Source organism: Perognathus longimembris, chromosome 3 (assembly GCF_023159225.1).
Source record: "Perognathus longimembris pacificus isolate PPM17 chromosome 3, ASM2315922v1, whole genome shotgun sequence".
NCBI classification, from domain to species: Eukaryota; Metazoa; Chordata; class Mammalia; order Rodentia; family Heteromyidae; genus Perognathus; species Perognathus longimembris.
The window spans coordinates 112,584,706-112,707,509 of record NC_063163.1 but is presented as its reverse complement, the minus strand read 5'-3'; the positions used below and the strand labels follow the sequence as shown (position 1 = coordinate 112,707,509).

General features: G+C 42.6%; 3 protein-coding genes across 8 annotated transcripts; 1 reads left to right on the top strand and 2 right to left on the bottom strand.

The window, feature by feature from the left end:
- Positions 1-7,098: 7,098 nt before the first annotated feature.
- On the top strand, positions 7,099-80,583 carry Btg4 (BTG anti-proliferation factor 4). 5 transcript variants are annotated; one of them, XM_048343815.1, is made up of 6 exons: positions 7,099-7,341; positions 39,692-39,804; positions 77,215-77,397; positions 77,866-78,000; positions 78,514-78,712; positions 80,082-80,583. In XM_048343815.1, the coding sequence occupies exons 3-6, from the start codon at positions 77,225-77,227 to the stop codon at positions 80,328-80,330; spliced, it is 756 nt and encodes a 251-aa protein (XP_048199772.1). In that variant the 5' UTR covers positions 7,099-7,341; positions 39,692-39,804; positions 77,215-77,224; the 3' UTR covers positions 80,331-80,583. The 5 variants fall into 5 exon arrangements, with proteins under 5 accessions (XP_048199772.1, XP_048199773.1, XP_048199770.1 ...); XM_048343816.1 differs by lacking the exon at positions 7,099-7,341 and adding an exon at positions 36,953-37,034; XM_048343813.1 differs by lacking the exon at positions 7,099-7,341 and adding an exon at positions 37,543-39,013.
- On the bottom strand, positions 25,508-44,693 carry Layn (layilin). 2 transcript variants are annotated; one of them, XM_048343809.1, is made up of 8 exons: positions 44,605-44,693; positions 43,992-44,015; positions 41,203-41,500; positions 36,851-37,008; positions 32,944-32,976; positions 32,229-32,312; positions 30,303-30,405; positions 25,508-28,309 (listed from the first exon to the last, which is right to left on the bottom strand). In XM_048343809.1, exons 1-8 carry the CDS (start codon positions 44,687-44,689, stop codon positions 27,946-27,948), a joined length of 1,149 nt encoding a protein of 382 aa, XP_048199766.1. In that variant the 5' UTR covers positions 44,690-44,693; the 3' UTR covers positions 25,508-27,945. The 2 variants fall into 2 exon arrangements, with proteins under 2 accessions (XP_048199766.1, XP_048199769.1); XM_048343812.1 differs by lacking the exon at positions 43,992-44,015.
- Hoatz (HOATZ cilia and flagella associated protein) lies at positions 63,147-64,990 on the bottom strand. Its single transcript, XM_048340748.1, has 4 exons — positions 64,690-64,990; positions 64,127-64,212; positions 63,413-63,483; positions 63,147-63,206 (listed from the first exon to the last, which is right to left on the bottom strand). Exons 1-4 carry the CDS (start codon positions 64,938-64,940, stop codon positions 63,147-63,149), a joined length of 468 nt encoding a protein of 155 aa, XP_048196705.1. The 5' UTR covers positions 64,941-64,990.
- Positions 80,584-122,804: the final 42,221 nt, after the last annotated feature.

The following is a 122,804-nucleotide window of genomic DNA, read 5'->3' as shown; positions in this document are numbered from 1 at the left end:
CCCCTTTGTTTTTTGTGTTCTAGGCTTGTCTCGCTCAACATTATTTGTTCGAGTTCTGACCATTTCCTTGCGAATAACAATATTTCACCATTCCTAATCGCTATGTAGTATTCCATTGTGTAAAGGTACCACATTTTTTGGATCCATTCATCTGTGGAGGAGCATCTGGGTTGTTTCCATATTTTGGCTTAAAATCCAACATTTTAGCTAGTGCTGTGAGTCTGTTATATTTGTCATTGAATTGAATTTTAAAAAGTTAGTGTAGGGGGCTGGGGATATGGCCTAGTGGCAAGAGTGCCTGCCTCATATACATGAGGCCCTGGGTTCGATTCCCCAGCACCACATATACAGAAAACGGCCAGAAGCGGCGCTGTGGCTCAAGTGGCAGAGTGCTAGCCTTGAGCGGGAAGAAGCCAGGGACAGTGCTCAGGCCCTGAGTCCAAGGCCCAGGACTGGCCAAAAAAAAAAAAAAAAAAAGTTAGTGTAGGGTTGGGAATGTGGCTTAAAGGTAGAGTGCTTGCCTAGCATGCATGAAACCCTGGGTTGGATTCTTCAGTACCACATAAACAGAAAAAGCCGGAAGTGATGATATGGCTTGAGTAGAGTGTTGTACAGTGCTAGCCTTGAGCAAAAGAAACTCAGGGACAGTGCCCAGGCCTGAGTTCAAGGCCCAGGACTGGTAAAAAAAACAACAACAACAACCAAAAACAACAGCAACAAAACCCCCCCAAAAGTTAGTGTAGTTCAAAAGACAAAGAGGTAATATGCAGAGAAATAATTGTGAAGAGATGTTGAGTGACTATGGTAAAAAATAAGTTTGTAACACATTTAACATGAGGGAAGTCAACTTAAAAATGTAGAATGAGGAGAGAAGTTAACAATCGGAAATTTGAGGAGAGAAAACTTTGCGGCTCATAGTGCACACGTTTTCCTGAAGCTGACAGCTTGTGAACTTGAAAAACAAGGTATGTACCATTGGTTTCCTTTTGTGGAATGTCGGCATGTTTACTCTTTTATCATTTCAGGACTGAAGGAAAGTCAGCCTAGGCCTGTATTTAGATTTAGTTCAAATCTAAAACAGATGAAATTAGTAGATGATTTCGCTTAGAAAAAATAAAGAAGTACAGAACATTTTGTCTTTTATACAAATGACGTATATAAGAAAACTCATATGTTTAATCCATATCAGTTCCAAGTGTTTCTTATTTAATGTATATAGGTATTTATGATGGAGGCATGGCTCAGCAGTAGAGTACCCACCTGGCAAGCATGAGACCCTAAGTTTGACTCCCAGTATGGTGGGGAGGGTTGGAGGAAGGAGGATGAATTGATGGGGAGGGGAAAGCAGGTATTTGTGAAACAAGCATCAATCTACTATATGTAAGGTACTATTATGGAAATAAATTAGAGGATGGAGGTTCTTCAAATAAAACTTCCTTTGGTACTTTATTTTTTAAGCTTTATTTATTGAGATGTAATTGATTTTATATGAAAACTGTACATATTCAGTAAGCACAATATAGTTTGAATACATAATAAGACTGTTGCCTACAATCAAAGTAATAAACATATCCCAAAAATCCTTTTCCCCATATTGGGGAGTGGATAAGAACAAAATAAGTACCAAGAGGAACTGTTCAGCTCTTTTAAAAGATGAATAGCTATGTCTTAGCTTTAATTCTTTTTTGAAGTTTGAAGTTTAATTCTTTTTTTGACGTTAACTGTGATGGATCTTTTCTAAATGAAAAAAGTGTGATTTTCTTTCATCTTTGAAAATAATTTCAATTTGTTTTTGGTATCTGCTTCTATACAACAGTTTTTCTTAGGATCTTAAAGTTGAAAGACATCTTAGGAATATCATGTGTCCACCTTACCATCTGATACATGATCTCTAGACATTTGACAGGTAGTGTCACGGTTTGGTTTAATGCATTATGAAAGAACCCAGTTGAAAGCAAGTTTTCATATTGGCTTCCTTCTAACTCTGCTTGTTTTCCTCCTTTTCTCTGGTGAAAAACTTTTAAAAACAAACATATTGACTTTTTTTTTTTCAGTTGTCTACACAAAGCATTCCCAACTTTATTGTCTAGCTGTATTTGTAGCCTTCTAACCCTCTTTCTCGTGCTTCTCTGGGCTCTTCTTTGATCTTGTCTGATGAAATATTGTTCTCAAGTGTCATGGTGCATGCCTGTAATCCTAACACTCAGGTTGATTGCAAGTTGAAGGCCACCCTGGGCTATTCAGTGACTGCTATGTAGCCTATGCTACATAGCAAGACTCCCGTCTCAATAAATACTAACAGACAGAGTTTTTAGACCCCAGGCCCAAAGTCCAGGAATCCCAAGTTAGGGTTGGCCACGCGACCCCATGTGCCAAATAAAGAGGTATGGTAAAGGGGAGAGAAAGGCCGTATTTTACATGGCAACCTTAGGAAGACAGCACTTCAGTACATCGTCAGCATTCATTACAGGTCCAGACATTGGCTTCAGTCCCAAATCACAGGTGTGGTCTTTTTGACAATTAGCTTGGTTTCTGGAGGAATTCTGGAGTTGTTAATACTTTAACTTTGGGAAAGAGCAGGAACAAGTTGCCTGGTGGGTGATCTCTGAGATTTTTGGTTGTTTCCTTTAAGATGATAAGAAGGCATTGCCTGTTTTGCAAGTTACCTTCACACAGGATGGTTATCAGTGAATTTTCTCTTTCTTGGAGCCCAAGGTGATCGTAAAGTAATTTCAGAAGAGTTTGACTCTGATCAAAGGGTATAGATATATAGCCGGGATTCACAAGGCCCAGCAAAAGCAACTTGTAGGTTGCCTCAAACTGCTCTAGTCCAGATGAAGTCTAAGCAGTGCAGAATAATGGCCAACAATTTGTCCCTCTTTTGATCTGACACTGTATTCATACTAATTCAGCCAAAGATTCTGCTAGTTTCTTCTTCTTCTTCTTCTTCTTCTTCTTCTTCTTCTTCTTCTTCTTCTTCTTCTTCTTCTTCTTCTTCTTCTTCTTCTTCTTCTTTCCTTTTGCCAGTGCTGGGGCTTGAACTTAGGGCCTGGGCACTGTCCCTTCTTTTGCTCAAGGCTAGCACTCTACCACTTGAGCCACAGCGCCACTTCTGGCTTTTTCTGTGTATCTGGTACTGAGGAATCGAACCCAGGGCTTCATGCATGCTGGGCAAGCACTCTACCACTGAGCCACCTTCCCAGCCCCTCTGCTAATTTTCTTTTAGCAGCGACAAAACTATAGTTAAGATGAAGCCAACTAAAGTCCTTATGTATGTTAAAATGTATTCATTAAGAGTATACATGGAATTTTTCTTGTTTTTGAGACAGGGTTTCACTGTGTTAGCTCAGGCTGGCTTCAGAGTTGCTATGTAGATGAGGCTATCTATGCATCTGTGATCTTTTTGCCTCAGCTGCACAGATGCTTGGATTACAGTATGTGCCACCATGTCTGGATCATATTACCTGTTTTTTAGTTTCATGAACTGTCTTCAGGTCTCACCAGCATGCTTTCTAATATTTATTGCCTTCATTATCACTCTGGTCCTTGTGTATGACCCATAGTAAATCCATGACGGCGTATTTTCCCTTATAAATAGAGCAAAGCCTGGGCCAGAGTTCTCAAGCTTGTCATGAGACATTTTCAGACTTCTGTGATTTAATGATCCACATTCATTTGACTGGATATATATAGTCATATTAATATAATATGTTTTAGTATATTATGATATACATATCATATGTAATATTATATGCAATACACTATATTATATATGTGCAATATATTCTATATTAATATATGTGACTTTTAGAAGAATTCTGTATCCATGTTGTTGGAATAATATTTTAAAGAGGGTCCTTGACATTGTAATACCAATATTTTCAATGTGTAAACTAACAGCGCTTGGTTAACTTTCCCTTTGTTTATGCCCTTCTGTTTCACTAGTCTTCCTAACTTCTCTGGGTCATGAATTTTTCTGAGGTCATATCTTAGTAATTTTTGAGATTCCAAAACTTTTTGAGCAGAATTCATGAAGGTGGAGACACAGAAACAAAATTTTAATGCAATATTCCAAGAGCCAAGACAAGAATTTTGTACAGTGAATTCAGAGAAGACGCTTAGCTTAACTGGAAAGCTTTCAAAGGATAAAATCTGAGCAGAGCTGTAAAGGCCTGATAAGAGCCAGGAGAACATTTGAAAAAGAAATAAAATAAACAGTGGTCCCAGTGGTCTTAACTGTGCTATAAGGCATGGCATTGCTCACGTAACCACCATCAGTGGGAACACCTAGATTGAGTGTCAGACAAAACTGAAAGAACAGGCCATGGAGGGGCTTTCTTCACCTTCTAGCCATACTACGGTTCCAAAATCCCTCTACAGAGAAATTTTGAAGCTGCAAAGTAATGGCATTTATAAGGTGTGAAGTATGGCAGAGGTGGAGATATTGAAGATTGCTTCCTGGTTGTTGACAGGCAAGTATGACACCTGAGAGCTCACTACTTGCTATTCACTCTGCTGGACACTGGACAGACAGAGGCAGATGGAATAGGAGTCCTATCTCTAAAAGAGTGGGGACTAATCTATTTCCTTTAGACATTTAGCCCTTAATTCTCTTATATAAGAATACCATGAAAGACTGTTAAATAACTTGCAGAAACCAATATGCATTATGTCTGTATACTGGAGCAAAATTAATTGTTCTAGGAATCAAATACTTTAGCTTACCATTTATAAGGTCTGAGATACATAATTCTGAAGCTCAGGAGTAAGATCTTAAGTGAAAATCTAGAGAAGATTGAAAGGTACTGGTAGTTAAAGAAAAGGATGTGAACTGTCTCACTCAATGGAAATATCAGAAGCAAAGAAGAAAGCAGAATTCTCCAGCATTTGTTTGGTGCTTGCAGAGTGAGCAAATAAAGGGAAGTATCATTCCGCTACTGAAGACAAGAGACCACAGAAATAAAAGGAGAGTGTGTATAGAAGGGGAAGGAAGTCTGGGGAAAAAGAAGCTTAAAGGAGAAGAATTTAAAGAAGGAAAGAGTTCTTTCTTTCCTCTTCATCCCTTCTACATTGCTCCTTGTCCTTCTTTATTTTTATGTTTTTGAGACAGAATCTCACTATACCAGGCTGGCTCCTTGTGTTCTACCCTCCTGAGTGTTAGAAGTAAAGGGGTAAACCACCATGCCCTGTGGAAGTTGGTACTTTCAACCACTGAAAAGATGTCAAGTAAGATAAAGACCAAAGGGAATTCATTGGAGTTAAGTCACAGAGATAATTGGTGATCTTTGCATAAACTCCCAGAGTAGTGAGGGGTCAGAGGCAAAATGTAAATGGTAAAGAAAGCTGTGTGAAGATGGCAGATAAAGCTGCATGAAGAATGTTCTCTCAAGAAATTTGTTTGAGGGCTGTGGGTATTCCTTTCTGGTAGAGTATTTACTGGCACAAGTACTAGAAAAGAAGAAAGAAAAGAAGGAAAGCAGAAAGGGAAGGAGAGAAGGAAGGAAAGAAGGAAGGAAAAAAGGAAAGGAAGGAAGGAAGGAAGGCAGGCAGGCAGGCAGGCTAAACAAAAAAAAATTCTGAGGAGGAAATGAAGATAGAAAGGGATGTAGAGTTGGGCGAGAATGTTGTATGTCCCTTTTCACATTTGTTTTCCTTTCTTTTGTAATTGGAAGAGAATTGGACTTTTTTTTTTTTTTTTTTTTTGTAATGAACCAGCTGAGGGAAAGGTTCAAATAATGATAGGATAACATAAAGAAGGCAGCTGAGTCTGGAGTGAAGTCTATATCTAAAATCCTAGGTACTTGGTCTGAAGCTAGCCCCAGGCAAAACTGAGAGACCTTATCTGGGTTTGTGGTTCTAGTGGTAGAGCACTGTGCTCTGTGTTCAGACCGGATGCACCTACCTATTCACTTTTGTCGGGGAACTTACAATACTAAGAACTAATTGGGAGTTGAGTAACCTCCTATCCTCTGAATGTGGGTAGAAGGAGAAAGGAAACTGGGCAGTTTTATCTCCAGGTAAGCAGATAGTTCCCAGGGCAGATATCCTTGGTGTCTGTTTGCTCAGTGAAATAGGAAGCCAGTTATCTTCAGACTAGGGGAGATTTGGAGGTACTGGAGGCTTTAGCTGAGTAGAGAAGGATCCAAAGTTCTGCTCTGAGAATAAGACAGAAAGTTGATCACCACCCATAAAAAACAAACTTTCTGGGCTAAAAAAAGTCCAATTGGAGGGATAAAACCATGAATTGTTTAGAAATATCAAGTCCTCATGGGATATTTGAGACAAAAGTTTGTTTGCATGAATGTCAGGTGGATATAGAGGTGGAGTTTGCTAAGAGGGTCCTGCAGCATGAATTACATTATCTACATAGAGAACAAAGTGAAGATAAGAAGGCTTAAAGAGACTGGAGCGGATCTAAGGGTCCTAGACTCTGATGCATAGATTAGATGAAAGGGAGGCAGTGAATGATCTTGAGAAAGAGTTGAGTTCTTTCCTTTCATATTTGAGTTAGATGTTGTTCTGATTGTTGATAAGATACCAGGGGTGGTATCAAGAAGGGGTGATTTGGGACTGGGGATGTGGCTTAGTGGTAGAGTGCTTGCCTAGCATGCATGAGCCTGGGTTTGATTCCTCAGTACTATATAAACAGAAAAAGCCAGAAGTGGCGCTGTGGCTCAAGTGGTAGAGTGCTGGCCTTGAGCAAAAAGAAGCTCAGGGACAGTGCCAGGACCCTAAGTTCAAGCCCCAGTACTGGCAAAAAAAAAAAAAAAAAAAAGGTGGGGGTGATTGAAGAGAAGGAGGCTACCTTATTTTGCACAATATTCCTAGTATCTAACCCAGTGCGTGGAACATAAGTCTCCAATTAATATTTGTTCAAAGCACAATAAAAATGCTTTCCTTTCTGCCTCGCAGTGTATTACACCAATTTCCCTTTTCCTTAACATATTTAATCTGTTAATTATAAGGATGGTGAATGCTCTGAGGGAAAAGTACTTCATGTTATGAAATTGCATAATAAGGACTCCTGGTCTGGTCTGAGCAGTGGAGGTCAAGAAGTCTTCCTCAGGAAATGACATTCAGAATAGAATCTGAGGAATCTGTAGGAGATAGCTAGAGGAGGAGATGCAGGGAAAGCTGTACAAGTGAAAAACTTGGCCTGTGTTTTTGTTTTTTGTTTGTTTTGGGTTCTGGGAATCCAACCCAGGGTCTCGTACATGAGAAACACATTTTCTACTACCGAGCTACACCCTGTAATCCCTGAATCCTGTAGTGGGTAAAACCTCAAAGTGTTCCAGCTGGGTTCTTGAGAGAGGAAGAGAGATGGAGCTGAAGGGAGAGGAGGTAAGGACTATATTACGTGAGGTCTCATATGTACTAAGTCATGAAGTGCACTGTGGCCTACAAGACGTGACATAGACTTGGCATAATTGTTGTAAGCTTATAACTATTCATAGGAATCATACAATTTTATGGGTTTGTGATTCTCCCTGGTGAAATTTGAAAGCTGAAAGATTATATTTGATTTTTTGTGTGTGGTGCTCCAAATGGTCTATGAGGACTTGAGAGATTATATTTGTTTAAAATATTCAGCCAGCCTTCTACTTCCTGTTTATAATTTAAAAAAATTTAAATAAAAAGAATCATTTATAAGATGTACCTTATTATACAAAATACAAAACCATACAGATATGATGGTAAAATATTACAAATTAAGTGATAAAAGAAGTGAAATTGAAAAGTACATATTGGCTAGAGCTAATGAACAACTGAGACAGAACAAAAGAAAATGCATGAAAAGGAATCTAAGCTAAGCAACATTGGGACTGGGGATATGGCTCAGTGGTAGGGTGCTTATCTAGAATGCGCAAGGCTAGGGGTTCTATACTCAGCACCAAAAGGAAAAGAAAAACCTTGAGGAATATGAAACATCAATAATAGAAGTAATCCTAAAAATGTAAAAATCTAGGTTTTTGTTCTTGTAGTGCAGTGTAAGGAAGTAGGTACTGGGAGCCGAGCATAGTTCATCACTTACAAGCCTGTCTACAAATTCTTATTCTTTTGGAGTGAACAAATCAAATATGATCACCTTACAAAAGCCACTGTTTTTGTTTGTTTTTGTTGGTCATGGGGCTTGAACTTGGAGCATAAGCCTTGTCCCTAAGCTCTTCTGCCCAAGGCTAGTGCTCTACCACTTAAGCCACAGCAACACTTCTGGCTTTCTGGTGGTTAATGGGAGATAACAGTCTGAAGGCCTTTCCTGCCTGGGCTGGCTTCAATTGGCGATTCTCAGATCTCAGCCTCCTGAGTAGCTAGGATTACAGGCATGTGCCACCAACACCCAGCCTCAAAAGCCACTATTAAAATTCATTTTAATTACCTCCATAGAAAATCTCTAGACTTCCTTCTTCTTTGCTGGTTTATTTTGTTTTGCCATTAGCTGCATGATTGGTCCATTGAAGTTTCTATGGGAAAATACCTTAGATTAGGTAATTTATACATAGAAATTTCTCTTTTTTGGAGGGTGGTAAGTATGAGATTGAGGTGCCAGCCGATATGGTATCTGTTTTATTGATGGACAACTCTTTGTAGAAGGGGTGCAGGGGGTGAAGGATCTCTCTCCAGCCTCTTTATAAGGACATTAATCTCATTCCTGAGGGCAGAGCCCTCATGACCTAATCTTCTGAAGAGTCTCATACCTTTTAATAATAGCACCTGTGGGTTAGGTTTCCACCTATGAATTTGGGGGGGGGACATGTATATTGAAACCATCATAATTAAGTTAATTAGGTATGTGAACAAAATAGAAAGAAGATTTTGTTAATGGAAGATGAAGAACAAAGCGAAGAGCTTTGGTGGACAACAGTATGGGAGTCTCAAATAAGCAAGCACTGTGATTATTTTTATCTTGGCTGTTTTTTTTTTTTTTTTTTTTTTTTTTGCCAGTCCTGGGCCTTGGACTCAGGGCCTGAGCACTGTCCCTGGCTTCTTTTTTTTGCTCAAGGCTAGCACTCTGCTACTTGAGCCACAGCGCCACTTCTGGCCATTTTCTGTATATGTGGTGCTGGGGAATCGAACCCAGGGCTTCAAGTATGCGAGGCAAGCACTCTTGCCACTAGGCCATATCCCTAGCCCCCTATCTTGGCTGTTGTGATGTAGCTAAGACCCTAAGAATCTATGACACATTTCATAATTTGGGTCTAAACCTATTTAAAACCTTAATCTTGGAGTCTGTTTTAAATGTTAATGTACATGTGTGCACATGTGTATTATGTACACATGTGTGTACAAACAAGCATTTGTGTGTGTGTGGAGGTGTGCAGGTGTGCTTGTGCATTTGCAGCCTGGGAAAATTTACAGTTCAGAGTCAGACCACTGGTGTAGGTGTTCATTAGGATTATGATCAGGGCATGACAGAAACCAGAGTATGGAGAACTTTGGTTTCTGTCCCTTCATCCTCTGGGGCTGGTGACTTACAATCTACAAGTGCCTTTAGCTGCTTATCCTTTTGGGTGGGGGAATCAAGGGTAGAGCATGAATCTAAAAGTAGGGCTCTAACCTGAAGAGTTGCTTGATGGCTTAAGCAAATTTTGGTAGCCTGATACTTGGAGCTTTCCACCTTACTGTTTCTCCTTTACTTCCCCTTGAACTCACTGATTATTGACATACAGTAGGATCTGGCTTTGGTCTTTTTCCATTGCAAATGCTTAGGCAGAATAGCTGACTATCAAAGAAATAGATGCTCACAGGACAAAGCAAGGAGATACATTGCTTCAAGAACACAACTACTTCCAAAGAAAGCACAGAAACATATCTTGCCAGAAGCAAATATGTTTGATCAGATAAATGAAAATAGAAAAAAAGCATAAAAATCAATGTTTGTTGTTCTAGAATTATTATTATTATTTTTTGTCAGTCCTGGGGCTTGGACTCAGGGCCTGATCACTGTCCCTGGCTTCTTCTTCTTCTTGTTTTTTTTTTTTTTTTTTTTTTTTGCTCAAGGCTAGCACTCTACCACTTGAGCCACAGTGCCACCTCTGGCTTTTTCTAATATATGGTGCTGAGGAATTGAACCCAGAGCTTCATGTATGAGAGGCAAGTATTCTACCACTAGGCCATATTCCCAGCTCCTGTTCTAGTATTTTTATACTAGTCAACAAGTTTATTATTTTGTAGTCTATGAAGCTGAAGTATATGAAAATAGCATGGTACTTGTTTGGAAACAGAAAAATAAACTTTTGGACAAGTAGAGAATTCAGAAACACACTTGTGTTTATATGTGGAGCTTTGATATATGATAGAAGTGTCCTGGTAGGTCAATGGAGAAAGGAGAAAGACTTAAAAAAATAGGCTTACAAAAATGGAAACCATAATATTCATCTATACTTTGTACCAAATGTAAAAACGAACTCCAATGAAGCAACAACTTTTTTTTTTTTTTTTTTTTTTTTTGCCAGTCCTGGGGCTTGGACTCAGGGCCTGAGCACTGTCCCTGGCTTCTTTTTGCTCAAGGCTAGCACTCTGCCACTTGAGCCACAGCGCCACTTCTGGCCATTTTCTGTATATGTGGTGTTGGGGAATGGAACCCAGGGCCTCACGTATATGAGGCAGGCACTCTTGCCACTAGGCCATATCCCCAGCCCTGAAGCAACAACTTAAAGGTTAAAAAGTATGTAAATTTTAAAAATCAATTTTAGTAGAAAAGACATGAATATAGTTTTTTTGTTAAAAATACAGGGAAGGGAAGAGTCATTTATTAAGGGGCCACTATATATAGGAAGAAGATTAATAAATCTGATGAACTTATCTTTCAGACACCAAAAGATGCACTATAAAAAGGAAAAGAGAAAATATCAGCTAAGAGACAATATTTGTAATCCAAGAAATCAGCAAAGAATCAGTAGCAATACTTGAACATGGTGGCAAACACTTGTAATCCTAGCTACTCCAGAGGCTGAAAAGAGGATCACAAGTTTGAGGGCAGCACAGGCAAAGTTAGTAAGATCCTATTTCAAAAATAAGATAAACCAAATGGATGGGTTTGGAACTCAATGGCAGTGTACTTGCCTAGCATGCTGAAGGCTGTAGGTTTGTCAGGTTTTGGGGTGGGGGTGGAGGCAGGAAGAATAACAGAAAGATTCTATAAAGGTTTCTTCAAATCAATAAAGAACAATAGTCAAAGAAATATGGATATGAATTTAAAAGAAGAGAAAATTCTTGAGATCCATAGAAATATGATGAGATGGTCAACTGCATTGTTGATTAAGAAAGAAAAGGGGCTGGGGATATAGCCTAGTGGCAAGAGTGCCTGCCTCGGATACACGAGGCCCTAGGTTCGATTCCCCAGCACCACATATACAGAAAACGGCCAGAAGTGGCGCTGTGGCTCAAGTGGCAGAGTGCTAGCCTTGAGCGGGAAGAAGCCAGGGACAGTGCTCAGGCCCTGAGTCCAAGGCCCAGGACTAGCCAAAAAAAAAAAAAAAAAAAGAAAGAAAAGTAAAAATCATATGATAGCACTTTTGTTTTTTGCCCATTCAGTTGGCAAAAAAAAGGAAATGTAACAATATTAAGTGTTGAAGAATTGGGAAAAGGTCTAGACACTTTGGAAAGTTTGTCATCTTCTAATGTTAACCATGCCTATATCCTATAATTTAGAATTAATTCTACTTCTAGGTATACACCTAAAGAAAGCTATGTTCAAACACCTTACTGTTAGTAAGGTGAAAATCTGATAGCCCCTTTTTAAAAAAAATACAAGTTAGAAACAAATGAAATTTAATTCATTTTTTGGAATCCAAATATGTGATAAAGCTCTGATTTTAAAAGCCAACCAATAATAAATGGGAGGCTCAAGGAAGGGAAGGTAGAAGAATGATTTGGGGGAAGCTTATAGGTTGCTATAAATGATTATTGATGTCCTAATTCTTATATTGAGGGGCTCGTTCACAAGTATTTATGTTAACAATAATAAGCAATACATAGAAAATACATAGATAATATATTCATATTATCTGTCTAGCTATCTATCCACTCACCTATTTCTTTTCTTTTTTTTTTGCCAGTCCTGGGGCTTGGACTCAGGGTCTGAGCACTGTCCCTGGTTTCTTTTTGCTCAAGGCTAGCACTTTGCCACTTGAGCCACAGCGCCACTTCTGGCCATTTTCTGTATATGTGGTGTTGGGGAATCGAACCCAGGGCCTCATGTATATGAGGCAGGCACTCTTGCCACTAGGCCATATCCCCAGCCCCACTCACCTATTTCTAACAGGGGTCATACTTGGGTCTGTGAATGAGAGTGCTTCACAAATAGGAGCTATTCCAATTCTGACTTTAGGCTTTCTACTTAAACATGAAGACAGCAACTCTCCTGATCACATTTTATTTAATATTACAGTCATTAAGCCACATAATATTCCTGCTTGTGATTACTACCATAATCTTCTTTCTACAGATGAATCAAAGCTTAATGAAGTTAATATAAATTGTCCAGCTGAGTGATGCTGGCATATGATAGAACCCAGGATTTGGAGTCTCATCTGCTTAATTCTTGGGTCTGGTCTTTAACAACTGGCTTAGGCTCCTAGTTACAGAGCTACCCATAAGGGCAGAATTATTGTTGAGAATAACCGTCTTTGGATGGATGTGGGCATGTAAATATGTACCTAACACTGAAATCTGTTGTTATCTGGAGTACGCTGTAGTAAGTTGAAGAATTTGCCCTTATCTGGAGTACGCTGTAGTAAGTTGAAGAATTTGCCCTTATGTCACAATCAAAAAGCTGTGTTAAAATGAAATGATGTATCATTGAGTAATAAGAATCTGAATGCAAGAGTACTCAAATAGGACATCTTGCATTTTTAGATGAAGAGTGATTCATCCCGAGTCTGCACAATGTTCCTTTTTTCCTATGCCCACACAACAATGTAGAGATATAGAATGTTCCAGGACTTTTTCAGTGGTTATAACGTTCTTATACACCTAATTTATTCTTACTCAAATAGCCATGGTTCTGGTTTCCTCCTCTTCTTCCTTCCCTCCTCCGACCCCCACCTCCTTCCTTCTTCTTCCCTTCCTCCTTCTTCCTCCCCCTCTTCCCCACCCTCTTCTACCTTTACCTCTCTCCCTTACCCTCCTCCCCCTCTTCCTTCTTCTTCTGTGGTACTGGAGTTTGGGATTTGAACTCAGGGCTTTATGCTTGCTAGGCAGGTACTCAACTATTTGATCCATACCTCCAACTCATTTTTCTCTGGTTATTTTTGAGATAGAGCTTCACTCTACCTGAGTTGGCCTGGCTGATGATCCTCTTATTCACACTTCCTGGGGTCGTTCAGATGTCCCATCATGCCCAGCTTTTTCTGCTGAGATGGGTTCTTGCAAACTTTTCCCTCAGGCTGGCTTGGAACTGTGATCCTCCTGATCTCAGTCTTCCACATGACTGGAATGACAAGGGTGTAATATACGGCACCCAGCTCTTGGTTGGGATGGGTGTTGTGAACTTTTATGCCTGGGGCCATGTCACTGCTAGCTAGAATTATAGCCTTCAATGCTCTGTGGTTTCTTTTTTTTTTTTTTTGGCCAGTCCTGGGCCTTGGACTCAGGGCCTGAGCACTGTCCCTGGCTTCTTCCCGCTCAAGGCTAGCACTCTGCCACTTGAGCCACAGCGCCGCTTCTGTCCGTTTTCTGTATATGTGGTGCTGGGGAATCGAACCTACGGCCTCGTGTATCCGAGGCAGGCACTCTTGCCACTAGGCTATATCCCCAGCCCGCTCTGTGGTTTCTTTAAACAATGCTACATGTGAAGTTCAACCTCCTCTACTGGTCACCTACTGGTTACCTAATTCGGTAACATTTAATTCACATTTAATTACATTGACAAAAATTAAATGAAAATTCCATGTTTTAAAATTTAATTTACTACATCGACATTTATTCATTTTATTTTGCCTTTAGCTTTAATAAATGCTTTTGAATATTTAGAAGACTCAACTTTTTTGACAATAGATGAAAATAATTTTGTGTTTAATTTTTTATATTTAATTTGCACTTTTGATGGAAATATAAATTTATACAGAGTTTTAATTTTCATCATTTACATTGTTGCTATTAATAAAATGCAAATTATATCAACATTTTAATTGTAATAGCTTAGTGATTTTGGTAAAGTAAAAGCAAGAAAACTAGCTGATGTTCCATCAATAATTGATTGAAGTAAATGGCATTTTAAAAATGATAATGAGGTGCCGGACTTTGAAGTCAGGCCCCACCACGTGAACCCCATTTTAGAATCGAACCCTGAGCCAATCAGATTTGTACCTGTGTTCTAATCTTGCTTGCACAGCTGATTGTTGTAACCTTGTTCTTTGCCTTTATAAGCCCTGTGTAATCACAGCTCGGGGCTTCCTCCTAACCTCCGCTGTGTCGGTGGGTAGGACGAGGCCCGAGTTGGCAGCTCGTTAAATAAAGCCTTGCCTTGCTTTTGCATTTCGGAGTGTCTGAATCTCGGTGGTCTTCTTGGGGGTGGTCTTGCGACTTGGCACAACATTTGGGGTTTCGTCCGGGATAGCCCCAGAGACCCCGAGATCCCAGACTCCGAAGGTAAGAAAACAGCGCTGTTCATTTGTCTTGTCCTGTAATGTGCCTGTTTGTTTGTCTTGCTTTTGCTTATTTCTTGAAGGGGTTGTCGAAGCAGATGTACTTACTTGACAATCCTGGTGAGACCGGGGGATGTCCCAGACTCTTCACCCTTAAAGGGGGATCTCTGGAGCCCCGCTTTCAACTTGAATTCACTCTTTCTGCATCCTTGCAGGGGGATGTGTGGGCCAACTTGGGAAATCTCCAGTTTTTCTTGTTCTTGATCTTGCCTATGTTTTTTTCCTTCTGTATTAATTGTTTTGGTTTCTTTTCTTTTGTAGCCTTTTGGACTAAACATCTGATCAGAGCTATGGGTAACGTTCTATCTTGGGGTCCTCCATCTAGCCCCCTAGATTTGACTCTAGTTCACTGGAAGGAGATCAAGGAGATAGCTCAGAACCGAGGTGTGGCCCTTAAGAAGGAAAAGTGGATTACCCTGTGCAAGTCAGAATGGCCCACCCTTGAGAGAGTTAATTGGCCACCTGAGGGAAGCTTTGACATCATTAAGATCAGTACCTTACAAAGCCTAATCGAAGCCCCTCGTTCAGGCTATATAGACCAGATTCCTTATATAGACACCTGGAAAGAACTAGTTGACAGGGACACTCCAGCTTGGGTTCGGCCTTTCTTACCAACTCCCTCCTCCACTCCTTCCCCTACCCCAATATTCACTCAAAAAACACGGGGTGCCAAGAGAGAACCTAAGAGGGGAGAAAAGAAATTATATCCACCTGTCCTCCAGGGAGGAAGCACAGAGGAGGAAATGCTTCCCCCTCCATACGCCCCACCCCAGTTAACTCTCCAAGAGGAGGACTCTGAGGAAGATGTTTCAGCTGTGCCCTCCGCCCCGGAGGGCCCCGCTCAATCAACTCGCCGGCGCCAAAGAATTACATCTCTTCACAAATCTACTACCCTTCCCCTACGCCCTATAAGTCCTGTGGATGCGGACGGTCGACAACAATTCCAATACTGGCCATTTGCTACTAGTGATCTTTACAATTGGCGTGCCCAAAATGCCCCCTTTTCTGAGAAACCTCGGGACTTAATTCGCTTGTTTGAAACTATACTTTTCACTCACCAGCCCACTTGGGATGATTGTAGCCAGCTTTTACAGGTACTTTTCACCAATGAGGAGAGAGGTCGTATTCAAGAAGCGGCCCGGAGACTTATCCCTGGCCCCAACGGAGCACCCATCACGGATCCTGCCTTGATTGATACCTATTTTCCCCAGACCCGACCAGCATGGGACTACAATACGGCTGAAGGTAGGGAGCGACTCCTTGTCTATCGCCAGGCTCTGCTGGCAGGTCTCAAGGCGGCGGCTCGCCGACCTACAAATATGGCCAAAGTTTATGATATCAGACAGGGAGAAAGTGAAAGTCCGGCAGCATACCTTGAGCGTCTTATGGAAGCCTTTAGTCAATACACCCCATATGATCTTGAGACCCAGGAATCTGCTCAGATGATTATGTTTGCCTACGTAAATCAAGCCGCACCGGATATAAAGCGGAAATTGCAGGCTCTAGACAGGCTTGGGGAAAAATCTATTAGGGATCTAGTAGCAGTGGCGGAAAAGGTTTATAATAAGAGAGAAACAGGAGAACGAAGACAGGAAAGGAGTCTGGCTAGGATTTTGGAACAACAACAGAAGGAACTCAGGGAAATCCTGACCTCTATGCAGGCAGGAAACTTTAGACAGTCCTCCTCTCCAAGTAAGGAGCAAAAGCCCAAACCCCAACCAAGGATGGGGAAGAATCAATGTGCTTATTGCAAGAAGGAGGGGCATTGGATCAGAAACTGCCCAGAGCTAACCCAGAAAAAGGAGGAAAAACATAAAGTAGGATCAAGAGTGTTGTCAACCTTAGAGATGGCTGAGGACAGTGACTGAGGGAGTCGGGGTTCAGATCCCCTCCCTGAGCCCAGGATAACATTAAAAGTGGAGGGGAATCCAGTCATGTTCATGGTAGATACGGGAGCAGAAAATTCAGTATTACTAGCCCCGAGAGGGCCGATGTCCACTAAAACAACATGGGTCCAAGGTGCAACGGGCACTAAACCCTATACATGGACTACTCAAAGAACAGTGGACTTGGGAGCGGGCCAGGTAACCCACTCGTTTTTAGTCATCCCTGACTGCCCCTATCCATTGCTTGGACGTGATCTCTTAACGAAAATGAAAGCTCAGATACAGTTCACAGACAGTGGGATTTCTGTGACGAACTCAAGAGAAAAGCCTGTTAGTATACTAATAACTAGCAAGTTAGAAGAAGAGTATAGGCTATACCAGCATCTCAAGTCCGAGTCTCCAGAAAATGAGTGGCTACGGGCGTTTCCCCAAGCATGGGCAGAAACTGGGGGAATGGGACTGGCAAAACATCGTCCTCCAATTTTTGTGGAACTTAAAGCCGGAGCTGACCCAGTAAGAGTTTGCCAGTACCCTATGTCACTAGAAGCAAAGAAAGGGATCACTCCTCACATCAGAAAATTATTAGATTTAGGAGTTCTGAAGCCCACCCAGTCAGCCTGGAATACTCCATTATTGCCTATAAAAAAGTCTAATTCCAATGATTATAGACCAGTGCAAGACTTGAGAGAAGTTAACAAGAGAGTAATGGACATTCATCCAACAGTCCCAAACCCATATACCCTGCTGAGCTCCCTGTCACCGAGCCATGTGTGGTATACTGTGTTGGATCTAAAGGATGCTTTCTTTAGCCTGCCCTTAGCCTCACAGAGCCAAAGCTACTTTGCATTTACTTGGCACGATCCTGAAATCGGGATAAGCGGTCAATTGACCTGGACCAGGCTGCCTCAAGGATTTAAGAATTCGCCTACAATCTTTGATGAGGCGTTACATGAAGACCTAAGTGAGTACCGCTCCCAAAATACTGAAATAAGTCTATTGCAATATGTAGATGATTTGTTAATAGCTGCTCCAGACAAGGATAGTTGTTTAAAGGGAACAGCTAGGCTCTTAAAGACTCTTGGCAATTTGGGCTATAGGGCCTCCACTAAAAAGGCACAAATTTGTAAACCTGAAGTCACCTATCTGGGCTTCATATTAAAAGAGGGCAAGCGTTGGCTGTCAGATGCACGTAAAGAGACTGTGCTAAAAATTCCTGTGCCTAAGTCAGCGAGACAAGTCAGAGAATTCCTGGGAACGGCGGGTTTTTGCCGGCTGTGGATACCTGGGTTCGCTGAGATGGCCAAGCCTTTATATGAAGCCACCAAAAACCTCCCAGAATTTCATTGGACTGAGCAGATGCAAAAAGCCTTTGAGGCAATCAAGAAAAGCCTTCTAGAAGCCCCAGCCTTAGGCCTACCTGACGTGAATAAACCATTCACATTGTTTGTGGCCGAAAAGAAAGGAATAGCAAAAGGGGTGCTCACCCAGCCAATTGGGCCCTGGAGACGACCGGTCGCCTATTTGTCAAAGAAATTGGATCCTGTCGCCGCTGGGTGGCCTCCGTGCTTAAGAATAATAGCTGCAGTAGCCCTCTTGGTAAAAGATGCAGATAAGTTGACTCTGGGACAGAATCTGACTGTAGCCACTCCACATGCTCTAGAGGGGGTGCTAAAACAACCACCTGACCGATGGATGAGCAATGCCCGCATGGTCCATTACCAAACGTTGTTACTTAACCCGGCACGTATCAGCTTCTGTGTACCAACAGCATTAAACCCAGCAACTCTGCTGCCGGATCCGGATCTGGAAGCGCCCCTGCATGATTGTGACCAGATCCTGGCCCAAACACATAGCCTCCGGCCAGACTTGCTGGATTTGCCGCTATCACATGCCGAGCACACCTGGTTCACCGATGGCAGCAGCTTCATTCGAGATGGAAAAAGGTATGCGGGTGCGGCGGTTACTACGGACACTGAGATATTGTGGGCAGAGGCACTCCCTCAGGGGACTTCTGCACAAAGAGCAGAACTAGTGGCACTAACAAAAGCTTTACAGATGGGAAAAGGAATGAGACTAAATATCTATACGGACAGCCGGTACGCTTTTGCCACTGTACACATCCATGGAGCCATTTACCAAGAAAGGGGGCTACTGACAGCTGAAGGAAAGGCCATTAAAAACAGACAGGAGAGATTTTAAGCCTCATCCGGGCCCTATGGGAACCAGCAAAGATTGCCATTATGCATTGCCCGAGTCATCAAAAGGGAGTTGATTCGGTGACTAGAGGGAATAATCTGGCTGACCAGGCAGCTAAGGAAGCAGCCCTCCATCCCAGAGCAGAAGTATTGACTGTAGTAGACCCAGGACCACGAGCTTTGCCTCCTGTACCCCAGTATTCCCAGGAAGACTTGGAGTGGATAAAAAAAATTCCCATGACCCACAAAACCCTGGACAGAGAAGGAAACGATGACTGGTGGAAAACTGGTGAAGGGAAACTTATCTTGCCACAAAGGCTAGGTAAGGGGATCCTTAAAAGAATCCACCGAGCTTCTCACATGGGAACCCGAAGAATGCAGGACTTTCTCCGACATTCCAAAGTAAAAATTAGACAAGGAGATCAACTTATTGAAAATATTGTTAAAAATTGCAAGGCCTGTCAGCTTACCAATGCCCCCAATCAACAAGTTACTAAAGGAGCTCGCTTCCGTGGGGATAGGCCAGGCGTGTATTGGGAAGTAGATTTCACAAAAATCAAACCTGGAAAATTTGGATACAAATATTTGCTAGTTTTTGTAGACACCTTTTCAGGATGGGTGGAAGCCTATCCAACAAAGCATGAAACTGCGAATATAGTGGCTAAGAAGATCCTGGAAGAAATCCTACCCAGGTATGGCTTCCCATCCACCATTGGGTCGGACAACGGACCGGCTTTCGTTTCAAAAGTAAGTCAGGGAATAGCCGCTGCACTGGGGACAGATTGGAAATTGCATTGTGCTTGTAGACCCCAGAGTTCAGGACAGGTAGAGAGAATGAATCGGACTCTAAAAGAGACCTTAACTAAATTGGCCTTAGAGACTGGCGCAGACTGGGTGTCACTCCTTCCTTTTGCTCTACTTAGGGTAAGAAATTCTCCCTATCAACTTGGCTTTACTCCTTTTGAAATAATGTACGGGTACCCTCCGCCCATTATCCCTAGCCTTCAGACTGAATTGCTCACTGATTTGGATGATATTGAATTTTTGTGTAAACTTGATTATTTGCAGCTCGTGCACAAGAAAATGTGGCCCCAACTCAAGGCATTATATGATTCTGCTTCTGTCCCTATCCCCCATTTATTCAGGCCAGGAGATTGGGTGTTCGTCCGGAGGCATAACTCCAAATCCTTAGAACCACGATGGAAGGGACCCTACGTGGTGCTACTGACTACTCCCACGGCCCTTAAAGTAGATGGCGTCACCACTTGGGTCCATTGCTCCCACGCCAGGCCAGCTGACCCCTTTGCCCTGGATGACAACTACCGTGATGGAACATGGGAGGTCTCCAAGCACCCAACTCAGCCGCTTCGCCTTCGCCTCAAGAAAAGAAAGTTAGACTGAATATTGTTATAATTTTCTTTTTGCCTTCTTTCCTTACTACCCTGGCTAGTGTTGATGTCATTTTGGCAGCTCACTCCAAAGTGAGGTGACCCCCTTATTTTAGGTAGTTTTGAGCTTGCTCAGGAATATGGGTATAGCCACCCGACCCTTAAAGCACAGTTGAGAAGTTTATGTATTATTTTGTTGCTTACATTTGGATACTAAACACTATAGAGCTAATGGTAAGTCTGTATAGCTGAAAGTTAATTTTCAGTTTGCAGCAATCCTGCAGTCCCTTGGAAAAGTAGACTAAGGTTATAGGTTCCTGGCTAGGTAAGGTCAACGCCCCTGAGTCAGCCTGAAGAAATTACAGAAGATGGATGATCTTCACCCATCAGCCCCCCTTTAAAATCAAGGGACCAGAGTTGTTTTTGGGAAGATGAGGCAGGATAAACTAGAGACATGCAGAACAGAGGTACAGAGAATATTCTTGTAAGAAATGGTGACAGGCCCTTTGGTTACTACATTGGGTCCTACTGGCCCATGCCTTACCTCTATATCATCCCCTAGACATGCAAGCCATTGAAATGGACAGAATGGAGCCATGATTGGCTCCCAAGGTACCAAAAAGAAAAAGGGGGAAATGAGGTGCCGGACTTTGAAGTCAGGCCCCACCACGTGAACCCCATTTTAGAATCGAACCCTGAGCCAATCAGATTTGTACCTGTGTTCTAATCTTGCTTGCACAGCTGATTGTTGTAACCTTGTTCTTTGCCTTTATAAGCCCTGTGTAATCACAGCTCGGGGCTTCCTCCTAACCTCCGCTGTGTCGGTGGGTAGGACGAGGCCCGAGTTGGCAGCTCGTTAAATAAAGCCTTGCCTTGCTTTTGCATTTCGGAGTGTCTGAATCTCGGTGGTCTTCTTGGGGGTGGTCTTGCGACTTGGCACAACAATAAAACACTTTTTTTTTTTTTTTGCCAGTGGTGGAGCTTGAACTCAAGGCCTGAGCACTGTCTCTGGCTTCTTTTTGCTCAAGGCTAGCATTCTACCACTTGAGTCACAGCACCACTTCTGGCTTTTCCCATATATGTGGTGCTGAGGAATCAAACCCAGGTCTTCATGTATATGAGGCAAGCACTCTACCACTAGACCATATTCCCAGCCCTGATAAAGCACTTTTAAGAATATGGATTCTGGGCTGGCAGAGTGGCTCAAGTAGTTAAGGGCCTGTCTAGCAAGCCTGAGGCCTGGGAATATAAGGAAGGACATTTCAAAGCCCTTCTGAAACATATTACATCTTCTGATATATAAATTTCGCTTTTAAAACACGTTTAAGAAAAATAATAGGTTGTGGATCTTGAACAAATATTTGAGATAAACACAGGACTTTGGAACAAAATTTGCATTTCCCAAGAGTTTTGCTTTGGATCACTTCCCAAGGGCTCTCTATGCATTTTTGTCGTGTGTGTGTGTGTGTGTGTGTGTGTGTGTGTGTGTGTGTTGTTTGCAGCTTGCATTCTTCTCTCTTAATACTTCAGTAGAAAAGATTAAGATGCAGTAAAAGGAATAATAAACAACTAGCTAGGGCATGAAGAGTTTAGATTCGAATTTCTAAGGAGGAACTGAAAGAAGATTCTTACATTTTGCCATGATATTGCCTTAACTGATTGGATTTGTATGTGTTGCCAAGGTAAGCAAATCATTCATCCTGTTCCTACGTTGGCTGGTTAATTGAACTCCCTATCTTTGCTGACAAGGCTAAGGCTTGGCTACCCTAGCTAGTGTGTAACTGCTCAGTCATTAGCAAAAGCAGAAAAGAGAGTATGGAAGGCCCAGAACAATCTAATCATGTTTGGGAAAACAACTGAACAGATGTTTCCAGTGATGGTGGATAAATAGTGCTTCCTTCATACAGCTCTGTACTCAGCTCTTAGTTCTACCAAGACACCATGAAACTGAGAGTGCATTTCATCTTCCTTTCTGTTCCTCTCTTCTCTATTTCCTACTTCAGCAGCTAAGGAGAAAAGTCCGAGTGGTGAGCTAGGTGAAAAGAAGCAAGAATTTTAGGAGGTGAATGGCTTCATCGTGGTCATTCAGGGAGCTAAGTAGCTATATAGTTTTGAGCAAGTTCATTCAGCTTTTCCAGCTTTTCCAGACCTGCTTTTCTCTTTGTATAAATCAGAGTTCAATCCTGAACACACACACACACACAGCAACCTAAAGGTGTTATCTGTGCTGGAAGTAATTCATGACATCAACCTAGGTGTGGAGCATTTGAGGCCACCCTGACAGGTAATATTCCTTCTCATCATACATATAAAAGAGCTTGAAACTGTTTTGGGAAATTCGGGGTGTGTTGTCTGCCAGGTAGGGTAAATGTATCACTGCGAGTTCAGCTCAGTTTATGGATTGCTCTTATTCATTGCCTTGTGGATTGAGGCTGGGGTGAAAATAGTTGGAGAATGAACTATAATTTAGAGCAAAAGTCACGATTGTCTCAGTAGAATTAGACTAAAAGTATACAAGGGGCCAGGTGTGTGGCTTAGTGGTAGAGTGCTTGCCTAGCATACATGAAGCCCAGGGTTTGATTTCTCAGTACTACATAAACAGAAAAAGCCAGAAGTGGCGCCATGGCTCAAGAGATAGAGTGATAGCCTTGAGCACAGAGAGGCTCAGGGACAGTGTCATGCCCTGAGTTCAGGCCCCGGGGCTGGCAAAAAAAAAAAAAAAAAAAAAAAAAAAAAGCATACAGGGCTAATGCTGGTTAATATTTGATGGATTATTATGTGCTATCTTAGTTTGATAGGGCTGTCAAAAGAAAGTATCATAGCTGGGTGGATTAACCACAACAAATATATTTTGTCACAATCCTGGAGGCTAGAAGACCAAGATTAAAGTGTTGGTTTCTTTTGAAGGCTGTGAGACTTTTTTTTTTTTTGGTGCTAGTCCTGGGACTTAAACTCAGTGTCTGGGCACTGTCCCTGATCTGCTTTTGCTCAAGGAAAGCATTCTACCATTTGGATCACAGCTCCGCTTCTGGCTATTTTGGGAGTTTATTGAAGATAAGAGTCTCATGGGGCTTTCCTTCCCTGGGCTGGCTTCGAACCCCAATCCTCAGAGCTCAGCCTCCTGAGTAGCTAGGATTACAGGTGTGAGCCATTAGTGCCCCACTGTGAGAGACTTTTTTTTGGGGGGGGGGGGCAGTCCTGGGCCGTGGACTCAGGGCCTGAGCACTGTCCCTGGCTTCCTTTTGCTCAAGGCTAGCACTCTGCCACTTGAGCCACAGCGCCACTTCTGGCCATTTTCTGTATATGTGGTGCTGGGGAATCAAACCCAGGGCCTCATGCATACGAGGCAAGCTCTCTTGCCACTAGGCCATATCCCCAGCCCCCGTGAGAGACTTTTTTTTCTGCAACTCTCAACTAGTTTCTGGTGGATTGCCAGCCAGCTCTGAATATTTTGGAGGGCGTGGACATATTTCAGTCCACAAGATGTGCCAAGTGTACTTATATTTTGTAATTTTTGTTTTCACAGAAGCATTTCAAAGTAGAGAATGTTATCCCTATCTAGCAATAAGGAAACTGAGACTTCAGTGATGAACTATTTCCCTCAAGATAGTACAGCTAATAAGAAAAAGGACTTAGAGCCTAGATACCTTGATTACAGAACCCAGAATTTTAACTACTTTGTTACAGAGCGGTATCTCTCCTTACTTCCTTACCTCCTTATTTCTACTTATAGTCTTGTGAAGTTACCAGAAATTGAAATCAGGCAGTTTCAATGACAGCCTAACACTGCCACCTCGTGGTAGACATAATTAAAGCAGCCTTCAGCTCCCCCTTATTGTATCATGAGAAATGCCACAGGCCTTCTTACCCCATTATACACCAATACTGCTAAGCAAGTGCAAATTTCATTTTAATGCTCCCTTAAATAAAACACAATACCTGTGAGAACATAGAATACAGAAGCACAAGCTTTGGGCCACTGAAAGGATAAAAATTTGTGGATTAAAATACATAACTGAGGTCCAAACAGGGTGATAATGTACATCTATAATCTCAGCTAACAGGACAGAAAGGTCCAGAAGGATCACAATCTGAAGCCAATCATGGCAAAAAGTGCAAAACTCATTTAAAAAATAAGTGAAAAACACAGTTGTAACTACTTTCAACGTCCTATGTGTATGTGTAGTTTCTATTATTGGTGATGTTCTTGTATCACCTTCCTATGGTTGTACCTACACTATCTCTGTAATCTTATCTGAGTATATTGGAAACCGTGTTTACTGGTATTGGAAGTAGGAAATTCAAAGGGAATACCAAATTTGAGAGACACAGGGTAAAAAAAGAGAAATAACTACAAAAGCAATACTTGCAAAACTGTTTGGTGTAAGCGAACTGAACACCTGGGGGGGGGGGAGGGAAAGGGGGGAGGGCGGGGGGCATGAGGGACAAGGTAACAAACAGTACAAGAAATGTATCCAATGCCCAACGTATGAAACTGTAACCTCTCTGTACATCAGTTTGATAATAAAAATTTGAGAAAAAAATAAGTGAAAAACAGACTGTAATCATGACCCAATATGAACAATAGCGATAAACATCAACAAAACAACTGGTCATAAAATCTCTAAAGTTGTATGCACTGCCCTACGCATGAAACGGTAACCCCTCTGTATATCACTCTGACAATAAAATGAAAAAAATCTCGAAAGTACCTATTCAATAGGGCAATAGATTTAATAGATTTAGTTTTTTTTTAACTTTCTACCTGGTCTTATTCTATTTTAGAAGGCATATTTCTCCTGGTGACTTGCTCTGATGGTTCGTTCTGGTCACTATTTCTTCCTGTGGTTCAGATTCAAGATTTAAGAACAAGATTACTTGGCAACTAGTAACCACCTATTCTTTTTTTGAGGGAAAGAATGAGCTGTGCAGGTAGTTGCTTTGTTGCTTCTCTATCGTTGAGTGTGCAGTTTCCCAGGCCTTTCTTTTAGTACTTCTGTCTTCACCATTAGATAGTGAGGCAGGATAGAGAGGTAAGATGACAGGGAAATTTAAAGTAATAAATACTAAAAAGCCAGATTCAGAAATTAGAAGTAAGAAGTAAGCAAAAAAAAAAAATTATAGCAGCTAGCTTTCCTCTCATCTCCTTTGACATGTTAAGAAGATCTAAAAGGGGGCTGGGAATGTGGCCTACAGGCAAGAGTGCTTGCCTCATATACATAAAGCCCTGGGTTCAATTCCCCAGCACTACATATATAGAAAACGGCCAGAAGTGGCGCTGTGGCTCAAGTGGCAGAGTGCTAGCCTTGAGCAAAGAGAAGTCAGGGACAGTGCTCAGGCACTGAGTCCAGGCCCAGGACTGGCAAAAAAAAAAAAAAAAAAAAAAGAAGATCTAAAAGGGCTATCTGCCTTCTCCTTTTAGGGTTAAGAAGCTGCATAGCTCCTTGAATAGGCAGAGAAACAGAAACGTGGAAAGCAGTTCTGGCAGATCAAAGTTCTGAAACTCACCTGTTGTCCCTATGTTTTGAGTAGGTCTGTATCACATCTCTATGCTCTACAGTGGCACTGGGTGTTGCTGATGGCTTTATAAGGGATTCATTGTCATCTTGAATCAGAGGCTCTCAGACATTCTCATCCACAATACCATGGCAAACTGGTGTGTTGTGCGCAGAGATAAGTAATATGTTATCAACAATTGTAGTACCAATGTTCAAAAATACTTTCCCTTCAAGAATTTCCATTTAAGAGAAAAAGTTGCAAGTTAAATATAAATAATATCCTCTACTTCCTACTCATCTGAGAGTGAGTTTTGACTGGATCCCATCATCCCTTAATTCTCAAATGTATGTTTCCTATAAACAAAGGCAACTAGGTATTGTCAATATAACTGTGACAATTAGCCACCCTGGGGATTGAACCCAGGACCTGCTGTATGCTAACCAAACACTCTACCACTGAGCAACATCCCATTTTAAATGATGGAAGAGACTTACCAAATTTCCAAATGATATTAGCTCCATGAATAAACCCAGTGTTCAGTTTGAACATAGTAAGTATGTAACATTTAGCAAATGTTTGTCAAATAAACAGAGGACAATTACTAGATAGAAATGTACCTGCATAAGGAGGAAGAAAAAGGACATTAAATAATACAAAGGACAAGACTGTCTGTAAGCATACATGGGATGACAATCTGTGGGTCCCAGCGGAGAGATAACACATGAATAACAAAGGAAAGGTACTGATCCCCTTGCTTATAACCTTGTTCCACATACAGAGTGAGAATGAGTCCACACTTGCAGTTTTTGTGATATATTTAAAGTACACTGTGACTACACTTCACTAGCTTCTGTTTACTTTGCACTGTGCTTTCTTCTTTCTTGGCAACAGGAGTTCTCTTCAAACGGTTCAATTATCTTCTCTACCCAGGAGAAATTAAGTACAACAGATCTTTCAGTTGAAATATTTGGATAGTTTTACATTGATCTGAAGGATTCGTTGTGCATATTCTATAGCTTTTGGTTGCCTACGGTGCGCTGGGCTGTCAGGGTTGTAGGAGGGCTGGTACCAAGGGCCAGGTAAGATTCCCACACTCACAGAGCTTGCTACCTAATGGAGGCCTGAGTCGTGGGGCACAGCGTAAGATTAGAGAAAGATTATAGAGCCAGCATAGGAAGCAAAGTAGGAACATGGGCGTTTTAGAGCACATACTGTTGTAACCCCACAAACCACATGTCCAAAGTGGGCAACAAAAGGCATTTTAGTTACTCACACTCTTCTGTGGTACAGGAGGTTAGATTGCCAGGCAATGGTTCCGGTCCACTGCATTGACAACTCTGAGACTAGTTAACTTTGTCTAGTTTGGGGCTCCATATAGGAAACATATCTGCCAAGTTATGAAAAGGTAAGAGAAGATGACAGATTGCTAAACTGATAGAGGGAGGTTACTGGTGGGTGTGGAGTCCAAGTATACATGGCTGATCCTGGGATAAGAAACTTTCCTCTAGATTGGAGACCAAAAGTATTTGACGTTATCAAGTCTCTGAAGCAAAAGTAAGATTATTATTTGCAGTAGGTCGATGTTGCAGTAAAACAGGCACCAAAAATAGAATGTGATGGTCTTTCAGGGCTAGGAGAACAAATAAGACCCATAGCAGAGACACAAATTTCATTTTTAGTTCAAAAAGTATTTTCAAGATGGTTATTTCTATGTTTAGATGTCAGGAGGAAGAGATAAAGTTCCCCCTGAGGCTGTAGGCAGAGGAAAGGCCATAGACACAGACTGGCTGGCATTCTGCTTCCTGCTTTATTTGATTTTATTCTATGAAAACAAAACAAACAAAACAGTCCAGATAGAATTGCTGATGTGCAGGCCAGCCTTCGGCTACCACACGTGGGCATTGAAAAAAAGAGTCTGTAGTTTCTGTCTCTTTGTGATGATGTGTGCTGTTGTACACAGCAAGGAAAACAGAAACTGCCGGTGGGGTTTCCAAGCTCAACCCTTATCCCTGCTAGTTCAAGCTCTGTCCCTTGGATATAAGATGTGACCAGTCTACTGGCATTTAAATGATAATCTACCATATGCCAGGTCAAGCTTGGCACATGGGACACATCTTTGGCAAGGTGCCTTTCTCATAAGGTCAAACTGGGTGGAAGGCTGGGATAAGGAATGCACCCAGAACTTGGGGACCCATCAGGAGTTAATGGGGATCACATGCTCAATCCCAGAGCATTTTGATATACCCTCTGTGCATTTTCTTCATGGAAAGTAGGAGAATTTTGCTTCTGGTTTCTTTCCCACTGGCAGTTCAAGTTTTGTTCACATGTCCTAGTAACCATATATTTCATTTTCCACCCATCCAGACTCCTTGCTCCTCCCCATTCTGTCAGGGGAGAACTCATAAATGTCATTGGTCACAAATCCACTCTCCATGCTTGCCAGAGTCACGAACCCACTTTCTGAAGGGTTTACAGCCATGTTGTCATAGTCACAAGACAGATCATCAGGAGTGGCCTCTCCTGAGCACACCCGGAATGAAATATTCTTCAGGTCTGGTCGGGGCTCAGCTAAGTCAGCTTCACTCTGTTTTCTTATGATGTTGTAAACTTCAAGATTTGGGCTGGCTTCTTGGTGAGGAGAGGCCCAGATGGTGTGTTGATCCTTTGTGCTAGGATCTGGCTGCTCCCGTTCTCTAGAAGGAAGACAGTGGGACTGAGTATTTGAGACCAGGAGACCTAGAGTGTCCCTGGGCTTTGTTCTCAAGCAAGAGGAACCCTTGGCAATCACTAAGTCACAATATCCAGCTTTGTAAATCTACAGGCCAGGGTTTAGGGGTAGCTGGGATGGGGGTACAAATCAGGCAAGTGTTATGCTGGAAGTAATTGCATATCTCTTGTCTACTGATGCTAGACTGTAAGTCGTAGGTTATTTTCCTGGACCCTGGGAATGGCCAGAGGGTCCAGAAATAGAAATGGATAGGCAGAAAAACCCACATTAATCAACTTAAAAAACACTTCCAAGTTAAATTTTACATGTGTGTGCATTATGAGAATACGTAATAAATCAGACTAGAATTTATAATACATTTGACCTGATTGCCAACAGAAATTATATTTTTATATCACCTCACAGTGATTATAGTTGCTTTGACATATTTTACACTTGTCTCTACTTGAAAACCACGGTAATTATGTCCACCATTAAATAAAGAAGCACATGAATGCATTGTTGCACCACACATTCACTTTTGGAAGTTTTTTGCCAAACTATATGACATGGTAATTGTTTCCTTGCCATCCCCATGTGTTTTGTTTTATGCATTTAACAGTAGTGTGCTAGGAAGAGATCCATAGGCCTCACTGGACTAATAAAGGAGTGTGCTACACAGTAAAGGTGAAAATTCCTGCTGTAGATGGAGTCCAGCTTGAGTTAGAATTCCCAAGTGCTGGCAAAGGAGGGAAATCAAGAACTAACTAAAGAGTAAATGTGTACACTCCTGGGTGTGTGCATGCACACACAGACATGTACAATGGAGTTCCAGCTAGGGCTTCTCACTTGCTAGGCAGGAGCTCTACTACTTCAGCCATGTCTCCAGCTCCTTCTTGCTTTTGTTATTTTTCAGAGATTCTCACATTTCTGCACTACACTGGCCTTCCTACCTATGCCTCCTGCATTGCCATGACAGCAAGTACATGCTATCATGATGGTGAGGGGTATATGTCTCATAAACTTTGTTCTGGGATGACTTCAAACTTCAACCCTCGTGGTTCCTCCCAAGTAGCTGGGATTGCAGGCATGAATGAGCTAAATATATTTGTAATTGTTTGAACTGAATTCTACTTTTAAATTCAAAGGAAATAACTAATAAAACTTATCACAATAATGGCTAACATTTTTGAGCATTTACTATGTGCCTATTCTTCACATATCAACTGCTTTATTCCTTATAATAAATCCTTGGAGGAAGTTATTAAATGAAATAGTTTCAACATTGGAATATTATTAGCACATCTTAAATTGCTCACCGGAGGAAGTAAAAAAATCAACACAAAAACCACCAAACACTTAAATTGGACTTTACTTTTCCTGTTGTGAAAATGGGAATAGTAGTGTAAAAATGTACCTGAGCAGTTCTGTGGACCTAGGAAGTGGGGGTTGTATCCCTGATCCTGATGGTAAACTGAGGCTGTCTGGCTCCCTAGCAAAGCTATTTCATAGCAATTACTCTGTGTGTTTCAGCTAAAAGGAGCCCCACTCTTTCATTGTGAATAAAGCAACTTAGTATTGGAGGCTTACCAGAATGCTTTGAAGCAGTCATTTTCCATGTGACCCATTAGTCATTCCTTACTCAACAAGCATTTTTGGAACGATGACCTACATGCATGGGAGCACTTTTCTGGGTGATACATGGGTACACAGGAAGTGAATAACAGAGTCTCACCCTTATAATTCTTTAAAATCTTCCACGCACACAAAAGTAAAGAATGGAAGATCACTTTCTTAGTTATAACTCAGCACAAATGCTCAGCACTTTTGAATACTGGAGGCTGCTAGAAATTTTCCTCTCAAATCTGCAGTAGTTTTTCTCTTGGAGTGGCCATGGCTTCTAATGAAGTCAGCAGGCCAGGGCTCAGATCTCAGAGTACAGAGAATGTAGAGGTTTACACGACGGCAACTTTACTTGCCTCCTTCTAGAGATCCATACTGCACATCCCACTGTGGCTACCACAAGGAGGAGGAGAAGAGGGACGGTGGGGATTAGGATGTAGGCAAGATTCAAGGCAGTGTCTAAAAAGGAAAAAGAAAAGTATACTATCAGCAGTGGTGAGGTGTTTTTCCTCCTCTTCCTCCTTTTCTTCCTCCTCTTTCTCTCCCTCCTCTTCCTCTTCCTCCTAATTCTCCTCTCTCCTCTTCTTTCTCCTTTTTCAAACCAGGCTTTAAGATTCCTAAGCAACACAGACTATACCAAAGAGCACATTGGAAGGAGATACTTTTAATTATCCAGTCAGCAAAGTCTTCCAGCTTCAACAAGTGAGCATTTTCTGCTTGTACTAGTACTCTAAATATCAATGAAAATAAGTTTAAATTTTTGGATCTCTTGCAAATATCTATAGGAATGTTGGATAATTAACTTCTTTTTTTTTTCAAAGAAGGGAGATTCTTTCCTTGTCTTTCTCATTAGTGTAGCAGAGGTTTGGGCTGGGTGTTGGGTGTGTGTGGGGGGTGGGGGAGTTGTGTTGATGCCTTGCTTCTGTGGATAGTCTCAGTAGTTCTCAAGCTGGGAGTGGGAGAGAGGAAGGGAAAAAGAAATAAGCCAGAAGTTCCAGTGTCATTACCAGAAAGAGAAGGAGCACCTGAATTAGACTGTAAATATTCCCAGTATTTCTGACCAAGCCTCCCTGTCTCAGCTGAACTCATGATCAGTGAGTGTGAAGGCCACTCAGAGGCCTGGGCATCCGAATCTTATAGACTTTGTAAGACATCCCTTGAGACTTAGAATCAGGCGAGATCAAAGATTAGAGGTGAGAATACCTTTCCTACCCTCGCCACCCAACGTTCCCAACCATCCAGAGGCTACTTTAAATTTTCTTCTATATGGCTACAAACCTGACAACCATCAAAGAACAAACAAACAAACAAACAAAAACCAAACAGCTTCCAAAACCATCACAAGGAGGTAGATACGCCCTGACTGCAGCCAGAGAGCACACAGACATCCCCACCTGGCCCTATGAGTCTCTTCATTTGGCTTCTTTTGACGTGATCCTGTACAACAAAATGCATAAGGACAGTGTTTTCCTGAATTATATATGAGTTGTCCTGGTGGGTTCCTGAGCCTGAAAGGGTTCATCATACCCCTAGATTTGTAACCAGTTAGTCAGATGTGCAGGTGACCCATGGGCTCCAAACTGTGGCTGATGTCTGAAGTGAGGGACCTTGTGGATTGTGCCTTTAAAGATGAAAGGGCCTGTGCTAACTCAGTGTCAGAATTGAATTACAGCCCTGAAATTATTCTATTTTATGGACACAGTAGTGTTCTCAAGTAGGCGAGAAACACACGATTACTTCTATTATGCAAAAGATTAAACTGAAGCACAGTTACATTAAGTGGTTTTTGTTCAGTGGCAAGAAACTTTGATTTCCCTCTTTGAAAGCCAGGGTTGAGAGTAAGGTTGAAAGTCTATTAGCTAATGGTGTGTTTTCTTTTACCTTTTATGAACTTTTTAGGTGATTCTGTCCATTTCCTCTCTTTGTTGCATGGACATTCATACATCAGGGCTTGAGCCTTTCCAATCTTATTTCTCTGTACCAAGTCTCTCAGTTCCCACCTACTGCCCTACCCCAATCTCTTGGACCATAGGTAGTGTTTAAGGCCTTGTCTTTAGGGTGAAGGACAGGATCTTTCACCTCTTATCTAGTTTAATATAATATTCTTATTTTTAGGATAGCTGCATGTGTCACATTTAATGTAGGTTTTACAAAGTCACAGACACCTTGCCTAATTTCATTTTTAAGGAGCTGTGGAGGGAATAAAGTAGAGAATACAGCACAGGTAATTTGTGATCAAGGAAGCCCATTAACTATTTTTCCCAGATGAGTTCTGTACTCACCTTCACTTTCTTTAACTGTTTGTTTGGCATCTTCTTTCTGTGATTCTTCTGGAAATATGGATGGTGTTGGGTCTGTTCCCTCACCTGAAGAAGAGACATACAGACTCAGAACTTGGAGAAAGGCACCACAGACCATGTATTTTCTGAGACTCTCCCATATCCAAAGTAGGATGCAAAAAAAAAAAAAAAAAAGCAGTACCAATTTGACCAGTGGCATTTATAAACACAGAAAAGTAAAGAGTTGAATTTTCTGCCCTTGAGGTTTAATTGCCTTTTATGTCTTAATAACTCTTTCTGCCAAAGATCAAGCACCAAAACAGCCCAAAGCAGTGGCATTGAGCCACATGAAGTTCCAAGGTGCTTAGAGGAAGGGCCAATGACTTACTGCTAGAATTATAAAATCAGTTTGGTCCAGTCTCTTTTCTTATTAGATTAAATTATTCCATTCATATTGTCAGTAATAATAAGGAACCTTCCAGACTTAACTTGAAACTCTTGCTTTTCAGATTTGACAGAAATAGACAATAGCAGAAAGTGAGCACAAGGAACAAATTAGTATTATGACTAGATGTGTCTTATGTTTGTCCAGGTCATCTGTGTTAACCCCAGTTGTCTTTCTGTTGGACAATCAGGTTGCAAGGACATTTGGCTCTAACTCTAAAAGAGGGATTTCAGAACAGCCCAAATTAACTGAAATCTCACAAGACAGCCTTACCTCCAGGCCTTGTAGAAGGAGCTGTTGGTTTCACTGCAGGAAAACAAAAACAAAACTAATAACTAAACTTTCCTGTCAGCTGAATGACATCAGCTAGAGAACGGCATCCATTTCCAATAAATTTTACTTATCATTACCAGATTATTGACTGTTACCAGACACAAGGAAATGGGTTAGTTAATTCAAAAGAAATGCTTCATTTCAGGCTTGCTTCTTTTTAAAATATTTTTCTTTTAGAATAGCAAAAAGTCTGGTGCAGTGCATGGCTGTGTGTTGTCATACAGCTTCCACTCAATCAAAGATAGCTAGTCCAGGTTCAATAATAATCTCTACTCCCCTACTACATGCCTGGCCCAGTATCTTTTTCTTTCTCTATTCTTTCTTTCTTTCTTTCTTTCTTTCTCTCTCTCTTTCTCTTTCTTTCTTTCTTTCTTTCTTTCTTTCTTTCTTTCTTTCTTTCTTTCTTTCTTTCTTTCTTTCTTTCTTTCTTTCTTTCTTTCTTTCTTTCTTTCTTTCCTTTCTCTCTTTCTTTCCTTGAACTCAAGACCTGAGCACTGTCCCTGGCTTCTTTTTGCTCAAGGCTAGCACTCTACCACTTGAGCCACAGCACCACTTCTGGCCTTTTCCATATATGTGGTGCTGAGGAATCGAACCCAGGGCTTCATGTATATGAGGCAAGCACTCTACCACTAGGCCATATTCCCAGCCCCTGGCTCAGTTTCTTTGAAAGCACCTCTAGACGTTTTATCAGTTTACATCAAGGTAACAGCAAACACTGATCTCCAAGTGGTGGAACTGGTTGAGGGACTGGGCAGCTCCCAGTCAGAACCTGGTGCTAGGCCCTGAGTCTTCAAAATTTTCCCAAAGCCTCAGGAAGATCAGGTTGCATAGACATTGAAAGTCCATTGTATTTGCTTTTGACTGACCTCAAGGGTATAGTGACTATCTCATGCTAATCGGATGCTCTGGAGTTTTGAAGGATGGTGGTTCTTAACAGAAGGACCTGAGCCTCGCCTAAAGTTTTCTTCAGAGAGGACAGAAATGTTTAATCATCTCCTCGTAAGTGCATGTGTGTAGATGTGATACATTAAACCTACTTATAGAATGATAGTTGTACAATAAAGACTGTTCTGCTGTATAAAAAACTCAATTTTGATAATAATATTTTCTTTATGGAAAAAGGAAGAATACTGAACCTAGTTTTGAGGGGGCTGACATCTTCCCAAAGGAAATTACTTTTAACTTATTATTTGGAACAATTTCAGATTTGTGAAACTGCAAGATAGTCTTTACCTTATCATTTTACAACATTTCATTTACTTAATTATTCTAGTTTGTCTGTCTGCTTGCCTACCTAATAATTACCTACCCACCCACCTACCTCTATATCTTTCTTTGTATCTATCTATATGCATGTATATGCACATGTTTATATGCACATATGTACAGACATAACTTTCTTACAGAGAGTAAGTTGCAGGTGTGGTGTCTTTTATTTGCATTTAACAGGGAGAGGACAGTCTCTTATGTAACCACAGTGCAATGATCAAAACCAAGAACTCCATCCTGATATAATACTACTATTGAAGAACTAGTCACATTCTACCTTCTTTCATTGACCTGATAGTGTCAATCATAGACAGTCATTTTCATTACTGTTACCACCACCATCATCAGGATAACCATAACAGTCCACAGTGACTTGTTGCACTTGTTAGGAGAGAAGGTGATGTTTCACCTAAACTTGAAGAGTGAGAGTGAATTAATTGGGAAAGGGGAAAGGGGTTTCATACACAGGAAGCAGCTGGCAAAAGCTCACAGGGAACTGCATTAAGTGCAGAGATATTGGAATAGGGTGAGGAGAGGACTTAAAGTAGTTGGAGTTGAGGCTAGAGAGGAAGGAAGGCAAGGGTCTGATCATGTCTGTTCTTTTCCAGCATGCTAAATTATATGAACTTATTCTGAGAAGGGGTGGCTTCTTAAAGGCAGTATGTTTATTCTCCATTTGCCTCTCAAACCTCTATTGGATCCATTCTCTGCTTTGGGAGAGGCTGATCTATGAACTATTTCATTGAGGCCCCGTGTCTTTATCCTCTGATTGTACAGAAGCAAAGTCAGAAGATCCGAGGGCAGGGAGGAGTCATGGTGTTTATTCCTCATGTCCCCTTCCATATCAGCATGGCTTAACAGTAGCAGCATTCTGTGGTGGGTCCTCTTATGATGCCAAGCTTTCTCTGGGTTCCACTAAAGTGATTCTCTCCCTTTGTCCCTTTTATAAACATAGTAGTGGCAATAGCTTCCCATTGTAACTAGTCCTGGGCATCTTGCCATTTCTTGCTCTTTTTCTATACCTCTGCAAGTAGCATTTTATCATATTCTCCTTATAAAATCCTGTGAGTGTGCTGTCCTTTTTCCGGCTAGATCTCATTAATGTATTTAATACATTAATACAGGCAATGGCAAGACAAAGGAAGAAGATGAATTCAAGTTCAAAAATAAAAGGATGTTAATGAAAAATGTAAAGTCTCTTATTTAACAATGTTAAAGAACAAACATTTAAACTATATAGCTAACAGAATATAATAACAAAAGTGATCTCTGCTGGTGGCTCACACTTGTAATCCTAGCTATTCAGGAGGCTGAGATCTGAGGATCATGTTTGAAGCCAGCCCTGGCAGGAAAGTCCATGAGACTCTTACCTTCAGTTAACCACACACAAAAAAAGGGCAGAAGTGGAGCTGTGACTCAAGTGGTAGAGTGCTAACCTTGAACACAAAAGCTCAGGGACAGCTCCCAGGCCCGAGTACAAGCCCCAGGACTGGTACACACACACACACACACACACACACACACACACACACACACACACACACACACACAGAGCGCACCAGTTTGTAACACGTTTTTGCTTTCAGTTTCTAACAAGTGTTTTGCTTTCACTGTTCTGAAGAGGTGACTTGCTAAGCCAGTCTAGGTCTTTGTACCCTTGCTGCCTGAGGCAACTCTGTATTGGTAGGGATAGCCAGATCATTTGAGAGGAGACTTCATCTGAGTGGATAAGGAGGTAGAGAAAACATCTTTTAGCAGCAAAAAAAAAAAAAAAAAAGTCTCCATAGCATAGTCCAATGCAAGAGACTTTAAAATGAAAGTATTATTTAGTCCTAAACTAAATATAAGTAACAAATCATTCTACTTGTGTCATAAAAGGCTGCAGAATTGGGGCCAAGCAGCTTTGAGGTGGTAAGAAACGTCAGGGATAAATCAATAAGGAGTTCAAGTTTGAATCTAAGTCACTTACAATAAGGGAATCTGGGAAAACTCAGCAAAATCCTTCTGATCTCGAAACACATGCAAATTAAATTTGTAAGTCATACCTAGAGGGGTAGGTGGTCTGGGGAGTTAAAAGTTACTCATCAAAGTGCCTGCTATCTCTGCCTAATGCCAGTGGAATTGGTGTACTTTATCACAGGCCTCCTCTGGTCATTTGTGTGTTCCTTTAAATTCCCCCCAAATAAGCTCACATGGTTGTTAGAAAACTTGTAGGAGACACGGTTATCAAATTCCAGGCTCCCACACATGTGAGATGAGTGTTTCTGCGTTTCCAAAGAAATGGCCTTTTTCTTGGATGTACTCAGATTTGCTTTATCACACACAGATTAGATCCCTTCTTTAACATCTCTTTTCTGGTCTTAGCATCTGATAACCTTTTCATTGCTTGAATTACTCCTCAGTAAGGAAGTGTCATCATAGTTCTCTTTACAAGAATTCCCCAAGTTTAATGTTACTGGCATTTGCAACAAAGCCTTTCCTGAAACCCCAAAACAAATTCTTGGTATTAGCATCTGTTTGTGAAATGGGAGAGGAGGCTAAGGTTTCTGCCCGCATAGTTTGGGAGAGGATTTATTACCATCGGAGTATTTGCAAATGAAATTGTTCTTCATGTTGCATCGGTCATCATTCCACTGGAACATATAGGGGCCTCCGATACCAGCAGGTGCTGATGGCTGGTGGTACATGACCACGCAGACCTCGCTGCCACAGGAAGGTTCATCTATGTACCAGTTCCTGTAGGAAAGGGATCAACAACAGAGGTGACTAGACACACAGATTCCACTTCAGAAAGCAGTACAGAGAGAGGGAGGTGCTAAAGTACTGCCAATAAGCAGAACCACATGCTCTCTAATATGGGTGTCACAATCAATCATCTGACATTTACCACAACCTCTTTTCCATTTGCTGTCTGCAAAGTAATTAGGAGGAGAAGCAAGTAGCAGAACTGGTTTAGGTGGTCTTTTATTTTTTTTCCTGCTAATTGTGTTTTGTTTCTCAATTTTCAGAGATCAGATGTACTGAGAAAAGGAATGGTACATGTCATTCAGATACTTCCTGTTTCCATTTTCCCAGCTTATCAATAGCCACTGTTGTCTTAACAGTCCTGGGTGGCAGATGAGAAGTTCAAGCATCTGAACAAGACATGCACACACACACATACACACACACACATGCATATATATGTGTGTGTATGTATATATGTGTACACACATATATTATATATATAGTTAGAGAGAGAGGAATGAGGAGGGGAGAAAGAGAGAGAGAGAGAGAGAGAGAGAGGCTGTTAAAGCAGGTGATGGGGTGGGGACAAAGTCAGGAAGACCACTGGTTCTTTTTCAGTTTTGAAGTCATTTCCTCTTGATCAGGCCAATGAGCCTGTTAGTCTCTACTGCCAGATGTTTTCTCTTTGCCTCTCAAGTCCCCCTGGAGGGGTGCCTTAGCTCTACTATCCAATGGCCTGGATATGTGGGGGTAGATTAAAATCTTGGTTTTTGTCAACCACCACAATGTGCAGGAATCCACCCTATTTTTTTGACTCAGGGCTGAACTTTGTACTCTGCCTGGTTACTTACCTGAGCGGTTTTTTCCTAGGTAGGGGTCTTGCCCTGATGCTTAGACTATTTAGCTAGGCACTGTTGTTCTGCCTGTCTTTTCTCAGAGGTCCTCCTCAGGAAGGAGATAACTAAGAGACAGGTCTCCTGCTAGTGACAGAGTATGGTTCTGCTTTAGTTCTGTGTTACATTTTGCCAAAAGGAAGGTCCTTTGTTGTATCCCCTCGGTTGAATTTCCTGAGCAATAGCTTAGTTTGCAATAAAAACTCCTTAGATATTATCTCTGCCTCTGAGGATCCTGTGGGGGATGTTTCATGTACCTCATCAGTATCTTCAGCCTGATCTTCACCATTGTTACTCTCCAGTAGTCCTATAGCTTTGGGGTATTTCATCTTATAGGTACATGGAAGATATTCCCAGCATTTGGTTTTTGGATTCCTGCCAGTTCTCAGACTCATAACTCACTAGTAGAGGTTAATGGACCAATGTGATTTTCTGTGATTCCAAACCTGAGATATTTGCAACAATATGTGTTTATTGGGAATGGAGAATAGTATACCTTCATCTTTCCTCAAGGTGCTGTTGATTTTTCCCACCGTCTGCTATAATATGGTTAGAAGAAGCCTAGACTTCCAAGACATCATGTAGAAAATTACATTGGTCTATTATATTGCTGATATCTTGCCAAATGGACCTGATGAACGATAAGTAGATAATCTACTGTAAGCCTCATGTGGCCCTGAGGATTGGAGAGAAACCCTATGGCTATTTAGGAGCACGCACTTTTTAGTATGTAGAGGTGCTTAGTGATCTAGAGAATACTAGAACATTCCTTTTGAGTGAAAAGACTTTTTCATCATGGAATAATTTGGAAAAGGAAGCATAACTTTTGGATCCCTAAAGGGAGCAATGATTCACTTTGGAATAGATACACAATCTGGGCAAGAATTTGCCTTTCCTGCCTCAGGACCTTAGGCAGCACCACTATCTAAAGGTGTATTCAGTACTTAGTCTACAAAACAAAATCCCCCAAATAACATCTTATTAGACAAGGGGAGCTGCTTCATAGCAAAGAAGGTGAAAAGGATAGAAGACAGGCCATGGAGCTTGCTGAAGCTGCCAGTTTGACTAATTGAACAGTTTGAAAATATACTTGAAGAACCCTCTTAAAGGCAATGTTATGGGTGGGTTATCACCTCTACAAAGCCATATGTACTTTAACCAGTGATTCACACAGTAGTCCTATATTACAAGAGTAGAATATATGGCTCTGGCCAATGAATAAAAGCAGGAATACCATCAGTGGTAGTAACCCATTGGAAAGAATCTGTACTCCTTGTCTCTGCAATGCTAGGCTTTGGGAGTTTAGAGGTTCTTAGTTCCAAGGGGGAAATATTTCTAGGAGATATAGAGGAAATCTTACTGAATTGGGATCCTTGTGTCCAGGGACCAGCTGTCAAGAAGAAATATCATTATCATGGCAGGAGGTAGGTGACTCTAATCATAAAGAGGAGTGAGGTTTCCTATTATATGGTATGGGCAGGGAGAAGACTCCTAGGTTATCTGCTTGGGTACCTCTTGGTACTCATGTCTCAATTTTAACAATCAACGGAAACGTACATTAATGACCACCTGAGAAGTCCTAGGTGACTAGGGCCTCAGACTCTTCAGAGATAAGGGTCTGGTTATGCCCTAGGTCAGGGTCTTTGCACTAGGTCAGCCATGGAGACCAATGGGGGTGAGGGCAGGAATCTGAACTGGAAACTAGACGAGGGAGATCAGTAAATATTAGTTGTGGACCTGGGACATTCTGCAATGAGAGGTACAGTTCGTCTACAGACTTTTCTGTTTCTCTCATGAAGAGAAGCCCATGAGAACCCTGGAGGAGTTTTTCCCAAACTTATATGAAGATGACATCTGATCAGCATAATGGGTAGACAGCAACAGATGTTACCTACTGACTTAGATATAACAGGTAAAATGCACTTTTTAGTCTTCATCTTTTTGCCTGATAATGACTTTATATGTTTTTCCATATCATTACACACCAATTCGGTTTTCTGTTTTGTGATTTTGCCACTTTATCTTTTGGGGGAAGTAAAAAAAACTTTCAATGGCAACTCTTTACCATGAAGATATTATATTTATAGACATTTCCCTAGTGTTATGTATGCCTCTTAATCTTGATCTTTTTTTTTTGGCCAGTCCTGGACCTTGGACTCAGGGCCTGAGCACTGTCCCTGGCTTCTTCCCACTCAAGGCTAGCACTCTGCCACTTGAGCCACAGCGCCGCTTCTGGCCGTTTTCTGTATATGTGGTGCTGGGGAATCGAACCCAGGGCCTTGTGTATCCGAGGCAGGCACTCTTGCCACTAGGCCATATCCCCAGCCCTAATCTTGATCTTTTTAAATGTTAGTTCACACCATTGACTTTTTTTTTTTTTTGGCCAGTCCTGGGCCTTGGACTCAGGGCCTGAGCACTGTCCCTGGCTTCTTCCCGCTCAAGGCTAGCACTCTGCCACTTGAGCCACAGCGCCGCTTCTGGCCGTTTTCTGTATATGTGGTGCTGGGGAATCGAACCTAGGGCCTCGTGTATCCGAGGCAGGCACTCTTGCCACTAGGCTATATCCCCAGCCCACACCATTGACTTTTGTTGTTGTTGTTCATTGGAGGGCTTGAACTTAGGGCCTGTTCACAGTCTCTGAGCCTTTTTGTGCTGTAGAATCCCACCAATTGAGCTAAAGCAACATTTTTTGCTTTTGAGTGGTCCATTAGAAATAAGAGTCTCACAGGGACTTTCTGCCTGGGTGGGCTTCGAACCACGATCCTCAGATCTCAGCCTCCTGAGTAGCTGGGATTTACAGGCGAGAGCCAGGGGTGTCTGGCTGCTATCGATGTTTTTAGGGAGAGATGATGGTGAGGTGTAGCATGAGTGAGCACCCATGTCTTGGTGATAAAAATTTAGGAGGGTACTACAAATTACAGCCTTCCTTGGCTCAGATTTCTTGTCTCTTACCAGGGTTTTCTGTGGTTTATAGGTAGTCCCATCTTGATGTCTCTTGATGTGTATTTAGTCTGAAAGGCCAGATAGCCAGAACCACTGGCTTACAATCCTGTATATTCAAACAATGGTATTGGGCTTCACCTAGCTGAACAGAACTCTTTGCACTTCATCTAGGCCCAAGTGACAGTTTAGCTCACTACTTTTACCACACTGCTCTGGTCAGTGGGTATTCTGGTGTTACTGCTTCCCCCCCCCCCCCCCCCCGCAGGCTCTGCCTGGCTAGTTGGCCTCCTTTCTTCCCCATGTCATTGCCCATCCAGCCTGCCTCTTTCTGAGTTATGTAAACAATGCTCTTAGTTCATACACTTACCTAAATTTTGATGTGCTGCCATCAGTCCATGCATAAAGGTCCTGGCAGGCTGTGCTATTGCTTTTTTTCTCCTCATGCCTTCGGAGTCCAATCCAGAAGTCACCATCAGATGCCAAGAGGTTTTCAATGAACTTTTCTATCAGTCTCTGCTCATCTTCAGACTCAATGCTGACTAGCTGGCCCCCATCCCATCTGCAGGCTTCTTTGGCTTCTTCAAAGTTCAGCCTTCGAGAAACATCATGGAAATAAATGACTTTATAACAAGGCCTTCGGGTCCCTCCTCGACAGACCAACTGCCCTAGAGAGAGAGAAAAAAGAAAGCAACCATTTTATGTTCCCACCAAAAGTATAGCAGGGAAGGGATACTCATAGGTATCCTGGATTATGATCTCTGAGTAGGATTCTTAGTACTCACTACTCATCAGCAGAGGAATTTCATGTCAGTTAGGATTCCCAGAGAAAATTAACACTGCCTCTAGCATGTACTTTAAACTCTGATGCCCAGATTATGGAATGGTGCCCATATTATGGTGGGACACTATATTTTGTTTATTCCATTACAGTTTCTTAAAAAACAGACATTTCTATCTTTTGTTTATTTGTCTTGTTTTTGTTGCCAGTCCTGGGGCGTGGACTCAGGGCCTGAGCACTGTCCCTGGCTTCTTTTTGCTCAAGGCTAGCACTCTACCTCTTGAGCCACAGCGCCACTTCTGGCTTTTTTCTATATATGTGGTGCTGAGGAATCAAACCCAGAGCTTCATGTATACAATGTGAGCACTTTACCACTAAGCCATATTCCCAACCCCCATTTCTATCTTTTAAAAGATTGATGACTTCACTTAAGACACACAAGGAACACTTTTATGCCATTAGGGAATCTCAGGAGATTAGTGACACTTAGTGAGTATCTCTATTAAGTGGTGCTTTTAGGTAAGAGAGGTGTTCTGAAGTTTTGAACTTGCCTAGATGGCAGGGTAACTCAGTCTCTTCTGTGAGCAGAAGCTAAGAGTATCAGATACATGGGCTTCTCTACTACTGTCAGTCCTCTCACCTAAAGACAACACCTAAGGCTTACTGGACTTTTCCTGTGTGCCATTAACAATGATGAGGACTTTATATTTATATACATACTTTATCTCATTTAACAATAGAGCCATCCCAGGATGGAGATACTATTCATGCCCCATTTTACAATTGAGAAAACTGAGGCTCAGGGAAATTAAGTCATTTTGTTTAAGGTCACATAGCTATCAGCAGCAGCATCTGAGTCAGAATCCAGATCTGATTGCAAAATCATCCCAGCACCACTGAACTCTATGGCTTTACCTCAGGTTCAGGTTGCTCTGGGAACCTGTACTATGTATCTCTTCTGACTAATACCTCAAGGGTTGATGACTATTTCAGACAAACTTGCTGAGCAGCGAGTAACAACAAATGGGTCATCGGCACACAGTGTCCTCACTTGTGTCTGGATGACTGAAGTCTCACTGCAGCCAAAATCTTAGTCTCATTATTCCTTCATTGAGTGGGTATTTACTGAGTGTATCCTCTTTGGGTGGCACTGTGCTAGTGGCAGGGACTATAGAAACAAATGCCAATTTCTAGTCCACGGGATCACACAGTATTTCCTTCTTGATCCAAGTGTACAAAATGAAAACCCCATCTCAATAAGGAGATTAGTCCTGCAAGAAAAGAGCTAAATTATGGCTGTGAGTGTGAATTTTTGCTACAGAATAAAGGGTAAAGGATTTGGTTTGGGAGTCTCTTCACAGACCTTCTGGAATGTTCTCATTTCCCCAACTTGTTTTGCAGTTGTGCTGGGAGGCTGATAATTTGTTAAAAAAAAAATTCTCAGTACTGTCCAGAATACAAGGGAAGGAGGCCACAGACAGTTAATGATACTGTTAGTGCTAACTGGGAATGAATACATGCAGATGGTCCAGAATGCTCCAGTGAATCTTTATTTTCATCTCTTCTCTCATCACTTTTTAAAAAGAAATTCTCAACAAGCAACAAGCTGAAAGAATTTTGCACCTCCTCCCTGTTACTCTTTGGAACCTCTAAGTGGGTAGGCCCACCAGCAAATTAGGAGGGCTCAAAGCTGGATGTTGCAGAGAGGCAGAGGCTTTCGGGAAGCCTGCAGAGGAGGCTGGCCTGGCCAAGTTTTTATGGTTACTTAAAGGGGTTCCAAATTGGGCATCAGAGGAAAGATAAACAAGGCCTCAGGAACACCCCCAACTTGACCATTAGCATATGCTGGAGTTGGGTTTTCTGGCAGCTCCCACTTTTCCACTGGATTGTCAAGGGAAAACATAACACCTCAATGGAGTTTCCTGTATGGTCCAGCCTGGCCACATATACCCATGTCTGCAAGTGCCAGAGCTGGAAAGATGCCTGTGGGCCCATCTGGTTCCCCTGCCTTCAGGAAGTGTCTTTCTCTTCTCATCTGCAGGAAGGGGAAGGGGGAGGGAGCTTCTGTCCTCCCTCTCCTTCCCCAACCACAGAGCTTCTGTTGGCCGACTCAAGCAGCTCAATGCAGTTACCCTTGCTCTTTTTCTTTTTCTTTCTGTCCTGAAACCAACTCTAGATTCATTAAATCAGCCCCACAAGTTGAGATGCCGGAGTGCAGTAGGCTCCAAACTTCTCCGTCCCTTTTGGCCAAGGTGCTGGCCCCTTAGAAGGGAACCCAGAAATGGTGCAGCTATTAGCCGCCCCACCCCTTCCCCTCGCCCCCATCCCAATCCCAGCAGGCAGAAGAGTTGAAAGAGGCGAGAAGCTTAGCACTGTACCTCCTCTGGGGTCCAGGTCGGAGTCTGCAATGACAGGACAGAAGGAAGGAAGTGGAGAGTCATTTCCCGGAGCCAGGCGCGGCTTGTCCCGAGCTAACCAGGCTGTCCTCCCCGTCTCCAAGCGCTCCCGTGGCGGGCGCTGGAGCCAGCCGTCCTCCCTCCCTCCCTCCCTCCCTCACGAGAGACCGAGAGCAACAAGCAAGGCTTCCCACACTACCCAGCCCTTCCCACCCCCTCCCCCCTCCCCAGCCTGGCTGCCTCGAGAGGCGAGGTGCCCCGGTGGGGGGTGGGGGGGGCCGGGAACCACCGCGCTGCATCCAGGGGTACAGCAACCAGGGGTACCCACAGCAGCAAGTGTGCCCACCGCCCCGCCCAGCCCTCCACCCACCCAGGGCCACAAAGGACTTTCCTGGATACCCAGGGAACTGAAGAACGAACTGAGGAAATCCCCAAAGCGAGCACGGACCCTGGAGGGCTCATCCAGGAGTGGGGCTTGGGCGAGGGAGGCAGGGATAGGGGGGTGTCTCCCTCCCTACCCCATGGTCCTGTAGAGTCCGCAACAGCTAGGGTTCCCCTGGTGCATCCACCTGCGCCCCCCCCCCCAAGCACTCACCGCTCAGCAGACGCCCCTTGGCGCCCCGCGGTCCCGCCAGCAGCGCGGCCAGCAGCACGGCCCCAAAGGCAGCGCCCGCAGGCATGGCTGGGACTCGGGTGCAGCCTCCGGCACCCCGGCACTACGGTGCGGAGAAGCCACTGGACGGACAGACGGATGGACCGACCGCTGCGTACGCCACGACTGCAGCCGAGGCTGCAGCATCTCCCACGGACAGACTCTCTCTCGCACGGACTCCGCACTGGGAGGAGCCCAGGCGGGTGCGGGGTCAGTCGTTGCCCTCCGTCCGCCTCCGGGGACGTCACGGCTGGGGGCGGGCCGCCAGAGTGCTATCCCCCCCCCCCCCTCCGCTTCAGACGGCCTTCTCCCTCAGGCCAGGCGCCAGCCCCTGCCCACTGGTACAGCTGGTGGTGGAGGGGGCTAGCTCGCTGTTGCCTGCCCCGCCAAGCCGTCCAGGAAGTAGGATGGCTCCCCTAAAATTGGATGAAGAGCTCAGGGCGGGCCCCAAACAGTACCACATCTTGTGTGGGCTAAAGGGAGAGGGAAAGCAAGGCACCCACTGGGCTCAGTAGGCCACAGTCCCAGCCTTCTGGGCTACTCTTGGGAAAGGAAGGAGCAGATGGCTCAGGAGAGTTATAGACAGGCTCGGAGCAATCATAAATGGTGGTTCACGTGTTGGAGTTGTCCCAGCTGAGAGTGGCTACCCCCAGAAACCAAAGGCTGTCCCAGATCTCAACCAGGAAACCACTATGATTTTTTTTTCTGGACACATGGTAGGAAATGTGAGTGGGTTTAGTTCATTCAGCCTTTGATGGTATAAGAAAGAATATCCCTAATGTATGAAACTGTAACCTCTCTGTACATCAGTTTGATAATAAAAATGTGAAAACAAACAAACAAAAAAACAAAGAATATCCCTCTCTTGCAGAAAAGAAAGACATCGTTCCTTCTGCAAAAACTTTTCTGACCAACTTAGCTCACAATCAACACATGTTCCCTTTTCTAAACTCCCACAATAGCTGTGTCTTATACTGGTTTCTTATAATAAACGAAATGTTTTCAGGTATGTTCAAATAATAAAGTGAGCTTCCTGCCCAGAGGCTAAGGCACTAAGTAGCCAAAGATGAGTCTGGGCTCCTTGCCTTTTCTTTCTTTCTTTTTTTTTTCTCAAATTTTTATTATCAAACTGACATACAGAGAGGTTACAGTATCATACATTGGGCATTGGATACATTTCTTGTACTGTTTGTTGCCTTGTCCCTCATGCCCCCCTCCCTCCCCCCCTTTCCCTCCTCCCCCCTGGTGTTCAGTTCACTTACACCAAACAGTTTTGCAAGTATTGCTTTTGTAGTTATTTCTCTTTTTTTACCCTGTGTCTCTCGAATTTGGTATTCCCTTTGAATTTCCTACTTCCAATACCAGTAAACACGGTTTCCAATATACTCAGATAAGATTACAGAGATAGTGTAGGTACAAACATAGGAAGGTGATACAAAACATTATCTATAATAGAAACTACACATACACATAGGACGTTGAAAGTGGTTACAACTGTGATATATCACTTGTTTCCATAACATGGAGTTCATTTCAATTAGCATCATCTTATGTGTTTCTAAGGGTATAGCTATTGGGCCTTGTGATGCTCTGCTATGGCTTGCCTAAACCTGTACTAATTATTCCCAATAAGGGAGGCCATAGAGTCCATGTTTCTTTGGGTCTGGCTCACTTCACTTAGTATAACTTTTTCCAAGTCCTTCCATTTCCTTACAAATGGAACAATGTCATTCTTTCTGATAGAGGCATAAAATTCCATTGTGTAAATGTACCACATTTTCCTGATCCATTCATCTATGGAGGGGCATCTGGGTTGGTTCCAGCTTCTCGCTATGACAAATTGTGCTGCGATGAACATTGTTGTGCTGGTGGCATTACTGTGATTTTGTTTGTGGGCTTTTGGATAGATACCCAACAGTGGGGCTGCTGGGTCATAGGGGAGTTCTATATTGAGCCTTCTGAGGAATCTCCATACTGCTTGCCAGAGTGGCTGAACCAGTTTACATTTCCACCAACAATGAAGTAGGGTTCCCTTTTGGCCACATCCCCTCCAACAATTGTTATTATTAGTTTTCTTGATATATGACGCTCCTTGCCTTTTCCTCCATACTACCCTGTTCTAAAGCACTGTAGAAGCCTGGTGTGGGCCACTGACTTCTGGATTTGGGCTCAAGTTTGTTTCTGCTTATCTACCCACTCTGACTGTTAGAACAGTCTAGAAAACAGTGATGGACCTAAGCTTTTGAGCCACTAAAGTTCTAGACAAACAGGCCTGGAGTAAACCTGGGGTAGAGAGGGGACTATCTGGGTACCAGTTGCAAATATGAGGGGTCCTTGTGACATTTCTTCTCTACATCCTGATTTGAATATTTCACCTTTAACACATTCTTTCTAGAATGCCTTGATTATCATAGAACTGCAATGGGGGAAGGCACTTGATGTATTCTCTAATTGTCTGAAATCCTGTTTTTCTTCATTTAATATATATGTGGCCTTTGGCAAGTCCTTTAGCCAGTTTCACTCAATTCTTGGTAACATTTGCCTTAGGAATTTCATGAGGGTTTGCCAAGGCCAATTTATATGTAAATAGGCAGGTAGCTGAGCACTTAATGTCAATTGAAAAGGATTTATTCCTAATATTAGAACATCTACTACAACTTAATGAAACTGTTACTTTGATCCTAATAATTGTGTCTTGACTTCTGTCTTTGAAACCCAGACCTTTGTTGAGATTGACTTTGCTAGTGTATATAGTCAATTGAGTGTGATTATATAATAAGCATAATTTTTTTTTTAGTGGTATTGGGGTGTGAATTCAGGGCCTCACGCTTGCTTAGCTAGCATTCTACCACTCGAGTCACACTTCCATCATGGCTTTTTGCTGATTCTTTTAGAATTAAGTCTCATGGACTTTTACTTGCAGGCTGGCCTCAAACTTGAATCCTTTGGATCTCAACCTCCTGAGCAGCTAGGATTACAGATGTGACCTACTGGTTCCCATCAATGACCACACTTCTTTATACTGCCCAGTGTACATAGTATCCACCATGACATTGACATTTATTTTCCCATCCCTTGTGTTTGTGATTGAGCAGGTGATTGACCTTTTTGGCCAATGAAACAAGCCAGGGCTTTCTGACTGGATCAGATCTCTCACATGTTCTTATTTATTCTCGTACTTCTCTTCACTCTCTGAAAGTACTATGTATTAGATATCCCAGTGATCCATAAACATTCCCAACAGAATGGAAGGAGGTGTAAAGCTATCTCAGCCAGTTGATGGGCTTGTAGTGTGACAGAACAGTTTTAGATGCTGTAGCCAGAGGTTCTGACCAGCAAGTCAGCATGTTCCTCTTTTGGTAATATGACCAGCAGCTACACTGTGTGGAGGTTATGTTTAAGGGTCTTGGGTTGGGACAACAGTGACATGAATGCGCCCTAAAGAGAGCTTTAAGCACTGGGGAAATGCATGTAGCTCTTCATGGGCTGTTATTTGGACAATTCAGTAGGGATCTTCTCTTTTCCCATGAAAATGAGCGGGACTGGCAGTGGGATTATGTACTTGTGTATAAAACAGGTGTGCTGAACCTAGTGACTTTCAGGAAAGAGTTCTGACTTCAGATATCTTCTAAAATGGAATAAACCAAATTTTAGAAAAGGGATTTCTTTTTTTGCCAGTCCTGGGGCCTGAACTCAGGGCCTGAGCACGGTCCCTGGCTTCTTTTGGCTCAAGGCTAGCACTCTACCACTTGAGCCACAGAGATATTTCTCGCTTTTTCTATGTGCATGGTGCTGAGGAATTGAACCCAGGGTTCATGTATGTGAGGCAAGCACTCTACCACTAGGCCATATTCCCAGCCTCATAGAAAAGGGATTTTTTTTTTAAAAGAAGGAAGACTTAAGCTTTCAAGGTGGCTCTTTTTTTTATCTCTATTTCCTTATCAATCATTTTTTAATGGTAGTCTACTTATTGGGGACACATAAATCTTCTGGTTCTTGTTTATCTTATATTCATGCTACAGATCAAATATATAAACTCTGGAACTACTCTTCAAATAAAAACAGTAAAAAGGTTTTTGAGGATGTGTAAAGTGCAATGACTGTGGCTTGATGTCCAACAGTATTATGCCATCAATAAGACACAGCTATTCCAAAATTGATAAGAATCCATATAAATCTTCACATTCAACTTTTATTTTTAAATTTTAACACAATTTGTAAAATCAAACACTTTCTAGGAATTGGTAACACTTTGAGAAGCCTGTTTATCTATTTTAATTCTCTCATCCAGTGATCCTGATGTAAGTGTATAGGTTGCTTCAAAAGCAAAGATACATGTAGGCTTCCCATCATTACTTGAATCACATCAGTGCAGGGCTTTGACTTCGTCTTTGTCCTTTTCATCTGACTCTGATACCACCTTCCTGTTGGAAGTCATAGGAATCAGTTACTACACACACGGAACTCTGTCATAGTAAACACAATGTAGCATGAAATAACTTGAAAACTTCCCCAATAAATATTCAATAGTTTGGATTCTGAATATGTCTTTTGCAACCAAGTGTAAACACGTGAGAAAAGTGTTTATTATAGTGTGAAGTGTGATTAGATGATCTTTTTATTTATTTTTGCAGTGCTGGTGATTGAACAAGTGATTCTAAGCCAGTCACTAGCCCAAACTTTTATTTTGGGGGAAAGGGGAGCAGAACTCAGGGTTTGAACTCAGAACTCATGCTTTGCAAGGCAAGTGCTCTACTTGAGCCACAGTTTCCTTTTTTTTTTTTTTTTTTTTTTTTTTTTTTTGCCAGTCCTGGGCCTTGGACTCAGGGCCTGAGCACTGTCCCTGGCTTCTTCCCGCTCAAGGCTAGCACTCTGCCACTTGAGCCACAGCGCCGCTTCTGGCCGTTTTCTGTATATGTGGTGCTGGGGAATCGAACCTAGGGCCTCGTGTATCCGAGGCAGGCACTCTTGCCGCTAGGCTATATCCCCAGCCCACAGTTTCCTTTTTGCCTTGGTTATTTTTGAAGTCGGGTCTTGCTTTGTGTCTGGGCAGGTCTGGGTTGCAATCTTTCCACGTTCCCAAATTGCTGAGGGTGACAGGTACTTCCTACTGTGCCCAACTCATTGGACTTCCACTGTAGCTGGGATAATAACAGGTACATGCCACCACTCAGCCACTGAGGGAGATGGAGTCTCAGGAACATTTGCCTGGGCTGGCCTCAAACTGTGGTCTTCAGTCACCTGTGTCCCCAGTTACTAGAGTTATAGGCTTGAAACACCATGCCTTGAGCATACTCATTCTTTAAGATTGTTACTTCAGTAACAGAAAAGAGGTTTATTTGTCTTTTACTGTTAATAGGAATTAAATTTCTTTTACTTCCTAATTGTTGTTCCTGAATACAGTTTGAAAATAACCATTGTTTGAATTTAGCCACAAATTTTCATCATCCAAAAGGAAGTGTTGCATTTTTCTCTTTTTAAGTAAGGGCTCTTTAATGACTAACTAGTGATAGCTGGTTTCCTTGGAATTCTTCTAGAGCATGTTCCAAGTCCAATTCTATCATTATTGTAGGACTAAAATTATTACTTCTCATGGAAAGACTAAAGTCTTTTGTTACATGAGTGTAGCTTTATCAACCTTAGCTGTGCCTCTGGTGGGATCAGAGCTAGTCACCCCTAAGACCTGCTGATAGCTAAGAAAGGAAGGAGAGGTAGAGCTGGGGAGGATGTCAGGCGAATAATAGCTAGGATAATAAAGAAGGGCCAGCGAAGGTTGACAGAGACTCAAAGTAGAAGTGTCCATCAACTTATGCTTGCATATTCCACAGATACTCAAATGGGTCTGTAAGGTTTAATACCTCTGAGGAGAGGAAAGTTTGTTAAAGGGAGACAACCTTAACATAGAGATGTGGGTAAGGGTCAAAGTAAGGAGAAAGAAGTGATTCTTTGGACAGTGACTAAAAAGCTGAGACAGTTTTTGACAGAAGTAAACTTACTTTTCTTGATGAACTTTGACTTTAGGTTTATAAGGAAGTGAAATCAATTCTTTCTAAAAACAAAACAAAACCAGAAAGGAAAACAGTTTGCTTCTAGAATTTTTAAAGACTGGCTTCTTAAATCCGGAAATCACTCAGTCATAAATGTTGCAGATGAGGGAATTGGAAATTCTTTCATGAGTGTGTGTTTGTACACCCATAAGTTCATAATGCGCTATTATTTATTTTCTAATCTTTATGTGTCATCATTTGTCATTTAGCATTTTTGTATGATCTAGGAAAGATCAATTATTGTAAAACTAGTATCAGCACTGGAGTAGCCATGTTTTATAATATCCTACATCTTTATAATACGTGAAGGATAAAGTCCACTGACAATCATACCTCATTTCGTATGCCAGGAAAACTAAAAACTCTAGAGATAAGATACCTATCTGCCTTTAAGGGCCAACCTACAAAGCCTCTTCAGATTTGCAATGGGTCATCATCCCTTCAGATATATTTCTCCAGTGCCTTGCTATCAGTCTCACCAAGATCCTATCTTCTCTTTGTTTTCTTAAGAGTTGGAGAATCTCCTCTCTCCTTTTAGCCTGTGTAAAGAAAAAAAAGAGTAAATGAGTTTATTCACTCCATAATAAAAATTTGCACCTGTGGAAAGTAAACTATTTTCTTCTGATATTTTTCCATGATAGAGTCATTCAAAATAATTTGGTTTTGATCCTTAACGGAGAGATTTTTTGCCTGTAACTAACATATATTAAGACCTTACCACATGAACTGATATATATGTGTATATATATTACCACATTAATGTTACATGCTAAGATATATATCTATATATCTATATACATATGTCATTATTTTCTTGAAATGACTCAGAAAGTTGACATTGATATTTTTCCATTTTATAGGTGAGAAAACTGAATACAGTAAAGTTAAGTAACTTACCCAGGCTATTAAGTATCATCACTCCTTTCTCTATTTTAGTTACCAAGACATGCACACCCTCAAGTCTTAATAAGTTGTCTAAGTGTAAAAATCTAGTTCAATTCAGGCATGACAATTGAATCCACATATGGACTATAGTACAGGCAAATGAAGGTAAAAAGGAAATTGTTTAGATCAAAGCCAGATGAAAGAAAGAAATGAAAATAAGGTACAGATTTGTTACAAGCAAAAATTTTAAGTTGTCTCTCCAAATTTATTGAGTGCTGTGCTGGTTTTTTAGGGCTATGGTAAACAAAAAAATAATGCAAACTGAGTGGCTTAGAATTCTTAAACAGCACCTGCTTCCTCAAAGTAGAAGTCTAAATTCAAGGAGTTGGGAGGGCCAGAAAGCCTTATAGGGCTTTCTTCCTCTTTCTAACTTCTGGTGGTTTGCTGGTGATCTATCATTCTTTGGTTTATGTAACCCTACTTTATCTTCATTGTCATGTAGACTTATCCCCTGTATCTCTGTTTTCATATGGCCATCTTCTTAAGATATTCCAGTTATATTACAGCATATTAAAGTAGGGGTCAACCAGACTATAGTATGACCTCATCTTAATTAATGTAGTCTGCAATGATATTGGGTCACATTCTGGAATACTGAGGGTTAAGACCAGTATATATATATGTGTGTGTGTGTGTGTGTGTGTGTGTGTGTGTGTGTGTGTGTGTGTGTACATATACACATATGGAGAGAGAGGGGGGGGAGGGAGAGAGAGCGAGCACACTGAGTATTAGTGGCTCATACCTATAATCCTAGCTACTCAGGAGTGTTCAAAGCCAGTCTGGGCAGAAAAGTCTGTGAGACTCTTATCTCCAATAAACTACTCAGAAAAAACAGAAAGTGGCACTGTCGGCCTAAAGCGGCTCAGGACTGCGCCCAGGCCCTGAGTTCAAGCTGCAGGACCAGAAAAAATTATATATACACACACACACACATATTACATATACACACATAAATACATACATATATATTTGGAGAGGAGGGAGAAAGGGAAATATGTCAAATTATAATAAGCACATATGACATAACATTGATGTGCTATGGCTGAACAAAACACAATTCTTGCCTGTAAAAATTGTGGAGAAAAAGACACATAAATAGTTTCAAATGCTCTGTGATGTAACGAAAGAACTGAAGACCAAGGGTCCTTTCCCACTAGGATGTACGTGAGTTGGGGATGAGGCGTAGGGGAAGATGCTCCAGAGAAGGTTACATCTATGCTTACAACTTAACGTAGAAATTGTCTAGATCATGACAGAAATAAGACAGCGAAGAAAGCTTTTGAGACAGAGGAAACAGGATGTGCAGAACTGTGCAAGCTGCCGTACTGCTAAGCAATTCCCCAGGGTGAATTCCAAATCGTCATGGCTCAGCTGCAAAAGACATTAGAAACTTCAGAAACGATCTGAAACCCAGTAGGAGAGGAACCCAGGTTGGGTAGCTGTAATATCTGTGGGCCATGCCCATGCTGGATGTATCGTTCTGTTCCAAGTTATATGAGGTCTTGCTTTTATACACCACATTTTCCCATAACACATGTACTCAAATAGAATTAATCATTTTCACATTGTGATCACATAGCACTTTCTACTTTGATTATGGTATTGATATTCTCTTCCTGCTTTATTTCTTAGTTGTTACTTGTCTCTTTCAGACTCCTGTTTTTTTATTCTTAGAGCTTAGCATGCCTAGGACATGACACTCAGTGAATTTTGGTTGAATAGAATTGATTCAGTCATGAATGGAATCATTGTACTATATAATGTATAATACTCAAGTCAAGCCCCTTCCTTGACCCCCAAAAGCTGAAGAAAATGAAATTAAACACTGGGTACATTTAAGTCTTAAGATTCCCAAAACTATATGAATATTTTCTGTGTGGCACTTAGGAAGCTATAGGTAAGTGGTAAGCTATATTGTCATATGCTTCTAATTTAAAAAGATGAATATTGGGCTGGGGATATGGCCTAGTGGCAAGAGTGCTTGCCTCGTATACATGAGGTCCTGGGTTCAATTCCCCAGCACCACATATATAGAAAATGGCCAGAAGGGGCGCTGTGGCTCAAGTGGCAGAATGCTAGCCTTGAGCAAAAAGAAGCCAGGGACAGTGTTCAGGCCCTGAGCCCAGGTCCCAGGACTGGCCAAAAAAAAAAAAAAAAAAAAAGATGAATATTAAGGTATAAAATTTTTAAATACTATACTCATAGTATATTCATATTTTCCTCTGGCTTCAGGTCCTTTGTACAATAGATTTTACTACAATCAGTTTATAATATAGTGCACTAGAAACAAAGATTTCAAATGTGATTTGATTTCTGTTTCCTGGACATGTTCCCAGGGAATGCATAACAAAAGTACTATAAACAATTGTGTCATCTCAACAAAAACTTTGTCAACTATTTTAAGAAGCCTTTGTCAGGAAAGCTACAATCCCATGGTAAGAGACAAGCCTTAGATTTTGTATTATCAGAAGGGAAGAATAATTTATTTGTTAATTTCACCATAGCAAAAGAATTCTCATTTCTAGCCATGTTGTTTTGGTTGGGTTCATGAAAGAAAGTTTGGAAGACATTTGGGTCACTGAATTAATTCTTAAAACAAGGGGCTCATTAAATAGTACTCTAAGGAGATCATCATTTATATTGATGAAAATCTTAACATTTTATATTTACTTAACATTTGTACATTTAATTTACACCATTTATACTATTTCTGAAAAATATGGAATTAAAATGGGTTTCAGGAAATCAGGACATAAAATACAACCTTTTTTTTTCTCTTCTCTGCCTTCCTCCTTTTTTATCTCCCTCCCTTCCTCCCTCCTTCCTTTCTTCCCTCTCTCCTTGCCTTCCTCCCTCCCACCCTCCCTCCCTCCACTGAATTGTACTGACTCTGTTCCCCTCGTTCTTTTCATTCACATGCCTCCTGGGCTGTTGAGTTCCATACATGGCCAGGCATCAAGTTGCCTGGCCTTTCTACCACAATTAAGTCCCCTGTGAGGGACACTGTGGGGCTTGTGGCCACACAAGCTAAGGCCAGAATCTCAGGCTCTGACCTCACCCCCCCCCCCCCCCAGGCTCCCAAAGCTATATGTAAGTCTCAGGGCTTAAGGCTCCCTTTGTCATTCTGACCACTCCCTTCTTCTGGCTTAAGGTCAGGGTGCGGAGCTATACCACCTAAGCCATGCCCTCAGTTCTCAAGCAGCTCCTGAAACAATATGGCATAGCAGTGAGAACCTTAACTCCTCTATTACATTGTATTTGTGTGACTTGAAAAAGTCACTTCCATGTTTCTTCAGTTTCCTCATTTGGAAAATGGCGGTAATCAGTGCTTTCAATTGTTCTGAGGATTGTAGAAGAATACACCATATATAGTTATTTCTCAAAAATATCATTGTCTAACATGGTCTGAACATCTATTGATGTTCAGAGACGAAAAAAGATGTACAAAATAGACTAAGATTAAGGAAACGTTTATTCAAATGCGATTGAAACACTAAAAAAATTTCCATTGAATATAAATGCAAAATATGTTTATGGTAGAAATATTAAAAGCACATAAGGAAAATAATATTTACATAAATACATTACTAAATCTAAAATCTTAAAATAAACTTTAAAACAAGTAAAACTTCCAGAAGATTTTTTAAATTTAAAAATTTTTTTTAAAAAGCCAATTTAATTAATTTATTTTCTGCCAGTCCTGGGGCTTGAACTTTGGGCCTGGGTGCTGTCCCTGAACTTCTTTTGCTCAAGGCTAGCACTCTACCACATGAACCATATCTCCACTTCTGTTTTTTTCTATGATTAATTGGAGAGAAGAGTCTCATGGATTTACCTGCCTGGGCTAGCTTCAAACTGTGATCCTCAGATCTCAGCATCCTGAGTAGCTAGAATTACAGGTGTGGTCCACCAGCTCCAGGCAAGAAAACCCTTAAATAAAAAATAATCTAAGGATTTACAGGTAATACTTTTCCAAAGTGGAAAAGTCAGCTGGAAATAATGAGGATAATAAAACTAATATATATATATTTTTTGGCCAGTCCTAGGCCTTGGACTCAGGGCCTGGGCACTGTCCCTGGCTTCCTTTTGCTCAAGGCTAGCACTCTGCCACTTGAGCCACAGCGCCACTTCTGGCCGTTTTCTGTATATGTAGTGCTGGGGAATTGAACCCAGGGCCTCATGTACGCCAGGCAAGCTCTCTTGCCACTAAGCCATATCCCCAGCCCAAAGCTAATATTTTTGGAAAGATTATTAAAATAGGTAATACTTTGGCATAGTTACTTAAAAAAAATGTAAGTAGTGACTGAATCCTGCAATCCTAGCTACTTAGGAGGCAGATGAGGGGATCATGGTTTAAGTCCAGTTTAGGCATAAAAATGTTCTCAAGACTCTCCATCTCAACCAAGGCTGGGCAGGCCTCTGTCATCTCTAACAACATAGGGAAATACAAGTAGGAAGACCATAGCCCAGGCCAGCCTGGACATAAAACCAGACTTTATCTCAAAAATAGCCACAGCAAAACTGGGGCTGGAGATGTGGCTTTTTGCTAGTTAATTGGAGATACAAATCTCATATATTTGTCTGCCCAGGCTTGAACTTTGATCCTCAAATCTTAGCCTCCTGAGATTATATAGGATTATAGGAATGAATTAGAAATCATCACTGCACAAATGAAGAATTACGATTAACTGTTGTGAAAAGACAAATATAGTCTCTGTTCTCATGGAAAAATTTATATTCTAGTGTAAAATGTGTGTTTTGGACCTACAAAGTAGGGGAAGCCAAATACGGCCTTGGTCATACACACCTGAACGTGAATTTACTTATTTGACAGTTAATGTGGTACTATATAAAAAATTGTTAAGGGGTTAAAGAATAGTTGAGATATACAGGTACTGGGGTGTGTAAGCATGGCCGTGTTCTTGCTAGGAAGATGCTAAACCACTTGAACTTGCTTTGATTAGGTTCTCATATTGATGCCTGGGCTGACTTGGACCTATTTACATTTCCCTTATAGCTGGAATGACAGATGTGTGTCATGGTGCCCAGCTTTTATTGGTTGAGATGGGGTCTTGCAAACTTTTCCCCCTGGGCTAGTCTCAAATTTACTCCTCTTAATATCCTCCTCTTTAGCAGCCGGGATTTCAGGTATAAGCCACAATACCCAACCTTCCTAAGATTTTATTTAACATAAACTTAGTATTTATAATAGGATTTTTGTACTATGTTACCAATAAAATGGGATTACATCCCCATATTTGGAATATTGAGCAGAATAAAAGTTCTGTGGTTTCACAGAGATCGAGAACATTTATCTTAAGGCTCCATCTTTTAATTGTTAATTCTGTGCCCACAATTGGGAGTTAACTGTTCCATAACTCCACTAGGCAATTTTTGTTCTTATTCTACATAAAATCTTAGTCCTCAGTAGGTGGAGGAAGGTGAAAAACATGACTTATGGTAGAAAACAAAACTATGAGTACAAAATATCGAACCCTCTCATTTTGACTTCATTTCAGAAGAACGTGGCTCCTCTTCACTTGTTGACTTTGACAACAGAGTGCTTCAACTCTGATCTTACTCTGTGAATTCACTACCATCCTCTACCTATTGAGTGAAATTGGCTATGGATGTCTACAACTGTCATATAGTGATTTTCCATCTATTACAGTAATAATCTACTATACCCTTTAAGAGAAAGGCTGGACAATCAGTGAAAAGGCTTTCTCCAGCACTAGTCTGACTGCAGCAATCTATTGGAGTGGATGGGGATGATATATAGGAATATTTTTCCTGCTGACTTGCAGGAAAAAAAAAGATGCAGATCTAAGTGCATCTCCAGACCTCCTGGAAGTGGCTTGATAGTGGCTCAGTTCCCAGTTCTGTCATACATAATTTTAATTAAAAAATAATAGTTTATTACAATGAAAGACCTTATCGCTAATTATATAAGAGGGAGTCAAGACAATTTTTTAATGTGGATTTCAATACAGTAAAAATCTACCTGTTATGTGGAAGAAAATGTATATTTCTATTAGTTCTGTTGCATATATTTTAATGGAAAACCAATAATAATTGCCTGGAAAGTGTAATTTGTTTCAAAATACTTATACATATAAATAGACACAAATGCATGCAGGGCAAATATGTGATTTTATTTATTTTAATCTTTGAATTCTCTTTAAGTGATTGTACAAAGGGGTTTCAATTTTGTAAGTGATTTAAAAAACCTGCCACAATATTGCTCTCAAAGGTACATCTTTCAAAAAAGCAGTGTGAGGGCCAGGCACCCGTGGCTCATGCCTATGATCCTAGCTACTCAGGAGGCTGAGATCTGAGGATCACGGTTCGAGGCCAGCCCAGACAAGTAAGTCTGTGAGACTCTTATCTCCAGCTAACCACCAGGAAACTGGAAGTGGAGTTGTAGCTCCAAGTGGTAGAATGCTAGCCTGGAGCAAAAAAAAGGCAGGGACAGCACCGAAACCCTGAATTCAAGCCCCACAACTGACCCCCCTCCCTCCCCCCAAAAAAGCAATGTGTGGTTTTAATATTGAAAAAAATCATGAGCATAGCATGATCATTTTATGTGAAATCTGATGAAGCATAATATATAAGAGCTATCTCTCACTTTGTGAATTGAACGATAGGCAGTTGTTGATTTCTTCTGCAATAAGTATTAAAGCTTTTCTTCATGACAGTAGTTACACAAATATGATGAATGGGTGGATGGGTCTGACCTCATCTTTCAGATATGTTTTTCCTGTCCTATCCATAAAGACTTAAGGTGGGGGGAGGGGACTCCTTACATAGACAACTCTCAAACTTCCTCTCTGACTTTCTGGGCCAGATATTCACTAGCTTATTTCATGTACTTAAAGGCACCTCAAACTAGGCTAGTCTAAGTGAACTTTTAACTTCTCTTCCCCAAATCCTCAACACTTGATCTTTACCTAGTGTCCCTTTCTTCAGAGAATGCTACTACCCATCATTATGCAAGCCAGAAAAATCATTATTTCTGATAACTTGCTATGCCTCACCATCTGTGTACAGCATATAACCTAAGTCCTAGTATTTCATAAAGATCTATCAGTTCTATCTACATTTCTTCACCCCACTGTGACCCTTCTCATCCAAGCTACCATCACCTTCCCTGCTGGCTGGCTGCCATGGCCTCCAGTCTGCTTTCCCATTTCTGACTATTCCAGTGTATGCCCCATCTCAGGTGTTTGGCAAATTGAGATGTTCCTTATAAAAAACTTTTGGGTTTATACTCACTTATTTTAAAACCTGAATTCCAAATGGGCATTTCCAAATATGTCATATATAGGTATATATATATATATATATATGCATTGAAATATGTCTCTGACCTCTTCTTCATTTTCTAAGCCAATGAATTATTTATAATTCTTTTCATAAAGAGATAATCAGCTAAAGAGCTTTCTTAAAGGTGGCAAAACTAAAAAGCAAATTATCTTTATGATTTCAAAGAATTAGCTGACTATTCATTTATTCTAATGCTGCTAGACTACTTCAAAACTCTCAGAGGAAGAATAATGGTCCACTATAGTGCTATAAGGTTTCCTTTATGGACATAGTAAGCCACTTAATCTTGACAAACTCAATTGTTTTTGATTTCCTGCCATGGAAATCCATCACAGAAATAGTTGTTGTGATTAATAGTATTTTCTCTATGAGCCCAAAGCATTTATAATGTATACCTGGAGAATATTCTAAAATAGAGAATAATATTAAAGCTTAAAACACTTGCAGCAATAAAAATATTTCATTGAGCACTTATTAAATGCCAAGCAATGTCTCCTATGTACTGATTCACTTCATTCTCAATACAGTAACTATCAAGTAGTTATTTCATAGATAAGGAGATTGAAGCACAGTGAACTGAAAAAAACTTGCTAATAAGTGGCAAAGGTTAAAAAATTTTTTAACAACTGAAAAATCAGTATCTGTTGGTGCAAAGGAGGGCTACAAAAGCACTTTTAGGAGACAAAATAAACTTCTAGATTTTTATTAATATTAAGGATTAAGTGGATAGATAAACTTACAATTGATGGGAGATATTTTTACTCATTTTATGATGGGAAATTATACCTTGAATTTGCTTATCAATATAGTTGTTCAAAACATGTAAAGATCTCAAACAGATGATTGGAAAGGTTTTATTAGTTTAAATGATGCCTTCTCTATTTATTTTCTACCATCAAACTAAAGAATATAGGATATCAGTGGCAACAGGCAAGGAAAGTACTACAGACTTAGAAAATCAGAAACATCCAAAACCAGATTCTTTTTCAATAATTAGGGGAGTCACATTTCCTCCTATTATTCGCAGAGTTATGATATAAAAGCACAACAGAACTAGATGTAGTGGTGAATGCCTGTAATTCCAGCATTTGGAAGGCTAAGGCAGGGGGATTGTGAATTCTGGGCCAGTCCATGTTACATAGAGAGTTTCAGGCCAGACTGAGCTAGATAGTGAAACTCTGTTTCAAACAGCAAAACAAACAAAACAAACCAGATAAGACTAGGAGAGAGAAGATGTGCTAAACGATTAGATTTTGGGTGTGTGTTTGTAAAAAAAAAAAAAGTTATCAATGAAATTGCCAACGAAACTTTTAAAACTATGAGTTAAAATAAACCTCCTCCCACTTTTTTTCTTAGTAGTACTTGGGTTTGAACTCAAAGCCTTACATTTGCTAGGCAAGTGCTCTACTACTTGAACCATGAACGGTGCTCACATATTTTTTACTTTTTTCTTTCTCTCAGGGAGTATAGTAGGCTAGTCTCTAACCAGGATCCTCCTGTGTGTAGATGGGATTATAGGCCACATTCCCAGCCCTGCCTCTTAAAAATAAATGGGCACCTGTGGCCCATGCCTATAATACTAGTTACTCAGGAGGCTGAGATCTGAGGACCATGGTTTGAAGCCAGCTGTGGCAGGAAAATCTGTGAGGCTCTTATCTCCAATAAACTACTCAGAAAAAACTGGAAGTAGTGCTATGGCTCAAGTGGTAGAACTCTAGCCTTAAGCACAAAGAAGCTCAGGGACAGTGCCCAGGTCCTGTTGTTTTTGTTGTTGTTGTTTTTTCCCCCCACTGAGCTTTTTTTCTCAAGGCTAGTGCTCTACCACTTTGAGCCACAATGCCACTTCCAGTTTCTAGTAATTACCTGGTGGTAAAAGTCTCACAGACTTTCTTGTCAGAGCTAGCTTTGAACTTTGATCCTCAAATCTCAGCCTCCTAAGTAGCTAGAATTACAGGTGTGAGCCACCAGTGCTGGGATAAGAAAATATATATATATTTAAATTTTAGGTGTTTTGTTACAGTAATGAAAACTGACTGACAGTGTTATATGAGTAGAACAGTACTATACAGTACTAAGTTTTTTTTTTTTTTAACATTTCCAAATGGCATGGTTGTTAATATTGTCCTTCTTTTCTGCTGGTTCACTGTTTTATAAGGCCTCTTATTTTCAGCTCTTGGCAAATAGACATCTACATTGCAGGATCCCTTGGCTTAATGTACAGCTTGGCAGATATTGTGCATATTTAGGTATAGCAAAACTGTATTCAACCCATCTGTCACTTCAGAAATAATATATAGGAGAGAGTAGACATTGTGCCTTGGCCTAAGTGTCTGAGAACCAACTATATAGAGTATGGGTTGGGGTGGAGCGTGAGGGAAAAGAGAGAGTAGTAGGAGAGATAGTGAAGTTATGGTCAAATTGAAGAAGAACTTCAACATGCCGAGGAGTAGGAAATGAGCCATGGGAGAGAGAAGAACAAAAATAGAAGAGTAGCGATTTCCCATTGGGAAGATAAGAAATGCATCCTGAAGGCTTTGCATATTCTTTGACAAACTCTAGCCTTCACTAGAGTTTGACAAACTCTAATCCTTTGAAAGTTGGCTCCTCTAAGAAAGTTTCTTCACTGCTTACACATGATTTTGATGTCTTTCAATATGTTTTTATAATGTCATATGTATATATCTTTCATAATAGTACATTAGAATTACTGATTTGAGTTGGCGGTCTTCTCCACCTGATTGTACACTCACTGAGATTAGGGGCCACTTCTTATCTTTGTAACCTGGCATCTAGAACAGTAATTTGCACACAGAAGGCTTTCAATAATTATCAGTGGAACTTATTGAATAGTTAATAAATGGATAGACCCAAGGCAAGGAAACTAATTCTAAGATGATGATGATGATGATGGTGGTTGTTGTTGGTGCTGGTGATGATTTGGAAGTACTAGGGTTTGAGCTCCAGACCTCAAGCTTGCTAGGCAAGTACTCTACCACCTTAAGTGGAGCCCCTACCCCTCTTCATTTTAATTTGTTTTTAGATGATATCTCATGCTTTTTCCAGGGACTGGCCTCCAACTGAAATTTTTCTGCCTTCACCGTCTTCCTGGCATCATAGGCATGTACCAGCTTAGCTTTAAGATTATTAATATAGTTGGTTAGTATTATATTGATGTATAACTTGCAATATTCTTATTGTTCGACAAAAGCTAACAAAACTGATTAATACGTTTTCCTTAACCTTTCATTTCTAATCCTTTTCTAAAATGAAATTCAGTAAAGGTTAACATCTCAAAAGTTGGGCTGGGGATATAGCCTAGTGGCAAGAGTGCCTGCCTCGGATACACGAGGCCCTAGGTTCCATTCCCCAGCACCACATATACAGAAAACGGCCAGAAGCGGCGCTGTGGCTCAAGTGGCAGAGTGCTAGCCTTGAGCGGGAAGAAGCCAGGGACAGTGCTCAGGCCCTGAGTCCAAGGCCCAGGACTGGCCAAAACAAACAAACAAACAAACAAAAGTGCCAAAGAAGTTGACTTCTAGTTATGTTTTATTTATTGAAAATTATGCCTTTATTTATCCCTATGAAGTTCTGGCATAAATATGCAGTACATAATATCCTAAAAACAAAAGAAAATACTAATTAATTACCTAATTTGGAGGGATTCACCAGTACTCTGCAGAGTGAATTGTTGTGATCAGTAAACCTAGGTGCCTTGTTCTGTAATTTATGTAGAATTTCTGATACATCCTTCACAGAGTTAGCCAACATTTTCAGTGATTAAAGATACTAAGCCCAAACAAAAGCTTCTGTCTTTGCTTTACAGTTCAGGAACAACTCCAGGAAAATATTTTAGCCATGAACCAAGCAAAATGTTACTATAAATCACTGTATTAATTGTTGAGTTAAAGTCTGTGTCTATATCATGAAAAGCAAACAAGGAATGTTGCCAAAAAGAGACCCACGCTCAGTCCATTAGGCTACACTAAGATGTTTAGTTGAACAAGTCTCAATGACAGGCTCATTTTTCTGATCATTTAATTTTGACCTATTAAGATGATTCTACAAGATTTTTTCCTAGTCTTATAACTTGTTTGTTATTAGAATATTCTGTATGGTTTGAGAGCATAATGGAAAATTTGAATCTATCTTTCTTTATTTCTCCATTTTCTATTTTTCTCTATTTCTCTGATTCTGCTTTTCATATGCATCCTTAGGCTTTAGAAGAGACTAAGAATAGCCAAAGTATAGAACTTTTAATTCTACAGAATTTTAAATTTTTCAATTCAAATTCAAATAAAGGTTTTTCTAAGTTGCTATATGAGAAACAAAGTTTATTTCCATGTGTCAAAAAATAATGCCCCCAACACCAATAAATAAAATCCAAATTATTTAGAAATTTGATGAAAATAGAAAGAAATGATATATGGGCCTACCATTTTGAGATACTTTTCTTTTTCCTCATATTCCTGCTGTTTTTGGGCTTTAGCAAGGATATCTTCATTTTCTAGAGGAAATAAAGTCAAATTCACTTGGAAACAGTTTTTTTTTTTTTTTTTTTTTGCCAGTCCTGGGGCTTGGACTCAGGGCCTGAGCACTGTCCCTGGCTTCTTTTTGCTCAAGGATAGCACTCTGCCACTTGAGCCACAGTGCCACTTCTGGCTGTTTTCTGTATATGTGGTGCTGGGGAATTGAACCCAGGGCCTCATGTATAGGAGGCAAGCACTCTTGCCACTAGGCCATATTCCCAGCCCACTTGGAAACAGTTTTAGGATTCTTAAATAACATCAGTGTAAAATTATATGTTTTTAAAGAATAGGAAGATATATAGGAATACATGCTGTGTCTTGAACCTTGAACTAGATTTATAAACAATTAGAGATTGAATTAGTTAGTTGTTGATGAGTAAGTCTGAGTGGAGACAAGTAAAGATCCCTTAGGAGAAGATATGTGTAGAATCAGAGTTCCAATGTCTACACTTCTTTCAGCCTGTTATAGAAATTCAGGCATTGTCCTCCAGTATATAGTGTGGTCTCTAAGCCAAGGCCTAGGAACACAACCCAGATGTTACAGCCAAATGTATTGGGCCTAGTACTCATTACCCATTTCCTGAAGAACTGAACATTGAAAAGCATTAGTTTGATACTTACTCATATTCTCAAGGAGAACAGACCGGTCAGGATTTCTCTCTAAAAAATACAAATGGGAAGTAAGGAAATCATTGGGAAAGACCAAACTATTAAAGAATTAAAGGTATCTGAATGTTTTAGAGGTATAAAACTTTCTACCTAAACATTATACCTCTAAAACATTCTAGGAGTCTATATGGGCTTATTGGCTAGTGCACTTGGTTCCTAAAGTTGACTTGCCTTCAATTTTCTCTAGGGCTTTCAAGTTTGAACTCAATTATCCAAGTAAAATATCCTTAAATCACCTTTTAGCCAAACATACACTCTCTGTTTGGATCATTCCATACTGTTGTTTAAATAGATGCCATCATTTAAGAAACATTGAGCATGTAGTTTTAGGTGATCCTTTTTGGGTGGAAAGGTCGCTGGAAAGTTTTAGTAACTATGTATTTGTATAGACACACTACCACGTGTGAATGAGTATCTTTTACACATTTGAGATGCAAGTTTCTTCTTTGAGCAGTTTCTTCTGGAACTGCATCTGATCTTCTCCAGGTGGATTAGAGCGCAGAAGAAATGAGTGCTAGGAGTAAGTTTGGGGGTACTCACCAGACAGCGTGGCCTTAGAGGTCCCGGCCACTGCCAGCCGCTGGCTGCTGCCTCTGCTCAGCACTAGCTGAGACTCGGTGGGGGGGTACATGGAAGCCCCAAGCCAGAACTGCTTAGCTAAGCTGACATCCTGCTCAGAGCAGCCGGCAAATACCAGTAATCCAGGGGGGCAGATTTCCTGGGGCTCCTTTGGGCTGCTTGGACTTCCTCTGGGCTTCGTTTCCATGGCAACTCAGGACGCTTTCCCCAAGCTCCGTCCCCTTCTCTCCTAGTCCCGCCCCCTCTGAAAAAAAAGAAACAACCAACCGCCAAGCTGGTAACAGCCACTACTGGAAGCCCTTGGTTTTGAGAGTAGGTATTGGGGTTCCCCACCCCCCCCCACCCCCGCCCCGGCAAGCTTGTGACCCATCCAAAGCCCACTTCCGCGGTGTCCTAAGGCTTCAGGACCAGCCCAAGCCTTGGCCTCGAGCCAAAGCATCAACTTTGCGACGTGTCCCGTCCTGTCCCTGTCGGGGAAGCCAGCGAGGGAGCAACTTTAGCCTCTTGTGTCCTTAACCAGCCTTCCCTTCTCAGTCAACGCAGTCATACAGTGACACTGGAGCCTTTCTTCCGACCCCTTTCAGACAAGAGTGCTCAGTATCACACAAGGCACGCCCCGCGGGGGGGGGGGGGCTGCATAGGTCGAGAGGTCCGGTAGGGCCGTTGAAGCCTATAGTTTCCAACTGTATTCATACACATATATTTTTTTGGAGGGGTGTGTGTGTGTGACACATCTCCCATCTTTTGTGACACATTTTAGGCAACTGGACTTAAAAAATCTTAACTGTATTTGTTAATCATTCCCACCAAAAGTTGCCTACAGTACAACCATCCTAAATGGTGACTTATACTATCTAAATGGATGGGGGGTTTCTTCATGCAAAATTATGAAAAATGTCAACGTATCACTAGTGGTGGTGAATAGCTTTCTCCAGACTTTGTTAATCTAAGGAACCATTTAACCCTTTCGGTGATTGCGATACATTTTGGCAGGAGCTGGGCTTGAACCTCGTGATGCCAACTTTGGAAAGAAAGACAACACGCGGTCATCTCCGTAATCGATGGTTCGCGGCCCTTTATTCAAAATGTTACAACATCGCATCACAAAGATCATTTCCCCATGTGTAGGCATACTGAAAAAGACGCAGATAGGTACATATTATATACATTGTATATTTAGCAGCCACATGCTAGTTTTGTCTTTGTTGAGCCTTCCTCTTCTCCCAGACCCATAGATGTTTGCGCAGGCCGGCTGGGTTGGACGAATCCCAATCTTTTTACCTGGCCGTGTGGTTAGTGATTGGTACGATTAGCAATCAGCTAACTACACTGCCTAGTAACTAGACTCACAGAAGGAAAGAAACAAAACACACCAACCACCACCTTGCAGCTGGGTGTCTCCATTCGTTGTGACTGGCAAAGGCACTGGTTAATTTGTGGTTCACTTTTCGTTGAGGGCTTGGTGGATGAATAGACCCTACTACCTAAGGGCGCCAGACAGTAACCGCAGTGACTGTCCACGAAGGGCTTCTCCGCCGCTGATGCTGTGCCTTGTTTTGATGGCAGTGGAGTTAGTGATTGTAAGCACCGTAGTACAATCAGCTAATTACACTGCCTACAAACCGAGCACCGGGCGCCCGCCGCTCGCTGCAGCAGCTCCCGGATGGTCCGCAGTGCCAACGTGATGTCCCCGAGCTCCGCCGAGTCGCCATCTCCCCCCACCCCACCTACCACCACCACCTTGCACCCCATCCCTCCATTTCCCAGGGCCGGGGGTCCCGAGGATGCCCCGGGCTCAAGGGCATCTTGGCCAGGCCCGCACGGGCAGCGGGGGGGGTGCAGCCTGGGTGGGGTGGGGGGGGTGTCCCACAGCCATCCAGCCATCCCTCCACCCCAGGGCCGCGCCTCCGACCCGGGGTGACTCCCCCAGAGTGCTGGGCTCCCCCTTCCAGGGGTCTCCTCCCCTCTCGGGTTGCCTTCCCTCGACTCCTTCGGGCCCCACTCCCACTTTCTTACACCGGGGCTGGCCGGCTTCAGAAACCTCGGCAGCTGCTTAGCCCCAACCCCAGCCAGAGCCGGCTCTCTGCGCCCGTGCGCCCCGCGGCTCCGACCGGCCAGTGACGCCGGCGGCGGCCAACCGCCCTTGGAACCCCGGGGGCCGCGGGGGCGGGGCGGGCGCGCGGTGGGGGCGGGGCGGGCTGGGGGAGGGGAGCCACCCGAGGGGCCGTGGGCGGGGCCCGGTTGGGCCTCCTGGGGAGAGGCCCCGGCTGGAGGCACCGATTCTTGAGAAGTTTCTCGGTCGGGTATAAGGAGGGGCAGAGAGTTCTTTCCTCTCCCCCACTGGCCCAGACAGAGGTCCCGCAGCCCTCCCCCCCTCCCCCCCCAGTGTCCATGGCCCTTCTGCTCAGAAAACAGTTTCCCCGTCGCCTCACAGGGGAGGCTTGAGCTTTCCAAAAAGGGGTGTGCCTGGGGGGAGTCCCTGGCCCTCAGGCCTAGAGAATCCCATCAGCCAGAGCTGTGCCTTCCGCTGGGATTCGAACCTATTCTCTGACTGGGCCATGCCAACAGGTGAGGGCTAGTTCTTCTCGGCAAATGGGGAGGCTGTCCGATTGTGAGATCAAAACTGACTCTTTTTTTTTTTGAGGACAGCCATGGCTTTAGACTCTCAAGGTGAGCCTTAGGCACAAAAAAAAAACGAGTCCTACTTTGAACACATATTCGTTTAAATAGCAACTGTACGTTTGACACAAGGACATTCATCCTACCTGCTTGAGTTCAGTTCTAGGACAGTGTAGGTGGTGATGCAGTATTCACTCATCTAAACAGTATATAATTACCAAACTGTGGACTTTAATAAAAGTAGACGGGGAGGGGGGGTCAATGGGAACTGTAATAGGTCAGAAAGGTAAGATTTTAGTAGAGCCTTTGTGGATGTGTGTGGACGTGCACGCGGGCGTGTGTATGTGTATGTGTGTTGGTATAGGGGCTTGAACTAGGAGCCCGGGCACTGTCCCTGACTAGCACTCCATTACTTGAACCACAGCTTCACTTCAGGCTTGTGGTTAATTGGAGATAAGAGTCTCACAGACCTGCCCTGGCTACCCTTGAACCACGATCCTCAGATCTTAGTCTACAGAGTAGCTAGGATTATAGGTGTGATTCACAGGCCTGGGCTTGACTAGAGCCCCAAACCAAGAGTCCATCTGGCGAGGTTTGTGAAGACCTGAGCCACATTGTCTTCTAAGAGTTACATTTTCCTGTGCTTAAAAATTTCACATCAAATTTGTATTTGGAGTAGGTTGGGCAAGGAGACAATGGCAGGATTTCTGGGTGATTGTTACTAATATTTCTTTCTACTTTTACTTTAATGAACGAGTCAGGAGAGGATAATGGATATTCTCTGATTCCATCCACACTTTATGGAACTCAGTTGGAAGTAGTTCCAGTAGAATGATCTTGCTTCATCCAATAAAATAACAACATTCATTATTGACACTAAAGGCTTAGCTCTAAATTACTTTCTCCAAAGGAAAACTTCCTATCTATAAACTAATTCTCTAAATCTAACAATTATCTCCTGAATGTAACTACTAAACTGAGAATAGGAGTCAATGATCCCGATTGTTCATCACAAATTCCAAACTCAAACTCTAAAGACACAGGGAGAATTTCCTAAGAATGAGTTTTGAGTAGGCTACAGTATTATCTTTGAATATGAAAGATGACATGTTTCTTTTTTTGGCCAAAGACATAGCTTTGTGAACACCAGAGTGAAGAGAAAGAAATCAAAGTAACTGAAGTGTTAATTGTAAAATTAGCTCATGGGAGACATCATTCACAAATAACTGTGTTTTCTACTAATTCATCCTCTATTTGAGAGAAGCACAATGTTATAGCAATACATTCTATAAATTGTTCACATGCATTTAAGTGTACATATATGAATAAAACAAACTACAAATAACCCTCATTCCCCTAACAATATGCAGGCCTATAAATTTCATGACGTTATAGTTCTAGAAACAATTCAGTTCTTTCTGTTAGTCCTTTTCACCCAGTATGATATTTAATCCTTCTTCTTAGTTGATGTTTCTTTAAAGCTATTTTAGTTGCATCTTAAATAATCTTACCTGAACTGGATTGCTGCCATCCAAGATGGTGATTACATTAGATGCCTTGAAAATTCAATTTTTAAAACTTTCTTCAAAGGGAATAAAAAAAAAACACCTATATGAAAATCATCAATCAAGTAATTTTTAAATACAACTTATTTAGTATGTAGTACAACTAAAAAAGTAAACTAACGACAAAAATGTGTGTAGCCTACTTTAGTTTGGGGGGAAAAGCACTCTGTTTTTAGGGTTGCTGTTGATTCCGCCTGCAGTTACTAGAGAAACTCAAAGGATCTCATTGCCTCTGTGGGTCAAGTCTAGGCATGCCTGGAGACCAGGGAGACCCATGATTTAATCTAAGTAGGAATGCTTGTGGTGTTTAAAATGTCCAACAGAGGATCACATTTATTTTAGACAGCACCAGGAAGGCACCTTTCAGGGGAATTGTTTACTGTTTATTTCTGGGCGTTTGGTGATCAGGGAGATGGGGAAAGAGCTCTGAGGTGGTAGGTTAGTGATTAGTAAGAAACCAAGAAGAGTATCTAAAACAAATACTTTTGACTCTAGCCTTAGCAAATTTGTATTGGCTTAATTTCTCACTCCTAGATAAAAGACCAGGATGATGGGAATTGGGAATTACAAAAGGTGGAGACAATACTCACTCCCCCGCCCCCAAACACAAACTATCTGAATATTTATCATCTTCTGATATGGAAGGAAAAAGTTAATAATAGGATTGATTAGAAATTACTAGCTTCTAGCAGATTAAAATAATTATTACTGTTGTTGTTATTTTTTTGTTTGTTAGGTTTTTGGTTCCAGAACTGGGCCTTGAGTTCTCATTTGGCTTTTTCAATCATAGCTGGCCCTCTAGCACTTAAGACACGCCTCCACTTCTGGCCAGCTTCTTTTTAAGGAGTTTTGAGTGAATAATTTATCTTAGGAAATCTAAAACCGTGTTTTAGTTTTTATATAGATCATCAAATGTCAGCTTACCTTATTAATTTCATGATAGTATACTTAGGAACTAGTTTATATGTTGAAGCAAGACTAAATTGAAGTCAATTTTGTGCCTTTGAAGAACTAGAAATCAATGAGGCTGTTGAATTAGGAAAGGAGATATTCTTCTGAGCTAAAATGAACTGCCAGCACTTTTTCCAGTCCCGTACTTCTGGCTCCATCTCATTGTACTCTCATTAGGAAGAGTGCCCTGGATTCTTAATTAACTTCTTGCTTATATTTATTGATCAATCAATACTGTTGCTTTTAGTTAAAATGTTAATTTATCTTTTAGATATGTCAGAAATATATATATAACAAATCAGGCTTCATAAATTCAAGAGGCTGTAGTTCTTATTATGGCTTCTGAAGTAGAAACAGAATGTTGCTTATTTTCCATCTTTAGAGAATAGTCTCAAAGTGGTCTATGGAGGGATAGACAATTTGTATGCATACACAATTAGTTATGATAGTTAAATTACTTTAATCCTATTAATACCTTATAAGACAGTAATATATGAATTAATGTTCATATAATATTTGTATTATTAATGCACCAATGAAATGCTATACTATATCACATATAAATATTTTGAGTATAAAGATTGTTAGGTTAGGAAGTGCTTCAGAAATCTTTACTAGTGGAAGCTTCATTATCACCAGCATTTAGGGAAAAAGATAAGGAAATTTGCCTAAGACAGGGATAGGGAGAAAGCTGCATGAAAAAAGTGGAATTGAACTGAGTCTAGAAGAAAAAGTGTGACAAAGCTGAAGAATGGATGTCCTTAGTAACAGGGCAATTTATGACAAAACAACAACAACCAGAAAATTCATGTTGATAGTAACATACACAGCCAAGTAGGTGTGATGAGCATGTCTCCAATGGAGGTTAGAGAGGCAGGCAACTAGGGGATAGAACTTAGAGACCCTGGGCTGGGAATATGGCGTAGTGGCAAGAGTGCTTGCATCCTATACATGAAGCCCTGGGTTTGATTCCTCAGCACCATATATATAAAAAAATGGCCAGAAGTGGCGCTGTGGCAAAAAGGAAGCCAGGGGCAGTACTCAGGCCCTGAGTTTAAGGCCCAGGACTGGCAAAACAAAGAACTTGGAGACCCTTACTGTTATGTTAATCCAGGGAGTTTTAATCTCATTTTTAGTGTGTATAATAAGTTGGTTGTTTTATGCAGGTTGAAGCAACATAGATTAGAAGCAGCAGAAGAGACTGAAAATCAGTTCAGGAATGTATTTTAATAAATCTTGGTATGAAGTGATGTGATATAAGAAATATGAGATGAAGAAGAGAGACTCTGTGAAAAGAATTGTACCAGAGCTGGCAAATGGTCACAGCAAAGAGACTGACTTCTGGTTTTCAATGACAAGTAGAGGGATGGAGAGGGGTAAACATAGCCAGAGGATAATTATGATGAGTTTAAGTCTAGACATGTCTAGTTCTAGGTTATGGAAGACTATGGTAGTGGTGGAGGAGTTAGATAAATGAAGCTGGAGCTCTGGAAAGAGGCCAGAACTGGAGAGACTTACCCATTTTCTTAAAGTGATAGTTGAAGTCATAGGGATGGATGGATTTTCTCCACAGGAGCTACAGTGACCTATTCTTCATCAGCCTGTGCTATTTTGCCCTTCCTGCCACTCCTACCTTCTGGGTAAAATGTTCCTTATTGTCTTAATCCTTCCTCTATCCTAACTCCTTTTAAACTTAATATATTCACCGTACAGTTACATCTTTTATTAGTAAAAAATACTATTCTGCTATACTTTCATTGTATTTTGAATTCATCACTTAATTATAATAGTATAGAGTACTGATATATCAATTTCACATTTATTATATTAGTGTAGTGATTGGTATATACATACATATATACATACATAAACATATTTCCTACAGTCAGAATGATTTTTAGTGGGTTATCTTGATTACTAACTTGAAAATTTGTTATACAAAGAAAGTGGGAGAGATGCTCTTCATCCTTCAAATTTAAGCATTTTCTCTTCTAAGTTAAATACAAGGTTGACTTCTAATGGCCCCAGTTGAATCTTCTTTGAAATGCTCTTTCAATGAAAACCACTATCTGGGTGGTTAGTGACCAATGAAATTCAGTATTCTTAAAATCTCTCTCAACGAATCATTGGTTTTTTACACTGGCTTTCCTACTGAGTTCTTTAATCATTTCAATGATAAATTATTCTTGTCACTGCTTCTAGCTTTTGTGTGAGTTGTGAGCCTTTCAATCTTAGCCTCCCACCTTGTATAGGATGACAGATGCACCTCACTGTGCCCAGCTATGGTCTGAGAGGGGATCTCATACTTCTCTGCATGTATTGATCTTGAATATTCACTTTCTTTCTTTCTTTTCTTTTCTTTTCTTTCTTTCTTTCTTTCTTTCTTTCTTTCTTATTTTTTTTTTTGTGCCAGTCCTGGGCCTTGGACTCAGGGCCTGAGCACTGTCCCTGGCTTTTTTTTGCTCAAGGCTAGCACTCTGCCACTTGAGCCACAGCGCCACTTCAGGCCATTTTCTGTATATGTGGTGCTGAGGAATCGAACCTAGGGCTTCATGTATACAAGGCAAGCACTCTTGCCACCAGGCCATATCCCCAACCCCTTGAATATTAACTTTCTTGATTCCAGCCTTCCAGGTAGCCACCAGCACTTGGCCTGAGTATCCCATTTTTTGAAGTGTGTATTATAACAATCACTGGTAGACACATCATTGTTCCTTCTCTAGGTTATAATAAGCCTCTGGAAAGGAAAAATTGTGTGTTTCTGTTTTACCATCTCAGTATCTCAAAGTGTTTAATGTGTAGTAGGTGATCTATGAGTAATCAGTGAGTGAATGTTAATAAAAACAGAAAGGACTGCTGGACACTGGTGGGTCATACCTGAGATTTGAGATCACAGTTTGAAGCCAGCCAGCCCTGGTAGAAAAGTCTGTGAGACTCTTATCTTCAGTTAAGTACCACAAAAGCTGCAAGTGGAGCTTTGGTAGAGTGCTAGTCTTGAGCAAAAAAGCAAATGGACAGTGCCTGGACCCTGAGTTCAAACCATAGGACCATCACCAACCAAACAACTAAACAAAAATTTATTTTACTGCAGAAGGGGTGATTTAGATCGGGTGCTTGAAATCATCATCAACATGTAACTAAGTAAGTCTTGTGTGATGTTTACTTTCTATTTCATTGTTCTTTCCTGAAATCTAAGTACATTGTTATTCTATTATACCGTTTATACCACCAAAGGCCTGCTTGGGCCTGTTGGAGAAACTAATGCTAGGAGAGGGCTCGAAGATTCATCAGTTAACGTACCTCATGAACTGTAAGTGCAATGGAACAATATATCATCTGGAAAGGTGAAGTGATGAAGGAATTATTAAACACCTGGTATCATTAATTTATTAATGTAAATGCAAATGCTAGTAGCTTCAAAAGGAAAAAAATGTGTATTTGCTAATGTATATGTTGCCTTTAGCTAAGAAGCAAGTTTGTGTGTTTGTTGGTCCTAGGGCTTGAACTCAGGTTCTGGGTACTGTCTCTGAGTTTCTGTGCTCAAGGTAGTGATTTTTAAGCTGCAGTGTCATTTCTAGCTTTTTGCTAGTTAATTGGAGAGAAGAGTCTAAAGGACTTTTCTGCCTAGGTTGGCTTTGAACCACAATCCTCAGATCTCAGTCTCCTGAGCTGCTAGGATTACAGGCATGAGCAACTAACAGAAAATTTTATTTCAGCAATATGCAGCAAACTGTCTTGATTCTTAGTTTTGTCAGTTCTAACATAGTTTTTTTTTTTGCAAAAGATACCCCAGAAAATTGTTAAAAAGATGAACATAAATGATGCAGTTTTATCATCATAATCTTTTTGAAACTTAAAACATTATTGAGTAATCAAATGTATAAAATATAATTTAAAACCCCCTTGATGGCTAAGCAACATCTAAGTGGTTTTTTTTTTAATCTTTGCCTCACATTACAATCAGTAAGAAAGCTTTTTTTAAAAAAAAATCTTGATGCACAGATTGTACTCATTACCAATTTAATCAGAATGTCAGGAGCCGAGCTGTGATTCCAAGTGTAACAGTTTGGGAACCCCTGAAATGAAGTATGGGAAGGGGAAACATAAACAGCTGAAATAAAATATTGTGAAGAGAGATGATGGTTAAGGTCCCAGTTCTGGGCATACGGTATACATTTGAATACTTCCTGAATTGACCTAGCCTTAGGTCAACCTTAAATTGTTGTTTATAGATATCAAAGTACTCAGCCATCCAGCTTGATAGTCTGTAACATTTACTATTTCTCATATATCTCAAAAATCAAAGATATTATTATGGTCTGGACAGCCTCTAGTATCTGTATCCCATCTCAGTTCATCACTGCTCAGAGTTCTAGTGATCACGTCACTGCACCGCTGGTAGGGAGCTATCTAGATCCACATTCTACAATCAATAGTCATGAGGTAGTTAGTTATTCCAGCCTACAAGTGAACCCAGCTCCCAAATCCTATTTTAGACTCCAGGTACTAGCTGTCTTAGACTAGGTTCCTTAAAATAGATTCTGAGAAGTTAGTTGCATATGAAGAGTTTATTGAGGAGTGCTCTGGAGAGTACACTTATAGGTAAATGAAGAAGACACGATGGGACCAAGGGAGAGGTAATCAGTGACTAAGTGGGAACAGAGGCCATGGCCTATCGATGGAAAGCTGTCCAGATGTAATGAATGGCTCTTCAGAATTGTTGAAAGTTGAGCCAAAGGGACCAGGTTTTTATATTCTAACATTGGCTTGTCAATGGCCTTGGAAAACGGGAATAACTTCAGGCCAGACAGTTCCTTAGGCCAACAGTTTCTGAGCTATAAGTACCTGGTATTTTTGGCTGTTGGACCTGAAGTGGTACCATAGGAACTATGATTGTTCACACTGACTTCCTTGAGTTAACAGGGGCTCATCATGTTGACTTATATATCTTTTGACACGACCCATTGTTGTGGTTGTTTTGCTGCTTTGTTGTAGTTGTTTGTTTTTTTAATTAGTGTCTCACTATGTATCATAGGCTAGCTTCAAACTCAAGATCTTCCAGCTGCTCCATGCTGAGTGCTTGTTAGTCACACACTCTACCCTTTTTTACTTTAATTATATTTTGAATCGTGTCTCATTTATTCCCAGGCTGACTAGAACCTCAATCCTCTTATACGTCCTATTTTAGCTGGGATGACAGGTGTGAGCCACCACGCTCAGCTTTTGTTGGTGGAGGTAGGATCTCCCTGATTTTTTTGCCTAGTATGGCCTTGAACTACAACTTTCCCAAATCTCTCTGTTTCTCAAGTAGCTAGGGTGATAGGAAGGAGCCACTGTGCTAGAAAATAAAAATCCGGCGAAGATACTTCCTATTAGGATGTTTTCTTTTTAAATGGGAAATGGCAGAGGCCACAGAATGAGTGGTAGATTTGTTCATTGGTTCTAGGCCTTTTCAGTAGGCATCTGAGGTTGACTCCTAGAATACTGAGTCAAGATAGTGATGTTTCGCATTGGTCTGCACTACTGGAGCACCTGAATATTGTGTACAATCTTCCCTTTCCAAACTCCAGGACAACATGCACTTTGAAAGAGGATTGCTGACACAGCTAGTATTCAAAACATCACATGTAGAGGAGGATTAGATACCACCTACTACCATATCCTGTACAGTTCCAGGGGAAAATCTAGGCGGCATGTGTAGAAAATCAAAGAGGTAGACTTGACTGCACACAGGAAGAAAGAACTAATTGGTATTTCGAGCTTTTTTTAGAAAAGGGATGGATTTCCTTGAGAGTGAATTCTTTCTCACTATTGAAGAAACTGAGTGACCACTAATTATGGGCTGTTAAAAACTTACATATATCAGTGTGGAGGCTTTTAACTTTTAGTAGGTATTAGAATCATGTAGGGGCATTGTTAAGTGCTCATTATCATGTCTTCCCTTCAGCAGTCCTGGGGTAAGGCAAGAATCTGCATTATTAGCAAGCAACCCAAGCAGCAACTGACTCACCCTTGGAGGACTAATAAGACTAAATTCAGATCTTGTCCTTTTATTCAACAAATAAATAATTTAGTAAAAAATCTGTGTGGTCAATATAAGGACCATAACAGAAAGTGGTCAGGTCTTGTTAAAGATTCAAGACAAAAAGGCTATGTTTATTTAATGATCTTTAAGTAGTTGTACAAAGGAATTACCTTTCAACAAAGCAGTTTATCAATACAAAGCATCTTGACCAGTGTCACACCTTATTATGTGGGTAGAGTCAAGAGATAAAACTATGGGGATGATAGGATATTAGGACATGGAGGGAGAAGGTCTAACTTCTTTGTCATTAAAGATGAAATTTTAAAATAGAAGATACCAATCCAAATTGAAAATCTTAAAACATTAAAAAAAAACAAACTCTAATAGGGGCTGTATGTTCAAGTGGTAGGGTGCCTACCTAACAGGCTTGAGGCCCTGAGTTCAAACCCAAGTAGTACAAGAAAGAAAGGAGAAAGAAAGAGAGCAAGCAAGCAAGAAAAAGGAAGGGAGGGAAGGAGGGAGGCGGGGAGGGAGGGAGGTGGCAGGTAGGCAAGCAGGCAGGCTGGCCAGGCAGGCAATGTAGTAGAAAACAATAGATCTTATGTGAGGTGGTGATTTCTAACTTCCATTTGCCACTCTTCCATATGCCAAAGATCCATTTGATGGAATCCTGGAATTGCTGTGAGCTTACCCTAATGGCTAACACCTGTGTAACATTCATCACCAATCAGCCTTTAGAGCCTTGGCATATATAAACTGGAGCCTAAACCTCACAAAACAGGTGTGGGCAAAAGCTAGTAACATAAAATAGCGTGTAGCTGGTTAACTGGCCTACTTTTTGTGGGAACTAAGATTTTGTTGGCAGTATACTACCTATTTGGTTAATCTTCAAGTGTGCACTTTGGCAAGCCACATTTTCAAACTGCTGTCACCTGAAATGTTTTATGTTTTGTAAGTATGTTTTTAAAAAAACGTTGGTTAGTGTAATTTACAGCCCCACATTAAGCTGTTTGATACTTAAGTTGCATAGTAATATTTCTCTAATGAGTTAAGTTTTTAAAATACATTTTTTTTGCTCTAAAAAATGGGTGAGTTGAGGAATTGGTATCCTCCACTGCTTTGTTGATTGACAGTGTTCATGTGCTTGTTTAGTTCACTAAGGATTTATTTCCAGCAAATTATTTGTTTTAAATTTGAGGGATACAAGACTCCCAGTGGCAATTTTATATTGATAGTAAATTCAACTCTTGTTTCTATGTGGCTTTTATTCTTGCTTCTCACGGCTTTGGGTCTCTTCATAGACTGTGAATCATGAGAGATGAAATTGCAACAGCAGTTTTCTTTGTCACAAGATTGGTGAAAAAACACGAAAAACTGAGTAAACAGCAAATGGAGGTCTTCGCAGAAAAGCTGATGACGGTCTTGTTTGAAAAATACAGAGGCCACTGGTATCCTGGATGCCCTTCTAAAGGGCAAGCATTCAGGTAAGAGCTGGCCCATGACAACGTAACAGACAAGAACCCACAAGCAACCACACCTGCTGGAAAAAAATGTGATGTTTTTGTTGTCTGTATACAAGTAATGAAAGTTTTATGGGCTTACATTCATTTGTTTGAATATGGACTTGAAAGAAAGAGATGTGGTAAATGACAATGTAGTTGAAAAACAATAGACCTTATGTGAGGTAGATCAGATGGTTTTTAACTTGTGTTTGCCATGAAGGATATGCTGAGCATCCGGTCCCATAATTGTGATGTAAGCATACAAAACTCATTCTGAGTCACTGTACCAAAAGTTGGATGTTTGAGTCCTGCTTGTAAGGAGAGAGGAAGGCGGGGGAGAGAGGAGAGCAAAGAGGGAGTTGTGGTATTGGAGTAGTATACCCACAGTATGATTTTCTAGCTCCAGAATCCTGATCATGTTTTCATTTACTTTCCTTTTCTACCCCCAAGGTGTATCAGGATAAATAATCCAAATAAAGAGCCCCTTTTAGAAAGAGCATGTGCTGAGAGTAATGTGAATTTTTCTCACCTGGGACTTCCTAAGGAAATGACCATATGGGTGGATCCCTTCGAGGTCTGCTGTAGGTGAGTAACCTCATAGTTTATGTGCTCCTAAAATCTTTAAGGTTAATCGGTTCTCTGTGTTGTTGTGAAAGATGATGTTCCTAAGCCTCCATTTAGCAATAAGGACACTGCTTGGTTAAGATTTGTAGATGGTGACCTCACAGATCTCTATTAGGAGTGAATGGAGAGGCAAGTGCAAAGGTTTTTGTAGACTATTTGCAATGTGACTTTAATCACTGCACCTTATTGCAAACTTGCAGACAAACTTCTAAGTACTGTAGGCAATATCAAGATGGAAAAGGAAGTATCTACTGTAGGGACAATTCAGTCTATTGAACCAGAAGAAACTGTTCTTCATCTTTTTTAGAGTAATCTACCAAAATAGCTCTCACAGAATATCTTTACTGATTCTAACAGTGTGGTAGCTGAAGGTAATAGTGTCCTTCAATTTGCTTTTATTCTTGACCTATTCTGTTTAATTGTAAAATTGGTGTGAAGTTGAATTCCTAATGAATAATTTCTTTTCCTACTTAGGTATGGTGAGAAAAACCATCCCTTTACAATTGCTTCTTTTAAAGGCAGATGGGAGAAATGGGAACTGTCTCAACAAATCAGTTATGCTGTTAATCGAGCCACATTAGATTACTCCTCTGGTACTTCCTCTGATGAAGAAGGCGGTAGCAGGGAACCTCAGGCCATTCCTAAAGTCATCAACCCCAAGAGCATCTATCAGGTCAAGTGGTTCCACTTCTCTATACATCTTTTCCATTCTAATTCTAAAAAGGATCTCCTCACTGTGGAAACAAGAAAAACAAAACATGGGGAAGAGGGAAGCTAGTAAAGAAAACACAATGATAATGTTTTGCAAAATCTTTTCTGTGCCACAACCACATACATAGGACCTTATATGATCTTGTTTCTTCACATGATATTTTAAACACACAGGTTTACTTTGACTTAAATTCTTTCAGATTAAATATTAAGATTAGTGGGTTTTTTGAGGGGGGTTGCTTGCTGTCAGTTTGAAACAGGCTCTTCCCAAATAGTTCAGCTTGGCCTTGAACACACAATCCTGCTGCCTCACTGCCTTCATAGGTCAGAAGGTATTTTTGTTTGTGTGTGGGGTTTTTTGGTTTTTTTTTGTACTGGGGATCGAACCCAGGACTTTGCACTTGCTAGGCAAGTGCTTTGCCACTGAGCTACATCCCAGCCCCGGTCAGAAGGTAATTTGATCCCGTGTATTACTGGCTAATAGTTTCCTCTGGTTCCCTCCCCCTTCCTCCCTCCTTCTTTTCCACTTTTCCTCTTTGATCTTTTTTTTTTGGTCAGGAATAGTACTGGGACTTGAGTTCAGGGTATGTGTTTTTGCTCAGTTTTCTTTTCACAATTGGCTCTCAACCATTTGAGCCACGACTCTAGTTCAACTTCTAAAATATACATATACATATATACATATACACCCATTTGTCGAAAACTATAAAATATTTGTTCTCTATTCTTAGATTTAGAAAGCCTTTTCTATCTAAGGATCAGGTCTATAGTAGCTTAATTCTCTCTTTAATAGCAGTGTCTTTTCAATGTATGGTCTATAAAACATCTGTATCAGTCATATGGCATATTTACAATAAATGTTCCTGCTCTTAACCTTTAGGGATCAGCATTAAGCAGTTTTGAATTTGTCTGGCAAGAGTCAGGAGGGAATTAGGTAACGGGAAAATACAGAAATATGCATGAATTTGAAATAAAATTTTTTTTTTTAAGATTTTAGTTGGAGAATTAGTTTTGCTTAAAGTTATAAAGCAACTTTACTTAAATTTAGGGTACATAAAATGCTGCCCAAATTTCCAGATAGTTACTTTCTTTCACTTCTATTAATTTGTACTCCTCGTGTTTTTGAAAGTCTTCTGAGCTGTGGGTTCATATTTATTTCGTATTTTTATTAGCTCATATTATTGTAAAGTATTGTGATATTTCCATACGGTTTCCAGATATGAATATATTTTGATCATATTCACCCCTCTTTCTCTGAGTTCATATTTCATAGTTAGAGCTAGATATTAGCTCTGTGTTCATTATATATTCTCTCTCTTTTGTTTTTTTAGGTTGACAACTTCAAACAGTCCTTCCAACCTTCATTCTTCATCCCCTATAGAAAGAGAATGGTGGGCGGCAGTCTGGGCCTCCTGGCCAATGTCTACCGTGCTGCCTATAGGAACCCTAAGAGTCACAGGCCCGCTGCCGTGCACAGGGTAGACAGGTACCACTGGGTCAACACAAGTGATAATGCAGGGGCGGGGCATGCACTGCGGCAGGCCAGAGGAGAGGCTCTGTGTGGCCTAAAACGAAAATGAGTCTAAGGTTGAGAGGACTATGAAACAGAAAAAAAAATAACATTCGAACAAGAATGCAAATAGTCCCCTCACACAGGTCATGACTGTTTTTAGTTGTACTTTTAACTTGCGTACTTTTATATAAAGTTGATGTGATGCTACTAAATGGCTCGGCAAGCTAACAGAATGGAAATATTGACTTGTGATAAATTCAATGAATTATGAAAAGTAACAGTTTTAAATAAACGCACTGTGCTTTTAATACCTTCCTAGAGCTTTTTTTTTTTTTTTTTTTTTTTTTTTTGCAAGAAAGTTGTAAAAGTTTGTTTCTTCATGAGCCATTGTTTTGAAAGTAGATTTTCATATAGGGAAGACTGATACTGATATTATATTATTCTAGTTTCAACTTTCTTACCTGGCTTCTATTTTTGTAAGTCCTTGTGAAAATTACTTTTATTTCTTTCCTAGTAAATTGGAGATGAGAGTCTCATGGACTTTCCTGCCCCAGCTAGCTTTAAACTGAAATTCTCAAATCTCAGCCTCCTGAGTCGCTGGGATTACAGGTATGAGCCACCAGGGCCTGACTTGAAAAGTAGTTTTGCGTGTGTGTCAGTCCTAGGGCTTGAACTCAGGGCCCAGGTGATGTCCCTGAGCATTTTTTCTCAAGGCTCATGTTCTGCCACTTGAGCCACACCTCTACTTGCAGCTGTTTTTGGTGGTTAATTGGGGAAAGAGTCTCTTCCTGCCCAGGCTGGCTTTAAGCTGTGATCCTTAGTTCTGAGACTAGGACTTGAACTTAGTACCTGATACTTTTGTTCATTGGCTGGTGTTCTACCAACTGAGTCATGCTTCTAGTCCCCTCCCTCCCTTTTTGCCAGTCTTGGGGCTTGAACTCAGCGCCTGGGCGCTATCCCTGAAGTTCTTCTTTGCTCAATGCTAGCACCCTACCACTTGAGCACTACTGCTGGCTTTTTCTGTTTATGTGGTAATGAGAAATTGTTTGTTTTTTTTTTTTTTTTTGGCCAGTCCTGGGCCTTGGACTCAGGGCCTGAGCACTGTCCCTGGCTTCTTCCCGCTCAAGGCTAGCACTCTGCCACTTGAGCCACAGCGCCGCTTCTGGCCGTTTTCTGTATATGTGGTGCTGGGGAATCGAACCTAGGGCCTCGTGTATCCGAGGCAGGCACTCTTGGCTATATCCCCAGCCCGGTAATGAGAAATTGAACCCAGGCTTCATTCATGCTAGGCAAAGCACTCTAACACTGAGCCACATTCCCAGCCCAATTCCTCTTCTTTATTCTTCCCTTTATTTCTTTTGTTTCTTTCCCATGATTGTTTTTAATTTCTGTCAATCATTTTGATTCTTCCATTCTGCCTAGTCTATTTTTACCTTATCTGTTAATTCTATGATATTTTAGATTTTAATTAATGGTTTTCTCTATAGTCTTATCCTTCTTAGATAGTCTAATGTGCTTCTGGATGTTTGAATCAATGTTACTGCATGTTTTTGCATCAAAGGAAACTTTCTGTGCTCTGTGTTATGATTTCTTCTCCATTAGATTCTATATGATGTGCATTAATCTTTTTTTTTATAATGATGATGCAGTTGATGTATTTTTTTCCTTTGCTCCTATTTAGTGGAGACAGCTCCATTTAAACATTTCTATTTGCTCTAAAACTGTGTGGATGGTGTTTTTACTTACAAAATCTATTTATTTTTTTCCTGATGGGCTTAAATATTTAATCTGTCTTTTCTTTTTTCCCTATACTAGTGAGTGAACCCAGGGTCTACACCAACATGTGCTCTGCCACCTGAGCCATGTACCCAGTGCTCTCTCTTTATCTATATCTAGATATCTATCTATATGTGTGTATGTATATATGTTATATATACACAGAGAGAGATTTTAGATTCTATTTATATATCTATTTTTGCTGGTCTTGGGCCTTGAACTCAGGGCCTGGGCGCTGTCCCTGAATTTCTTTTCCTCAAGGCTAGAGCTCTACCACTTGAGCCACAGTGCCACTTCTGGCCTTTTCGGAGTAGTTTACTGGAGATAAGTCTTAAGGACTTTTCTACCCCAGCTGGCTCCTCAAATCTCAGCCTCCTGAGTAGCTAGGATTATAGGCAAGAGCCACTAGCATCTAGCTTGAGTTTTTAAAATTAGCATCAATTAGTATACAGAAAGCAGTGGGCAGAAGACCATGATCTCTGTCTTTGAATCTTTGGCATTTCCATTAAGAAGCATGTACTTAACTAAAAAGCCTATAGTTGTTACTGTTTTAATGGAAATTGGATGGCAGGCCAGAGTCAGCCAGGAAATCAATGGGATCATGTTTTAGTAGGTGCCTTACTCTGCCAAGAAAGAGGAACACAGAAGAAAGATCTCTAATTTCTACACTTTTCCCCCTACTCTCCCAGAGGCCCTGTGCTCTTGGCCTAACTAGCCTCAGTTGTCTTAGGTGTCTGGCTTAATTAATCTTCGCTTTGCTTTCTGGGAAACATTTTTCATAATTTATGTAAGTAGCCAAAAAGGTTTTTGAAGACACAAAATCACTACTAAATCAAATGAAGACCTTCTTTTCAAAGTATTAGAGAGTCTTTTAATTTTGTGAAGTTGTTATGCATTTGGTTTAGACATGTACTTTGCTGAACAATTCCCAATTCATAGAGGAGATGGGAGTTCAGCTCCCTCACAACCCACTCATAAGCAACTACCCAGTTGTTGTCTGTGCCGTGAAGGCAGCAATGGTTTTGTCTATCTAATGAATGCATGTGAATCTTGGTCCTTGTTGACTTATTTGTTTAAACTGAATGAAGCCAAGTGACTACTCTCTAGCAACAAAGAATTCAATGTTAGTGTGAGATTGGAGAAATGGAGTAGTTAGATATAGTATATTACTACTGACCAGCTATTGTTAAGAATTATTTTATTTATAAAATTATTTTTAAATTATCTTCATCCTTAGTTTTACAAAGAAGTTACAATTCAACATGTCAGTTTGTGAGTATAATATGTCTTGATTAATGTCACTCTTTCATCATTCTTCACATCTCTTCCAACCCTACCCATCCCCTCAGTTTACTTAGTTCCATTTTCACACATGTACATCGAGCTTTCTTTCTTTCTTTCTTTTCTCTCCCTTTCTCCTACCCTCCCTCCCTCCCTTTCTCCTACCCTCCCTCCCTCCCTCTCTGTCTTTCCTGTCCATTGTGGGGCTTGAACTCAGGTCCTGGGCACCGTCCTTGAACTCTTTTATTTTGCTCAAGGCTAGTATTCTACCACAGTGGTGTCACAGCTTCACTTCCAGTTTTCTGGTGGTTCATTGGAGATAAGACTCTCATGGACTTTCCTGCCCCAGCTGGCTTTGAACTGCCAGCTTAAGATCTCAACCTCCTGAGCAGCTAGGATTACGGGCATGAGCCACTAGTGCCCAGCATACATTGAATATTATGACTTCATTTGCCAACCCTTTCTCTCTCCATTTGTCTACCCCCTCCCCTTGACCTCAGACTTTTCTTTCCCACAACATGTATTCTAGCTTTCTGGTATACATATATATTCTTTATGGCCTGATTTGAAATTCTTTGTTAGGCTTTTTTTTTTTTTTTTGCCAGTCCTAGGCCGTGAACTCAGGGCCTGAGCACTGTCCCTGGCTTCTTTTTTGCTCAAGGCTAGCACTCTGTCACTTGAGCCACAGCGCCACTTCTGGCCATTTTCTGTATATGTGGTGCTGAGGAATCGAACACAGGGCCTCATGTATACGAGGCAAGCACTCTTGCCACTAGGCCATATTCCCAGCCCCTTTGTTAGGCTTTAATCGTGAGTCTTGTCATGTTATTATAGTGTTTTTGTTTTAAACACATTTTCGCTACAGTAATTTACCACTTGTATTTTGATTTTTTGGATTCAGAGCTAAATTCTTAGTTGTGTGTAGATATTTCTTAGTTGTGCCAAAACAGCTGCAGAGTGAAGATGATGAATAAGAGACAAGACACTGAGTTCTCTCACCAGTTACTGCTCATTACCCAAACAGTGCATGCACAAAGTTTAACTTCTTCACTAGCCTTCTTTTCTTCTATTGTTTAGGAAACTCATTAGGAGTTACGCAAAAAATAAATAAATAAATAAATAAAAATTTAATTTATTTATTAATTGAACACAATTTTTTTTCTGCTCTTCATTTTGAAACACAATAGGTGAATTATTCATACTTGATATTTGATTTTGTAATCTTATCAGGCTTTCTTTCTTTTTTATTTTTTTGTCAGTCCTGGGGCTTGGACTCAGGGCCTAAGCACTGTGCCTGGCTTCTTTATGCTGAAGGCTAGCACTCTGCCACTTGAGCCATAGCGCCACTTCTGGCTTTAAAATTTTTTTTCTGTTTGTGTGGTGGTGAGGAATCGAACCCAGGGCTTCATGCATACTAGGCAAGCTCTCTACCACTAAGCCATATTCCCAGCCCTGAGAAAGCTTTTGATTTGGAGTGTGTGTCTGAATTTTCTTTTTTTTAACATTACATTAATGATGGTATTATTTTTCCTGATCTACTCCAAAACTTATTTTCAGATGATTTCTTGCCAGAGGTGTTTTATCCAACCAGCACATCCAAAAAGAATTTTGTTTATTATTTGGTCTGTCTTTTGTTGTTATTGTTGTTAACAGTTTGATAAATTTGAATTTCCATGCAGTCATCACTACCTCAAGATAATAAGCCTATTTATCATACCAGATTATAGGTCCTCATTATAGGTCCTCAAATATTATGCAAACATATCCTACTTCATGTGATGCAGTAACAGTTTTAAGTTAATCTGATTAATGAAATACATACAAATCTTACACATCTAGAAAGAGATCAAGTCAATAATTTTAATATTTTAGCACGTGAGGTCTAATTCTTTTAGTTACAGTGAAAGTATCAGCAAGTTGCTTATCTTCTGTAGCAAACATTAATTGCTGTTATGTTGCATTTTAACCCCCCAACTAAAATATAGAACTAAGTGACCTATATGTGAGTAGTATAGATACTTTCAAATAATTCTCTTAGCCTCATCAGATGTTATATTGATATATTGAGCTTTTTAATCATGCAGTCTAAAAGGAGGTCACCATTTTCTTCTAGACCTATAAATGAAAGAAACAATTATTTTTATTTAAAAAAAAGTTACAAAATGAAAAAAATTATTTGTAGAAATCAATAATAGGAAATTCAATAGATAAATGGGCACAAGACTTGAAGACTTCTTTATATTACCTGTGTGCAACAATATGGACAAATATTACAAAGTTGAGCAAAAGAAGCAAAAGAATTAACTTATATTTTATGATTGTGTTTCCATCAAGTTTATAACCAATCAAGAACAATGATGTTTGAAGGGAGGATAGTGATTATTGTCAGGGAACAGGTGAATAGAAGGGTGATTAGGATGCTTCTGGAAACTTAATCTGGATCCTGGCTTTATGGATCTTTTAATATTGGTTAATTCACTTAAGTGTATGTTTGTTATCCACTTTTAAAGCTGTACTACATTTTAATAAAGTTTTAAAGGTAGTTATCATTTCATGTATTGGTGGTAATTTTCAATAAAATGGATTGGGAGCCAGGGCTGGAATCAGTGCTCACTTATTTCTTTAGGTTTTTTTTTTTTCTTTTTTAAATTCCGTTAGGTTTCCACTCTGCATAAGGGAAGTAATGACTTGGGGTTGTCTTGGCTAACATTTCACTAAGATCCACCATCTGTTAGTATTGGGAAAGGTGTTTTTGTTGGAAAGTTCTTAAAGTAGATGATGTAACTCATTTGTACCACTATTAATTCATATTCCTTTATTCTACCATCATATTCAATTATAAATATGACCTTGAACACACACTAATAAATTTCAAGGTACATGTAGCAAAGTATAACCTTAAGGTGATTAAGCACATAGATGTCTTACCTTATTTTGGTTCCCTAATCCATCTCTTGGTATTTGGGTTTGTTGCTCTATAGCAAACATGCTTTTCAGGAAATGTTCCATGTTAGTGAAGAGGAGAAGATCTTTGTTTTTCTTAATATACTGTAGAAAGTGTGGAAAACAGAGTTAATACCCTTGTTCTCATATCCTTTAAGTACTCTTGGTTCTTCTCAGCCAAAATATTAAGAGTACTACATACAATTCTTTTAAAAGAAAGTATTGACCTCTTCAACAGTAGTCAATATTATCTACATTAGAATTCAAAGTACCATCTATTTTGTAAGGACATTGGGGGAAGATAACATCATGTACATAACAAACATGTAAATGTTTTCTATTAGCTATCTTGTAGACAGTTCTGGTAGATTGTGATATTTCAGTATATAGCATCAGAATCATATTAATAGTAAATACACTAACATGAGTTTTGCACATGGGCTACATCAGGAAACAAAACCAACCATCTCTACTGTGTTGTAACATATTGTAGCAGATGAAGAGAATTGACAAGCCCAAGTAACTGAATTTTGTAGCATTTGAAGATGTGATATAAGAAAAAGAAAACTAGAGTCAGGCCCAGATGATCAGCTCAGGCTATGGCTCACTGAGAAAGAAATGCAGAAGATGAGGAGATCCATGTATAATGATTGATTAGACTTAGATTTGTGTACTTCAGTATTACTGACATTTTGCTGCGGGGACTTTGCTAATCATTGTATGCTAGCTGTCAGCAGCCTTGGCCTCTACCTACTAGTTTTCAGCAGCACCTTCTTCCCCTGAATCATGACAATCTAAAACATCTCCAGGCTGAGAATATGGCCTAGTGGCAAGAGTGCTCACCTCCTATACATGAAGCCTGGGTTCGATTCCCCAGCACCACATATATAGAAAACGGCCAGAAATGGCGCTGTGGCTCAAGTGGCAGAGTGCTAGCCTTGAGCAAAAAGAAGCCAGGGACAGTGCTCAGGCCCTGAGTCCAAGGCCCAGGACTGGCAAAAACAAAAAAAACAAAACAAAAAATCTCCAGACATTGACAAATGTCCTACAGGGGACAAAATTACTCCTGATTGAGAAGCACTGCCTTAGAAGAAAGGAATCCTTCGAGGGCATCATTAAACCCACTAGAAACTTTCAAAAAGGAGAGGAGGATGCTAAGAAAGTAACAGGGCAAATTAGATCTAAGAACATAATGCATATACATTAATATCACAATGAAGCCCATTTGTACAGTTTATAGTAATAAAAATGAAAATAAAAACAATCCAGCCCCAAAATACAAACAAAAGGGCTTGGGGCATGGTTCAAGTGGTAGAGCACTTGTCCAACATAATTTTCTGAGTTTAGTCCCAAGTATTATAATAATAAAACCATCAAAAAAGTGGCTGTTATCCCAGCTTTAAATTTGCATTCATTGCTTTTCTGTTTCTCTATAAAATAGCATTTTTTAAAAAATGTGAAAAATTTAAAAATAATATTTTCATGTATGGTCTGAGAAGCAAGTTGGATGTCAAGTCGGTGAAATCTTGGGAAGGACACAGATATCCAAGTAGCTCAAATCCTGGGACACTTTCTTGGTGAAAAAAATCAGTGTTAACCAAGACCAGGTTATATACAAGATGACAACGGATTACCTCTTCTGATGCCTCTGCTTCCAAGGGAGGCCCATGCTTCCTTTTAATGAGCTTCGAGAGCAGATCTCTTTCTCTTTCAGAAGTGGGCTTCTCTTCCAACAGAATGGTACTTATGCTTTGATCAAGCTTGTGGTTCCAGGCAGCAGCTGACATCTGTAGTGTGGTAGAGAATGCTTCTCTGAAATAGATCTTCAGCCCCTGGCCAAGGGAGAGAAGGGACAGATCCGAAGAACATGTAGGCACTTGCTATTAAAGCTTCCAAAGAACAGTTGAAAGGAAAATGGGGCTTGAGATTGATCAAGTATATCCATCTTCAGTAACAGGTCTGGTGAGATTCATGTATGGAGACAAACGCCAGCAAAAAAGCTGAGCTACTGCTTTCACGGGAAGTCTGCTTCTCTCAAGAAATGGTGAGTGCATTTTGTCAGATTCATGCACTAGGACAAAGTGATCGGCCACCTAATTTGTTTCGCGCTATCAGAGGAAATTTGATTAGGGAAATTCTCTTTCTGCACAAGCAGTTGGGACCAAAGGATGCCAACCAAAAGGACTCAAATGTATTTGAAATGTTTCAAGGTTTAAAGTACTTAAAAAAAAAAAAATCTGTGTTGGGGCTGGGGATATAGCCTAGTGGCAAGAGTGCCTGCCTCGGATACACGAGGCCCTAGGTTCGATTCCCCAGCACCACATATACAGAAAACGGCCAGAAGCGGCGCTGTGGCTCAAGTGGCAGAGTGCTAGCCTTGAGCGGGAAGAAGCCAGGGACAGTGCTCAGGCCCTGAGTCCAAGGCCCAGGACTGGCCAAAAAAAAAAAAAAAAAAAAAAAAAAAAAAATCTATGAAGTAGGATATGAGTTGAAGAATTGAGAGAAGAAACAAGTTCTGTATGCATTATAACTACCTTGTAAAATGACCTCAGAAAGCTGGGGTTGGAGTCCTGGTGGAGGTCTCCAGCTGCGATGTGAGCCAGACAGTGAATCAACAGCAGAACAAAGTTTCCCACAGAGGCCAAACACGCTCTCCCAACAAGCAGTGTGTTTTCAGCATTCTGAGTGCAGATGATACCCAAGCACAGACATGTCATCGGGACATTTTCACTACTGCTTTTCAGTAACTTTTTTTTTTTCTTTTTGCCAGTCCTGGGGCTTGGACTCAGGGCCTGAGCACTGTCCCTGGCTTTTTTTTTCTTTTTTGCTCAGGGCTAGCACTCTACCTCTTGAGCCACAGCGCCACTACTGGCCGTTTTCTATATATGTGGTGCTGAGGAATCGAACCCAGGGCTTCACGTATATGAGGCGAACGCTTTACCACTAGGCCATATTCCCAGCCCTCTTAGGTTTTTTCCTCCTCCTCCTCCTCCTCCTCCTCCTCCTCCTCCTCCTCCTCCTCCTCCTCCTCCTCCTCCTCCTCCTCCTCCTCCTCCTCCCCCTCCTCCTCCTCCTCCCCCACCCTCCTCCTCCTCCTCCTCCTCCTCCTCCTCCTCCTCCTCCTCCTCCTCCTCCTCCTCCTCCTCCTCCTCCTCCCCCCTTTTCTTCTTCCCCCCTTTCCTCCTCTTTTTTCTTCTCCTTCTCAATGTGCTTTGATCACTGCTTCCTTATACAGTTATTTTCAAACTTTAGGTTGAATATGAATCACAAGTCAGTGATTTTGTTGATCATCTCAGAATTTCTGGTTCTGTGGCTGAAGATAGGGGCCAAGTATTTCCATTTTTAATCAAATGGCCCAGGTAGTTTCTAAGGGGCCCATGAGCCACAGTTGGATGATTACTGCCTTAGAGGACCTTCAGGCCTTCTTTGTCTTCCATGCTTTTATTCTAATCAAGCCCTCAAATCTGCAATCAATTTGAAATAGCTTCTTCATTTATTCCCCTAGGACACAGTAGGTTGTCACGACAAAGCCTTAGATGATTTGAAACAGTCTAAGAGCTGTTGCTTGAATTAATTTTGGATTAGGAGGAATTTTTCTCAGAAATTACCCTTGGACGTGGGTCTCAACTGTTCTCACTAACCTTGAAATCTTGGGCAAGTTACTTAGGCTCTCTGAGCCTCAGTTTTCTGATTACACAATGGAAATAAAGAGAGCTTAATAGGGTTGCTGGAAATTGTAAATGAGATAATGCATGTAAGGCACCTAGCTTACAGCCTCAGTGAATCCTAGATTTGTTTCTATATTGGTCAAATGGGATTCAATTCTTGATTACCTTATAAAGTTGCTTGGAGAGTCAAATGAAGTAATGCCCAGTGTGTGTGTGTGTGTGTGTGTGTGTGTGTGTGTGTGTGTGTGTGTGTATTTTTTTTTTTTTGGTCTTAGAAAATCCCCTAGTGATGCATTAGTCAAGTATAAACCATTTCCTAGCCCTCTAACATTGACTGACAGTTCCTTTCTCAGGAATGTTTACCAATAAGCTATCATTTTGAAGTCAGCACATACCAGTTTAGAGTTACTAGCAAGGCACTTCTACACATTTGAGGAACTACTAGGACAGAAACAATTTAGGTCCTTTTCTGTAGGGGAAAAAAAAGGTGATTGTGCAAGATTTCCTGAGACTGGAACCGTGACTCTTTACGGGAAATACCCGTTTGGAACCCTGGCTTTGATAATGACAGATATCCATTAGTAGGCAGAAAACCATTATACTTTTCTGGGCAGCAGCCAGGACATATCCACTTTGCGAATTGGGGAAGCTCTTACTTGGTGACATTTATCATGTTTTAGCTAAATGACTTATTTCTAAGAGAGAATAAAATTTGCCAGGATTTGAGACAGGAAAAATGTTTTATGTGCCGTTTGCTTCTGCTTATCTTTGACTAGACTACAGAATTTAATATCCCATATCTGGAAATGAATATACAGCACCTGATAGAAGAAGGAACCTTGAAAGGCATTGCCTGAAGCTTCCATAGCAGGAAGATGAGAAACAATCTGCAGAGTGATTTCTGGAGCCTGAAAAGAATGACAAACAAAACCTAAACCCAAATCCAAACCTGGCATTTGCTTACAAAAAATCTCATTTACCAAACGCATGGCCATAAATGTATTTGAACATCAATTTAAATTGTAACGGGGAAGTAGATTCAGCATACATAACAGGAAAATGGCAAGAGTTTTTAGATGTGTAATTAATATTTATGCCAACCACAACAATCAATTTACTACTTTAAAAAAATCAATTCACTAATCACATGTGGTGATGCATGCCTGTAATCCCAGCCCTCAGGAGGCCAAGACCGGAGAGTTCCAGGTTACTCTGAACTACCTAGTGAGACTCTATCTTAAACACACACACACACACACACACACACACACACACACACACACACACACACACAGAGCAAAATCAAAACAAATCAATGTTAAAGAATTTACTACTGGGCTGGGGATATGGCCTAGTGGCAAGAGTGCCTGCCTCATATACATGAGGCCCTGGGTTCGATTCCCCAGCACCACATATACAGAAAATGGCCAGAAGTGGCGCTGTGGCTCAAGTGGCAGAGTGCTAGCCTTGAGCAAAAAGAAGCCAGGGACAGTGCTCAGGCCCTGAGTCCAAGGCCCAGGACTGGCCAAATAAAAAAAAAAAGAAAAGAAAAAGATTATGTTTAAAAAAAAAAAAAAGAATTTACTACTACTCAGTCTTGCCCGGCTCTAACCCTGGGGCTATCTCTCTGCTGTGATGGTGTGTAAGTTTACTAACCTCTTTTACCTTTTCCCTTGATTTCAAAACAAGAAAAATAATAATATGTGTTTCTTCAGGTTTGGGAAGATTAAATGAAGTAGTTCAGGCAAATTTTCCAAACATTTTCTGGCATCTAGATAGTAATTTATTCTGCTTATGGTTAATATCATTCAAAATGGTTGACTTTAGATTGATAAAAACAATTCTCATTGGTTGCTTTGGGGGAAAGACTAGAAAGGTCACTCCATGTGCTTCATCCCAGACGATGAAGAGATCCAGTGTCTCCTTCCTGGCCACCCTGATCTCCCCAGCTCCCTGGATGCTGGCTCCACAGAGAAACGGGACGCTAGACTTACGTGAAGCCGGGGGATGAGGAGGTGCAGGACTGAGACACCGTATTCGTAAACCACAAACTCTCTGGCAGAAAGGTCTGTGGGCTCCACAGTTATCAGTGCTTCTGTTTGCACTATCTGGGGCGTTTGAAGTTTCTGCAAATAACTTTTTTGGTCTGTAGAAATCAAGAGATACATTTATATACAAGACAAAACATACAGAAATAAAAAAGCAGTGACAACAGGGAATAAACCAAAAGTGGGGGTGGGGGAGGGGAAGAAAGGACTACAGACAGTATGCTAAACAAAAACCCCCTCTTGTTTCCATTTCTTGGAGTTCATTTCGATAAGCATCATTTTCTATGGTCATATGCTATTGAGCACAATAGCTGTTGAGCTATTGTGAGCCTCTGCTAAGAATATCCTAGACATATTCTAGTTATTACAAATGAGGGAAACCATGCAGCCTATGTTTCTTTGGGTCTGAGTTGCTTTGCTTAATATAATTTTTTTTCCGAGTCTTTCCATTTCCTTATGAAGGGGGCAATGTCATTCTTTCTGATGAAAGCACAGAATTCCATTGTGTATGTATACCACATAAGTTTATCTGATTGGAGGATGGGAAGGGAAATCATAGAAATGGTGGGACAAAGGGTGAACCAATGCAACAGTGATACTAGACACTATGTTGGAAATGAACTTTACAACTTGGGAGGAGGGGAGTCAGGAGAGGGGAAAGCAGGGGAAAATGAAGGAGGGGTAACTGTTCAAAAAGAAATGAACTCATTACCTTACTTATGGAACTGTAACCCCTCTGTATATCATTGTTTTAATACATTTTTAAGAACATAACTCTTCTAAAAAAAAAGAAATCAAGAGAAACCAGTAGCAATTTCAGTGATTTCCTGTATGGCAATGATATGTTTACAACATAACACAACTCAGAGAATGAGAAGGTTTATTTGTGTTCCATCCATCTATCCATTCCTCCTCTATCTACCCATCACCTATCCATTCATTTTCCTATATATGCTTTGTTCCTCAGGTTCTCCTCCCTGTCTTCCCAGAGGACTGAGTCTCAGTCAGTAGCAATGGAGAGCAGGAAGAAGACCCAGAGAAGATGGCAGCATATTTTCTTCCATTTCACAGATTTTTTTTGAATCATTAGAGGTAGTGCCTTCAGAACACTCGGTAAACACTTAGTAAATGTTGGCCCTATTAAACATCTTATTTTCCTACAAAATCATCCTGAATGGGCCTTTAAACAATTTTAAATGGGTATTTAGATAGGTCTGTTTTCTTTTTATCCTTGAGAGGGCAATGTAAGGTGGGCTGGGTAGCACAGTAGGGGAAGGAGGGCTGAACAAGCTGTCAGAAGTCTTACGTTCTGGCCTTGGTTCTATAAGGTACATGGGAAGTCTCTTAAACTCTTTAATTATTGGTTCTTTCATCTGTAAAAATGAGTAGTAATGTGTGATTTTATAGTTATAGACTTTCCAGGTATAAGTAAGGCAATGCACATACAATTGTATTCAGAATCAAAAAGCAAATGTAACTGTAAGAAGGTTGAAGTAGAGATGGAAACCCTTGAAGGAGGGTCCATTTCTCTGCCCATTTACTCCTTAGATCCTACAAAAGGGAGGAAAAATTAACCACGAGGTTAAATTCCAGAGTCAGTAACCTTTTTGGTAAAGGAGCAAATAGTAAGTATTTTAGGCTTTCCCAGCCAAGAGCCAAAATTGGAGTTCATAGGGAGTAGAAATGAGGCCTTGTTCTCCTATAAGCTCTTGTGTACTTCTCTGATACGCACTGACTTGTTCTCCTGAGAGCTCACCAGAATGTGTTGTCCGCACATCTCTTTTCAATTGTCCTCATATGATTGGATATTTTTTCTTATGGGGAAGCGGGTTGAGCAAGTGACTGGAGAAAGACCCCCTGCAATAGCATTCCAGGTGAGCCACACATTATTTTTAACTAGTTACTTGGTCTTTTCAGAAACTTCAGTTTCCTCATTGGTAAAACGAATAAGTGTACCTACTTCTATGAACTGTTGTGAAGGCTAATAACCTCATGTATCTTAAGATTTAGACTCGTATAATTTTGGCCACTCAGGCAGCTGAAATCTGAGGATTATAGTTTGAGGCTAGTTCAGAAAAATAATCTTAGAGATTCTTATCTCTAATTAGCCAGCAAGAAGCAGAAAAACTAGAAGCATGAGAGAGTGCAAGGCCCAAGTTCAAGCCCCAGGATTGACACCAACAACAAATAAATTAAAATAAGAAGAAAAGTCTAGAATAGTAAGTGACATATTATAAAACACACCATAAAATGTTGTTGTTCTTTTGATGTTCCTCGCCCTTCAATCATGAAAAGATGTAAAATCATTTTTAGCTCATGCATCATACAAAAGCAGGTACCCTGCTGAAGCTGAGCTGTGGTCTATTGGTTGCTGATCCTTTCTCGAATGTTCCTGATGCTGTGCTGACTAGCCGCTTTCATTATGGTCTAGGGAAAGGCAAATACTCCATTTCTGTTCCTTCTCTTACTTTCAAGGTAGGTGCATACAATCAGAGTAAGCGCACCAGGAAAAGCCAGCCACATTATCTCTTAACTTCTGATTTCAAGAGGTAGTAGTAGTAAAGTAACTTGGGGGGTCTCTCCTTTATCATCCCTGTTTTCCCCTCATGTCTCACACTTTTCCAATATCTCCTTTTTAACAACATGTTGGCTTGCTGGTATGGGATAAAATCCTATGATTTAGTTAGACTCAGGGCTTGATGGTAGAGGTAGAGGGCCTTTAAGACTTTCCTTTTGGGAATTATAATTGTAGAGGTACTTTGGATCCTAGGTGTGGGCCTTAAGGTGGTGATTGGGGTGGGGGGATGGATGATTGATAAGGCAGGATTCTGGCATTCTAAGTTCTGGGGAATTATCCCATTTTAGAGCTCCAGTGACCCATAATTCCAAGAGGCTAATGGGGGATAGGAGATTACCTGGTTTGTACTGCATTTCTCCTTTCAATTCAGCTACTTCGTCGTGGGCTTGGGACCCGGTATGCATTTTCTTCATAATGGAGAATAATGGTGAAGTCCAGATAGTGTTAGCTTGATCGGCTTCTGAGCAGAATGGAATATGATAGTGGAGTGAAGAAAGAGGAATGTGGTGGTGACACAAAAATTCTAGATATGGCATCAGATGTAACAAACAGTCTCCACGATTGCACTAATAACCTCCCGAAATGAGTAATCTCTTGGAGTACGGGTTAGGTCATCCAAGTGAACAGAATATGGCAACGGTGATGGGATGTCACTTCTGAGATTAAGGCACAAAAAGTTTCCATCATATCCACTCTTACTCCCTTGCTTGTCTACTCTCATGGAAGCCGGCTGATGTGTTGTTCTCTGCCCTCTGAAGTCTGGGTGGCAAGTTATTTATATCCTTGGCTAACAGCCAGAGAAGACTTCAGGTTGGCCAACAGCCACAAGAGTAAGCTTGGAAACAAATTCTCCCTCAGTGAAGCCTTGAGCTGCAGCAACTTTGGCCAACACCTTGGTTGCAGCCCGTCTGAAGTGCTGAGAAAGCACTACAGATACCCCAGCAAACTGCACTTAAATTCTTGGCCCATGGAAATGGTGAGATAATAACTTTGTTGTTTAAAGCTTGAAATTTGGGATCGTTTTTGTTAGGCAGCAATAGATAACTGATGCGTTGGGTTTTGTGTCCTTCCTAAAGAACCTACTGCGACCTGCTTCTAGAGCCCCTGAGCCCTACTTGTAGTATTGGGGCTCAGCAAAACATGACCAGGATGTACAGCAACAAATAACAATGGTAGAGTGCTTAACCTTACCTGCTCCTGGTTGCTGGTCCCCCAGCTGTAAGCTGTGGTCTGCATCTCCCACTAACGCTGCAGTGATGCGCTTCAGGAATGGGATTAACAGCGGGCAGGCAGCAGCCTGGTCCCTGAAAGTAGTGACTGTTCCATAGAATCTGTCTCCAGGGTAATTCTCCAAACACACAGGGGTTCCTGAGACAATAATCTAGGACAAAAGTCAGATATGAATTCCCTACTTGTTCCCCACTGATCCACAAAGGTGAAGCTCTCTGTGAAGCCCCCATCAAAGATTAAAAATTCGGATTTCAGAGGCCAAGGCCAAAGGATGGTACCTGGGTATGCAAGAACTGGAGGCGGCTCAGCTCCCGTCTGTACTGCAGTCGACTGAGGGCTCTGTCTAGAAAGTTCTGTCTTTCTCTCATCATTTCCTGAAACTCATCCGAGAGATGCTGCACTACCTGGAACACAGAAAACTTAATACCTAGGTTACCATGAGCCTGCTTTCTCTTTATTCCCGCTCCCCCCTTTGCCATCCACTGCCCCTGGATACGTGTGGCTCGGAACAATATCAAGATGTGAGAAGAGGGAATCAGACAACAGGGTCCCTTTGTTGGCCTCCAGCCTCACCTTCCTGGGACGGTTCCAGGCCTGTGGGCTATGGCTCCTACTCTGCTGTAGCCACACCTCCTCCTCCTGCCCTTGCAGCCGGCCAGTTGCTTGTCTGAGCTTTTCTGTGGCCTGCCCCAAACTCTGTAGGACTTTCTGCAAACTTAGTGCCACCTGCGCCTCCTCTTTCCACTCCTCTCTGTCTGCTGCAAAGGGACGGGGTGGGGGAAAGGGCTACATGGCACCCGCTGCTGTTGGGGACCAGGGGACCTGCCAGCTATGAGCCGGGATCTAGGAGAGATGAGTGCATTCATAGGGTAGAAGGAACTCCCTCCCACCTCTAGGTAGCCATGGGTGGTGAGTGCACTGCTTCTAGCAAGTTCTTGCTGTGGGGATCGGTCCCACCTTGAGAAAGCAGGGCCTGCTCTGGGCTGCTGAGTGTGCTCAGAACTCTGGCTCTCCGTTCCATCTCTTGCAGGCAGCAGGCCTCTAGTGCTGCACAGGCCTTTCTGGCAGCCCCCAGCTACACAGGACAGAAAGTGCAAAGGAGCAAGTCATGGATGGTAGGCAGGGCTCTTTGGGCATGGCCTTCTTACATCAGCAAACCTCTAATCTTAGAATTTGAGCGTCCTGGCACCGTATTTGCTCTGAGAGGGATTCAATGTTCTGAGATGGCCAGTGAAGGGCTAAGGAGACCAAAATGTTCAAAGAGCCACCTGTTGGGTCTGGGCAGCTGGTGGGGCCTGTGCGGTCTCTATGCCTCTGGGTCTTACCTGCAGCCTGGCGTCTCTGCCGAGAGTGCAGCAGAGCTCCTGGCTCAAGTGCCCCAGGTGTTCCACTAGCCTTGTTTCCTCCTGGTCCTGGCAGTGCCAGTACTGTTGCCGGGCTCTCAGCTCCTGACCCAGGAGGTCCCACTGCAATGTACAACCAGTTCAGGCTTCTCTAAATACAGATGGGAATGGGCGCTTGATCCCAGGGCACCCTGGCGATCCATAACTAAGTTCCAGGAGGCAGGCAATTTGGTTGCAGACAGGAAAATAATAATTACACACTTCCTTCAAGTTCTCTATCCCTCCTTCCTTCTCCTACAAGACCTCTCAGAGTCTCCCATGCCACCTCCGCTTTCTCTTGAGGAGGCCAAGGAAGATGGACACATAGGGTGAGGACTAGTTATCAGCCCTGTAATGGGCTCCATCATATTTATCTATGAGATCGTGGTGTCGGGGATTGCATTTAACTAGGCTTCCAGCATCAAGTTATTATATCCATTTTTGTTTTGAAAACTGTAGCTAGACTTTGAATGTATAGTAGGACTGTAAATCATTTAAATGTGGATGGAGATCTTCCAAGGGCTGACTTACTGTAACAACCTATCAAGAATGGGGGTTCCTGTCCTAATCTGGCCCTGCTCCATTCACCCTTTGTACTGCTGCCAGGGGGAACTTTCTAGAATGCTGATTATACATAGCATAAAAATGTCTAGAGGGGGGTAGGGAAATCTGTTCACAGTGGCTGCATATGGTGGAAGAAACTGGAGGAGAGGCCCTTAGTATTTGGATTGGGGACACCAAGGAACATTGATGGGGCCTTTATTTACAAACTGTAAAAATGTAGTGGGCTTATGAGTAACTTTTTGCAGTGTTCTGTATTTTCCAAATTTGAGAGTCTTAAAAAGTTCAAACCTGACATATCTACTTAGAAACTCTTAGCGGCTCCACATAGCTTTCAGGATGAAATCCCATTTCTTGGTCTAGAAGCATCCAGGTCGCTTAGGATTTGTTTCCTGCTTTTTTCATTGGCATCTGTGTTGTGTTGTCCCTCTTTCCTCCTCATTCTCTTGGAACATTGGTGGTCTCATAGCTGCCACTTTTGTACTTGTGCTGAGACCAGAATAGCTTTCACTGCCTCTATACAAGTTTCAGCTCAAGCGCTACCTCCGTGGGAAGCCTTCCTTGACCTCCTCCTCCATGTGATTGGATGCTTCTTCTCGGATCTCCCTACTCCCTTCATAAACTCCAGTCATGACTAGAACTGATAGCTAGCCAGTATCCTGGAGCCAGGAGCCTATCTAACTGCCTTTGTGTTTCAACCCCTAACACATTCATTACCTGAGCCTAGAAGGCTGTCTTACGTGGTTGCTGAATGCCTGAATGGATGAGTAGAATAACTTCTCCTACGTACCAGACCAGGGTCCCTTTCTCCGCGTGGCAGAGCCTCCAGTACTTGCACCACGGGCACCACCACTCTGGCAGAGGGATCCATTTGTGCACCAATGACAGGACCACACTCTCCAGTCAAAGGGTCTATGGCTTGAGCCCCAATGGAGATGGGGACAAGACCTGTGTGATACCAAGGCCATACCAGTAACCAGAGATAGGGGAAAGAAGGAAGGAAAGAAGGAAGGGTGGTTAGTTTCTAAAATATTCTTTGAAAGCATTCAGTTTACCCAGGAAGCATATATGATACAGGACCCTGGCATTTTGAAATCTCTGGGCAGTTTTATGTTAGGTCTTAGCAGTCTTAGCAGAGGAATCAGAACAACTTGTCCCTTGATTCATGAATGAATGGATCAGGGGTCCCATGCCTCAGCTTTTTAGGCTTTTCTCTTCTGGAGCTAAGTCACCTTCCTGATGCCCTTGAAATTTTATGGGTTTCAAGTCCCTCCTACCTTTACCATTGACATCTTCCATTGAGCCTGCAAGGGGCGTGGCACTACCAGAACTCCCCTCTTGCTTCATTCCCAGGATGGGCACCATGAGCCCTGAGCCCTCGGGATCTGGCATCTCCATCCCATACAGGGCTGGCATCCACAGCTCGGTCCCAGGATAGCGCAACATTCCTAGCACAGAGCGGGAAGGGCAGGGAAGAGTGGAAAGTTAAGCAAAGCCACCTAACGTCTTTCCAGGCTCAGAGAGCCTGACCATAAAGATGGTTCAGTAAAGACTGCGTTTCTTTTGGCCCAACGTATTAGCATTTTGAATTCAGGAGGGAAGAAAGGATGATACCCGATGGCCTGTTTTGGGAAGATCAAGTGAGAACTGAGTAGTTCCAGATGTTTGAGGGCATTGAGAACAATTTCTGGGCCATACTGGAAGGTGAGATAAGAAGGGACTCATTCTCCGGCACCTGTGATAAGTCGGAGCTTGAGCCAAGAACTCCATATAAATTATACCTTATTTGGTCCTTAGTCTACATCTCTGAAGCACTATTTTGATCCTCACTATAAAATGATGATAAAATAATATCAGAGCGGTTAGTAACTTGCCCATGGCCAAAGGTTTAGTAGATAGTGGAGCAGGTCTTCAAACTCAAATCAGTTGTGATTCCCAAACCCTGCTCATTCACTCTTCATTCATTCATTCATTCATTCATTCATTCATTCATTCATTGTCACATTATGGGAAGAAGGAAGTTTCTAGAGAGATAAATTTCAGGAAGATGCCATTTCTACTTCCTCTTCCTGCTTTTTCTTGTGTTTGGGCTATGGGAGAAAGGTGGAGATGCTGGGTAGGCTCCTTTTCTGAGTTTATGGGTAGGAAGTGGAAGACTTGCAGAAATAATAGGAAGGTGTTGGGGAATTGGGGAGATTCCAGTGTTTTAGGCCTGGTTCTTCAGCTAGCTGGAGGAGGGTTGGTTGAAAAAGTAATTTAACTCCCTGTACTTCACAATTCCCCTGTAAAATGGCTGTTATAGGCTTGCTTTGTGTTGAGGGATCTTATGAAATAACAAGAGGCTTACACTTCATAAGGATAAGGGAGTTGGCAGGACACTGGAAGACAGGAATGCAGACAGACACTCATGGGGTCTAGGCCTGGAGCCCTCTGGTCCCTTCTCTTTCCTTGACCACACACCTACATGGCCAGTGGAACTGAAGTTCTGCCACTGGGTTTATGGGCTGAGAGGAAGTGACGTACCAGGTCATTCTGAGAGCCCTCGGCCTGCAGCAGCACATACCTATGCTGCCACCACTGACTTCAATGCCACGCGCTGTCTCCAGCAGTCTCTTCAGTTTCCGAGCTTGCTGCAGGCTGTGGTGTAGACTCAAGGCCAGTGCCTGGTTCATGTCCTTGATCGCAGCTTCCAGACATCCCTGTACCCTTGATCTTGGACTTTGCTGGCCCTGCTGGAGCACTGTGATCACTTGCCTCTGTGCAACCAGCACATTGGCGTCCAGCAGGGCCTGCAACCCTCCGGTATGGGGCAAAGTCTGACCCTCCTGTTGGGAAGCCCCTCGGAGCCAGACAGTCTTCCCACTCAGTGGCTCCACAAAGTTGTCACCAGGCAGCATGAGGTTCCCTGTGGCATCTCGTAGTCCTCCCAGTGCAAGCACCTGACCTGGGAGCATGAAAGCAAGAAGAAAAGGTGGGAAAGGGGCCATTGGGGACGCAGGCAGGTGAAGCCTAGGGGAAAAGGAGGGTCGAAGGGCAGAAGTGAGCTGCAGGAGAGGCAAGAGGCAAGGAAGAGGGAGGAGGGGAGAACACAGAGTTGGCAGGAAGAGGAGAGATCTTGGCTTTACCTTTACTGTAGGGCCACCTTGCTTCTCTTTCCCTGGGGCTACTGTAGTAGAACTAGGCAAGGAGAGAGGAGGCAGAGGAGGAAGAGACCGGGGGTCAGAGGCAGAGTGAGGATGAAGGGTATGAGTGAGGGGGTACTGGAGGCTAGTAGGAGGAGATGGTGCAGCCAGGTAGGTAGAGACACAACAGTGGCAAGGGAACCCTGGGAGCTGCCAGACCTGTGTGCTCATCCAGCCCGATTCCCAGTATAGGTGAGATGCTTCCTGTGACTGGATCCTGCAGAGGGCCCCCCAACTCTAGCGGGGCCAAAGTCTTGGTGAGAGGATTGAAGTACATCCCTCCAAGAGTGAGCCACTGCCTTGTTTGGGGGTGTAGAGTTACAGCCAGCACCGGCACCTCAATGCCTGTGTTGGGGTCAGTCATAAGAGCCCCCAGCTGTGATGTCCTTCTTGGCTGCAGGACTGGCAGGTGTGGGGCTGGAGGGCAGCCTGTGGTAGGACAGGTTGGGTAGGGCACATAGGGAAGGATGGTGGCTTCTGAGGTTCGGACGCTACCTGGACAGAGAGACAGAGAGGTTTTGGTGCCTACCTCCTTTGCACGCTAACATTCCCCCCTTACCATGTGTATGGGGCAGAGCCGAGCCAGGAACACCTGCTTTCTCTTATTTAACAATTCTCTACAATTGTGGGACATTCTGAGGTGTTTCCTGCTCTTCTGGTTTCTAACTCCCCTCCCCCCCCGCCCGCCCCCACCGGTCCAAGGTCAGAGCTCTGCTCTCTGGAAATTCATTCCTGAGGGCTCCAGAGAGCTTGTCCCCATCTCCAAAGCCCAAAGCCAGTTGAGGGGCCAGAGTCTCACCAGCATTAGAGTCAGTAGTGGGCACCAGGGTGGCGCTCAGCAGATCATAGCCCAGGTGTCCGGCCTCAGGCAGCACACGCCCAGTGTCAGGGTGGACGAAGTAGCCATGGGGTACAGGCCCCACATGGCCACTGGCTGGAAGCATCGCACAGTTGGGTCCTGGGACCAGCAACTTGGTGATGGGATTCACATCGATGTTACCAGCGCCCCCTTCAGAGCCTACTGAGGCTACAGGAAAGCAAATGCTGATGTCTGGCCTTGGTGAATGGGGCAGAGCTGGTGGTTCCTGGGCTGGTGGCAGGAAGGCAGTGGAGTCTACCACAACCTTCCAGATGTGGAGCTCCCCAGAACAGGGGTCTCCACTTTCGCTGATTCCAAGGCAAGACCTCACACTCGGGACATACTATGTGTTATCTTCAGGTTGCAGCCTTCCGGTTACTGGGATGGGAATGGGACCCTCAGAACTGGCTCGCTTGCAAGCCCTCAAGGGAATGCAAGGCCAGGACTTCTCAAATCTGGATGTGTGCGTTTACTTCCAGACTTTTACCCTCAGGAAGTGCTACCTGCTCTCTAAAGCTATAATTTGGGGTTGGTTTTGATGGTTTGCTCCCATCCAGGGGTTTCTACTTCACCCACCCCCTCCTCTTTTTCTCTGCAGGGTGTCGGGGTTTCTGTAGGACCTGCTACCCCCAAAGGCAGGAACTTTTTGGGGGTCCCTTTCTGAGACGGAACAGAGCCCACCTGATTGTAGCAGCTCTGCCCCAGTGCCAGAGCCCAGGAAGCCCCAGGCCTTTAGGCGCTGGCCCTCTTTCAGCATGGTCTGGGACAGGTGGCTCAACACAGTGTCCAGCTGAGGAGCTGCCCTGAAGAGACACAGGGTTGGATCTATGAGGGCAGTTAGAAATAGGAAAGGGCTGGGAATGGGCTAGTGGTAGAGTGCTTGCCTAGCATGCATGAAGCCCTGGGTTCAAATCCTCAGTACCACAGAAACAGAAAAAGTGGGAAGCGGCACTGAGGCTCAAGTGGTAGAATGCCTAGGCCTGAGTTCAAGCAGGACTAGCATTTAAAAATAAAGAAGAGAAATAGGGGAAAAGGAAGTGTCAGGAACCCACAAAGCCCTGCTCTCCCCTTCCTTAGTTCATGCATCATCAAGCCTGACCCAGATTAATTGGATACATACTCTTCAGGGCTTTGCCCAGTTTGGAAGGACTTCTCTGGCCTAGAGCCTGTAAGTTTCTCCAGTAGTCGCTGAGCTTCCAACATGGCTGAGTGGAAAGATGCCCACTGGTCCTGCCTGGCGCAGAGGTCTTGGTGAAGGAGCTCCAGTTGGCGATTGAGACTTGCTGCATAGTCACCCGCCAGGCGCCTCCTTCGCTTGGCCTCTTCTTCAGTGGCCCTGGCAGCTGCCTCAGCAGCCTGGAGCAACGATAACCCTGTCTGCTTCCCAGCAGGGGCTACAGCCTCCAAGGCCAGCAGCCTTGGGGACTGGCAGCTTCTCCTGGAGCCTTCAGAGTATTTTGAGTAGCAATAAAGAGGCTCTATATCTCAAGAAGCTGGGCTACAGAGATGGATCAGGTAGGAAAGGTACTAAGAGGGGGAAAATGAAACCCAACCTGTTGCTGCTCCCTTGGAGTGGAGTTGGGGGTGCGGCGCTGAGCACTCCACAGCTGACGGAGGGAACGGGCTTCAGTAAGAAGTTTCAGGTAGAGGAGTTTGAGCTGAGAAAGAGGGTGGATTTAGCATGTGAACTCCATCTTGGAGCCTCTGAGGCGTTCACTGCTGAGATCACAGCACCCCCTGCTGGCAGTAGTTGGAGAGAACCAGTGTCCCAGACACTTAAAAGGAATGGATGAAGAATTGACAAAGCCCCCAAGTTCTACCCTGCATTTTACCTGGGAACCTCTGTGTTTAAAAAAAAAAAAAAATTGTTATTTTTTTTGAAACAGGCCCTCAACATATAGCTCAAATTGTCCTCAAACTTTTGATCTTCCTGCCTCAGCTTTTCTAAATACCAATTAGAGGGGTATGCACACCATACCCAGCCTGAATAGTGTTGAGGGGGTTAAGCCCAGAGCCTCCTGCGTGCTAGGCAAGCACTCCACTACTCTACTTCAACATCCTTAACTCCTCAACCTAGTTTTAATAATGTAAACTTCTAGTTATTGACTTTGCTTTTAAAGCTTGTGACTTTCTGGCATGAATACGTTCACCCAGGTGGGCTGCGTCGGTCAGGAATGGGGATCAGTGAAGAGACTCGAGAGGTGGCCTTGGTAGATTTCCTGCCAGAGATCTAAGATTTCTAAGTTTCATAATATTAGTCCTGAATTTAACCTGCAACCTCCTTCCTCTTTCGCCCCTACAGTCTCCTTTTCTCTGATTTCTTACCGATTGAATATTTCATAAAGCTCTATAGCCTACAATCAGCTATCTCAGAGATGGCTGCCTCTCTAGCCCCCTTGTTTCTCCATCCTTGGATGAAGTATTGTTTGGACTGCTCAGTTACCTCCTCCTTGGTTTGGCTGAGCTTGCTGGTCACTGTCAGGGATTGCTGGTGTAGGATCCCAAAGAAGGTTTTGGTGTCAAACCACTCCAGGTCTACTTGCTCCTCGGTCTCCCAGTTCCCACCTGTAGAGGGGTGAGAAGAAGGATTATCCCCCTGGAAAGCAAATTTGTGCAGATCTTCAATGCTTCTTTCAATAGCTTCTCAACAGCCTGGACCCTGGAGGCACACATTACTCAGTGTTGCTGCTAGCCTGCATAGTTTGCATAGCCAGGGGAGGAGTGGAAAACCTCAGCAATGATGTACATTTTCTACAGTTGGTTCCTTTACATAGTACTGGCCATTTCTGAATTTGTGCATTTTGTACATCGTTATAATACCTTTCTCTTAGAGAGTTTGTAGTTAGACTTTTATCTCCCCATCTATACTGTACTTCTACACCTGGTACTGTTTGCATATAGTATCTACTCCATAAATTTTCTAAGAAGATGAATGAATGGTGAGCTACTAGTAATCTGTGAAGGTGGAAGATGAAGGAGAAGCCTGACATTTACATTCCTGGTTACCTGGGAGTCTAGCTCAGTTTGTCACTTACCCTGAGTGCCCTTGATTCTGAGGACCTCAGGATCTTGGTGTGGTTGGCTCCTCCTCACTGACACTATTCCAGTTCTTGAGGAAGTATAGATATCAAGGTTGTATCTTTTCTGGTGGGTCCTGAAGGTGGGGTGGGAAGCAGCCTTACGAGCCCAGCTGAGGTTGTGACACTGAATCTACAGGATCCACAATGAGATTGTGGAAGGAATGGAGATACTGAGAGAGAGGCATACTTGCTGAACACTTTGAAAGGACAGGGTTCCTGCATGGTGGTGATTAGAGAGCATCTGATCTCTAGCCTGGCTGCCTGTAGCTTTCTGCTGCTAGTCTGTTTCTGTCCTCTGCTATATTGCTAGAATACAAAGTGATATCTGATAAGGGGCTCTCACTTGCTCAACATTCTGCTGTCTGGAAGCTCAGCCTTCTAAGCAAGGCTCAGGAGACCATCCAGTTTGGTTTAGAGAGACCAACTAGTTTCAGCTAGATCCCTGTTCTCACACCCTGAGTTTGAGATGTGGAGGGTTGCTGTTGGTTCTTGGAGATCACTAGTGTTGTGTGCCTCGGGGCTTTTGTTCACAACATGGAAGCCTCCCTTTGTGTCGACAGGGATTTCAGGGCTCCGGGACCCCCAGTGCATTCCGAAACCCATAGACGCTCGTAAGCCCCTCATATAAAATGTCATAGTGTTTGTAACATAGCATATCTTCCTGTATATTTTAAAATGATCTCGATATTTATACTATTACAATGCAAATGCAGTGTAAATAGTTGTTATGCTTAGTGTATGATGAAGAAAAACCCATCTTTGCATGTTCATTACAAAGGCAATATTTTGAATGTTTCTGATGGAATCCATGGGCGCAGACCCCAGAGGGCCGACCGTATCCCCTTCCTCATCCTACCCCTCCTTCCAAGCACACACCTCGCTCGACTCTCCCCATCTCCATTTCCTCTTTCAAGCTTCATTCAGGAATTACCTCTTCCTGGAAGTCTATTCTGGTCCCCTAAGGAGAATTCGCAACCCTGTCTTTATGTGGCCACAGCTCCCGGGACACATGTTTACTACAGCTCTATCCTTGCTCACGTGACCTTGCTTACGTCTCACAATCCGCATTGAGGCCTGAGGCTTCTCCTTCCTCACCCCTGTATCTTAGCAACTATGATAGTGCTTCCTGTTGCTGAAGAACACAAATCTCATTTACCAGGAGGGGATTAGAGAGGTCCCTGGCTTGGCTTTACTTACCAACAGAAGCAGGAAGAGCCCCAGCAGCGGCAGAGTCACCCCCAGGACTCCTGGCCACTCAGACCTCTTCAGGGGCCTGGGGATGGTGGCGATGCCAGTTTGGATGAGATACCTGGGAGTCGTGGAGGCAAACGGCCCATCCCCCAAACACTGGCCCCCGGGTGGGAGAGTACGGAGGTACTGAGTGGAAAGAAATCCGTTTAATTGTTTCCTATTGTCTGCCAGGGACTGGCCAAGGGGCAGAGCGACAGGTGAGATGTGGGTTTCTCTGGGAAACTCGATCACACGAGATGACTGTCCACAGCCAAGACTGCAAGCTCCAGAGCTGGGTCTGAACAGCCTCACAGATCTCCCGTCCCCACACCTAGCGTTGGGCTGCTAAGGGGTAAGCTTGTCATCATTAGGGTCAACTCCTAGGACTGTGGGATCTGAAACCTCCTTGGGAGATACGTCTAGCAGGGTTAGTAGTTTTTAAAGACTGAGGAAGTGGTGGGATATTGTCACAACCCTGCAAACCATTATAGACAAACCATCTTTCGGTGCATGTTGCTGCTCAGACGGAAGACATAGACTCCAGGCAGCTGAAATTGCTGCAGAAAGAGACGAGGGCTTTGCTCAGAGAGCTGGGACTCCTCAGCTAGGGCTCGTAAGCGCCCCCAGTCAAACTGAGGCACCGTGTTGTAGAAGTGGCCCCTAGGGATGAAGAGAGGAGGGACAATGCTGTCCTTTGAAGGTGGTGACAAATGTTGAGTCTGCCTGGTGGCATGTGATGACTCTAGACACTTACAGGTCATACTCGGGGTAGTGCTCACGAGTTACCAGGAAGGCCAGTGTATCACCGGTTTGGAGGCAGGCTGTGGGGTTGCGGATGCCTGGCCCTGACAGGTCCCCAGGCTGTGTGGAGTTGGGGCTTGATAACCAAGAGGCAGTCCAGTATTCTTCCTTCAACTTTCCTAGGTAAGATTGTGAGCGTAAGAGGAGGCAGCTACTCGTAAGACAGCCTTGAGTTGGATCCTGGCAGGGGTGAAGGAGGGCGAGGAGAGGAAACAGGCCGTGATACTCACCTGGGGTTGGGTCTAGATGGTTGGGATGTATGAGGGGAAGGCCTAGTTGATGCAGAAGCTCAGGACTTGGTCTAGTCAGGCCCAGGAATCCAAGCTCTGGAATAAGACAAGGAATTTCCCTGACTTTGAAGAACCTGTGTTTTCCTAGTACAAGGAGACAGGCTGGAGCCCTGATTTGCACACGGTTGGATTCCACTTTATAAAACATGGAGGGGCCAGAATTCACATGTACCTCTCAAGGGACTCTTCCCAAGGGAGGTATTGTTCAGCTGGAGGGCAACATGTGCAATGGGATGTATAAGGCTTGTAGAAATATGATCCGTTACCTCTGTCCATCTATCTTACCATCCACTTTGACCACGTAGAGAGGGACCGGCTTGTGACCTTGGTCTAAGTTGCAGGGATGGCCCACAGCACGTGGTGAGGCAGGCCTGTCCAGGAGGTAAAAATCCTAGAAATGGGGGTGGGGATAGTAGTGTCAGGGAGAGTGACACACACATCCTGTTGTCCTGTATTGGAGGAGAGGTGACGATGCAAATAGTTCCAAGAACTTCCTTGGTCAGAAGCTGCCTTGAATCATGACCTCCCACACATATTCCTACTCTGTAATGAACACAGAGCCCTCTGTATCTTCCAGGAGTTTTACAAAACGAAATCAAATGGAGAGAGGAGCCTCCATCTCTCTCTGGTTCTGGAAGCGTCATTGTAGGTCAGATTGTGACAGGGATATGGGTCAGGAGCAGCGCCCCTGGCCCTATGCACAGTCATATCCTACGTGTGAAGTCATGGGTCTTACCTCAGCAAGGACCGCAGGACACACTGTACCTGGCTCACATTGCCCGAGGGGATGGAAATCTGTGGGATGCCCCCAGGGCAGCTGAGTTGCAGGCCATGTCTCTGTCTTCCGGAGCACAAGGGGCCACACATTCCACTCGAGGGTTGTTCCCAGCACTTGCAGAGCCCTAGGTGTGGATCATAGCCACGGGCATCTCCTGGAGTGGTACACACCTGCACAAAGACTCATACTTTTAGGGGATACCTCTCTGGAGGAACTCACCCCAATTCTTTCAAGCCCTTTGTAGGAACTACAGAGTACATCCAAACTTCCCTATTTCTAGGCAGTAGCTGGGAAGTTGGGCATAGGAGTTGAGGTTGGAGGAGCAGAAAGACAAGGTACAATCCATGGACCGCCTCTTACCTCGTGAGCACAGTGGTCATTCCATTGACTTTCAGTCAAACACAGCCCCTCCTGGTTCCAAGTGGCCCCATCCTTGCAGCTCTTATATTCCCGCTGGACACAGCCCATTGGCTTGCCGATGTCTTGGAAGCCTGGGAGGCAGGAGCACCGACCATCACTGGGCTAGGGGTGGAGAGGGGGTAGGAGGAATCCCCTCTCAGGTTGGCTGGTGAATACTTGGTGGCTAGGAACTGTACTTACCTGTGACCCTGATTGAGATGGAGAAGAATAGAGGGGCTGGGGAGGGGAAGGGAACAATAAACAACGCTGAGAGAAGTTAGAAAAGAGGTGAAAGAACTTCAGCGACAGAAAGACTCACATATACATTGTTGCTTTACAGGGAACATTCATATTAAAAGGGGTTGTCCCGGGGTGGGTATCATGGCAGACAGTGACAAACAGTTTGTCTTTGTTTCTTTTCTGAGGAGGGTAGCTAAATTTAGCAAATAAAAAAATACAAGGAATGCAGTTAATTTTAAATTTCAGATGCACAATAGATCTTTTCTGGTACTTTGTGTGGGAATGAAAAAATCCATTATTTATCTGAAATTCAAGTTTGACTAGGCAACCTTCTTCCCAAGTCCCTTGGAAACCTGAGTCAACCCTGATCAAGTTGCACTTGAACTGAACTTGAGACCCAAACGCTACTGCAAATGCAGCCTGCCGTGGGTCCCACTGCTGGACGACATACCTGGAACACTCGTCCAGGTCCCTGGCAGACACACGCGTCCTTGCCCTCCGCTGGCTGGGTGGTCTCGGAGCCACAGGGGAAGCAGGCATTCTGGCCTTGCCAGGCGTTGAAGAACCCCGCAGGGCAGAGGTGACAGGAAAGAGTGTTGTAGGGATCCACTCCAGACAGGAAAGTTCCAGGGGGACAGGGAATAGGCGGTGAGCTGGGGCAGAGCCCCCCTGTGGGTGACAGCCATGTGGTAATTAGGGATTTCAAGTGCTATAGATCCCCAGGATTCCCCTAGGTCCCAAGTGTATTCCTGACTACTCCCTTCCCCACTAGGGGGCTCTGGCCAGCCAGCTCTACTTGAGTTGTTTTCTGTCCACTCTCTTCATCTTTACCCCTCATCCCTTTGGTGTGAATTCAGTCCCAGCCCCTACCCTCTGGGCATCCTGGTGAGTCCAGCTCTTCTTTTGCACAGGGCATCTCTTCCCCGCAGTCCCGAGAGTTCTCCTTGATCAGACACATGGTGCCTTGGAGACCTAAGCAGAGGAGAGCTAGGAAAGCCCATTTCCCTGGGATGTCTCCAGAGGAGAGAATCCTTACCTTCTGAGCAGGGGTGGCAGAAGGAAGGCAGTTGGTAGACATTGAAGTAGGGCGAGGACAGACCCCTCTAGGGCACAGATGGTGAGATAGAGGGGACATGGTGACAGTGACACTAGAAAAGAGCAAGATAAAGATGGCTCAATAGGAGACGCAGAGAGAGATAGGATTCCAGGATCTGAATGCAGAGGGAGATACCCAGGGACAAAGCTTTTGACACAGCAGCTCAGCAAACACTGAATATTTTATGAAGGTGAAATCTGAGATATGGGTTCTCCAACAGCCTTGCCCAGACAATTAAAAAATCTTTTTTTGGTCTATCTACACTACATTCTCTTCCTAGAGTGTGAGTTCCAGGAGAAAGTGTGTGTGTGTGGGGGGGGGGGGAGAGGGATGGAGGGATGGATGGGGAGGGGGAGAGAGAGAGATTGGGCAAAAGATATCCCATCTCTTCTTTAGCAAGGCTAAGTAGTCACCTTTGTTTAAAAGGTTGACTTTCTCCATGTCCAAATCCTACAGAAGAGATGCAAGGGGAATAAATACCACCTACAACTTCTGCCTTTGGTGAACATACAGCCACGTTTCGAGGAAGGATTTCAGTGTTAGAAAGATCCTTGGAGATTATTTAGTTTTATCCTCCCAGTTTACAGAGGAAAAGACTGAGCCCCAGAAAGACTGAATCTGGTTATAACAATTGGGCAAAAACCAGTCCAGTATTATAATTCAAGAATATGCATACAGGAAATATTTGGAAACTACAAAGCAGGCAGCGAGTCCCTGGGCTAGCCAGCTGATAACCTCATAGGGCTCAGCAGGTGGTAGAGAGAAAGGCTGCCTTTCAAAGTTGGACAATCAAAAGACTTAGTGCTTGTAAAAAATGATAATAGGTAACATTACCCAGCTTTCTTTATAGCTGCTGTGAAACTCCATCAAGCCAACAGGCCAGGAAGTTCTTACAAAGCTATAAAATGGTGGCAGGTTAAGAGGTGTGGCTGCTAAGGAAAGGGAATTGGGGTTCAAGAATACTCAAGGCCACCCAGTTTGTAAGTCCAGTTCACAAATGGAAAGCAGAACTTTTTCTTTTTTTTTTATGGTGGGGGAGAATTGGGGATTGAACTCAGGGCCTTGAACTTACTAGGCAACTTCTCTACCACTTGAGTCATGCTCCCTGCTCTTTTTGTTTTATTTATTTTTATTTTTTTCCAGTCCTGGGGCTTGGGACTCAGGGCCTGAGTATTGTCCCTATCTTCTTTTTGCTCAAGGCTAGCACTCTACCTCTTGAGCCATAGTGCCACTTCTGGCTTTTTCTGTGTATGTGGTGCTGAGGAATTGAACCCAGGGCTTCATGCATGCTAGGCAAGCACTCTACTGCTAAGTCACATTCCCAGCACCTTTGCTTTATTTTTAACACAGGGTCTTGTGCTTTTGCCCTGGCTAGCCTTAGACCTCAATTTTCCTATTTCCTCTCCTGAGTAGCTGGGATTACAGATATGTGCCACCACAACCAGCTCTAATATAATTTCTGATCGAAAGTTATAATCATTTAGCAGATAGGAGAATCTTTAGAAACTAACTTACTTTGTAGTCAGGCCTAAGTTGTACAAACTAAAAAGTAGTGTATTTCAGTTGATTTGCTCCATGTAATTAACTTCATTTGACTTATGAATTGGTTGCTTCTAAGAAGATATCTGCCTACTCACAAAGTATTTTGTTCATAGATACTTACTGTGTACTTATTAACTACTACAATATTAGCCTCTCTTCTGGGGCTAGTGATACTTAGAAGAATTTGCTAGATGCTTAGCAGGATTGTTGAGTGCTGTTTTGCAGCTAGGGTAGGAAGGAAAACCACTGGGATATTTGTAGAGACACTCTGAAGGAGGAAATTGAGATTACTGGGACCCACATGCTAGGAAAGTTTGGCTTACATCACTGCTAGTAGAAATGCAAGCAACATATGTAATGTTAAACATTTAGTAACCACAATAGAAAGCAACTAGCAAGTATAATGAGTGATAGTATTGTATTTGGCCCAGTGTATCTAAAACTATTTTAACATGCAGTCAGTATAAAAAACAATGCCATATTATTTTACATTTATTTTTAACAACACACCTGAGTTGCGAGTAGCCACATTTCAATGCTCAGTAGCCACATGTGCCTTGCGGTTGCCCTACTGTTTTGTCTACAGGTTGACATCTTCCATTACAGCCTGTACACTTCCTAATTATGTCTCTGCAAGGTCTCCCAGGCTGTGAGATTCCCCCCTACCTGTTAATCTGTTCTATTCCCAAGTGGCTCAGTCATCCTTTGTATTTCCAGTAGGTGGCACTGTGAGCTTGCAGGAAGTGGTGAGCTGGGGCGGAGAGGAAATGCTGTTACAGAGGTGTGTGTGTGTGTGTGTGTGTGTGCGTGTGCGTGCATGTGTAATAGGGAGAGTTGGTATCATTTTTGTAATTATTTTAATGGAAATTAAAACCAACATCTGTATAATGTTTTCCAATTCTCTTAAAACTTTACCGTCCCAGCCAATCACCTAGGATCTCTTAAAAAGGCAAATTTTGATTCAGGTCTATAGGTGATCTGGGATGGAACCCGAGTTTCTGAATTTCTCACAAGCTCAATCATACATCCAGCTCGATAATAAGAATCTTAACTGTATAAGTACTTGGGTGGTAAAAGTAATAAAGCACAGTCACAAGGTTAAAAGTCAATATGGGAGATAGATGGATATTGACAGCTCAAGTGCAGATGGGGCCATGGTATTCAAGCCCTAAGGAATCCCTAAGGAGTTAGCAACTATCCAGACAATAGAATTTGGGAATCTTTGAGTTGGATATGAAAGAAGGAATGTTGGGCATTGTCTGAAGTTGGTTCCCAAGCTCATGCCATTTCTCTTGATCATGGCATCCAATCAGATGTCCTCTCCAGCTGGGGCAGCCATTACCAATACTGAGATATGCTTTCTTACTAGTGCTTTTTTCCTTCCTGTATGGAAACGAGCAGACTTTAGTCTTTCCTCGCTTCTTCAGGTAAACCAGTCTGGAAGTTAAAGATGGCTTCCTTCTCATAGCTGCTAAATGCCACAGAGTAACTCTCAGTACAATGTAGAGCAGGCTTGCCCAGTTGAGTCTCAACACTGCAAGATGTACAATGACTAGTTATATGTTGCTAAGACACAAAGAGGAAATCAAGATAACGTCTCTGTGAAATTAAGAGACTTGGTTTATTCTTAGTATGACCTGGCTGAGGGGCATGAATGGAGACTACAAAGAACATGTTGAAGTGGTGACTTGGAGGTTCTAGTCTGGGGTCAGCTGGACTAGCCTGATGAGTCCTAAGGATGAATTGCAGTATACTTCATGGTGTCATGGTTCAGAGGGTGGGGCAGGTATAGCCTGTGTTGTGGTCAAGGGCTGTACACTGGAAAGAGAAGAGGATCAGTTTGGAAGACATATGAGGAAGGAGCTGGGTTTAATGGAGGAGGGAGAGAAAGGATGTTTCCCAGGGGGATGAGTTGGGCTATAAGAATGTGGGCAGCCTAGAGCTGATGTCTGCCAGGGGTTCCAGCAGCCCCTGGTTGGTGCCTTTTCCCCGGGCTCTGCCTGCTACCTTTTCACTTGGCTTTCTTCAAAAAACCCTGCTTGGAGTCCGAATGAGCTCACTCAAACAGTGCAGGTGCAGGACTGGCCCGTAAACCACAACAGCCAGGGCCTGTGCGACCACAATGCACCAGGCAAAGCCTGCAGAGGGGGATAAAGGGTGATTATTTGTTTAGCATCATTAGCAAGAGTTCCAGAACCCTGCAAAAGCAAAGCAGAAACTTTTGTACTAAGGAGATTAGACCTTAAACTCAGCTGAGAAGGCTCTGCTGTACTGAGTGGCTTTGTTGTGCCTGGCATTGTGTGATGATATGCAAATCACAGGGAGGCCTCTCTGGGGTCCTGACCACAGAGGCTTAGTTGCCTGGCCAGGGCAGAAAAGTAGCCATACGTGCTTGTTGGGATGTACCTACCACCTCACGTGCAAACGCTTGAGTTTTCTCAAATTTAGGGACATGGCGAGTTTAGAGGCTTCTGATGCATGGCTAGGGGCTAGTGACGGATGTGCCATCAGGGAAGTATAACTGGAAATTCCTGACAGTGTCCAGGAGAAAGTGCTCATGTCTCGGGAATCCTATGCTCATATCACCTGCAGAATTGTTCAGCATGCTCCCTTTGGGGTTTTTCAAAAAGATGGGGCCGTGTTTTGGTTTTCTTGTTTTCTTTTAACTCCTGGCCACTAAGAGGAAGGACTTTGGCAGGGACTAGTTCAGATTTATTGATCCAGAGAATGTTCAATGATTGTCTTCTTTGGGCAAGACACAATGCTGAGTGCTGGTGAGGAAGGCAATGGGTAACAACAGTAATAAATGAAGTATTTCTGTTGTTTAGAAGTTTCAAGATAAGGTATTTACCGAAGTAACTAAAATAGCTGGTGGCATTTGGTAAGCACTGGCAGAAAGAACTAGGCTTCTCATCAGAACTAATTGAGGGCTTGGTGAAGGATTTGGAGGGAAGGAATGTCAAGCCAGGTCTTGAAGTTCTGGAAGCTGGAGAGATCAGGGAATGGCTGTGGGTTCCAAGGGCAGGAGACAGGCTGGCCTCTACCGCACCGTGTTGCATCTCACTGTGTCTTGGTACTCGGGAAAGCACTTTGTGCATAGAGGGACTCAGGTTCTTTTTTTGTGTGTGCTAGAATTTGACTTGCACAAGTTGTGAGTCTGAAGTCTATCCCACAAATGTTAGTTAGACCTAGGGATGCAAAAACCTATCAACACCTGAAGAACTGTCTTTGGGGTGGCACTAGAAACTTCTTGGTCCTACCTTCTATGAACTCTGAGTACTTTGGCAGCGTCTGCCTCCTTTCCTGAACACCTTCACCTGCTTCTCAGTCCTTGATAACAGCTCAGTGTGGCTATCTCCAAGGCCCTACTTACTTACTAACAGGCTGTTCTGAGGGCGTCCTCTGTTCCCTTTTATGGCAGAGGGAGTTGGGCTGGCTGGACTTCTGTGGGTCTGAGCTGAACTCAAGGGTGGAAAAATTTAGCCATTAGTCTATAAAACATGCCATGGATGGAGATCACTAGAGGCCACTGGCACGGATGAGGAAATCCTCAAAGCTGTCAACCCAAGGAAGTGGGCAGAGCGGTAGAGGCAGGCAAGAGATAAGTGGATGAAAAGTAGGAAGCTTAGCCCAGGAGAGAGGATGCCCTTGCTCCTCAACTTCTGGACTTGAGATGGGGGTGCAGGGGTGCCATGGGCAATCTGTTGCGGCTCTAGCTCTGGCATAGGTAGTGCAGAGACTCCCTGAAACTCTGTCCCTCTCCCGAGGGAGCCAGGTCACTGGTACTGGGCAGCATTTTTTTCTTGAGGAGATACACCAGCCTTCCTTGTAAGCATAGATCTAGCCCAGATGAATACATTAATTTTCTAGACTAGGCAGTATTATCTCTTTTAAAACAAAGAAACGCACTCACTTCCAGTCCTTCCCATTTTGGTTCCTAAAAGCGCCCCTGATCTCCCTGACAGACTCTTGAGGGTCCCCATGGGCACTAAAGAGTGACAGTCATTTGCTGTTTTCCACAGATCTACGATCAATGCATTCCTCCCTTTTGCTAGAAGTTTCTGTGAGCACTGTGTGTTCTGAGGGGGCGTAATGAATAAAAGAAAGCTGCTCTTTGGAACTGTGTGTCCCTTGTCCCATCAGAGGAATGGCTGTTTCCAGGAGGGTGGAGGGCACTGGAGGTTCTTGGGGAGGGGATGGGGGAGCCAGGCAGGAAGAGTTCCAGATCTTGGGGGACTTGAAAGGAATTTTGCAAATATATTGTCTGTGATTTAGGTTGGATGAAAGACACCGGCAGAAGGGGCTGTTCACCTGCTAGGCTTTTGTTCTGCTCCACAGCGTCTGCTTTCCACACAGCCCTCGGGGTGGGGTGATGCTGGGGTGGGGTGGGGGCTGGGGGAAGCAGGCTGTCCGCCATCTGCAGGAGAAATACAACAAACACCCACACGCGAGCCAACGGAAACTCTCAGCAAAACAAACAGTGAGCGGAGGGCGCCCTGCCTGGGAGTGTGTGTGGATGGGTGGGGCCAGCGCTGGAGAGGCGAGAGGGCACCTGCTGGGGATGGGCTGCCCTAGCTGGAGTCAGGTGAGACTGTACCCACGTAGACCTGGGCCTGCCAGGTGAGAGCCTGCCATTTGTTTAGCTGCCAGGGGTTACATAGGTGGCATTAGTTATCTCCATTTCTGTGGCTCATCAATAGGGATGATCAGGCAGCTGGGTTTGTAGTGACTCACCAAGTGGGACGCAGACAATTAGGTAGCTTATGCTCAAGACCCGACTGCCACTTCAATAGACATCTCTCAGTCCCTTGCTTCTCTACCTCTAGAACGGGAGATGAGCAGGCTTACTTTAGGAGGTTAAGAGTTGGAAAATAATATCTATAGAACACTTTGTCATCTGAAAAAAAATGCCATAAAATGAGAGTTACTGTTTTCTTTGTGTCTGAACATGAGGAGCACAGTGAATGGTCTGGTGATTTGTTTCTGGCTTGCCCTGCGTTCAGGACACATGGACCTCAATGGGGGTAGCTTTGAGCCTGGCAGATGTTTGGGAAGTCCTTCCTCTGTGTGGGAGAAATCCTGGACTGATAGTTGGGCTGTGAGCTTCCTCATGGGTGATGTATAAGCTGAGATGGCATCGGTGGGTAGGGCACGGAGTTATAGCTGATGGCTTAGTGGCTTTATGAGGTTCTAGTCTTCTCTAGGGGTAGAAGGCTAGGATGTCCATCGTCCCTAACACCCGCCTTCTCCTGGGGAATCTCTTTCCCACCTTGCTCTAGCTCCCACACCTCAGTGCAGTGAGTGGCAGCTAGATCTGAGTGTCCACAAACCTGTTGGGACAGGGCAGGCAGCTTGTTTGCTCTTCCCAGGGCCTGGCCTGGTGGGCCGGACTCAGAAGTATTGTGTTACTGGGCCAAAGAATTCCTTTCCTCGCCTGCCTCCATTTATAAAGTGGAAACCAAACCCCTGAGCTATATGCACCCATGGCTCCAAGCCAGGTCCTCAAGTGTCATTTCTGGGGAGCTGCTTCCTCTCCAGGATAGGGTGCAGCCTCCTGGGGAAACAAGAGCCCTTCTTCCCTTTCCCACCCAAGGTGGTGGTGGTGGTGGGCCTTGTCTGGTTCTCACTCATCCACAAGAGGCCTTGTATTTGATGACACTGTCCTTGAATGCTCCCCCCCCCGCACTTACCCCCTTGAGAGTACAGGGGGGCCCAGTGGAGACAAGGCTGCATTGCAGGGGTTCCAGTGTAGTCCTGGCTGGTGCTGGTTGTATTCTGTCAGAGGGAACCACTAAAGAGGAATTCTTGCTTGTGGTCTGGCCTCTGTCTCTGTTTGCTTTAAGAAATTGAAATGGGTTTTAGGTCCTCCAAGGTTTGTCTTGCTAGACTTCAGAGCTATGGTCAGAGCTAGGCAGCCCTAGGGTAGCTTGGACAGCCCCAGACTGGCCTTTCTGAACTGGGAAGCTTGTACTTTACAGTCTTGCCAAGTGAGATCTCGAATTCTGCAGCCAGAGTTGACACGCAATGAATGAGGCAAGGAGAGCGACAGGGAGGGGTGGTGGTATTGGGGTGGTGGTGGTACAAACGTATTGTTCAGGGCTCAGAAGGACCTCAGATAGTTCTTGCTTTCTTTTCTTTTTTTTTTTTTTCTAGCTGTGTGTTTGTGCACACGCACACACACAGCGTGTGCTGGTCTGGGATCTTGAAATCAGCCTGGATGCTCTCTCCAAGCTTTTAGACTCAGCACTCTACTACTTGAGCCACACCTCCACTTCTGTTTAGTTTTGGTTTGGATACTTAATCAAAGACGAGAATTTTGTGGACTTTCCTGCCTAGGCTGGCTTTAAATGACGAGCCTCAGATCTCAGCCTCCTGAGTAGCTAGGATTACAAGCATTAGCCACTGGTACCCAGCTCTCTCTCTCTCTCTCTCTCTCTCTCTCTCTCTCTTTCTCTCTCTCTCTCTCATATATAGGAAGAAAGATTGCTAGGAAACTTGGATTTGAGTCTGTCAATGCTACTACTTCATGATGGACAAACCGTTTTATGACTTCATGGCTTAGTTTTTTGTTTGGAACATTAAGAAATTGTATTGGATTCTCTTTAAGGTTGCTTCTATCTTGAGTGTGCACTTTGTGGTCACTTTATGTCCCTGACCCACTAAAATGGTAAGTGCAGGTTTGTAAATAAATTCCAGGTTCCATTTCCTCTTGCTCATATGCAGGACTGGACCTGCCTGAGTATATCTGGTTGAAATGACAAGGATTTCTGGAACTGCTTTTAGGAGAGATAGCTACATTACTGGAGAAGTAGTGATAACAAGATTCAGTTCCTAAGGAATAGGCAAGTTTCATATTTTAAAATAGTGTAGGGGTTAGGAATGTGGCTTAGTGGTAGAGTGCTTTCCTAGCATGCATGAAGCCCTGGGTTTGATTCTTCAGTACCACATAAACAGAAAAAGTTGGAAGTGGTGCTGTGGCTCAAATGGTAGAGCGATAGCCTTGAGCAAAAGAAGCTCAGGGACAGTGCTCAGGCCCTAAGTTAAAACCCCAGGATTGGCAAACACCCTTCCCCACCAAAAAACAACAACAACACCACCACCACAAAACCCTAATAGTGTAAAGCAATACTCTTCCCTGCCTCCAGATACATTTGTGCATCTAGCATAACAAAACTTTATCTGACTGCTTAGTTTATCTGTTTTCTTTTCTTCAAATCTTGCTTAGATATTGGATAACAGTTTAGTTGGATATGGTTTTGGGGGCAGAAGTCCTACTAACCCCTTCTTGTGGCCCTATGATGAAGTTGCCTTGTTCATACACATTGTCTGAGGGCCACCTTCCTGAGAAGGCTTTCCTGTGTGTTTCCCCTTCTCCCAGGCTTCAGAAATCATGCTGGCTTCCATGAATGCTTGTCAAGTGAATGGAATATCAATGAGCAGTCAAAGCTCATAGTGATTGCTGGTCTGCTGCAATGTCAGCTCTTAGAGACTACTCCACATCAAGGACTCTGGTAATGGGAATTATTGATATTATTAATTGGGCCAACATTGGTAGTGCGTGTGAGCCTCTCGACTAACCATGAAGCCATGTATAGCAATACATTGTTCTGCCTTACCCCATACTCTTAATATAATATTCACGAATATTCCTTCTTTACTTTCTGGGCCAAGATACAAGGTTAAGTCCTACCTTCAGGTAGATCCCTTATTTCCCCCTTCTTGTCACTGACATAGATGATATAGGAACACAGAAGAGCAGGGAACTTATGTGATTTTTGAACACATCATGTAAGCTCCATGTTCATTCTCTCAGGTGTAAAATTGGAGTAATGTGCTTATTGTCTGTTTATTGTCTCCTAGTTCCACCCTCACTTTTTAGGACCTGCTGTCTCCAATATTGGCTGGACATAAAGAATCTCTCCCTCCTCTGACAATGGTATCAAGCTTCATCAGTAGAAGTCACCTCTCTCCAAAGCAGGTCTTTGTGAATAACTGCTTAATGAGTATGGGATTTCTTTCTTTCTTTTTTTTTTTAAAGGAGAGGAATGTTCTGGAATTAGTGCCAGTGGTTGCACAACATGTGCATATATTGCACCTGACTTGTGAATATATTGCACATCCTAATCCTTGGTTGGGAAAATATGACCAGTAGTCAAATCTCTCTTTCTACAGCTTTACTTTGCTTTGTGAAGACCGCTTGCTGGAGCCTTGTCAGAGAGCAGGAGGAAGGGAGGATGTTCCTGCCTTGGGCTTCCTCTCTGCAGGTCTGTGTATGTTGTCAGCCCAGAGCTGGGGAGGTGGGACGCTATAGTGATGTGCCTTGTGATGCAATGCATTCATCATTTTCTTGCTATTTTCTATGACGCTGTCTGAAGAACGGTCAGGGAGTAGATTTCAGTGCATAAAAGCAGGGAGCACACATCAGAAGGACCCCTAACTACCCCTAGCTGTAGTTCCTGGGGGCTTGGGGGAGTCTCTGTGGTGCCAGGGCAACCCTCTGTGGACTTTTCTTGGACCTCCCCTCAGACACAGCTACCAAACATGTTTTTCGTCTTTATTAATCTGCTCCTCTTCTCACGTTTCTCAGGTCTCAGCTGCATGGTTATCTGATGGGCTCACTGCCAGCCCCATGAAGCCTGACAGTTACAAAGGGTGGATTAGTTGCAAAGAATATTTATTAGAAAAAAAGCCCCTTCTTATTCTTTTGTTGTTTTATATGGAGTTAGCCACAGAGTGGCTGCGCAAGATAAAAGCAGCCCTCTGAGCGCTGGGGCCAGAGGTCTCATAGCTGCGCACTGGAGGTAGCAGGTGGTGGCAATGGCTATCCTTGTCACCCACCCTCCCAGAGAGTCCTGCTCAGGCCTACAGCTCAGAGAGGTCTAGATCTGGCTGATTATATCCAGACAGGGGATTGTCTTCATTGTGAATTGATCTTACCTTTTCTGTCACCTCCAGAGCTGGGAATGAGTAGACAAAAGGATTGCTTGGTGACCATTTTGATGTAATGACTCCGTTTTGCTAGGAGGTTTAATCGACGGAGCTCTGAGAGAAAAAGATGTCCTCAGAATCCACAGAGGCAGACAGGACCTTTTCTTTCTCTGTGCCCCTGAGGGAATTTTCAACCATCAGAGAAATCAACTTCTTTGTGGGGGGTTGGTTTTTTCTTGTGTTTTTGAGGCTTCGATGATGGCATTGCAAGTTGGAGGGGTTTGCCAGCCTGAGATGTGTGCTGAGTGGGCCACCTAGGCCCCTGTGAGGTTCCCAGAGGACCTGGTCTGTTGGGACGCATGCATTTGAAGTCAATGCTGTTTCTTCTGTAATATGATAGGGGGGTCTGAGGGGAGGAGGGTATAGGAAGCCCCGGGCGTGGTGGCTTTTGATCTAGAGATGGTCATCTCCTAGAATCCAGGCTGAGATTGGGAAGTGGAGATCTTGGAGTCAGGAGTGGGAATCTCTAGAGAATAGAAGGGAAATCACTCAGAGGAAAGACCAAGGCCAAGTAGGAGAGCCTCAAGAGTCACTGGTAACTGAAACCTCCTTGTCCACCACTGCTATTGAGATCCAAATCCCTTCAGTACCACATCTGCACACATTTCTATAGTGGTTTCCTTATTGCATAATCTCCTAGGAGAAAAGTTATGGCTTTTGTAAGAAGTCTTGTTTTCTGTTTTTTTTTTTCTGAAAGAGTCAGGAGATAATCAGCGAGAACAATAGGTCCAAGGGCATTGAGAAGGTATGATGGTCATAAGCCAGCCCTCCTTGCCTTGTATCACTTGTCTTCCCTTCCTACTATTCCTTTCTTTATGCTTCTTTGGTTATCTGCCCCTCTCTCTGGGAGTTGCCCCTCTCTCCACTGCCTTCTTTTTTTTTTTTTTTTTTTTTTTTGGGCCAGTCCTGGGCCTTGGACTCAGGGCCTGAGCACTGTCCCTGGCTTCTTCCCGCTCAAGGCTAGCACTCTGCCACTTGAGCCACAGCGCCGCTTCTGGCCGTTTTCCTTATATGTGGTGCTGGGGACTCGAACCTAGGGCCTCGTGTATCCGAGGCAGGCCCTCTTGCCACTAGGCCATATCCCCAGCCCTCCACTGCCTTCTTGATGGGCCAGACCCTGGGTGTATCCACATTTGCTCACTAAATTCCTTCATTACGCTAGTGTCTTCTCTTGACTGCCTGGTGTTTGGATAATAATGTCACTACTGTAGAAGCCACCCATGCGAAAGCCCAGATAGTTCCAATGCTTTTCTCATCATATACGCCACCGCCAGCTAGCTCCCAACTTAAGTACAGCAACTCCTCCCTAACTTTTTCTTTTCTTTTACTCTGTAAGGAAACATGTCAAGAGCCAATATATGCCTGGACCCCAGATAGTACTGAACCTTATAGATACTACCTGTAAACTATAAGTTATAAATTAGGCACAGCAATCAGCAGCAACAAATACTAATATGTAGAACATAACCTAATAAAATTTGTGAATATAGTCTTTCTCGATGTCTGTCTCTCTCTTTCTCTCTTCCGTTCTAAATCCACTGTTGTGCAGTACTCACGTCTTTGGTTTGGTGAGGACGTGAGATGTTCCAGTGTCTGTGTGACGAGATGAGGCACAGTGATTACTTGCACAGAGGCACTGCAATACTTTGACAGCTGATATAGGCCAGCTAGCTACAAAGGGATAGCAGGTAGGCAATGCGTACAGGTAGAGTGGATCCATGATTCATATCTGGAAGGGATGGGACAGGATGATGTGAAATTTCATCATGCTACACAGAATGGCACACCATTGAAAATGTCTGAATTGTTTATGTCTGGAATTTCCTAGGATTTTAAAATGTTTTCAGACTGCCGTTGACTGTGGGTAACCAGAAACACAGAACGTTGAGTTTCAGATAGGCGGGACCCAGTCTGCACACGCCCCTGGGTACTGGGTTGCATACAGTTGGGCTATGAATGGATGGTGCTGTACAGATAAACTTATGAGGACTTCCCACATCACCCACCCGGGTCACGTGCGTTCCTGGCATCTTTTGAAGACTGTTTTATAGTGATGGTCAGGTCTAGAAAGGGAGCTAAAGCCTTTGAGCCTGTACTTCTTCCTCATTATCCATTCTGCCTTTCCACTAGACCTTTGGTTTCTCTGATGTTGGGGATTCTGAGGCTGTCCTAAACTGAGGGTGGTCTCCATGGTGACTTAGCCCCTGGGGAAAGGGGCTTTCTGAGTTCATCTCCTTCCAAGAGCTGAGAGACACACAGGCTCCTAAGCTATGCGATTCTGGGATCCTTCTTCCTTATGCTCTCATCTCACCGAAACTTGTGAAAGTGGCATTATGCACAAGGAGCTGAGCTCTCAGGCTGGCATCCCCCGTCTGTCTGTGCCTCAGTTTATTCATCTTATAGTGACATATGCAGGTATGGTGGGGGTGGTGTTTTGGGAGGATAGCATGAATATCATGCTGCTTGAGAATTTCATATTCTTTATGACGATTTTTTATGGATAGGTGGTTGGGAAGATGTCAGCTTATGTAGCTGCCTACAGTTTGAGGTAGACAGTGTCTCAAAGCTCCTTCAGGGAGAAATGGGCCA

Bases quoted from the DNA above. Each gene is read 5' to 3' on its own strand.
- Layn (XM_048343809.1), bottom strand. From the start codon at position 44,689: ATGCCTGCGGGCGCTGCCTTTGGGGCCGTGCTGCTGGCCGCGCTGCTG. The intron at 37,009-41,202 runs GTAAGTGTATGA...CCTTTCCTACAG, and splicing joins GGCAGCACATCAAAATTTAG to GAACTGGTACATAGATGAAC. The intron at 30,406-32,228 runs GTGAGTACAGAA...TTTCCTTTTTAG, and splicing joins AACAGTTAAAGAAAGTGAAG to ACACTGCCTTGAATCTTGCC.
- Hoatz (XM_048340748.1), bottom strand. From the start codon at position 64,940: ATGGAAACGAAGCCCAGAGGAAGTCCAAGCAGCCCAAAGGAGCCCCAG. The intron at 64,213-64,689 runs GCACTCATTTCT...ATTCTTTAATAG, and splicing joins TACCCCCAAACTTACTCCTA to TTTGGTCTTTCCCAATGATT. The intron at 63,484-64,126 runs GTAAGTATCAAA...TATTTCCTCTAG, and splicing joins TGTTCTCCTTGAGAATATGA to AAAATGAAGATATCCTTGCT.
- Btg4 (XM_048343815.1), top strand. From the start codon at position 77,225: ATGAGAGATGAAATTGCAACAGCAGTTTTCTTTGTCACAAGATTGGTG. The intron at 77,398-77,865 runs GTAAGAGCTGGC...TCTACCCCCAAG, and splicing joins TCTAAAGGGCAAGCATTCAG to GTGTATCAGGATAAATAATC. The intron at 78,713-80,081 runs GTCAAGTGGTTC...TTGTTTTTTTAG, and splicing joins ACCCCAAGAGCATCTATCAG to GTTGACAACTTCAAACAGTC.